Source organism: Melanotaenia boesemani, chromosome 23, assembly GCF_017639745.1.
Source record: "Melanotaenia boesemani isolate fMelBoe1 chromosome 23, fMelBoe1.pri, whole genome shotgun sequence".
Lineage (NCBI taxonomy): Eukaryota > Metazoa > Chordata > Actinopteri > Atheriniformes > Melanotaeniidae > Melanotaenia > Melanotaenia boesemani.
In genome coordinates this window covers 5,491,527-5,607,973 of record NC_055704.1, presented here as the reverse complement: position 1 = coordinate 5,607,973, position 116,447 = coordinate 5,491,527, and the positions used below count along the sequence as shown (strand labels likewise).

Below are 116,447 nucleotides of genomic sequence, written 5' to 3'. Positions count from 1 at the left end.
CGGAGCTAGAGGGGTGTCCATAGTGGCTCTGGTCCCGTCTGAAGTCTGATTGGACAATCAAGGTGCCTCCTCGGGTGATTGACAGGTCACTGGAGAAGGACAGAAACATCTCTCCAGACCTGCATGGATCACCAGTATCACTACTCCATATTAAAGTTTCCTAGTTACTCATCCTTTAACCAAATGGGGGCCCAAGTCCAGTCCTGGAGATCTGCTATCCTGCAACTTTTAGATGAATCCTCCTTCTCCAACACACCTGAATGAATTCACGTGTCATCCAGCTCTGCAGAGGCTGGTAACCAGACATGCATCTGATTCAGGTTGGAGAAGTGGAAGCATCTGAAAGTTCTGTTAGTAATAAATTCTGCTTTCTTCTTCTGGTCGGCCTTCATGCTGCTATATCTATTCATACATTCATTTTACATCATTTTAGCCTCAGAATCTGACAGCTGAGCAACATCATGATGCTGACTGGTTTATACTGGGATTAAAGCTCCAGCTGTTACAGACTGGTTTATACTGGGATTAAAGCTCCAGCTGTTACAGACTGGTTTATACTGGGATTAAAGCTCCAGCTGTTACAGACTGGTTTATACTGGGATTAAAGCTCCAGCTGTTACAGACTGGTTTATACTGGGATTAAAGCTCCAGCTGTTACAGACTGGTTTATACTGGGATTAAAGCTCCAGCTGTTACAGACTGGTTTATACTGGGATTAAAGCTCCAGCTGCTACAGACTGGTTTATACTGGGATTAAAGCTCCAGCTGTTACAGACTGGTTTATACTGGGATTAAAGCTCCAGCTGTTACAGACTGGTTTATACTGGGATTAAAGCTCCAGTTGTTACAGACTGGTTTATACTGGGATTAAAGTTTCAGCTATTACAGACTGGTTTATACTAGGATTAAAAGCTCCTGCTGCTACAGACTGGTTTATACTGGGATTAAAACTCCAGCTGTTACAGACTGGTTTATACTGGGATTAAAGCTCCAGCTGCTACAGACTGGTTTATACTGGGATTAAAGCTCCAGCTGTTACAGACTGGTTTATACTGGGATTAAAGCTCCAGCTGTTACAGACTGGTTTATACTGGGATTAAAGCTCCAGCTGCTACAGACTGGTTTATACTGGGATTAAAGCTCCAGCTGCTACAGACTGGTTTATACTGGGATTAAAGCTCCAGCTGCTACAGACTGGTTTATACTGGGATTAAAGCTCCAGCTGTTACAGACTGGTTTATACTGGGATTAAAGCTCCAGCTGTTACAGACTGGTTTATACTGGGATTAAAGCTCCAGCTGCTACAGACTGGTTTATACTGGGATTAAAAGCTCCAGCTGCTACAGACTGGTTTATACTGGGATTAAAAGCTCCAGCTGCTACAGACTGGTTTATACTGGGATTAAAAGCTCCAGCTGCTACAGACTGGTTTATACTGGGATTAAAGCTCCAGCTGCTACAGACTGGTTTATACTGGGATTAAAAGCTCCAGCTGCTACAGACTGGCTTATACTGGGATTAAAAGCTCCTGCTGCTACAGACTGGTTTATACTGGGATTAAAAGCTCCAGCTGCTACAGACTGGTTTATACTGGGTGTGAGAAAGCCCTACAGTTCAGGGTTCAACAGCACCCTCTGCTGGCGAGAAGAAGAATGCTGTCTGGACAAGTTGGGGCATGTTCCCGATAGGAAAAAACTTGCTGTGGATCAGGTGGTTCTGATAGTTGATCCACAACTCCCACGAGCACTCTGGCCAGTGGGCAAAGTGGTCAAGATCCACCCCGGAGCAGACGGAAACATCAGAACAGCCACTGTCAAGGTTAAGGACAAGATCTACATCCGGCCTGTCACCCGACTAATCCAGCTACCCGTGATTGACGACTCAGAGGATAACACAAGCTAATGGACTTTCTCTGGTGATTCAAATGTCCTGTGTCTACGCTATCATACACTTATAAAGCAGTTTCTTTGTAATGTTTATTGATTTAACTGCAGAATATTATGTTGAACATTTTGTAATACATTTTATTGTTTTCCTTTCAGACCACTAACACACACACAAATACACACCCACACAGAGACACGTATACCAGTATCCTGTACAACACTGTTAAACCTCAGAAGTTCTATTAAAGAAGAAGAAAACAGATCTCTCTCTCCAAGTGCCTTGATTCTCTGACCGGAATCTCAGTCCATAATCTGCCGCCTCAACCAGCATTCCTATTATTTGAGGCTCATCCCCTCATACACTGGGATTAAAGCTCCAGCTGCTACAGACTGGTTTATACTGGGATTAAAAGCTCCAGCTGCTACAGACTGGTTTATACTGGGATTAAAGCTCCAGCTGCTACAGACTGGTTTATACTGGGATTAAAAGCTCCAGCTGCTACAGACTGGTTTATACTGGGATTAAAGCTCCAGCTGCTACAGACTGGTTTATACTGGGATTAAAAGCTCCAGCTGCTACAGACTGGTTTATACTGGGATTAAAGCTCCAGCTGCTACAGACTGGTTTATACTGGGATTAAAGCTCCAGCTGCTACAGACTGGTTTATACTGGGATTAAAGCTCCAGCTGTTACAGACTGGTTTATACTGGGATTAAAGCTCCAGCTGTTACAGACTGGTTTATACTGGGATTAAAGCTCCAGCTGCTACAGACTGGTTTATACTGGGATTAAAAGCTCCAGCTGCTACAGACTGGTTTATACTGGGATTAAAAGCTCCTGCTGCTACAGACTGGTTTATACTGGGATTAAAAGCTCCAGCTGCTACAGACTGGTTTATACTGGGATTAAAGCTCCAGCTGCTACAGACTGGTTTATACTGGGATTAAAAGCTCCAGCTGCTACAGACTGGTTTATACTGGGATTAAAAGCTCCTGCTGCTACAGACTGGTTTATACTGGGATTAAAAGCTCCAGCTGCTACAGACTGGTTTATACTGGGATTAAAAGCTCCAGCTGCTACAGACTGGTTTATACTGGGTGTGAGAAAGCCCTACAGTTCAGGGTTCAACAGCACCCTCTGCTGGCGAGAAGAAGAATGCTGTCTGGACAAGTTGGGGCATGTTCCCGATAGGAAAAAACTTGCTGTGGATCAGGTGGTTCTGATAGTTGATCCACAACTCCCACGAGCACTCTGGCCAGTGGGCAAAGTGGTCAAGATCCACCCCGGAGCAGACGGAAACATCAGAACAGCCACTGTCAAGGTTAAGGACAAGATCTACATCCGGCCTGTCACCCGACTAATCCAGCTACCCGTGATTGACGACTCAGAGGATAACACAAGCTAATGGACTTTCTCTGGTGATTCAAATGTCCTGTGTCTACGCTATCATACACTTATAAAGCAGTTTCTTTGTAATGTTTATTGATTTAACTGCAGAATATTATGTTGAACATTTTGTAATACATTTTATTGTTTTCCTTTCAGACCACTAACACACACACAAATACACACCCACACAGAGACACGTATACCAGTATCCTGTACAACACTGTTAAACCTCAGAAGTTCTATTAAAGAAGAAGAAAACAGATCTCTCTCTCCAAGTGCCTTGATTCTCTGACCGGAATCTCAGTCCATAATCTGCCGCCTCAACCAGCATTCCTATTATTTGAGGCTCATCCCCTCATACACTGGGATTAAAGCTCCAGCTGCTACAGACTGGTTTATACTGGGATTAAAAGCTCCAGCTGCTACAGACTGGTTTATACTGGGATTAAAGCTCCAGCTGCTACAGACTGGTTTATACTGGGATTAAAAGCTCCAGCTGCTACAGACTGGTTTATACTGGGATTAAAAGCTCCAGCTGCTACAGACTGGTTTATAGCGTTGAAATTGTACAGCTCAGGTAATCAGGGTTATTGTTAACCAAAGCCCCAATATGGACCTAATCCATATGTTGTCAGTTCCCAGCAGAACCAGAGTTATGCCTTCAGGAAATTCAGAACAAGAATGTTGGAAAGGAGAGGGATTCACTTCTAGCATTATCAGAAAATTGTGACTTTAATCTGATGGTGGGCAGATCGATCCAAATGCTGATAAAATTGATACCAACCTTGGTATCAGTGTTGATCGATACTAGTGTGATAACATTGATACTTTAATATAAGGATTAAAAATAGTCACAAACTTCATAAATGAGGTGGATAAAGTAATTTTTGGTGAATTCGGTTTACATTGGTGACAAAGCATCTACCTTCCCAAGATCAGCTTCTCTCACTGAGATGATGCCAAATTCAGATTTTTATGGTGAGTGATAACTTAGTTGTTTATGCTATAAAAAACAATGCATTTATTCCACAGACTCTCTTTGAATTAACATGTTTGTTTTGACAGCCCTAATAAAGTATTGGTATCGATGACACCAGCCCTTTATTTACTTTTCAGATCTATCATAGCATCACACTCCCCTAATATAATTGTTAATATATATTTATTTTGTCTATTTGTTTATTTTTATTTTTTAATCTCTACTGGAAACCACTGTCTGTGAACCCAGTTCATCCTGAAACCCACAAATGCAGAGAAGAAGCCAGATGTGAACAGGGTCCAGAACCAGCGCTGTCTTCTCTGGACCAAAGCTCATTTAAATGGTCTGAGGCAAAGTGGAAACCTGGATGAAAATGTGAACTAGTTTCTGGAACTGGTAATATAATATGAGTTGATGAGATTTATTAACTGACTTCTGTTTTTATTTACATTTTACACAGCGTCCCAACTTGTTTCAGAGTCGGTTGTAATTGTCTGTATTTTTTTTAGGTGGTGTCCGTGTCACTCAGAGTCCCATAAATCTGTTTTCTGACCCCCAGATGAATCCGGCTCAGACTTGCCCGTCAGAGCAGGAACACGTGGACAAACTTCCGCTCCGGTTTCGGTCCAATCAGAACCGACTCGGCTCACCACTCGTGCAGTTTCCCGCTCTGAGCACACCGATTTTCCCCAGTTGTGTTTAGAAGCCAAAGGTAGTATAGAAGTTCTGCGCATGCGTGAGCAGGCGGCGCTCACAATAATAATGGCGTATTCAAGTACCCAAAATAAACTCGTAAATTTAATAAAGATGGCTAAAGGAAGCGTTGAGTTTGTTCCATTCAGCTGTTTGTCACTTTTTTATGAGTTAGACACAGTAAAAAACACATGACTTTACATAATTCTGAATGTTCACTAATATGATTACTGACATTACTTAATCATGTCGGAAAGCTGATAATCAAGGTCTAGTTCAAGCAAACTGTAGTCCAATTATAACAGTATGATAATTGGCATAATAATTACCATTATTATAATTTTAAAACTTGGTTTTTATGAGCACAGTTATAAATGGAAATAATGTGGATCATGTGCTGTATATATAAAGCTGAAGTTAACTGAAATTAATTGAATTGGGGACGGGCGATACCAAAACTTGTCATTCTTATTACAATACTGTACAATTTATACTTTCTCATCAATATTAAAACAAATACTGCCATAATCATGTGACACTGTGGCTTTTTTAAGGTCCCATATTATGCAAAATTCACTTTCTGAAGGTTTTCTAACAGTCATATGTGTCCTCATAGCCTGTGTATGAGGCCCACTTTTTAGTGAATATGTGCTCAAACGGGTGACTCAGATCTTTTCCCTTGTGACATCACCAAGGCAAAAGAACATTCCCCCACACAGAAAGAGCCTGTTCTCAATAGAGCTCATTAGAGCCACATTGGAAATGGCAGAAATTAAGGACCAAGGCTGAATTTGGGGTAGTACACTTTGAAAACAATTGGACTTCTGACACCCATATGAAATTGTTGAAAAAAATTATAATATACAAGTAGCATGTTTCAGCACAGTGTTATTACCGGATCTAAAAGCAAACTGACCAAATATTTTCAGTATGGACGTCAAAGGATCGATCCCAAAGTTAAGTTAAATTCAGTTTACCTGAGTACAGATTTCAGTTTTTGTTTACAGGATCAAGAACAGATGTAAATTAGCAGTTATGCTAACTCTGCGAACATTTACATCTTGAATCCTTTTTGCTGATATTCGTCAATGTGCATTTTTAAGTGACTACACTGTTATAAAGTCAACAAATAAACAAACAAGCAAACAAACATCACTATAATTTTAGATTTTAAACTTATGGTGTTCCAGTTGTCCTACATTCCCTGCCTGCACCTGAAGGCAGCACGGCTCATCCACTGTGTGCGCTGTTCTCGGCTCAGTCTGCCGCTACCTGCCCGGAGGAATGCTCTCTCTCTCCGGCTCCTCCATCCTTCTCAACCCAGCGGTGCTGCGGGGGACACCAGGCCCGACATGACAGCGTCGGGGCGGGAGAAGAAAGGCCGCCAGCAGCCGCGCGTGAGCGTGCCTCTGCGGACGATGCAGGCTGCGGGTCGGTACGCCGTGTTGGTCGCTCTGTGCGCGCTCTGCTACTGCAACTCTCTCCACGGGGAGTTGGTGCACGACGACGTATGGGCAATCATCAACAACCCGGACGTCCGACCGGGATCAAGCCTCAGAAACATCTTCAGTAACGACTTCTGGGGCAAGAGGATGGCAGACAACACGAGCCACAAGTCCTACAGACCTCTGTGCATCCTCACCTTCAAGTAAGTTCTGCAGCAACACTTCACTGCTGCTGTGGCACGAGCCACACATGACGTCATGGAGACTCTGGAGCTCCGTGTTCTGGTTTCTGTAATCAGCTGCTGAACATTCCTGCACACGGACCGTGAATGCACCACCGTAGCTGCAAACTCTAGTTCAGAGTTTGTTTGTACCGGAAGCAGAAATATCCCAGAGAGCAGCTGATTAAATTAGGTCAGACATGTCTGAAAACACTCAGAAAATATGTCAGTTTAAAGCTGTGACTGGAGCAGGATGAAGGTGATGGAGGAGTTACCACGGCTGCCGTGGGATGGATGGATGGATGGATGGATGGATGGATGGATGAAAGGAAAGGGTCAGGTTAGGAAACATCACAAAGAGCTGAGATTTGCCTCAGTACAGCTGCTTCAGGGCAAATTGGTAAAAATAGTCTTGTTAAGAAGAGTTATTCAGAACTTCTTCAGATGGGTCAGAACTGACAGGTGTGATGCTTGCAGAGCAGGAGATGATGTCATGACAGATGGATCACATGACATCCTCATGTCCAGCTGCTGGCTGGTTTTAATATCTTGGAGCAACAGTGAACAAAGAGCTTCTGTTGGTGCTGCGTGGATCAGGGATCACAGCTGGTTTTTATCAACCATCAGATTTAAAACAGTGTTTCGTGGTGGAATGTGTGGCTGTCTGCAAGTTATTTGTTTTCGGTGCTGTTGGGACGTTTTACTAATGCTGGTAGGTGGTGGGGGATGATTGGACCTCAACACCTGAAGTTTAGAATGAGGAGATCAAGTTCAGATTCTGGGAAGAAAATCTCTGAAATCAAAACAGAAGAAAACTTTGATTTCTGATATTTATTTTTTTTATTTTTTCACTGTTCACAAACATAAATTGAGAGAATTAAAGTTATTCTATCAGAAATATACATCCTGCTTTTACTGGGAGCTCAGTGCACAGAGTCTGCAGAGAATCGGGGAGGAGTAATGCACCTCAGCAGATTTAACCTCTTCATCGTGAGGAAGATTTTGCCACCTACTGTCTGAGATGACCCACCCAAAAATAAATAAAGTTTATCTTTACAACTACAAGGGCTGTATGTATAATCCTGGTCTCTACAGAGAGCTAAGATGTGAGATTACTACAGAAGTGTCAGCATGAAGATATTTATTTGGAAAGAGTATAGTAATTCTAGGAATGAGTAAAATAATTCTAGAAATGAGTAATGTAATACCTGAGTAGGAACTGTGCTACAGTAGAAGGTAAAAGCGAACCTCAGCAGGTTTCCAGGTGTTCTAACGGAGGTGTTACGCAATTAATATCTCAGGAATCCATCTGCTGATGATGATGATGACGATGATGATGATGGACACCTCTATCTATGGTCAGAGTCCGGAGGATCCAGAGATAGCCCCACATTCACCTTAGATCCACCATGAGGATCAAGAAGTGAATCCCAAGATAGTCTATGGCAGGAAGAGTAAATCATTCACTATAAACCTCTTTCATCTCCATGGAAACTAGTAAGACCTTCATGGGTTATGTCAAACTAAGGCAGAGTCATAGGAGAACACAATAGCAGAGTTTTTAGAGCTGGAATCAAACTTTTCCCCACAAAACAGCAAAAGTAAGACATGACTTCTGATCCTGGCTGCTAGCTCCAGAGTTTCTGGCCCTCAGTGATGAGACAGACATCTTTGTAACCAGCAGTCTCTGCTGTCATGTGACACAAGATGTGTTCATGGACCAATCAATCAATCAAAGTTTATTTCTATAGCACCTTGCAACACTCAAGCTTACTAATGTGCTTAACATCATAAAAACAAATAAATACAAATACACAATAAAAAAAGAACCATAACAGAAAGTACTAAAAGTACAAAAAGCATTAAAACAAAGTACTATGAGTCAAAGGACTTTTCAAATAAACAGGTCTTCAGTTCAGAGTTTTCTAAGATGTTGGACCTGCCACTGGAAAGGACTGATCCCCCATTGATTGGACCAGGACCAAGGCCCCTCTACCAGATGTTGACCAGCAGAACGTAAAGCCCTGCTGGTTTGGAAGACTTTCTACAGTTCTGACAAGTCAGGAGGTGTGAAGCCATTCAGTGCTTTAAAAACACAAAGCAACAGTTTCTACTGGATCCCGGATTAAACCGGGAGCCAGTGCAGAGCTACCAGGATGGGAGGGATATGTTCCTGCTTCCGAGTGCTGGTTAGAAGACGAGCGGCAGAACTTTGTACCAGCTGTAAATGGGAAATGCAAGGTTCATCGCAACGTATAAAACATTGCGGTAGCAAGTCTGGAGCTCACAGAGGCAGACTGCAGGCTGCCGTCACCACCAGGATGTTGGTCCTGAGAATGAGGGGGCTTAGGAATTCCAAGAGCTGACAACTTGATAGGGGCCCAATGATATGCAAAATATATTAAAAATGATTAAACCTTCATCAGAAATAATACACATTTTTTTCAAAGAAGAAAAGAAAACGAAGCATTAAAATAAATTACCTTAATGTTCCTCTTGTTTTTCAGCCGACAAACAGCTAAACAAAAAATGAATAACGATGGTGACTAATCACCCCCGTGAAAGTGCATGAAATGGTTTGACCCATCTGTCCCATTGGTCACTAAAAGTGCAGTGCAGCAAGAAAGGTAAATCTGGTTTTCTGAAAGGGACCGAGAGGGAGGAAAGAGAAAAGAAAGGGTGCCAATATGTGACCCAGGTTTTCTCCAGGAAAGGTGTGTAGCCTCTGTTTGAAATGAACCTGCTGCTCAGTGAAATAAGTAAGGTCCACTTCCTGACCTAATGTTATTCAGATCAGGTACTCAAGCTGTTCTATTTTTAGATTCCCATTGTTCTTGATCAGATAATGTGGAAATTTTCTATAAAGGGTGGGATGCAGAGATGGATCCATGCTGGATTTTACAGTATACAGGACCTTGTAGGAATAAAGGTCCACATCATTTGTGCTGAAACTCAGACAGCTCAAAGCAGTTTCTGCAGCAACTGCAGAGGAACATCTAGCAAAGTTTATGAAGGAAAACAACCATAAATATTCTTGCTAGACCGTAGTTGTATCGCTCTGCTGTTGTGCACAAAGAGGTACGTTTCAGAGAAAGACACGCCAGAGAGGAGGATGCAGCTCATTTATTCCTTTGTTTTCATCTAGAAAATGAATATGTACAGATACATCTGAGACTGGTAGCAGTTTATTTAGTGTTAAATAATATTTCTTTCTAGTTCCTGGGTGTTCCAGCTGGGTGGGCGGTGCTGCAGCTGTGGTTGGATAGGGTAAGGCCAGAGACTTCACCCAGCAACGCAGCAGTCGTGTCCTCAGAGGAAGTCAGGCAGGTACAGAGGGACACCATCACTGTTGTTAACCAGCTGGACAAGGAGTTGCAGGAGATAGAGATAAATATATATACATATGTTAAACTGGGACAGATAAACTGGGACAACACTAAAAAAAACACTGAGAAAAAATGAATAAAATAAAAACTCTTCCCCTACGTGTTTCCTGAGCGTTGCATCACTTCTAGACCTCCAGCCTCCAGTCTGCGTCCCACTCTGCTGGGTCTTAGAATGAATGACTCAAGCTACTTTCCACCTGATTTTTTACTGACTGCTACATGTTAGAACGACTCCTTCAGAAAGATGTCTGCAGAAACCAGAACGAAGTGCAGTTAAGCTACTTTCATTAGCCACCTGAAGCCTAGTTTCCAACAACAGAATATAGAGCCGATCCTGCAGATGAAGCAGTCGCCTCAGTTATTGTGGACCTAGGCTGATGAGCCACATGTTGAATCATACATGATTTGGACGTTTAGAGAATGAAAAAGCTTTGGTTATTGACAGAAGAGTTAATGTCCAATTTGTAATTTCCCTCTGGGATTAATAATATTTTTCATTTCCCATCATCTCTGGTTTTATACTGAACCGTTGGTGTTGCAGTTTCCTGTTTCTCCAGATTTTGTGTGTACAGCAGGGTCAGAGATGCCATGGAGGAGCATTCTCCCCCCAAGGTTGGTTTTTATAAATCCCAAAAGTTGACTATAATTGGCATACACCGGTTTTTGTACCTATGTCAGCTTTAGAAATGAGGCCCCTGGCCTCTTTTCCCGGTGCAGCAGTTCCTGCTTTTGACAGATGGCACCAGTGAACGTGGCCTGCCGTCCGTCACTGGTGTATCAGTCTGTTCGTTCTATTTTTGTTGTTATTCAAAGTAGCAGCTCCCTGCTGGTGTACAACCGTCAATCTCTCCTGGATCTACATTACTATACTAAGAGTTTCTTGGGTTTTAACAGTGATGGACAGAAAGCACTGCCCCCTTTCTTGTCCTGCGATACCTGCCTACCTTTGCCGCGCCACACTAATCGCCAGCATCACCGAGGCAAGCGTAGTGGGAGACTGGTGAAACTCAAGACCCTTTTGGTGCATTCTCCTGTTGTTTCTCTGGCTTCCCACATAATTTCTTGTTGGTGCTCATGGTGCCCATCAGTGCCTGGTTGATACCCAATGTTGTCCTGGCAGAGCTGCTGTATCTCCCTCACCGTCCCCACTCCCCTCGCCCTCGGCAGCCATTGTAAGTTGGACCGCCACTGGGCAGGCGGGGTTTAGACCAAATGCCTAGTGTGGCATCATAGTAGTGCAATGACAACAAATGTGATGCTACAAACAACAATTGAGGCCATTCAGCAGCTGGTTTTTGTTCTGCTTGGTTTTGGTTCTTTGTACGAACGGTACATGGTGTTTATGTATGAGAAAAAGTGCAGTGAAGAGAAACAGCTGAAGACAAACACAGCCGAAAAGGGAAGAAAACTTCTGGCTTGGGTCTTGAGTCGGAATGAAGATACGCCCTTGTACGACAAAGACAAAGATATCATGTTTGTCATGAAGTTGTACTCATATGTTAGCTAGCTTGTCCAAAATAACCTTTGTACCCAACAAAAATATTAGACGGGTAACTAAAATGTGTTTATGAAAACATAAGATATATAAGAAATGAAAATGAATAACTTTGAAATAATAATAATAATAATAAAGAATACAAGATGGGAAGGATATTCATGATTTATTTAACAAGATAAATGTTGCACATATATCTATGTTAAATTGCACATTTCCTTTTTTATGTTGCTCGCTTGTATACATGATGCTCTCTGTCTGTGTTAAGTTTAGTATGTTGTACTACATTTGACTTCATAGTGATATGGTTTATTAAGCTATCTTAAGTAGGGATGCAATGATTAGTCGATGTTGTCGAAAAGATAGTGTTTAGGGACATGCCAGTTAGCATCATTACAGAGTCTGTGGGAGTTTCTCTCTTTTTACCATTCCAAACATATTATTATTATTATTATTAAACCTTTATTTAACCAGGAGGTCCCATTGAGATTCAAAATCTCTTTTTCAAGAGAGACCTGGCCAAGGTAGCAGCCAAAGCACAAAGTAAAAGCAGGAGGATACATATAACAATTTACATTTTCATAGTAAGACAACAAGTACATTGTCATAAAAACATCTAAAAAAACAAACAAGCATATGTCTCCATCACCACATTCTTTATGGAAGCTTTAAATTCATTTATGGACATAAGTGTTTCTAGTTTAAGATCTTTCTGTAGATTATTCCATCCCCAAGGTGCTGAATAGGAGAATGATGTAACGGTTTTCCCAGAGGACCCGATAATCGACCACAACAGGAGCAGGATAAGGCAAAAGTGATTCATTGTATAGGTGGTAGTGCAGGGAAACTGGAACAGTCTGACAGGACAAGGAGGGAGGATCCAAGAAGACTGTGGCGTTCAGGAATCTGCAAAAACTCCAAATATAAGGGCAAAAATCCAAAATCCAAACAGCGTGGTCAATATAGCAGGCAGAGGTCATACACAGAGTGGCAGGAAAGAGACTACTTATCCGGGGCAGGTCAGAATCCGTGGTTGGTCCAAAACAGGGTTCGATATCCAGGTAGACTTTGGGCAAGATAATCCGATGAGGGTCAGGCAAGAGAAATCCGTGGCGTAACAGGGTCGAAGACAGGAGATCAGGAACACAAAGCAAGGCTGGATATCAACAAGGCAAGAGCAGTTGACCATCTGGCAAGGAAGCAAAGACTGGAGAGGGTATAAGTAGAGCAGAGCACAGGTGATACAAGGGAGCAATCAGGGAACTGCAGGTGGAGCCAATAAGCCTAATAATTGGACTGGAAGCCCAGCAGAGCAGCCACCATGACAAATGAAGTTTTTCCCAATTCTGTTGCAACTCTGGGAACATTAAATAGTAGCCACTTTGAGGAGCGTAACTGATAGGTATTAGAGCAAACAGAGAGGAGGTTACAGAGGTATAGCGGAAGTTTGCCAAGTATTGCTTTATAAATGAAAAAATACCAATGCTGTTGTCTACAAATTTTGAAAGATGTCCAACCAACTAAATCATAAAGAATGCAGTGATGAGTGAGGGACTTGAAGTTTGTAATGAATCTTAGTGAGATATGGTACACTGAATCAACATGACGTAAGATTGAGGATGCAGCATGCATGTACAATATATCACCATAATCAATCACTGACAGAAAAGTAGCTTCCACAAGTTTCTTTTTAGCACTAAAAGTAAAGCAAGATTTGTTTCTAAAATAAAAGCCAAGTTTTACTTCAAGCTTTTTGACTAAAGTTGTAATATGTACATTGAAGGAGAGGTTATCATCAATCCATATCCCCAAGTACTTGTATGAAGATACTCTCTCTATGGATTGTCCATCTAAAGACAGGATATGACAATTGTCAAGTACCTGTGATCGAGTTTTTGAGAAGACCATAAACTTTGTTTTCTGTGTATTTAAAACCAATTTTAGACTCAGTGTATTTTGCAATGCCTGAAATGCAGTGCAGTCAAATTAATGAGTCATTGCGTAGAACCTGATTGGCTGTTAGAGCCACCTAATTTGACTCAGGTGTGTTGGTGCAGTGATACATGGAAAACCTGCTGGATTGCGGCCCTCGTAGGGCCTTGGGGGTCCATCGGCCCTGGCCGTTTCTCTGGGTCGGTGGTCGGGAGGGCCATTAGGTGGGGGACGGTGTGTCTGACTGGATCCGGGGCCTTAGGGGCCTGGGGACTGGAGCTCCCTGGGTGCGGCCGGGGGGCGACCGGTGGTCCGGGGCGGTCGGGGGGCTGGCCTGGGGCTGGGTGGCCGGGTTGCTGTGGTGGGGGCCGGGCGGGGGGGGTGGATGGTGGTGGGGGGGGCAGGGTCTGGGAGCTGCCTCCCTCCAGCTCGGGAGACCCTGCCTGGGCCTCTGGGGGGCTTGGTCGCCCTGGGCAGGCCATCGGGGTCGGGCTGATCCGATGCCGGGCAGGTACCCTTGGGATTACAATGTGTCCGTTGGGACAAAGGGAGGGGTAGGGGGAAGGGTGGGCAGTGGGGGGGGATTAGGGCTCATGGGGGTGGAGTCTGCTCTCCTTCTTGCTCTCTCCCCTCCCGCCGGGGGCTCCTTTGGGGTGGATGGGAGCGCTGTGCCTTGGGCCCGACCAGGATAAGTGTGTGCAACCTGGGGCTCTCTGGTCCCCTGGTGTGGTGGTTTAAACCAATTGATTGTAATTTGTTTAGTAACAAATCATGATCAACTGAATCAAACACCTTAGAAAGATCAATAAATAATGCAGCACAGTGTTGTTTTCTGTCTAAGGCCCCGATCATATCGTTTGTCACAATTGTAGCAGCAATGACAGTGCTATGGCCACTTCTAAAGAACTGACTGGAGATTATTTAAAATGTTATTGGTAATAAAGAATTGTTTTAACTGTGAGTTTACCAGTGATTCAAAGATCTTAGGCAGAACTGAAAGTTTTGATACTGGACAATAATTATTCAACTCAATATTAAATAACATTTTTTGACTGAAATTTAGACACATTACTTTTTTCTGCATAATGAAATTAAAAAACAGCCTGTAATAATTTGTACAGGATAGTGGACAGTTGATTAGGAACACCGAATAGCTTCAGGCGGCCTGCATTAAATAGTCCAGTTAAACGTGTACAGTGAAATTGAATGACAGCCATTAAAACACATTGATAGATCTTTATTATTCCCATGAAGGGCAGTTTATTTGAGCAACTTGAAGCTGCTCAAAAGCATAACATAAAACATAAATCTACTGTAATCTTTGTAGTCTAGTGAATGAATAATGTTTATTTAACTTTCTTTAATGTTAGGACAATTTTCCATTATTGGAATTTTACAATAAATAATTACATTGAAACTGTAAATAATGGTCTTCAGTACATCTTTATGGCAGCTTTTAAACTAGCATAAAAATAGTTATGGGAAAGGGTATCAATGTCATTGTCTTTCATGGGGAATTTACGTGCATGTGCACATTTTCCCGTCACGTTTGTTTTTATAGATCACAACCTTTGCGATGGGAGTGGCGTACGCCACTTTCAGGCCCGTTATGTGTGTACACCACGGTTAAAAATGAGACTCCTGGACCTTGGTTGCTGGATTTCTGCTTTCATGGTGCTCCAGATGTTGTGTATTGGTGAAAGGTCTGGACTGCAGGCAGGCCAGTTCAGCAGCCGGACTCTTCTCCTGTGAAGCCATGCTGCTGTGATGGATGCAGGATGTGGTTCAGCATTGTCTTTTTGAAATCTGCAAGGCCTTCCCTGAAAGAGAGGACTTTCCATTTCGTAGAACTTGTGGTGTCTGGACAGCATTTTTCGGGCGGCTGGTGCGTGTCTGATGTTTTCTGTTTCTGTTGGCCAGGTTGAACATCCTGCTGGGTGGTATGACGCCTCTGTATTTCCACCTGGTCAACGTATGTTTGCACAGCGCTGCGACCTGCCTGCTCATGTACACGTGTGAGCGCTGCGTCTTCCAGGAATGCCGCCTGGCCTTCGTCACAGCACTGCTGTTTGCTGTGCACCCTGTCCACACCGAGGCAGTGAGTACCTTTTCTTTCTACTTTAACTTCATTATAATGCGATGGAAGCAGAACCAAGCCCGGAACCTGGTGGTAGAGTTGGTTGGTAAAAACAGTTTACTCTTCTTCTACTACTTCTTCATCATCCTCTTTTATTTCTAATTCTTCTACTTTTTTTGTCTACATCTCCATCTACTTCTTTTACTGTCTTCTCCTTTCTACTGCTACTTCCAGTTCCACTACTTAGTCTATTTCGTCTTCTCTACTACTTCTTCTGCTATTTTACTTAAACTTTTTCATCAACTACTTCCTCTTCTGGTAGTTCTTCTTCCTAGAACTTCTACTTCCTCTTGTATTGCTACTTCTTTACTTCATAATTACTATCTTTTTCTTATCTTCTACTACTTCTTTTTCATGTATTTCTACTTCTACTACTTCTTTGTCAACTTCTTTTTCTTCTACTTCATCTTGGAGAAACGCTATGATAACTCATGCACTGTCTCATAGTACAAACTGGTAATACAGGAAAATATCGACCACCTAAAATTTCCCAGTTAAAAATCTCAGTTGTGTGGTACAAAGGCATAGCTATACTTTTATATCATGCTATAGGTAATGGTCTTTACATTTCTGTTGATTCCAATGATAACTGAGCTTATTGTCTACAAAGGGCAGCTATAAAAACTGGGACTAGTCAGAAGTGGGCTCTGTGTGGACATGGAGATGTGAGAATAATCTGTGCATTAGAACATACAGACGCCAGATTCAAGTTATTTCTGTGATCATTGTGAGTTTTTCTATATTAACCGAAGTGTACCAACAATTTTGTCCACGTCTGTACATGTAGGACTTATGCTGACTGCTTTGCATCTCTGTGTTTTAGCCTAATTCAGCTAACACAAACACCACTTTACCACCTCTCCTCTACTTTCTATGTCATTTTCTTCATTGTAACTTTTTATTGATTATCAAAGTAATTGAACAGAGAACAGCCGTGTCAGTGGGATACATGTTAGAACGATGCAGTTCTTTTTCCTTCATTCAGTCTCTAGTGGCTTTTCTGTATTGAGACATATATGCTGTCTAATGTCCCATTTCATATTGCATTCAACTTGTTTTAGTCTCAGTTTATATGTGAGTCTTTTCATGTTGAAAATATCCTCTACTGTGTCCTCAGTTCCTCATAGTGGGAGGGTCCTCTCTACACCGTTTCCTGGTGATTCCTTTCTTGGCTGCAGCTAGCAGTGTTTTTTTACACTGTAAATTATCCTTCGACAGGTAACATAGATATAATATCTCACATGACACTGGGAATTTATAACCCAGTATCCGTTCCAGTGTAATCCATGTATCCATGTATTTCCAGTCATTCTGCACTGTAGTTCATTCCCGAAATCACGAGTATGATCTGCACTCTGCTTCCCACACTGTCTCCAGCAGGTTGTTCAGGATAGGTGACCAGAGAGGGGACGTTTTTTTTTGTTTATTTCTGGGTTCAATTGACCATTATTTGGAATGATCCAGAGAGGTGGGCCACAGGCCAGCAGGAGAACCTGAGTTGGCTCTTCACAGGCTAGCATCGGCCCTACCAGTTAAGCTACCCAGTCCCCCTTGTGTCATTCGATCATTGGTACCAGCAAGTAAAGCTTTTTTTTATCTGGTAGAGAACCTTTTAACCTCGAATCCAGAGGCTTGATGGTTCGCTGCAGTATCTTAGATGTCCCTGGGACTGTACTTATGGACAGGGATGTCTGATAGTGTTCCTGGGATCTGTAGGATCTCTCACTCTCCTAGTGTGGAGGTCACGTTTGGGCCTACCTTTGACACTTTATGTGACTGAGTTTTGGCAGCCACACTCACATGGAGTCAAAGCCAAATATGGCCAAACAAAACTACAGATCTGGGCCAAAATTGCTATCTGAGCTGCATTCACTTCCCACATTTTTCCATCTTCCTCCTTCAGTTCTTGGTATTTTTCCAGGTTCTTGATGACGCTATTGTTCCTTCTTCTTGACATTGTTGTATTTCAAGATATACATGTGCGATCTTCATCCATCACTGCTACCTTCTTCTGTAGTTTGTCAACCACTACAGTGGTCGACTGCATCCACAGCTTCACAAATCCACTGGCTTCAGCCGTATTTCCTGTCTTCTCTCTTGTGCTGCAGTCATTTACCAACAACTACACTCAGCTATTAAGTCACATTTTCAAACCTCATTGTGGACTAATTTTCTAGAAATAACTGAAATGCTATGACAAAAGCAAAAATACAAACAAAAAACAGGATAGAAAACTGTCCACCTTCTAAAATACAGTGACTGTAAACTTGTAAAGTTCAGATACGTCTTTGTGATGAACTTGTTGAAGGCACCAATTCAGCCGTCTTCATACCACTATGTTATCATCTTCAGTCTGAATCATCAGACAAACTGAAGATGCTGCTGCTTCTTTTCCGTCCACAGAAAACTTAATCTCTGAAACAGATTGCTCTAATCAATCCTTTGAGGCTGTCTGGCAATAAACGAGTTGGTCCGGTTCAGATATATGAAGCTCCTTTTTCAGAGCTGAAAGCTTACATTCGTCAATACTCTCCTTTTTCTGCTGATGGAATGCTGGCCATATGAGACCATGTCAGCCATATGAGACCCTGTCAGCCATATGAGACCATGTCAGCCATATGATACCCTGTCAGTCATATGAGACCCTGCCAGTCATATGAGACCCTGTCAGCAATATGAGGTCCCGTCAGCCATATGAGAGGGTCTGCTGGGAACATCTGGCGGAGTCTCCTGTCAGAGTTTCGACTCCCATCTCCGGCAGAGCTTCAACCATGTCCTGGGTGAGGCAGGGCATATTGAGTCCGAGTGGATTGTGTTCTGTGTCTCTATTGTCGAAGTGGCCAACTGAAGCTGTGGTCATAAGGTCGTCGGTCTCTGTCGTGGCGGCAATCCCTGAACTTGTTGGTGGACACCAGCAGTGAGGGATGTTGTCAAGCTAAAGAAGGAGTCCAGAGGCAGCTGATGGGTATCGACAGGCTGAGGAGAACACAGCTTCGGTGGTCGCTGAGGCAAAAACTTGGGCATAGGAATGGTTTGGAGAGGCCATGGAGAATGACTTCTGGATGGCTTTGAGAAGATTCTGGTCCTCCACCCGAAGGCTAAGGAGGGGGAAGCAGTGCTCAATCAACACTGTGTACAGTGGGGATGGGGGGCTGCTGACCTTGACTCGGGACGTTGTGAGGCGGTGGAGGAAATACTTTGAAGATGTACAGTGGGGATGGGGGGCTGCTGACCTTGACTCGGGACGTTGTGAGGCGGTGGAGGAAATACTTTGAAGACCTTCTTAATCCCACCAACGTCTTCTGATGAGGAAGCAGTCTTGGGACCCTGGAGCTGGCTCTCCTATCTCTGGGGCTGAGGCCGTGGAGGTAGTTAAAAAGCTCCTTGGTGGCAGGGCCCCAGGGGTGGATGAGGTCTCCCTGGATTTCCTTAAGGCTCTGGATGTGGTAGGGCTGTCTTGGTTGACATCCCTCTGCAGCATTGCATGGACAGTTCCCCTGGATTGGCAGACTGGGGTGGTGGCTCCCCTTGTCAAAAAGGGGGGCTGGAGGGTGTGCTCCAACTACAAGGGGATCACACACCTCTGTTTCCCTGGTAAAGTCTATTCAGGGGTCCTGGAGAGGAGAGTCCATCAGATAGTCAAATCTCGGATTGAGGAGGAGCAGTGTGGTTTTTGTCGCGGTCGTGGAACAGTGGACCAGCTCTACACCCTCTTCAGGGTCTTTGAGGGGGCATGGCAGTTAGCTCAAACAGTCTACATGTGCTTTGTGGAGTTGGAGATGGCGTTCGACTGTGTCCTCTGGAGACTCCTGTGGGGGGTATTCTGGGAGTATGTAGTGCCGAATCCCCTTGTACGAGCTGTCTGGTCCCTGTACGATCAGTGCCAGAGCTTGGTCCGCATTGCTGGCAGTAAATCTGTCATGATCAGTCTGAGAGTTTGGATTTCCTGCAGCCCTGAATGCACCTCCTCTCCACGGTCACTGATTGCTGATGCGCTCCACCTGCGCCGAGCCCTTTATATACCTGCCAGTGGCATCTCACCCCTGCCAGATCGTCTTGGTTTTTTCCTTGTACGCTTCCAGCCTTGAGATTCTGCCTGCCTTCCTGTTCCTGACCCTCAACCCGTTTTGACCTGGATTACTGATTCTGCCTTTCCCCTGTCTGGTAATGTCTTTTGCTATTTGGATTCTGGATACTGGATTGTTTATTGGATACTGGATATTGGATTTCGGATTGGATATTGGATTGGATATTTGATAACGGACTTGACCCTTTTTCCCCTAAAGGAGAATTACAGAAGCACCGCCCGCTGCTTTCCACACCTGGCACCCTTGCTCCTTGTTTGTGGCTTCCACACTAACTGTCCATTGTTCAGCAGTTCTCCCTAATCAGCCAGTGGTCATCCTTCGGTCTCCCTCCCCCTTATCTGGTCCCGGAGTTTTCATAGAATCAGACACGGACTACTGCGGCTGGTACGTTAACTTCATTCATTCTATTACGTCACCTCAACCAGCCTGGTACCTAACTCCTGCTCTTGTATATCATTTTATACCATGGTCACTTACGAAAGAAATAAATATTAAATCAATTATTAATATATTATTGTTGTTTTTTACCGTTGAAATTATAAGTTTTTCACAAGAAGCGGCTGAGTGGACAATTTAATATCTCTCGTTGTGATGCGTTGCCAAGGTAACTGGCTCTGACACAAAACCTGCAGCTCGTTCGGCTGCAGTTATGTTATGTGATACAAAGTATATTTTTAGAGGGCAGGTGCAGCTCTTACAGCTTGTGTGAGGATGATCAAAGTCCACAGATAATTTCCTAAATCGTTCTATAAGCCTGCAGGCTGCTTTCACAGCTATGCCCTGTCACAGACATGATCTGGCGTGTCTCCAGCCCGTTGTCTGATTTTCCGTTGCCACAGTTACCAAGTCTAGTATTTAGCCAGCGCTGTTTATAACAATAAGGCTATTTGACTGGAATTTTTTTTATCAATGTCCTATAACACTTTTTTTTTTTTTTTACTTTATTTTTGAATTTCACAATATATAATTCAACAATATACAAAGAATCGAAACAAAATAACCCCATCCCTGGCTCTTACAAGACAGACAGGTCAAACATCTAGTGCATATAACCACATAGTTGGTCATATATTAAACATCAAATGGGAAAAACTTTACAAACTCCATAAAAGAATTCCAGGTTAATGAAAATTTCTGTTGTGATGCCATCACTCGATATCTAAGTTTTTCTAAAGGCAAATAGCAGGCACTTTCTTTAACTACTGTGAAAATGACAGAGGTTTATCTGACTTCCACTGGAAAAGAATGAGTCTACGAGCTAGCAATGAGGCAAATGCAACAGCATTAGTCTGGAAACTATTCATTTTGTAAGTTGGTGACACAGCACCAAAGATGCCTATACGGAAATCAGGGGGCAAGTCTTGTCCACTTATACGAGACAATACTTCAAAAATACTTCCCCAATAGTTGTCAAGACGGGGACAGGTCCAAAACATATGACCTACTGTGGCTTGGCTATGACTGCACCTGGGGCAAGCTGGATCTACACCTGGAAAAATTTTAGACAGTCTTTCCTTAGAGTTGTGAAGCCGGTGCAACACTTTAAACTGGATCAAACCATGGCGAATACATAAAGAGGATGTGTGTATACGAGTTAAACAGGTCTGCCACTCCACATTGGACAAAGCAACACCAAGATCCTTTTCCCAGGCATCTTTTGTTTTTTTCCCAATTTATAGGTTTTATGTCTTGTAGCAAAGTATATATTGCCGAAATGCGCTTCTTTCCGAATGGATCTAAATTGAGGATAGTATCTAGTTGATCGTTTTGGGGCAAATGGGGGAATGAGGGAAAAATTTCCTTAACAAAGCTACGTATTTGTAAATATCTAAACATATGTTTCAAAGGTATTTGATGATCTTTAGTTAGCAAGTCAGACGTGCAAAATGTATCATTTATAAATAAGTCATTATAGAACTTTAGATCATTATTGTGCCAGAGCTGAAATGCTTTATCTGTTGTGGACTGCAAAAATAAAGGGTTATTAGATACCTGTAAGTATCTACTTGTCTGTTTAAAAGAGAAATGTTTCCTGAACTGCAACCAAATTGACTCTTTAAGAGCGGAAGATAATGGAGAAGTGAGGAAAGGTATTGGATTAGACAGCAGTTCCATTTGTGTCCACAGCTCACCCTCACCATTCTCATATACAAATTTCCAATGCAATAGCTTAAAAATGTTTGCTGCCCAGTAGTAAAAAACAAAATTAAGCAAGCCTAAACCTCCTGCTTCCTTGGGCACCTCCAGATATGTTTTTTTCATCCTGGGGTTTGAATTGTTCCAAATGAATGTTGCTATTAGTTTATCCAAATTCTGAAAAACAGATTTAGTTATAAAAACAGGAATCATTTGAAAAAGGTAAAGAAACCTAGGCAATACTGTCATTTTTACTATATTTATACGACCCGCTAATGAGATAGGCATTGTGGCCCATCTTTTAAAATCTTGTGTCGTCTGTTGTAATAAAGGATCAAAATTTTGAGTGTGCAGTCCTACCATTGTCCGCGTAATATTTATCCCTAAATACTTGAAAACATTTAGTTCTACTTTGAAAGGAAAAGTGGAAAAATCGTCTTTTGGAGTAATTCAATTTGTATCCTGTTATCCAATATATGAAGCAATTAGGGTACTGATTTAATTGGGTTGGATAGATATAGCAAAAGATCGTCAGCGTAAAGCGACACCTTATGTATTTTAGCACCCAGGGAGATACCTTTGACCTCATTGTCGACTTTGAGGGCTATTGCAAGCGGTTCAACTGCGAGATCGAACAGATAGGGAGAAAGGCTGCAGCCTTGTTGACACCCCTGCCAAGCCTAAAAAAATCTGAAATCACACTATTTGTCCGTACAGCAGCAACAGGGGATTGATATAATATTTTGATCCATTTCTGAAATGAAGGGCCAAAGCGAAACCTTTATAAGACCGCAAACAGATATTGCCATTCGACAAGTTCAAAGGCTTTTTCCGCGTCTAAGGAAATGATCACTTCTGACTCTCCTGTGGTTGTTGGCATGTGTAACACATTGAGTAAGCGACGCATGTTGTAAAAAGACTGCCTGCCTGATATGAAGCCAGTTTGGTCAGGGTCAATGATCTTTGGTTGGACTGTATCAATACGATTGGTAAACCAAAATCTTGGTAAGGATTTTATAGTCACAGTTCAAAAGGCTGACTGGTCTATATGTGCCACACTGTAAGGCAGGGGTGCCCAACCTTTTTTGACTCAAGGTCTACTTTTCAAGTAGCCACCCTCCTGAGAGCTACCAGTGTCAACATTGCATCCCACACACACAGTTTACAGACCGTAGTAACCAACCTCACAACACTTTTTCTTGTCACATAACCACTACATATTATATTACTAACCTTCCCTCTCTCAATCACACAAATTCCTCAGACACAGTTACCAGTTTGTGGAGCACAGAGCTGCTTCTCTGCTCCTCTCTCCCTCTCTCTCTCTCTCTCTTATACACACACACCAACAACAATCTGCAAGAGCAGCCATAACTGACCATAACAAACGGAAAAATAACCCAGATACAGAGCATAGATATCTGAGTTTGCAAAAAGGAAACCCATTCCTACCTTAGTGGGAGACCTGGCACTGGGAGGAGGAGGCTAGCTTCTCATAGTCAGGAGTGTAGGAGCTGGTTGCAAGGCGTAGGCAGGCTGCTAGGTGGTCATCAGTCATTGTTGATCTGTACTTAGATTTGATGATTTTCATGTGCGAGAAAGCAGACTCACACAAATAGGTTGATCCAAAAAGAGCTGTCAGGTTCAAGGCACATCTTCTCAGATTGGGATACTTTTCCTCCACTATTAGTTTCCAGAACACAGCATGCTCTCCAGAGTGAGTGGATGTTGATCTTGCTTTGATCTCAATGTCATTTTGTAGTGTCAGGATCTCATCCTCAAGAGTGGAACTTTCCAAGTCAAAAAGTGATTTGAGTTTGGCAGCAATGTCACCAACATCAATACTTGCACCGAATGGATATAACATGTAGCTGGCTACAGGCTCGATGGATGCAAAGTCAGTAAACCGCTTCTCAAATTCTGACAAGATACTCTGAACATGCACCTCATAACGTGCACTGTAAAGCTGTGTCACGTCTTTACCTTGCCGTTGTAGTTCTGCTTGCATGTGAGGGAAGTTGCTCAGGTTACCATGCTGCAGCCTGCTTGACATTAGCTGTAGCTTGCTTTTGGATGTCTTCACTGTACTTATCATGTTGATTACATCTTTATCCTTACCCTGCAGCTCTAAATTCAACTCATTGAGCTCGCCAGTGAGATCAGTGAGGAAAGATAAATCTAAAAGCCACTGGTGGTCGTCTAGCTTTGCATGGTAATCCACATGTTTTGAAAGCTTCAGGAAGTCCTTGATTTCTGGCAACAGTTCCATAAATCTGGCCAAAAATTTACCTCTGCTTAACCACCTAACATCCGTGTGAAGCAGCAAGTCTGTGTGCTCAGCATCATTCTCCTCCAAGTGAGAACGGAAAAGCCTTCTCTGCAGACTCCTGGCCCGAACCGAACAGACTATCTTCATTGCAATGTCCATCACTTCTTTCATGTTTAAAATTTTTCCACACAAGGCTTGCTGGTGAATTATACAATGATAATTCAGGATATCTGGGAAAGATTCACTTTCTTTGCACAGTGCAATGAACCCATTGGTGCGCCCTACCATTGCAGGCGCCCCATCAGTTGTGATGGAGATCAGCTTGAACAGCGGCAGTTTTGTCTCGCTAACAAATCCCATGAAAGCGTTAAAAATATCCTCCCCTCTGGTGTGTCCTTTTAATGGCAAAATGGTTAGTAGCTCTTCCTTGGCACTCATGTCTTCAAAGACCATTCTGATGAAAATGCACAATTGTGCCACGTCCACAATATCTGTTGATTCGTCAAATTGGAGGGAAAAACACTCACATGCGTCAATATCCCTGCTCAGCTGCTCCTTCACATCCACAGCCATTCCCTCACACCGTTTTGTAGTGGTGTTGCGGGAGAGTTGCACTTCTTTAATGGCCTTCACGATCTCTATTTTATTTTTAAAGTTGTCAAAAAGACTATCCGCTGCTTCGAGAAAGGCTTCTTTCACAACTTCGCCGTCTTTAAATGGCTTTTTATGTTTAGCAAGGACGCGACAGACACGATAGGAAGCAATAGTTGCAGCCTTACCCTGAGTCTTCGGTTTTGTGAAAATTGACTGCCGTGCTGCAAGCTGTGCTTTCAAATCCCGCACTTTTGTGGTGCGTAAAGGCGTTTTTGCAGGGAAATCCCTGTCGTAGCTCCCGTGTACAGTTTTAAAATGTCGCTCCAGATTTCCTTTCTTTGCCAGCGCCACTGTTGCATTACAAATCAAACAAACTGGCTTTGAATGGGAATAAACAAAAAAATAATCCTCCTCCCATTCAGGGTGAAAATGGTAGGTTTTGGTTCGCTTCGCCTCAGCCATATTAACGTTATGGAGTGGTAAGCGGTTTGATCGCAAGCAGCTAGCTAACTTCCTGTCACGCATTACAAACTAAACGTGACCTATTTTTTTCTCTAAAAAAAAAATTGTGGACATGACTTATAACAGGTTGTAGACGACATTTTATATTTATATAAACTCCACACACATACAAACACACACACACACAAAAAATATATATAAATATATATTTTTTTATTTTTTCCCCCACACTCCTTGCGGTCGACTTGGGATCAGTCCGCGGTCTACCAGTAGATCGCGATCGACTGGTTGGGCACTCCTGCTGTAAGGGGTCTTTTCCTTTCTTATGTAACACTGAAATTATTGCCTGAGTCATAGTAGGTAGTAATTTAGCATTGTTAAAAATTTATCTGAAAACTATTTGGAGTATCGGGGCTAATTTATCAGTAAATACTTTATAGAGTTCAGTTGGAAAGCCGTCAGGCCCGGGCGCCTTGTTACTCTGCATTGGTCTAATAGCTTGTATTACTTCTGCTGTTGATATTTCCTGATTAATTCGTACCCTATATTCAGGAACTATCTCTGGAATGGGTAGGCCATCAAGAAAGTCAGCGATCTGGTTTATGTCACTGCCGGAGTCCGAGCTGTAAAGATTAGAATAAAAGTGCTTAAACTGATCGTTTATGTCTTCTGGATCAGTAGTTTTCTCCCCTGTGATTTTGCAAATTTCAGGAATAGTATTGGCAGCTGCAGATTGTCTAATTTGATGTGCAAGGAGTTTCCCTGTTCTCTCTATTTATGCCCATAAAAAGTTTGTCTCGATTTGAAAAAAAGACATTCTGTTTGTTTAACAGAAAGATTATCATATTCAGTATTTAACAATAGTTTCCTCTTATATAGGTCTGGTGTTGGGGCTTCTGAATATAAACGATCAATCTCTTGTATACTTTCTGACAAATCCACAAGGCGCTGTCTACAGTGTGTGCAGAATTATTAGGCAAGTTGTATTTTTGAGGATTAATTTTATTATAGAACAACAACTATGTTCGCAATGAACACAAAAGACTCATAAATATCAAAGCTAAATATTTTTGGAAGTTGGAGTGGGGCTTTTTTAGTTTTAGTATTTTAGGAGGATATTTCTGTGTGTGCAGGTGACTATTACTGTGCATAATTATTAGGCAACTTAACAAAAACCAAATATATATCCATTTCACTTTTTTATTTTCACCAGGGAAACCAATATAACAACTCAAAATTTACAAATATACATTTCTGGCATTCAAAAACAAATCAGTGACCAATATAACCACCTTTCTTTGCGAGGACACTCAAAAGCCTGCCATCCATAGATTCTGTCAGTGTCTTGGTCTGTTCACGATCAACACTGCGTGCAGCAGCAACCACAGCCTCCCAGACACTGTTCAGAGAGGTGTACTGTTTTCCCTCCCTGTAGATCTCACATTTGATGAGGGACCACAGGTTCTCTATGGGGTTAAGATCAGGTGAACAAGGAGACCATGTCATTACTTTTTCTTCTTTTAGACCTTTTCTGGCCAGCCACGCAGTGGAGTACTTGGATGCGTGTGATGGAGCATTGTCCTGCATGAAAATCATGTTTTTCTTGAACGATGCTGACTTCTTCCTGTACCACTGCTTGAAGAAGGTGTCTTCCAGAAACTGGCAGTAGGACTGGGAGTTGAGCTTGACTCCATCCTCAACCCGAAAAGATCCCACAAGCTCATCTTTGATGATACCAGCCCATACCAGTATCCCACCTCCACCTTGCTGGCGTCTGAGTCGGAGTGGAGCTTTCTGCCCTTTACTGATCCAGCCACGGGCCCATCAACTGGCCCATCAAGACTCACTCTCATTTCATCAGTCCATAAAACCTTAGAAAAATCAGTCTTATGATATTTCTTGGCCCAGTCTTGACGTTTTATCTTGTGTGTCTTGTTCAGTGGTGGTCGTTTTTCAGCCTTCCTTACCTTGGCCATGTCCCTGAGTATTGCACACCTTGTGCTGCAAGACATCTCACTATTTTTGACTTTTCAGAGTCCGTCAAATCTCTCTTCTGACCCATTTTGCCAAAGAAATGGAAGTTGCCTAATAATTATGCACACCTGATATAAGGTGTTGATGTCATTAGACCACACCCCTTCTCATTACAGAGATGCACATCACCTGATATGCTTAATTGGTAGTAGGCTTTCAAGCCTGTACCGGTTGGAGTAGAACAACATGCATAAAGAGGATGATGTGATCAAAATACTCATTTGCCTAATAATTCTGCACACTGTATATTTCTTCCTCCGAAATGCTGTATATGAGATTATTTGACCACGGAGGTAGGCCTTTAGGGCTTCCCAAACCACCGTCATTCGCATACCCGGAGTTTGATTCAGTGCCATAAAATAATCTATCTGTTCGGAAATCATCTTTTGAAAGGTGTCCTTAGAAATAAGTAATGGGTCAAATCGCCAGGTATGTCTGGGTTTAGGACATTTAGGAAAGTTAATATCTAACTGTATGGGGCTGTGGTCAGAAATGACTATACTGTTGTACTGACATCCAATTATTCGGGGGTGAAGTCTGCTGTCTAAAAGGTAAAAATCAATCCGTGAGTAGGACTGGTGTACAGGAGAAAAACAGGAAAATTGTTTAGATGTTGGATTATTTTGTCTCCAAGGATTGAAAAGGGCATATGATTTTATAAATTCATGAAGAACAATACCTGCTTTTGAAACTTTGCTATTTGGTCCTGGGTTAGATCTGTCCAACTGTGGGTGGAGTACTCAGTTAAAATCTCCCCCCAATATAAGCTGATAGTTTGTAAGGTCAGGTAGGGCCTCTATAAAGGAAGAGAAAAAATGGGGGTCGTCCCAGTTTGGTCCGTACACATTTGCCTAAACAACTTGTTTATCATACAAGCTACCCGTCACAATTACATATCTTCCTCTATTATCGGCTATATTTGACATTGGCATAAATGGAACCCCTCGTCTAATAAGAATAGCTGTGCCCCATGCTTTGTTATCATACTTTGATGAAAATATCTGCCCTATCCATGGCTTCTTAAGTTTAGCCTGTTCATTTGATCGGAGATGTGTTTCCTGGAAATATATCACATCACTATTTAGAGATTTGTGTAAAGACCCTGCTACGTTTTACTGGATTATTTATTCCCTTTATATTCCAACTCAAGAAACGAAGATGGCTACTACTCTGAGCATCATCCATAATAGGTTATGGCATATAAGGAAAATAAGCATACCTGTGTCAAAACAAAAAAAGAGCCTAAAAAACCCATGCTGATCTACTAATACCCCTGAGATCCCATCCCTCGCTGCTAGTATACCGTAATAAGTAACCATATTACTCATACTAACAGGCCCCAAAAACGGGGTGAACAGTAGTACACATAATTTTCTGTACCAGCTCCAAAACGAACAACTATAACACTGTGTGGAATCATCAAACTGGGAAAAAATAAATAAATAAATGAAAGAAACGCTTAACATAATCTCTGCCCTCTATTCCTTTTAAAATAAAAAAAAGGGAAAGAAAAACACAGGTAAAGGTGCAAGAAATACAGGGTACTTCAATAAATACCTATTGTATTACTAACCAAAAGATAAGCACACAGTGAATAAAACAAGCACAAAAAAAAATGTCCATATCCAACCTGGGATGGCTTTGCATGTGCTCTATAATGTCCCTTTTGTGTTATCACAAAACTACTTACGTAATATAAATACAATATTTTAATATTCTTAGCATCAGTCAAATATGGGACATTCATGTCTCACCTACATCTGAGCATCCCAGTCCGGCGTCTGCTCTGCTCGCGTAATGTTGTCTTCTAAAAAATAATAACAAGGTTAACTCACCATTTAACATTATCTTTAAGATTGCAAGGTGTTCTTTATATAATCCACGGCCTCCGACTCGTCCGTAAACCGCTTGCTCTGACCCTTTGATGAAGTAATGCGAAGAACTGCGGGGTACATGATTCCAAACTTGATGCCAGCACAGTCCCGGAGGAGACGTTTAGCTTCCTTGAATGTCGCCCGTCTTTTGGCCACTGAATCGGTGTAGTCCGGGAAGATGCTGATCCTCTTCCCGTGTAGCAGTAGCGGAGTTGAGCTGGCAGCTTTGCGAAAAATCTCCTCTTTCCTGAAAGTAGTGGAATTTCACCACGATAACTCTTGGGGGTTCACCATCCCCTGGTGGGCTCCTTGACCCCAACAAAACGTGCATTACACCGGCGTTGCCGTCCTTCCAGGTCATCTATTTTTTGTGTTAGCTTAGCCACCTCCGACTTTAGCAGGCTAATGTCACTCTCAAGCGCCACAGTCTTGTGAGAGTATTCTTTTAAACCAGACTCCACATCTTTCAAGCTTGCCTCCTGATTTGCAATGTCAGTCTTTATTGAGTCTATATCTGCCTTCAAGTCGTTGGTGCTTGCATCAATCCGTTCCAGTATCCTTTGTTCAGACCTAGCAATAGCCCCCATTACTCCAGCGAGGTCTGCGGGGTCTTCAGAGCCCGAGGCTTTTGCGGCCTGGTCCTTGCTCGATTTACCTTTGCTCATGTTTTCAGTTAGTACAACCCCAGGAAAGACAAGACTGGTGCGTGAAGTGCTTATAAACAAATTACTTAAGTCTTGTGCAGTCTTGAGTATACTTTGGAGCTGGTTAATTAGTAATAAACATCACCCCGCTGCGGAGCTCAGCAAAACACGTCTTCACATGTCAACGCTCACCAGTTGGTTGCCTTCCATCCTGACAATGAACTTTACTTGGGAATTACAAAAGGTTGTGATTTGCTCTGCCCTCCTCTTCCAGCCAACACTCAACTTTCTCCTTTAGTCCTTTCTATTGTCTCTGTCTATGGCCAAAAACTGAAACATGTCCAAGTTGGAATGTAACTCTGATTATTAAGTTGTTGTGGTAAATACAGTAAGGTGATTTAATTTTTATCTCACTGAATTTGGGAGTGAAAATGCTTATATATCTATTTGCAGAGAAAATAATTTTCTGGTTTGCTTTTTTTGTTTGTTTGTTTTATGAATGCAGATGATTTGCTGGAGTCCTGAATGCATCCAGCAGCTCTGTCCTGCTTGTTTCTAATGCTGCTTCCGCTCCTCTCTATGTCAACCATGTGCACACTTCACACGCGACGGCAGCGGTGAGGAGAGAGAACGTAACCGAGCTTAACTGAACAGTTTATAACTAAAAAATAGATAGAGACAGGACATCCTATTCCATGGGGATCACAGTCTTTTATTAACCTGGAACTACAAATCCCACCAGCACGTGCAAGTCTTTCTCTTTACTTCAACTGAGAGGGAACATACTGTCTTGGTTTAGGGGTGTTTACTTTGGTGTTTTCTGTTCCTTGTTTTCTATTGTCCTTTAGTCTTCTGTTTTTTGGTTTCTTGTCCTGATTATGTAGAGCCACCCCTTGTATGTTCTATGCTCGTTCCTTCCTGATTCAGCATACCTGGTTGAATTGTCTCATTCGTTTTACCTGTTCCCTGTTAGTTATCCTCAGTATATATGCCCCTTGGTATCGGTCATTGTTGTTTCCCTCCTGTTCTTGTCTGTGCTGGTTACTAGTACTTTGGATTAAACCCTGGATTATTGTACATCTGCCTCCTGCCTTGTCAGTCCACTTTTAGGTCCACTTCCTCTCCACCACTGTGACACATGCTTCCTCCTCAACCACAAATTGGAAGTTTTTTCTGTGTTGATGCCCCAGAAATACAATGTGACCAGTAGATTGACTTTTAAGATAACCAAGTCTTCACTTTTTCCATGTAAGCTTACACCCATCTGGAACAACTCTGACATCCTACAAAACAAAAGATGATTAACTTCACTCAGTGGAAAAATAAAGGAATAAAACAGTTAGAACATATAATAGAAAATGGAAACTTCTTGTCATTTAATATTCTCACTTCACAATATGGAATCAGCAGCACTACATTTTAAGAATACCACCAGCTTACATCTATTATATGTAAGAAATGTACCATTAACCAATTAAACTTACAGCTACCTATCAGGGTGGCAGAATTCTTGAATCTCCATGTGTTATGGTTCCTGGGTTTTGGTGTGTTTCTTGGTTTGTATTAGATTTTGATTTTGTTTTGGGTTTCTGGGTTTTTGTCATGTTTAGCTCTGTTATGTTCATGCTTTAGGTTTTCAGTTTTGTCATGCTTAGTTCAGTTTTCCTGTTTTCCCTCATGTGCTTTGTTTTCTGTTCCTGGTTCGTTACTTCACCTGGTGTGATTCCTCATTAACTTCACCTGCGCCTAATTACTCTCTCTGTCTACTAATCCCTATGGTTTTCAGTTTGCCGTGTCAGATCCTTGTGGTTCATTCCCCTGTATTGTGTGTTCCCTGCAACTGAGTTTGTGTCAAATAAACTCATTTACCTGCACCGACCTGCCTCCTGCCTCTCCTGTCTGTGTTTGGGTCTTCACCTCTGCCAACACACGTAACAAAAGGATCTGACCAACCATGGACCCAGCAGACGGTAATCGGGAGCAGGACTCGGTGGTCCTCCTTCCATCACACTGCTTTGTACAAAACCAATGCTTCTGTCTTCTCCGGGTGTTGCTGAACTGCTGGAAGAGGCTTGGGTCGAGTACAGCATCACTATGACAGAGACTGAGCTCCTGCCTTCACAATCCACGTCTCCAGTGTCGCCACCAGCTCCAAGGTCTGATCCAGTGCTTCATAGCCCCACGCCGGCTCCTAGGTCTGCTCCAGTGCTTCAGCGTCCAACGCCTGCACCCAGGTCCTGCCCGGCTCTTCAGATTTTTGTCCCTGAGAGGGTCTACGGTCGAGACGCCTCTCTTCAGATTCCTGTCCCTGAGAGGGTCTACGGTCGAGACGCCTCACTTCAGATTCCTGTCCCTGAGGGGGTCTACGGTCGAAACGCCTCTCTTCAGATTCCTGTCCCTGAGGGGGTCTACGGTCGAAACGCCTCTCTTCAGATTCCTGTCCCTGAGGGGGTCTACGGTCGAGACGCCTCTCTTCAGATTCCTGTCAATGAGAGGGTCTACGGTAGAGATGCTTCTCTTCAGATTCCTGTCCCTGAGGTGGTCTACGGTCGAGACGCCTCTCTTCTGGTCCCTGTTCCTGAGGGGGTCTACGGTCGAGACGCCTCTCTTCTGGTCCCTGTTTCTTAGGGGGTCTATGGTCAAGACGCCTCACTTCTGATTCCTGAGGGGGACCCTGGTCAAGACACTCCTCTCCCTTTTCTGGTTCCCGGCGCTGGGGAGATCGCCCCTACTTTGCCGCCTGTGGTTGGCGATTTGAGTATTCTATGTTCTCTGGTTCCAGGGTTCGTCATGTTATGGTGCCTATTGAGCCCTCCGGAAAGACAACCCCAGTCAGTGCGCCTTTCTGAGGTCCAGCCCCTGTCAGCCCACCTTACTGAGGCTCAGCCTCCAGAGATCCCGCCTGCTCAGCCTCCAGAGATCCAGTCAGCTCGTTGTCCGGGTCTGTCTCCAGAGCTCCGGTCCAAGCCTGCCCATCCGCCAAAGATCCGGTCTGCTTGTCCTCCGGGTTGTCCTCCAGAAACCCGGCCCAAGTCTTCTTGATCTCCGAGTCGACCACCGGAGATCCTGCCCCAGTCTGTCCGGCCTGGCCGACCCCCTGAACTTTGTCGTGGGGCCTGTTTTGTTTTGGGTCTGTTCATACGATTGACAACTATTTCCATTGGTGAGGCACGATATGAAAAATTTCAACTGATACGATAACCGATAATTTTCTGCTTCTCATGGCCAATACCGATAACCGATAAGTTCATATTTTTATGTTTATATTATAATCTGTTTTTTACTTTGAACATGGAAGAATAGATCATTTTAGCAGAATGAAAGGCTGCCGCATGGCGCCAGAGTGAATTAGTCTGAACGTAGGTTCTGGATTTTTCTGGATCAGCCTTTAGGTCCATCAAATGATAAGATTCACGATGCTGTTTCCTATTTTGTAAACTCAGATGAACCCAGGGTTGTCTTTCTTTTATAGAGTAAACAGCAAGATTTTTGTCAATTTGTGCAAAATCTTCTGACTTTCCATCATACTTTGGATGGAACTTTTTGTCATACTTTTGTCACGTCACGAACTGGTTTGTGTCATGGAGTTCCTCCTCCTGCAGTCCCCTCATCCTCCACAGCTGGTCCTGATCAACTAATAGGCATCAGGACCTATGGGTTTCACCTGATCCACAAGGTATATAAGGAGCCTTCCTGCCCTTATTCCTTGGCAGATCTTAACCAACGCTCCCAATGGACTCACCCCTCCTCTGATCCACGCTCCTTAACTCCAAACCGACTCTCTCAGGTCTGGCTACACACAGACCTTTCTGTTTATATGTGCTTGTCAATAAAGAGGGGTAAACTGCCTACGTCTCAGCTGAGTCTGCGTTACAGTTTGAAAATGTTAATACCCCCACCAATATCATAATCAAATCAAATTTCTTGGAGAAAAGTGATCTTAGAGCGTGATGCACAGCGTCCTGTGTGTTCGGTTTCACGAAGGTTGTGATGAGTTTCGCCTGTCGTTGGTCGTCGTGTGTTGAGCCCATAACAGATACGTCATCCATTCATGTTCAGTGTCTGCTACAGCTTTACTTTCTGAACTTTCTCTGTCCATTTTTATTGCTCAACATCTCCAGTAAAACAGCTGCGCTGCTGCGAGTTTAGTGGTGCAGCAGTGAAAAAGGTCCCCTCACAAATAACAAATGCTGCAAATTACTGCTGCCCCATGTTCCCAACGTTGTTTTAGGTGGTAAAACCAACTAATTCAGATCAGCATTTAAAAAAAATTCAGTTTTCGGTTTTTAGCAGTAGGCGATATTTAACTGGTCAGATATTAATAAAAACAAACAAAAAAAACCTCCAATAAACTATTTGTTCTAGTTGTTGGGTCCACCTGTACAGGTTTATCACAGTGACAAATGAGACAACCACACAGGTAATTGGGTGAATGTAGAGTAACCATATTACACACAGATGTGTACATCTGCAGTAACAAAGTTTGTAGAGGTTCAATCACATTTTCTTGTTTTTATTTTCATGCTCACAAAATTCCAATAAAGCCACAAGTGGGTCCATTTCTGCTCTGCTTCGGTGTTAGCATGAGGTTCAGGCAGTGTCTTGCAGCAGCATCAGCATGAAGGCTGCTCACCAACATCCAGCGTGAATCTTCTCTCCAGCTACATTACTGATGTGTGTGTTGCAGGTGTCTGGTATTGTGGGCAGGGCTGACGTCTTGGCCTGTCTCCTCTTCCTGCTGACATTCCTTTCCTATATTAGGTAAGAACTCTATGCTTCACACATTTACACAAACTTGTGCAGCTATTCTTATTTCAACAGTGCACTGAGGTTTGAGAGATCTGTAATTTAAATTCAGTTTGTCCTGTATGCTGCAGAACTGACAATAATGCTGACTTTGATCTTGAAATCTGGTCCTTGATGTCTGCATGTTTTAGATGTTTCCACCTGATTCAGATTAATGGCTGGTTAACAGCCTTGTGCAGAACTTGATAATGAGCTGCAGGACTCTGTGTCCTGAGGAGCAGGACTGAAAAACCCTGACTTGAACCTGACAGCTGAACTGGAGCTCTCCATCAGACCAGATAACATTAAAATGAAACAGGACATAATAAATTTGATAAATGAATATAACCTGTTTCAACTCCAGTGATTTTTTTGAGGTTTTCAGCTGTGACATGTCCAAGAGAAAAAGCTGATCTCTGCAGAGACAGAAATACTTCAGGGGCCTATTGCACAAAAGTAGGATTTAGACATCCAGGATGAATAACTAAGCTGGGCTTGTTGGCTGCACAAAACACAAGCCAGGATTAGCAGACACGGATTCATCAAGCCAGAGTAATCTTATCTTGGATAAGCGCGTGCTCGTGGCTTCCTGAACAGATCCTCACAATCTATCACAGAATCACTGATCTACCATGGCAACGAGAGCAGAGTACGTCTCTCCGTCGGAGCAGGAAATCCTCCTAGAAGCCTTTGAAGTAGTCAGCGACCTAATAAAAAAGTGTAGTACACATTCACTACTACACACTCACTGCTACGCACACACTGCTACACACTGCTAAGCACACACTACTACACACTGCTACACACTCACTGCTCCACTCACACCATCAAAATTACAATCCAAATGGTTAATTAACATCTCTGAAAACATTTTGGTCAGACGTCAACTCCACGACGTCAAACAGGGTTTTATAGGCCTGCGGTCTGGCTCGGTCCATGACTCCAGGGTCTTTCAGTCTGGCTCGGTCCATAACTGCTGGGTCTTCCGGTCTGGCTAGGTCCATGACTGCCGGGTCTTCCACGTTAGCCACATAAACATTACGTCATTATCCGGTCAGTGAACCACGTAAACATTACGCCATTATCCGGTCAGTGAACCACTTAACCATCACATTCTTAATTGTCAGTGATCCACATAGACATTAAGTCGTTAATCGGTCAGTGAACCACGTAAAACAAAGAGCCAGTGATGTATTTTATCAGCAGGTGTTTACTTTGGGTGATGCTGCTGTAGGACTTTTATCACTGCTGCACAAACACTCACACTTCAATGATAAAAGGAAAAAGCTGTTTTCATCCAGATCATCAGTTTTATCAGAGTTTCTTCATCAATGTTGGCTGTTTAACTTCCGTCATCACATCTGCTGGTTTTAGAAATTATCCCCATGGAGACGGTTGGTGAGATGATATATGAATTCTACATTGTGATCTAGAACATGGTAGAGATGATGCAGAACAACATAGAAGTACATTACATGCTGCATTTACTGACCTTTGGACATTGACATTTACCCAAGAGAAGGCCAGTTAACAGCAAATATTTGTAGCATTGGGTCGTTCTGTTGATACAATACAATAAAAACGGGCAAATTTTAGGCATATAAAAACTCGCAAATGGTGATTAATAATTTTTAAATTATATAAGATTTGTGATTAATTTGAAAGCTGTGATTATTGTGACTGAAATTTTTAGACATTTGGCAACCCTTATATATATATATATATATATATATATATAAAATGGTAAAACTATAGTTTTACCTAATCTGACATGTTTCCATAGTTTCTGGACCAAGGTATATCCTGATGTCTGTAGTTCTCTTTCTGTTTCTGACCCTTGTCCACCCTTGTCCATCAGGAGTGTGGATCTTTGTGTCTCTGAGGACTCTGCGCCACCCACGGTGTCTATGTGGTCTCTGCTGGTCAGCCTGATGCTGGGTACCTGTGCCATGCTGGTCAAAGAGACGGGCATCACTGTGTTTGGAGTGTGTTTGCTCTACGATGCTCTGGTTCTCTGCCGCAGACCTCTCACACAGTAAGCACAAAGACTTTTACCTCCATCCATTGTCCTTTTATGGTGATTTATGAGTGTGACATGTTGCTGAGTAAGCTCAGAGAGTTTTTAAGTTCCATTTTCCACTGGCCAGAAGACTTCCTCACATCTGCTAACATCTATATATATTCACAATAATACAATATGAATAGCTGGCTCATTGTTCTTCACAGAAAAATCAAAAAGTAAAACATCCGTGGGGGCGGCGTGGCTCAGTGGGTAGAGTGCTCATCTTGTAGCCTGATGGGTTGCCGAGGGTTGCCGGTTCGATCCTCGGCCTGTCAAGCTCATGTCGAGTTGTCCCTGAGCAAGACACCGAACCCCAAATTGCTCCTGATGGGTTGCAGCTTCCGCCATCAGTGTGTGAATGTGTGTGTTAATGTGATGTATTTTTAAAGCGCTTTGGGTAAATGCGCTAAATAAATACAGACGTTTACCATTTACCATCCCCAGCACTGGTCTGGTGCTCTATAACAAGTCTCAAAGTTCTGAAAACACCAGAGGGAAACTTCATTCAAAGTGACACATACAACAGATTCTGCAAGTCTCTGCAAGCGAATGTTGTTAGTCCTGGAATCACCTGCTGGAGCAAAGGAAGATAAATCATCAAACAGTGATATGATGTGGAAGGTGGTCTGGATGGATGTTTTCACTACTATATGGAGTTTTAGCGCGTTAGCAAGTTAGCCCTTTAGAGTGTTATCATGTTGGAGTGTTAGCTTTTTGGAGCATTACCATAATGAAGTTTTTATTGTTGGGGGAGGGGGGGCATTAACATGTTGGAACTTTGGAAGGTTGGAATACTGAAATGTTAAGAAGTTAGCAAGTTAGAATTTGGAATTTGGAATTTGGAACATTTGGAACATTTGGAACATTGGTATGTTAGAGTAAGCATGTTAAAGTGTGAGCATGTTGTTAGTAAGTTGGAGCATTTAGATGTAGTAGTGTTATGTTGGAGCGCAAACATTTTGTGGCATTGGCATGTTAGAATATTATTGTACTGGAGCATTAACTAGTCGTAGTGTTTTCATCAGGGTCCGAAATTAACTCTCACAAGGCGTCAAATGCAAGTAAAATTTTTGTTTGGCGAGTAAATCTCAGAGGGCTATCCGCTAAATGGCGAGTAAATGTTTGTACCAAATTAGTTGTTTTTCAGCCTTCCTTTTGGTGGATTTCTTCTTTATGTTCCTCAGCTGTCTGCATGTAGGAACGACGTGCACGTACACAAACATGCACTGACGCAAACACTCGCACGTGACACGAGAATGCACTGCACTGTTTCAGTTCTGTTTACCATTTAGCTCAGGTTAATTAAGTAGGGTAAATATGTAAAGATTTTTAGCAGGAGCCGGCCAGCTTTCCAAAAGAAAGTAAGATGAACTGGAGGATAAATCAACAGGGCTTACAGCCCCAACCAGAAAGTTCAATGAAAAGGGATGATTTGGATATAGCAGCGCCTTCTGGCCCGGTTCCGTTTGCTTCTCACGCGCCAACTGTAGACGGTAACACACGTACACGTGCTGCGCTGTCAGCACAGCAGCACTCTGTTGGACGTGATGTTAGCCTGTTAGCTTAGCTTAGCTGTTTTCAACCTGAAGGGTGACGACAGCTGCATAACGGGCGTGATGTGACTCCGCGAGACTCCAAACAGCTGTCAACCGATTAACTTATCAATATAATGATACTTATTATTGTATTGATCAGCTATTAAGTTCATTATTATTATAAATCAGCTTTTATGATTATTGATAAGCTATTTATATTCAATATTACTGATTTGTCATGAATCAGATCAATAAGCTTTAAATTTATTTATTATCAATTTTTGTTAAGTTTATTTTTTAAACAATAAAATGAAAAGCAAAAATTAGGGAGTATGATCCCACCACGGCTGTAATGCTGTGGCACAAGGACTGTTAGGAGCAGGAGGCCAGACTTTACGGACTGTGTGAAAGCATGAAGACTAGAGAGGGAGGCGTCTGATTAGGTTTTAGTTAATGAATTCAGACATTCATCCATCCATCCATCCATTTTCTGAGTCGGGTCATGGGGGCAGCTGTCTAAGCAGGGAAACCCAGACTTCCCTCTCCCCGGCCACATTCACCAACACATCCAGAGGGATCCCGAGGCGTTCCCAGGTCAGCCGAGAGATGTAGTCCGTCCAGCGTGTCCTGGGTCTTCCCCGGGGCCCCTTTCCGGTGGGATGTGCCTGAAACACCTCACCAGAGAGGCGTCCGGGAGGCATCCTAACCATCCTAACCCGAGCCACCTCATCTGGCTCCTCTCAATGCGGAGGAGCAGCGACTCTACTCTGAGCCCCTCCCGGATCACCGAGTTTCTCTCCCTATCTCTAAGGGAGAGCGGAGAAAAGAAAAGAAAACTCATTTCGACCGCTTGTATTCGCGATCTTGTTCTTTCAGTAAGGGTAGGAACATAGATCGACTGGTAAATCGAGAGCTTTGCCTTTTAGCTCATCTCCTTCTTCACCACGATAGAACACTCGTGAACAAGACCCCAAGACGCGTGAACTCCTCCATTTGGGGCAGGACCCTATTGCAGACCCGGAGAGAGCACTCCACCCTTTTCCAGCTGAGGACCATGGTCTCGGACTTGGAGGTGCTGATTCTCAGCCCAGCTGCCTCACACTCAGCTGCGAATCGCTCCAGTGAGAGCTGAAGATCATGGCCCAGTGAAGCCAACAGAACCACATCATCTGCAAAGAGCAGAAACCCAATTCTGAGGCCACCGAACCAGATCCCCTCAACACCTCGGCTGTGGCTAGAAGTTCTGTCCATAAAAGTTATAAACATAATCAGTGACAAAGGGCAGCCTTGACGGAGTTCAATCCGCACTGGAAACTATTCAGATTTATGCGGACCAAACTCTGACACCAATCGTACAAAGACCGGACAGCTCGTACAAGCAGGTCCGGCACTCTATACTCCCGGAGTACCCCCCACAGGAGTCCCCGGGGGACACAGCTGAATGCCTTCTCCAAGTCCACAAAGCACATATAGATTGGTTGGGCAAACTCCCATGCCCCCTCAAAGACCCTGAAGAGGGTGAAGAGCTGGTCCACTGTTCCACGACCAGGTCAAAAATCACATTGCTCCTCCTCAATCCGAGATTTGACTATCTGATGGACCCTCCTCTCCAGGATCCCTGAATAGATCTTACCATGGAGGCTGAGGAGTGAGATCCCCCTGTAGTTGGGGAACCACCACCCCAGTCTGCCAGTCTAGGGGAACTGTCCTCGAAGTCTACGCGATACTGCAGATATGTGTCAGCCAAGACAGCCCTACAGCATCTAGAGCCTTAAGGAACTCTGGGCGGACCTCATCCACCCCCGGGGCCTTGCCACCGAGGAGCTTTTTAACCACCTCAGCCCCAGAGATGGGAGAGCTAGCACCAGCTACCCCAGACTCTGCTTCCTCATTGGAAGACTTGGTGGGATTGAGAAGGTCTTTGAAGTATTCCCTCCACCATCTCACAACATCCCGAGTCGAGGTCAGCAGCCCCCAATCCCCACTGTACACAGTGTTGACGGAGCACTTCTTTCCCTGCCTGAGCCGCCGAATGGTGGACCAGAATCTCCTCAAAGCCGTCCGGAAGTCATTTTCCATGGCCTCTCCAAACTCCTCCCATGCCCGAGTTTTTGCCTTGGTGACTGCCCAAGCTGCAGTCCGCTTAGCCCGCCGATACCCATTAGCTGCCTCTGGAGTCCCACAGGCCAAAAAGGCCCGATAGGACTCCTTCTTCAGCTTGACGGCATCCCTTACGGCCGGTGTCCACCAACGAGTTCAGGGGTTACCGACGACCTTACGGCCACAGCTGCAGCTGGCCGCCTCGACAATAGAGGCACTGAACACAGCCCACTCAGACTCAATGTCCCCCGCCTCACCCGGGACATGGTTGAAGCTCTGCCGGAGATGGGAGTTGAAACTCTTTCTGACAGGGGACTCTGCCAGACGTTCCCAGCAGATCCTCATAACATGCTTGGGTCTGCCAGGCCTGACCGGCATCCTCCCCCACCATCTGAGCCAACTTACCACCAGGTGGTGATCAGTTGACAGCTCCGCCCCTCTCTTCACCTAAGTGTCCAGAACATGCGGCCGCAAGTCCGACAATACGACTACAATTTCGATCATCGAACTGCGGTCGATCATCGAACTGCGGTCTAGAGTGTCCTGGTGCCAAGTGCACATGTGGAGACTCTTATGTCTGAACAAGGTGTTTGTTATGGACAGTTCATGATGAGAACAGAAATCCAACATCAAAACACCACTCGGATTTAGATTAGGGGGGCCGTTCCTCCCAATCATGCCCCTCCAGGTCTCGCTGCCCATGTGAGCATTGAAGTCCCCCAGCAGAACAAGGGAGTCCTCGGAAGGAGTACTCTCCAACACCCCCTCCAAGGACTCCAAAAGCGGTGGGTATTCTGAACTGCTGTTTGGTGCATAAGCACAAACAACATACAATATCACTTTATCAAATAAACCCATTTTTCTTGTTGCCTTTGTTTAATGTTGCTGTGACTTACACTTTCAGTTTGGATACAACACAACATAGTATTATAGAAAATAACATGTGCATAGAGGTATGTGTGTGTAAAATAATTTAATAATTTGGCCAGTAAAAAATATGTTTGGCCAGTGGATTTTTTCATCTACTGGCCAAATTGGATGGTGAGTCAAAAAGGTAATTTCGGACACTGGTTGGCATTGTTGAAGCCTTAGCATATTGGCAGGTTAACATGCTGGAATTTTGGCAGGTTGGAGCATTGAAATGTTAGTGTGTTATCGTGTTTGAACATTAACATTTTGGAGCATTGGTATGTTTGAGATTTAGCATATTGTAGTGTTAAAACGTTGGAGAATTAGCATGTTGAAGCATTAGCATGTTGAAACATTGGCAAGTTGGAACACTGAACTGTTATGGAGTTAGGATGTTGGAATGCTAGTGTTTGAAGCATTGTTATGTTGGAGAGTTAGCATGTTGGAGTATTAGCATGTGGGAGCATTTAGATGTTAGAGTCTTAGCATGTTGGGGGATTGGCATGTTGGAGGATTACCATTGGCATGTTGCAGCCTTGGCATATTGGCAGGTTGGAATTTTGGCAGGTTGGAACATTGAAATGTTTGAACATTAGCATTTTGGTGCATTGGTATGTTTGACAATTAGCATGTTGTAGTGTAGCACATTGAAGCATTTGGTTGTATCATGTGCTTATGTTGCTGTTAGTTATACAGATGTTAGTCATGTCTGTGAATCCCAGTAAGAAGTTTGATGAATGGACGGACGGACAGATGGATGGACTTTATGGATCCCCAACTGGGGAACTAGGGGTTGTAGCAGCAAGTGTGAAATCAAACAATATAAGCAGTCAGCAGGATATAAAGGAATAATGGATAACATATAAAAGTATCCATAAACTCTAAAAACATTAAAGTATAGTTCAGGTGGACTTGGCAGATGTGTACAAAACCACAAAATGAGAATGAACAAAAGCAGCAGTTAAGCCTGTTGTCTATCTAGGCTCTTGTCTATCTGCCAGAGGGGAGATATTGAACAGATTTTCTATGTAGATAACACAGTGTGTGTTTGTACTTGTTTACATAATGGGGACTACGGCTTGACACACACCAACTTTTTGAGAACTTCCTGTAAATGTGGGGATGGTAGTTTTATCACCACAAGTTCAAAGTGATTTTTGAGGGTTAAAAGCTGGTTGAAGATCAGATTTTAGAATCAGGTTCTGGATGGTTTTTAGGATCAGAATTAGGTTCTGGATGGTTTTTAGGATTAAAATCAGGTTCTGGGTGGTTTTTAGAATCAGAATCAGGTTGTGGTTGGTTTCAGGGTCAGGGGGAGGGGCTGGGAATGCACTGTGTTGAGTCCCGACAGTCAATACAAGCCAAACATCTGTGTGTGAGGGTGTGACTGTCTTTTGGAGTGTGGCTGAGCTAAAACCAGTTCCAGATGTTTTGGAGCCTCCCTGCTGTGTAGATCAGACTGGAATGTTTTGGAATGAGCATGGCTGGGTGAGCTGACGACACTGGAAAACTGCAAATCAAAAGGCATGTGTGGGGGAGTTTCATAGGGGTAGCTCATTTCCAAATGATTGCAGGACTTTTCATTCCCTGAAGGGAGATTATAATAAGATTATATAAATCAATAATTGTTCACACAAACTTCCTGACCTGTGTGTGTGTAGATGAGCTGTGAGTAATTAGTTCTCAGGTCAGTCAAGTGCTGCTTACAGAAAACGTAGGAAGGAGGAAAGACGAGCCCAAAGTAGAGGCATGTCTGAGTTACTGAACATTAAGGCAGCGTGTTAACTTTTCATTCTGACATCAGCAGTGGGCTAATGCTAGCAAGCATAGACACACCGTAACAATATCCGAACAACATAATGATTAAAGTACCACCTATATTATACAAAAAAAAGGCATGCATGTCATAATGTCAAAATGACAAAGTAAAGGTTTGATATGACAAAAATTTTCTAATTGTATTTGCAAAGCAGTATTTATGCCACTGTCTGTTTATTGGAAGGGTAGACTACTGCTATTTAGTTAGTTTAGAGCAGGGCTACTAAATTCGGTCCTACGAGGGCCGCAATCCAGCAGGTTTTCCATGTATCCCTGCACCAACACACCTGAGTCAAATTAGGTGGCTCTAACAGCCAATCAGGTTCTACACAATAACTCATTAATTTGACTCAGGTGTGTTGGTACAGAAATACATAGAAAACCTGCTGGATTGCGGCCCTTGTAGGACCGAATTGAGTAGCCCTGGTTTAGAGTGTTTCAGTATGACTTTATTTTGTTTGTTAATACAGGGAGGTCGCTGAGGTGGTTAAAAAGCTCCTCGGTGGCAGGGCCCCGGGGGTGGATGAGGTCCGCCCAGAGTTACTTAAGGGTCTGGATGCTGTAGGGCTGTCTTGGCTGACACGCCTCTGCACCAGGGACATCGGGGACAGTTCGCCTGGACTGGCAGCCTGGGGTGGTGGTCCCCCTCTTCAAAAAGGGGGACCGGAGGGTGTGCTCCAACTACAAGGGGGATCACACTCCTCAGCCTCCCTGGTAAGGTCTATTCAGGGGTCCTGGAGAGGAGGGTCCATCGGATAGTCGAACCTCAGATTGAGGAGGAGCAGTGTGGTTTTCGTCCCGGTTGTGGAACAGTGGACCAGCTCTACCATTTCTACCAGTCTGGTGATGGTACGTCGTGACGGAATGTGATATGCTGGTTCCAATAAGTTTATCAGTTGTTGAAAACCTTCACCCTCAATAATACTTAAGGGTAGCATATCCATCTCAATGAACTTGCAGATCCCGTGGGTAATTTTCTCTGCCCGTTGTGCATCGCAGCTCCTCCGTGCTAACACAGAGTTGATGCTAGGTTGAGGCCGAGAGCAGGAGGCACTGCCACTAACCAGGGTCGGATGTACGTTGTTCAAGTGGTACATCATTTGCGTCGTGGAGGAGTTGTACTTAAACACAGCTTTGCAGTGTTGGCAGTGAACAGAGTCATTTTTAAAATTTAAAATGGTCCCACGCCACACTTCGCCATGACCTCTTCATGATTAGACTACTTTTGAGATACATGGAAACTCGCAGGTAACTGAGTAGGCTTGTGGAGTGTTTTTTTGTTTTTTTAAACATTGCCCTTGTGTGGTTAAGTGTTGAATTACTGCCACATAGCAAAATTCATTGCATTCCTTCAAGACTTGCACCACACAGCAGGACTTGAATTAGTTTTATTGATTTAAAAAAATGTCATCAACGAACATCTTAATGATCAATTAATCGATCATCGATTAATTATGCCCATCCCTAATGTGAAGTAAACAGAGCTGTTATCATGGTTTTCTTTATTCCCATATAGCTGTTTCGGGTTTGAACTGTGTATGGTTTGGATGCTGATACTTGGTAGAGTCTTTTAACTGAGTGAGGAGTGGTGTTGTGTTTTAAGATCTACTTTCCTGGTCTTAGTGATGACTGGAGTTCTAGGATCTACTTTCCTGGTTTTGGTGAGGACTTGAGCAGGGTTCTGGACTAACTGCAGCTGTCTGATGGACTTTTTAGGGAGACCTGTGATGACAGCATTATGGTAGTCCAGTCTACTAAAAGTAAATGCATGGACCAGTTTTTCTAAATCCTGCTAATAACTGCTAATATTCAGGTCTGAGTCCAGGACTACTTCCAGATTTCTGGTTTGGTTGTTAGTTTGAACTTAGCTGTTTGAAGCTGAGTACTAACTTTTAATCTTTCTTCCTTGGCTCCAAAAACTATTATTCCAATTTTGTGAAGAAGTTCAAGCACATCCAATCTTAATTTGATTGATACAGTTCTTGAATTTCCCTCGGGATCAATAAAGTATCTATCTATCTATCTATCTATCTATCTATCTATCTATCTATCTATCTATCTATCTATCTATCTATCTATCTATCTATCTATCTATCTATCTATCTATCTATCTATCTATCTATCTATCTATCTATCTACAGTTGATCAGAGTTTGGATCTGGACTGTAGTCTCCTGGGGTGATTGGTATGTAGATTTGTGTGTCATCAGCATAAATGTGGTATAACATATTTAGTTTATTTAGTTGTTTTCCATAAGTGAGCGAGTGGCAGCATGTAGATGTTGAACAGTAGTGGCCCCAGGATGGAGCCTTGTGGAAATCCACAGGTTATTTTGGTTCGCTCAGATTTATAGTTATGTAGGAGACAATGGAGGATTTTCTCTGCCTTAATTTATTTATTTTTTTTCAAATTTTATAGAACCAAAAAAATTAGCTGCAGGAGACAGAAACCTCCAGAAAGCATGCTGAATAAAGGCCTTAGTATTGAGATAGCTAGGTGGTTTACACACACATATTATACTGTTCTGTCTGTGTGTTGAGCCGGTGCGTGAACACAGATTAAACAGCAAGCCAAACTCGTGTCTCACAAGCCAGGAAGATGAGCGTCTTGCTCCTTTATTTTCTTGTCTTTACAGGTCGACATGTGAAAAAAGCGAGTAAAACTGTAAAACAAACAACAGAAAAGGACTTACTGTAAGATCGGTAAATACCACTAGGCTAAGCTGCTAACAGGAAGCTACGTTTAGCCTAGCATTTGCTAACAATTAGCACACATTCAAGACAGAATAAACCAAACATATTAATTGTTCGTGTCAAACATATGAATTAGCCAAAGTAAAACTGAATAACACACAGACGTTGCTGTCTTGGGGAAAGATGATGAAAAACAAACTTTGAACTCCTTACAACGTGGCGGAGATAACTTGCTAGCGGAAATACCATAAACTCGCGGGTTAGTCTCGCGAGAATACCCCAAACTCGCGAGAGCTAAAGCAACACCAAACATAACTGCGGCAGAGAAAAGTCTTTTCCTTACTAACAAACACTATAACTTAAAGATACCATATTGTAAATATCTTACACAATATACATGGCATTTAAAACAGTTCAATCAACCCATGGGCAGAACACTCCCCGTCTGGCATGACTAATGCCACTAATCTTCACATGTCCTTATAGCCCTCCTCAGTCTTCCCTAACAACAAGACAATGTCGGAAATTGGCCTCAGGTACGTCTTTAGAGCTCCTTGAGATGCTGTACGCACCTCCACTTTGCGGACTAGACCATCGCGGCTGGGGGAGACAGATGTGACCACAGCCATTGGCCACTCATTCCTTGGTACTTGACTTTGTCTCAGCAGCACTATGTCCCCGGGTTGTAGGTTGGACCGTGTTCTATGCCATTTGTTTCTCGACTGGAGAGTGCTCAAGTACTCATCCCTCCAACGTCCCCAAAATTCTGTCGCCAGAGCTTGTACCCGCCTCCACTGACCCTTCAGAAGGTCCTTTCCTGTGAAGTTTCCTGGTGGTGCGTGTAAACCAGGTTTTTGGGTCAGAAGCATGGCCGGTGACAGCAGAATCGGTGAGGAGGGGTCTGATGAGATAGGGATCAGTGGCCTTGCGTTGATGATCACTGATACCTCCGCCATCAAAGTACACAGGATCTCATGTGTCAGGTGGGTATATTTGTTTTCCAACAAAATGGAGTCCAATATTTTGCGCGTGACTCCGATCATACGCTCCCACACTCCTCCCATATGAGAGGCATGCGGAGGATTAAACTCCCAGATGCAACCTTTACTGTGGAGGTATTTCAGAACACTGGCTTGCTTTTCATCTGAATGCCCCATTCCCAGTTCTACACTGGCAGCCATGAACCTGAGCATCTTTGCTGGGCCCCTGACTGCAAAGAATCTCCGCAACAGATTGACACAGCTTGTGGTATCCATCGACTCTATAACCTCGACGTGTACCCCCCTGGTGTTCATGCATGTGAATAGAACGGCCCACCTTTTGCTTTGTGCTGCACCTCCTCGAGTGCGCCGGGTCACCACTGTCCATGGCCCGAAAACATCCAGCCCCACGTAGGTAAAGGGCTGGGAAGTGTCAAGCCGGTCGGGAGGAAGGTCAGCCATTTTCTGCTCTTCTGGCTTCCCCCTAAGTTTACGACATATCACACAGCGACTGAGGACATATACATGTATATATATATATATATATATATATATATATATATATATATATATATAAACCCATTGAGATCAATACCTCTTTCCCAAGGGTGACCTGGCCAAGAGGTCAGCAGCACATGTTGTAAGAGCAGTTACATAGAGGTGATGGTATTACATAAAACATACAAATTTAGAGGTGCAGTAGTGTTTTCAAATGCAGACGCTGTGACACAACAACAAAAACACAGGCACTGTTTAGTGGTCTCACGCTGTCTATTCCTCAGGGTAGATCGGAAGGCTCCAAGTGGAATCAGTTCAGAGTTTCAGTTCAGTCAGTAAAGTATTCTACGCAATGGGAGCAGCAAAGCTGAAAGATCTTTTCCCAAATTCTGTCATTACTCTAGGAACAGATAATCCCTGTTATAGAACCAGAGCTTTCATGTTGTTTTTATGGTAAAAAAAAAAAAAAAAACAAACAAAAAAAACCCATAAAAACAAAAGAAAATGTCCTGAAGGTCAACGTTATTAAAGTTAATTATAGATAAAGCATGAAACTGTTGAACACAGCAACAATCTCTGGATGATGGTTGATAATAAAATGAGCTTCAGCAGGACAGCAAAGTTGATTTTATGGTTCACTTCTTCACTTATATGCCTCATTGGTTGTGTTATGTTTGTGTATAAACAATTGCTGTGGTAAACATGGTTACCAAGGCTTCACTGAGCACTAATGAAGGCTGGGTTTACCACAGTAATAACCAGAGCCTGAAATAAACTGCTAATATCAGGCAGCTGGAGGCCTTGTCAGCTCCTTCACCTACAACCTGGAATTGTGTAATATACCACATGTAAACATGTTTAATGTGAAATGATACTGATCGCTGATAAAGAGGCAATTTAGACTGAATTTTAATTAATGTCCTTTGGAACACCAACATTATTGATAGGAACAGTTCTTAAAAACATGCTCATTAAGCTGCAGAGAGTGACCATCTGCTTTAACTTGTTGGGGGAGGACAGGACAGCAGAAAAATACCAGCCCACAGATTCCTGCTAAGAAAGAAGGGAAGAAACACTTATGAATGACAACGTCAGGTATTTCTCCATGGAGAGTAAAGAGAGGAGCCCAGCGCATCATGGGACGTCCGCCAGAAGAGAGGAGCCCAGCACATCATGGGACGTCCGCCAGAAGAGAGGAGCCCAGCGCATCATGGGACGTCCCCCAGAAAAGAGGAGCCCAGCGCATCATGGGACGTCCCCCAGAAGAGAGGAGCACAGTGCATCATGGGACGTCCCCCAGCAGCCTCGGCCTCTAGTAGCAGGACTGAAGGATGGATCAGGGTCATCAAGCCAGACCCGCTATAAGATTTATCAGGAAGAAAAGTTTGAAGATGATCTGAAGGTAGAGAGGGGGTCTGATACCTGAAGCTAGACTGGGAGTTCCACAGAGAGGGTCTGATAACTGGAGGTTCTGCCTCCTGTTCTACTTCTAGAACCTCCAGTAAACCTGCAGTCTGAGAGTGAAGCTCTGATGGTAAAATCTGGAACTCTGAGATCTGTAAGATCCAGTGGGTCTTGGTCACTAAGAGCTTTAAATTCTATTTTGGATTTAACCCTTTAAATAAAGCAATGTTGCTAGCAACAAAAAGTGCTGCTTTCCTGCTGTTCTCACTCCCTCCCTTCCCATGCAGGTAGCATGAATTGTTGAGAAATCAACCAGTTGGAGTTCTGCATGTGGATTTTAGTCGCTGTTGGAACTTTGAGGGATAACAGGGGGTCTCGAGAAGCTAAAATAGAAAAAAATATGTTCTCTGCTTCTAATTGTCATCAGAACCTTTGCTTCAGTATTTTGGATCATTTAGAAGCTTTCAGAATATTTTTGGGACATTATTAATGGAAAGTATTAATTATGAGGCACCACTGGGTAAAGTGGAGACAAGCAAACAAATATTAGGTTCAGTCTCAATGTCAGGCGAATCCAGAGAGGAGCCGGACAGAAGCGCAGGTAAGAACAAAGGAACTTTAATAGAGCCTCTGAAGTACAACAATGGTTGTTCTGAGTCGCAAGCATGAGTGAGAATACCACACAATGTAGCAGTCTGTGCAGAGAGATTATAATGGCAGGTGACCAGGTGCAGGCTAATGATGATTGTGATGGGAAGCAGGTGTGTCCAATATGTCTGAAGCAGAGGGTTTCTGGATATTGTAGTATAGAAACCAGTGATCAGTACTCCGGAGATGCAGAGCGCACCCGAGAGGAGGGAGCAGGCATGACATTCAAGTAGGGCTGCTCGATTATGACCAAAATAACAATCACGATTATTTCAATCAATATTGTAATCATGATTATTAATCACAATCATTCACTGTGTTTGGAAAAACATTTACTTTTATTGCACCAATTATAAACAAACCATGTGGTAACAATTTCTAGTGAAAAATTAAACTTTAAATTAATAAATGATAAATAGTGCAAACATTTGCCATTAATTTTTGAGAAGTTAATGTAAATTATGGGGCTCCAAAAGATGCTAAATTAAGAGCTGTTCAGGATCCAAAAGAGCCGGCTCTCTGAAAAGAGACAAACATCCATCACTAGTATATATAGTTCTAATGAATGATATTGTGGAGAAGGATGTCGTGAGAAAGGCAAAAATTGATGAAATTCTTTTTAATTGGCAGTCTGCAACATGTCACGATACGTAACATTTTAAATATTTATGTCCACACTCTTCATTAATAAACAATTTCTGACATCAGCCAGTACGGGTCCAGCCAGCAGCAGCTTTGAAACTCTGTTTCATGACCAGACTGAAAATGAAACATGAAGCAGGATTGGTTTAAGGTGGACTAAACAGACACGGTGTGAATACACTCAGTTACACTTCTTAGAAAATGGTTTGGTCCTTGATCAGATGGGCTAGACCTGGTCCAGCTAATGTCCAGTCAAGAAAATACTTCTTTGTTGTCCTGTGGAGTTAGCGGCTCTGCTAACCACGTTGTCTCTCCTGAACACTGAGTGTGATGTTTAGGGCTGTGTCAGACCATGCTGGTCTGCAGGGGTAGCATAGCAGGTTCAGAGGAGCAGGTCTGAACTCCAGAGCCGTGTCAAGTTCTGCAATCTGGGAAGAAAGAAGAAGTGTGGACGATGTCTTGGTTGTAGTTGAAGTTAGTGGGAATTAGCTGTGCAGCTGAAGAGTAAAGGGGATAGAGGCAATAAAGCGATGGAAAGGTTCCCTACACAACGAAAGAGTTGCTCATCTTTCCTTGTTGCAGCACATGGGGGACAACAGCTGATTTTCAGACTGCTGCTTAGCTTCCCAGCTCAGGAGCCGACAGACAGTAATGAGGACGACTGGGAGATGGAAGGCGTTTGGCTCTACACTCCTCTTGCTCCCTCTGGCTCGCTGTTAATGATCAGAAAGCTCCTCTATCCTCTGGTCCTCTTTAAGCCTTTTTTTTCTCATGTTTTTTTGGTTGTAGCAACCATACCTTACTCAGCATCATCAGCCTGTTTATTATCATTATCGGATTTCTGGAGTTATCAGACTATTCATTTATGTAGACAACATAATCTGATTATCTTTTATCAAATAATGGCAGTTTTCTGATTAGGAGCAGCTGGCTTTATACACATTGATTTCTCCTCAATTCTTTGTGCATGTAGACCCGTTTATCTCATTTATTTACACATGTGCAAAAGATTCTTCCGTCTTTTTACCATCTTCCAATGCGTGTGGGACACAAAAGAAGACAAGATGGCGAGCAGCAGCAGAGTCCGAGTCTAAACAAAGTAAACGTTCACATATAAACTCTTTAGCAGTGTATTAGCTTCCACACTAGGAGCCAATGTTAAGACTACGGGCGCCGCCATGTTTAACAAAGACTGCATGTTTGAAAAATAACAGGAAGTTACATTATCACGTACTCCAAAAGAAATGTAATAGTGAACTGGAGAATATAGATAAGCATTTTTCTAACATCACATTCAGAAGAGGATGCATCAGATTATTATAGTAATCTGATTACCCTCAGATATCTGATTGTGATGGTCATAGAAACACGCTCAATGCTGGCAGACAATTTCAGCTATAGTTGCTTATCCATCAGTTTGTTCTGCTTCTCATCTTTTTCCAGAAAGCAGTCAGAATACAACATCCATATCACACAGAGATAGATCCTCATTAAAGCCTGTAGACCCACCGTTGGAGGGCTAGTCCGTCGTTAGCAGGTGAAACCAGCACCTCCTGATAATTCTTCTATTTTTACACAGAATGCAGAAACACTGGCTGTTTCCTAAGAAAATGTGTTGCTGCAGTATTTAGACTGCCATCAGGGATGCAGACACTCCCCTGATGAGTCATTTGCATATAAAAGCACTATCTGCATCTGACATTATCATAAAAACACCACCAAAGAAGAAGCATAATTTTATTAAATGTAAAACTGAGACACTTGTCCTGATATTGTGTGTTGCTGTGGTAGAGGTCCCAGCGCAGGGCAGGTCCAGAGCAGCCAGGTGTGAAATAAATCAGCACGACGCCCATAAACACAAACCCAGACTGCTGATCAAAGCCGTCATGGCATGCAGGGTCTACATCAGGGGTAGCCAAAGTCGGTCCTCGAGGGCACCAATCCGGCAGGTTTCCAGATTCCCCTGCTCCAGCACACCTGACTCAAATTAAATGGATCCAACAGCCTATAAGGATCTCCACAATGACTTGTTAGTACTGTAGTTTTATACTGGAAGCCTCTCTAGAAGGCATGGGCTACACCATAACAGAACCGATTTGAACAGTCTCTCTTTAGCAGCCTGCCCAGCACAGACTGCTTTTCCCAGCCTTTTCTTAGACTGCTTAAAGGTCGCCAATATGAGAGACTCTTTAAGAAGTCTGGTCTTACTGTCCATAAAGAAATGTATTGTAAGCATATCTTTCATTACAAGAACTGTTTCATACAAGGTAAATTCACTTATATTTCTGGTTTAATCAGTTCTAAAGTTGGGTGACTCCAATGCCTTGTTTTCTCTAGTGAGAAACCTCACTATACCATCTGACTCACTTCCTTCATATATGTATTCTACTGCCTTCTGTAGTACAAATCAAGCAAGAATATTCTCCTTCAGCTTACTCCTGGCACTCTTTCCCCAGTTCCCTTTGCTCCCCCTTCCTTTACATACACTCTCTACTTTCACCATTTCTGAGTTAATTAAAAAATCTAAGACTTCAACCAGCCAGTCAGACCCCCTCCAAATGTTCTTGTGAAGTAGGCTGTTTCTTCCCAGGAACCTCCATAGCCTTCATCCTATATCCAGTCTTCCATTCCTCTCCAAAACTATCGAAAAAATGGTTGCTTCTCACCTCCATACCCATTTAACCCATATTAATCGTAATGAACAGTTCCAGTCTGGTTTTCTTCACTCCAGAGGCCCCCCGGATATGGAACTCACGTGCCCCTAACCTCTGCAGTATCGACTCACTTCAACCCTCAGATCCAAACCTAAGACTAGTCTTATCAGACTCTGCTAGTCTCTTTGATCTTCCCACGTCCCTTGTGTCCTGTTAATTTTTAATGTTTTCTCTTGTTCTTTTAACTAAGACTAATACTAATTGTATTTTAGTGGATTTTATTTAATTTTATGTATCTTTTTTTTTTTTTTTTTTTTTGACTGTAAGGTGACCTTGAGTGTCCTGAAAGGCGCCCCGATATAAAATGTATTATTATTTTTTTTATTGCCTTACTCTTTGTAGATATGTGGCTGTGGCAGTTTTCCTTGTGGCTTCTTTGTGGTTGCCATCTGCTTGTGGTATGCCAATGTACTTGTAACACTCAACATCTGTTATTCTGCCCTCTGGGGGTGCAATGCCCTCTGTATGGACTACCTTTCCTCTCCTTGTTACCACTCAGCCATATTTCTCCAGTCCGGATGACATCCGATGTCCCTGCTGTAGATCCTGGTGATGTGGATCAGTGAGTCAATGTCTCGCTCATTCTTCAGGTGGCTGCCTTTCAGCCAATCAATGCGTGGGAGGGGCTTATAAAAGGACTGAGGATCTGCACCTCTGGGCCTTTTCAGCCACTTGCCAATGCACATTGTAGCTCTTGTGTCGGCCTAGGTTTTAGCTCTGGGTTCTTTAGTTTTCCAGATTGGTCTTGTAGGGGAGAGCGGCCATTTTGTTTTCCTTGTGGGTCATTTTCTCCTGTTAATGTTGAAGTTAGGGAAGTTTAGAAGTAGGTTTGTATTCTTTTGTTTCTGTGGGAGGTAAGTTGTTCTTTTCATTTTCAGGTTGGGGCGTTTTGTTTTTTATGTTGGCCTTGGCTCTCCCTGACACTATTGTTCTTTCTGTATTTCAGAATCAGAAATCCTTCATTAATCCCTTTGGAATTCCTCAGGGAAATTTGTGTTTCCAGTACAACCCATCCAAGATTAGACAATAACAACATATAACACAAACAGGATCAGGCATACTGAGGCAGCAGCCTTTTCTACAGCGCTCCTTTGTCTTAGATATAGGAGAAAGGTAACATTAGGGGAATAAGATGTGGCTGGAGAGAATAAAAAATGGCATCTCCACACTGGGCCTAAGGGCCCATTATTGAGATACAAAAAGAACACTCCTCGGTACATAAAGCACATAACTCAGACATTCACAACATCAGAAACACGTGGCGGGGGGGAAAGGGGGTCTCCCATCACAGCAAAGTGCGGACGCAGCTGAGCGCATCCAATCAACCCGCCGGGGGGGGGGGGGGACAACCCAGGCAGTGAATCACGGGGAGGTGTATCTGTAGTGGTGTATGTGATTGTGGTGCGTGTGTGTGCGTAGTAAGTGAGCATGTGAACTTTGTCTCAGTTCTCCATCACAGTCTCTGCCGCCTGATGATAGTGGGCATCCTTGGGAGCTGATCCAGGTTAAAGTCCACCGCCCGTGAGGAGGGTGGGGGAAGGGTGGGGGGACTGAGCATCCGTCAACAAAACATTCCAGGGAGCTTTTAACCAGCCACCCAAGGCCAGTACAAGGAGCCGAATTTGATAACAGCATTTGTTTTGGTTCAGGCCAGAGCTGTTTCGTCTGCCTTGAGTCTATCAGTGGTCCCACTGGCGACTCCAATCATCCGAATTGTGGGTCAGTTTCCATCCAGCCGAGCCGACAACTTCTCCAAGTTGGTGACCACCTTACGTACAAGCTCAGAAATCGCAACCAGTTTGCCATCCAGAGCTTGAATAGCCTCCAGTTTACGATTTAGCTCCTGCAACGCCAAAGTCTGATTGTTCATAGCTCAATCTTTAGCTATAAGACAAACATTAAATGAAGCCTAAACTTGAGACTGTCTCCTCACTGGCATCTTCTGGAGTTGTGTTATTCCCTTCTTTCCCTGGACCTGCTTTATATAATATAATATACACAATATATATAAAGCTGGACTTGTATTTCCTGGTTCTTGAAGATGTTTCAGGTCTCATTCGAAAGCCTTCTTCAATTAAAACTAGTCGGGGTAATGGGAACCTTCAAGGTCATACTGTTATAAGTCACAAAGTCCAACATACGACACTAACCATAACCGTCATGGAGGAGAGTCCTGGAGTCATTACTTTCCTCAGAAGTAGCTTGATCATGAGATGCAGGTGAACCTCCTGGTTGTAGTTGTTTGGGGTCTCCTGTCTAAAGGTCTGAGCACTCCTCTCTGCTCTGAAACATGACGCCACACAGCTTGTGTTTTCTCCTTTGGGTGAAGCAGCCTCTGTATGAGTATGTTTCTCAGAAACTCCTGCAACATATGACAAAATTCACGCATTTGTTCTTTGTTTTCTCCGTTCATGTTTTTAGTGTTTTCTTGATGTTTGTGTTCCTTTAGTTTGTCCTTGTAGGAACCTCCACAGTGAAAATAAGTGTTGCTGCTGCAGTGATGCAGCTGAGCTGTCAGAAAGACTCCACTTAATCCACCAATAAGATGCTATCGCTGTCTAAACTCTGTGTGTGTATCGTCTTGTTTCATGTGTGTCAGGGAGGCGTATCAAGAAAACTGTCAAACTCAATTTTTCTGTCCTGTGTGCTCCATTCATCCTTGGCTGTTGCCATGGTTACAGTTGTCATGGTGAATTAGCATCCTGTCATGGGGAAACAGAGGATTGTATTTTGTATGATCCTACAGGAAAAGTTGAGTTAGGAACCATCATCCACCTCTGTGTGCTGTGGGTTGGGTCGTAGGAGTCTGTTTCATTTCCGGTGTGAAACCAGTCCTGGGGGATGTGGATCTTCGGCCAAGCTAGAGCTGATATCTTCCTGTTTCCTGACATCTTTTTATCCATTGTGTTTTTATAAAACATTCGCAGTAACTAGTTAAAGAAGTTCAGTTAGTTTAACACAGTGGTTCTTTCTCATGAATGTGGTGCCTCTCAGTACAGGATACATCATCATACCCGACCAAACATTTCCCACCAAAATGTTCACTTCTGCACATTATGTATACAAAATAGGATTTAATTAACCACAACACAGATACAAAAATAAAACACCACATGTAGCATCAACTTTCTGCAGCAGAGTCATGAACACATGAAGCAGACTAAAGGCTGGAAATCTGCCTTTAACTCGTTTTAATCAAAGATTTTACCTTTCAGGTGTCCATTATTAACTCACAGTTGCAGCTACACATCCACCATCTACTGGATGATCCTTTCAGATTTATAATTAATTCAGCGATTGATCATTTTTAATGACTGCAAAGCGTTGATGTGAAATGAAAAATTAAATAAAAAAATTAAATAAATGAAAAAAATAATGAAATGTTTAAATGAAATTTAAAACATCTGATGAAAATTTTTTTTAATCAAATTAAAAAATTACATAAAATGAAAAGAAAGGGTCATTTAATTTTAAATGTATTTAATTAAAAAAATTACAGAAATTAGCTGAAAAGTTAAATAAAATCTGAAGGATATTATGGACTGGAACCAACAGTTAAGGCTTCTGACTGATACCGGGTCAGAGCTCCGACTCTGCTGCAACCTGAGAAAACAGCATCCAGGACTGAATTTTTCTGGTTCCCAGCTTTTCATTAGGTCTTGATCTGGTCTCCAGACCATCCTCTGATTCCTTTTTTTTTTCTCTGGATTGTTTCTGTACTCATGGGTGTATTTTATTTATCTTCCTGTAAATAAAGCCCTGCATGTGGCTCAGAGAACAGTAAAGCATCCTGCTGTGTTACAGAATCCTCCCCCATCTTAAATCAGCGGCCTCATCACACACTTTTTACTGCAGCATGTCCTTATTCTCTACCTGTGCAGCCTGAAGGACAGAGGTTCATGTATTCACAACAGATTCCAAACAGGAAGTACAAGCTGCAACAGCAGTCTGATGTCAGGAAGCTTTATTTTAGAGATGGAAGCAGGAGGAGGAGGATGTAGGACGCCGTCTGATGGATCGTCTGCCTTTCTGTCCTCAGTCGTCTCCCTGAATCCCGACTCGAGGACGTCCTTCGTACCTGCATCCCTCTGGTCAAACGAGCCGGCCTCATCTCTGGTTACGTGAGTAATCTGATTATTCTACAAGGGATTAAGGTGGTTTTCGGTGTATTGCCACATCACTGAGTGGAGATGGAAACTCATTGGAGGATTCTCTCTGGTACCATCTGAGCTTCCCTCATCTTCCCTCAGCCTTGTGTGTGTGTGTGTGTGTGTGTGTGTGATACCTAACATGGCTGGAGGTGTAAAGATCTTCTCTGCATCAGGTGGTGGTCATCATGTCAGTCAGGCTGTGGCTGATGGGCGGATCCATGCCTCTGTTTTCTGAACAGGACAACCCCGCCTCCTTCTCACCTCACCTGCTCACCAGGTCAGTGTTCAGGAGACAGAGCAGAGCCAGGTGGGTCATTCTGCTCCCACAGGGTTCATACAGGAATTCAAGAGTTGAATTTACCACCTTTTTGCTGCCTCTACAACATTTTTACTACCAACACAACATCGAGCAGTGGCCTTTTATGGGGGGAGGGGTGGATGCATGACCCATGCATGATGATAGCCCATCCCGCATCCAATACAAAACGTTGTCCCACTTACCTGAAGGTATAAGTGTGACGCTGTCATGACTAAGACATCCTACACGTTACAAATATTCCAGAAGACTTGGGGCATTTGTTTTTTTTAAAGAATGTAAACAAAATGCTCCCTAATACCATCGTTCGGAGAGTATTAGCAGGGCCGGACTGGGTCGTACACCCACCCAAGCCGCCCTAATTCATATACATGTGCTCACATACACACACACACACACACACACACACACACTAAGGAATCACAAGAGCTATAACAAAGTTGTGAAAACGTACATTTTCCTGGTGTGAGGTGGAAAGTGGCTCGCTAGTATCAATGTACTCGGGCTGTTCCGACACCACTCATGGGCACCATGCGGAAAGTGGGACCGGTCGATACTACCAACGCCGGCCCAGGTCCTGCCGTCCTGCTCACACATATATTTATATTATTAAGAGTTTTTTTTTAGTTAAATGAACTTAAAACAAAAAAATCTGCATAAATGGAAAAGTCAGAATGTATTGAAGGAGTGATGAACATCTACTTTTTACTACCCCACGGATACCCAGTCTGAGAAGAAAAAAGAGAGGAGCCCAGTGCATCGTGGGAATCTCCAAAACCTCACATGAGGCTTTAAAGTGGTTTGATTCCCTGAACCTCCACCTCATCCTCATCAGAAGAAGGAGGTTCTAAAAATCTGGTTTAAATGTGAGTCAAAGGACAAATCCTGGTCCAGAATAACTCCAAGGTCCTCACTAAGCCAAGGTAACACCATCCAAGTGTTCTGACCAGATGAATGGGTTAGGGGCGGGGCTTATGAGGCTCAGGTGCTGCTGGTCAGCATCTTTAATGGGGACAAACCAAGAACAGGTGATACGGTGTCGGGAATCTCATAAAAAGCCCCTCCATCATCAGTTCCACCACAATGTATCTGTGCCCGGTTTGACCTCCAGATGTCCAGTGGAGTCATAGCTTTGAATCCGAGGACCAGACGAGATCAGAGCAGAAGAGCTGCAATAGATCACAGCTCTGTTTTTCTTTCTTCGACCTACTAAAACCTGACGTAGCTCATCCATCCTTTTATATCTAAGACAAAGTATTTCCACAGCTGAAAAAAGTCGTATTATTAACTTCTAGCAGGACTCTGAATGCTTCAGAGGTCCGTGGTTCTGCATTGGAAGAGGTCCTGGTCATGGAGACTGAGCCCTCTCTTCCCTGATGTTTGGTCTTTCCCTTGCTCGTCCGAGTCTGTCCAGGCTGGAACTGAAAGGCTGTGAACAGATCGATGCACCGAAGAGCCGAATCAGCAGCAGCGTCAGGCTCTGAACATTCACTTCATTTAACTACACGAACTATCAGGCTGGAAAATGACTTGTTATTTAACTTTGTTCACATCATGGTCATGTAAACAGCTTCAAGTAAGCAGGATTTATGGAAAATTAGTATTGTGTTTGTATTGCTGGGTGACACTTTGCTTACCAGACAGATGCAGTGAATTGCAGCTCCTCTGACTTCATCCTCTGGTGAGCGAGTTCCAGCTCACGGCATCATGTCTGAGATTTAGAGTAATGAGAGACTGTTAGAGAGACTGTTAGCACTTTATTATCCTTTACTGGAGTCAGCTGTTTCTTTATTGTTTACTTCTTACAGTTTGATTCCTTGGTTCTTCTGTTTTAGGTTTTGATAGTGACCAGGTTTCTTATATAATAAATTTTTATTCTGTTCATTTATTTATTCTTCTGTGTTTTTTTAAGTTTTTTATGCACATGTGTCCTGGCTTTAGAGAGGATGAGTATACACTTCTTTTGTGGTGTGTATTGTCCTTTTGTGTCTGTTATCATGTTTTGTTTTGTTTTGTTTTTTTTTGCTTCTACTTTTTACTGCAAATCAAATCCACCTTTGAGTATCAATAAAAAATACCCTACCTTGTTCCGGCTCTGCTCCCTCTCAGGATCCTGACCTACTCATACCTGCTGTCCTTCAACGCCTGGCTGCTGCTGGCCCCCGTCATGCTGTGCTACGATTGGCAGGTGGGCAGCATCACCCTGGTGGAGTCTCTGGGAGACGTCCGCAACGTGGCCACCATGTTGCTGGCGGTGGTGATGGTGGCTCTGTGCCTGCACTGCATCTTCTCACTGCAGGTAAGATCCAGATGTGCGCACAAAGAAAGCGCATTTCCCAGGATCCCCGCTGCTTCCTGATGTTTATGTCTTTATGAATATTATAATCTGAGGACATGGAGAATAGCTGCAGCTGGTGGTAAAACAACGAGGATGAAGCTTGACTGCATCAAGAAGAGAATGATGGATGTAAAAATTACATTTTACAGAAAATCTGTGTTTTTATGATTTTCAATGCATATGATTGAAGGAGGGTCCCTTTAATTCCAAGATGTGCCCCAATGAGCCAGGATTGCCCATGATGAGAGAATCCTGGCTGATCAGAAAATATCTGTTTGTCTTTCTGATGAAGGCATGGAGTAACCCTAACAGCTGGTAACACGTGTTGTGATTGGGGCTTGGTGGTGTACAGCTACCGGTCAAGTCTGGTCACACCTGTCTGTTAATTCTGAGTAGAAGTGTCCAAATTATGCATTTTTAAATGTGATTTATTCATTTGCTCAGTTGTGATTTAAAGAAAGATGGTTAGTTCAACTTTTTTCATCATATATTATTGGTGGGTCAGAGGAGCAGACATGGACACCTGACGCTCCTTTCCTTTGTTCATTGGTAAATGGTCTGTATTTATATAGGGCTTTTCTGTACCTGGAATGATACCCAATATACAGTAATATTACATCATACTAGGGTCCAACCGATATGAATTTTTTGAGGCCAATACCAATTCCGATATTTGACAGAATCAAAAATCTGATTACCAATTAATCGGCCGATTTAAAAAAATATATATATAATGAATAAATTAACTTAATTTTTGGTTCATTAATGCTTACACCAACAAAAATATGAATTACAGAAGAACATTTTACTGTTTCACAATATTTTGTCTTTATATGTTTAACTTTACAACAGATGAATTTCCAAAAACATGCAACAAAGCATTAAATAACTAGGAAATTAAATTATCTAACCTTTAAAAAGTCAATCTATAAATGAATTGTATAAATTAATGATGAATTTATTAAATACATCTTGTTTTGTACTTCTTGCTGATGCAAATTAGAAGTAGGTTAAAGTACAGATAGAAAAATATATGTAAGGTGTATGCCTTATATATGAGTGAAGTTAGCTAAACATTATTTATGAGGCCTTCTGATGCCCTTCAATGTTAAATTACATTTTCTTTACTCCAATATTTTCTTTGCCATGAAATATATCATGAAATATATCATGGCATATATCGTATATGAACCAAAATAAAAACCATATATGCTTTTCCCAAATGTCAAAAAGATGTCATCTTTGATAGAGTTATATTTTATATATAATGGTCACAAATGGTCTGGCACTAATTGTAACACATAGTGAGTCGCTGTTACAGCCTGTCACGTTAGTATTTTCTGACAAAGTAAAACTAAAGGAAACGACATCATGACGGTGTCTGAAGACAGACTGTAATATTAATTAAAGCCGCAAGCGGCATCCATCGGGTCCGAGCTGCCTGGACCCCGCCACCGGATGTCGCCATGACAACAGGTGGTGTAATGCGTTAAGGACCCAACGTGTATGAATCCTGTCAAGTTTGGTGCAGTTCCCATGTTTTCCTATGGAGATATGAGCAAACCGTGTTTCATGCCGAGATGGTCATTTTCCGTCGGTTGCCACGGTTACACGCTTTCTCCTATTAGAAAGATTTGAGGAGCGTTTGGTCCCCAACGTGTCAGGAAGGTTCCCACCAAGTTTGGAGTCAGTCGCACGAATCCCCTCAGACTAGTTCATTCAAATGGCAATGAAATCCAAGATGGCGGGCACCCCGTTGCCATGGCAACAGGTGTTCGATTGACTTCTTTGCTGGACTTTGGGTGTCACAGGTATGAATACTGTGAACTTTGGTGCAGATCCCATTTATTTCTATAGAGATATGAGCAAACCGTGTTTAATGGCGAGGTCATTTTCCGTCGGTTGCCACGGTAACACGCTTTCTGCTATTAGAAAGATTTGAATAGCGTTTGGTCCCCAACTTGTCAGGAAGCTTCCCACCAAGTTTGGAGTCAGTCGAACGAATCCCCTCAGACTAGTTTGTTGAAATGTCAGTGAAATCCAAGATGGCGGGCACCCCGTTGCCATGGCAACAAGTGTTCGATTGACTTCTTTGCTGGACTTGGGGTGTCACAGGTATGAATACTGTGAACTTTGGTGCAGATCCCATGTATTTCTATGGAGATATAAGCAAACCGTGTTTCATGGCGAGAAGGTCATTTTCCGTCGGTTGCCACAGTAACACGCTTTCTGCTATTAGAAAGATTTGAATAGCGTTTGGTCCCCAACTTGTCAGGAAGCTTCCCACCAAGTTTGGAGTCAGTCGCACGAATCCCCTAAGACTAGTTCGTTCAAATACGATGCGTGTAAAGTGCAAAAACTGGGAAAAAAGTGGACGTACACGCCAAGATGGCGGGCACCCCGTTTCCATGGCAACAGATGTTCCATTGAGTTTTTTGGTCGACTCGGGGTGGTACACGTTTGTGCCGAGTTTCGTGTTCCTACGTCGAAGTAGACTTTTGGGACCCCATTCATTTGGTGATTTTTTTGGTGTCTAGGTGGCGCTGTTGAGCCATTTTTGCATTGAAGTGTATGCAGACCTTAGAATATCGAAATTTGCTCGGGGCTTGATGTGTGTGCCAAATTTCACAACTTTTCATGGGTGTTTAGGGGGTCAAATTTGGCTTTTAGGCGCTTAGAAGGAGAATTAAAGCCGCAAGCGGCATCCATCGGGTCCGAGCGGCCTGGACCCCGCCACCCGATGTCGCCATGACAACAGGTGGTGTAACGCGTTAAGGACCCAACCTGTATGAATCCTGTCAAGTTTGGTGCAGTTCCCATGTATTCCTATGGAGATATGAGCAAACCGTGTTTCATGGCGAGAAGGTCATTTTCCATTGGTCGGCACGGTAACACGCTTTCTGTTATTAGAAAGATTTGAGGAGCGTTTGGTCCCCAACTTGTCAGGAAGGTCCCCACCAAGTTTGGAGTCAGTCGGACGAACCCCCTCAGACTAATTCGTTCAAATGGCAGTGTAATCCAAGATGGCGGCCACCCCGTTGTCAGGGCAACAGGTGTTTAATGGACTTCTTTGCTGGACTTGGGGTGTGACACGTATGAATACTGTGAAGTTTGGTGGAGATCCCATCTATTTCTATGGAGATATGAGCAAACCGTGTTTCATGGCGAGAAGGTCATTTTTCCGTCGGTTGCCATGGCAACAGGTGTTTAATGGACTTCTTTGCTGGACTTGGGGTGTTACACATATGAATCCTGTGAACTTTGGTGAAGATCCCATCTCTTTCTATGGAGATATGAGCAAACCGTGTTTCTTGGCGAGGTCATTTTCCGTCGGTTGCCACGGTAACACGCTTTCTGCTATTAGAAAGATGTGAGGAGCGTTTGGTCCCCAACTTGTCAGGAAGGTCCCCACCGAGTTTGGAGTCGGTCGGACCATTCCCCTCAGACTAGTTCGTTCAAATGGCAATGAGATCCAAGATGGCGGCCACCCCGTTGCCATGGCAACAGGTGTTTGATTGACTTCTTTGCTGGACTTTGGGTGTGACATGTATGAATACTGTGAAGTTTGGTGGAGATCCCATGTATTTCTATGGAGATATGAGCAAACCGTGTTTCATGGCGAGAAGGCGTTTTTCCGTCGGTTGCCACGGTAACACGTTTCCGGCTATTAGAAAGATTTGAACAATTTTTGGTCCCCAACTTGTCAGGAAGCTTCCCACCAAGTTTGGAGGCAATCGCACGAATCCCCTCAGAGTAGTTCGTTCAAATACGATGTGTGTAAAGTGGAAAAAATGGCAAAAAAATGGCCGCACACGCCAAGATGGCGGGCACCCTGTTGCCATGGCGACAGGTGTTACATTGAGTTTTTTGGTCAACACGGGGTGGTACACGTGTGTGCCGAGTTTCGTCTTCCTACATTGAAGTAGACTTCCTGGGCCCCATTCATGTGGTGATTTTTGGTGACTCTAGGTGGCGCTGTTGAGCCAATTTTGCATTGAAGAGTATGCGGACCTTATAATATCCGATTTTCGCCGGGCTTGACGTGTGTGCCAAGTTTCACAACTTTTCATGGGTGTTTAGGGGGTCAAATTTGGCGTCGAAATGCTTAGGAGGAGGAGGAGAAGGAGAATAAACATTTCAACCACAATAGGGCCTTGCCATACTTTGTATGGCTCGGACCCTAATAAACATTTGGAAAACAATAGGGTCCTTCCATACTTCGTATGGCTCGGACCCTAATAATATTAAGTTTTCGGTGCTGCATTGACTAAGCCTCCTCCACTCTGCATTCACATCTCTCCTCCTAAAATACGCCTCAACCTACAGCTGACGGAGTGATGAACGATCATTCTGTACTCTCAGATATTTTGTACACGAACGTTATTTCTGCAGTTACTGGCTACTTAGCTAATACTATGCTAGGTCGTGATAAAAACAGCGATGTTATTGCTAACATAGACGGGTGTTATGACTGGCCGTTTTTTAGGAATGATTTAACCACATGATATGTGTGAACCGCCGACGTCAGTCGGTTCTTGACTACAAGTCAACGTTTCAATGCTCTAACATTTTACATGCACATCCTGTTTCTGTGCTTCACTTCAAAATAAGAGTTCCGCTTACAGCAGTTAGCCAAAACATTACAATGGGTCGCATCTTCAGCTAATTTAGCACAACTTTAGCAATGCAGAGTAAATAAAAAGCTGACCGACACAACAAAGCACGTGCCACTCGGCATTTCACATGGCAAACAGTTAAGCAGAAACTGGAGACATGCTGAGTCAATAATTTCACAACATTATTATAAACTTACCGGTCAGCAAGCTCCACTCAGCACATTACTTAATGTAACCTGGCTAGCTACTAGCTAACCCAGTCAGAGCTCCATCTAGTGGACATCATTCTGCAGACACTTAACAGCATTTATTGTTTTATGAGAAAGTAAAACTAAATTGGCATATAATCTGCAAAACAACGGCTGTTATTGGCAATTTTGAAAAGGACTCATATTGGCCAATTAATTGGCCTGCTGGTTAATCGGTCTGGCCCTACATCATACATCACATTCACACACTGATGGTGGATGCTGCCATGCAAGGCGCTAACCATGACCCATGAGGAGCAATTTGGGGTTTGGTGTTTTGCTCAGGGATGTATTAATGTAGAAGAAGGGAGCACAAATCGGCCCTCATGTGTCAGGCTGCTACCTAACTCTGATAGAACTGTTGGACATAACAGTGAAGCACAGTTACCATCACAATGGCAGATTTCCAACAAAGAATCTCAGGTATAAAGAACCGGTAACCACCTGGGCCGGATATGATCCACACCTAATGGTTAAAGATGCTAACTTCACTCCATGAACACCTAGTGGCACAAATGAACCAACTGCTGAGGGATGGACCAAGGGACGGACAGTCCTGATACTGAAAGATCCGCAGAAAGGAACAGTTCCATCCAACTATCGGCTAATAACCTGTCTCTCCACAAGATGGAAGCTGCTGTCAGGCATCATGGATAAGATAAGTGGGTACATGGATCAACACATGACAGAGAAACAGAAAGGCATTGGTAAAGGTACCAGAGGAGCCAAACACCAGCTGCTGGTTAATGGAACTGTCGCCCAAGACTGCGAAGCCAGACAGACCAACATGTGCACTGGCTGGATTGATTACCTGTAAGCCTCTGACTCAATGCCACATACATGGATCCTGGAATCCCTGAAGCTGTACAAGATTAACAACTCTGTAAGAGCCTTCATTGCAAACTCAATGAGGCTGTGGCAGACCACCCTGGAGGCAAACCTTGAGCCAATTGCACAAGTCTCCATCAAGTTTTGTATATACCAAGGAGATGCTCTGTCCCCGCTGCTGTCTTCTGCATAGGCCTGAACCCCCTCAGCCAGTTAATCAACAAGCCTGGCTCGTGTAATGGAAACACTTTTCTCGCATTTACACTTCACCAGACGTGACTTAGCCGGTCACGTGACCAGTTAATTTCAAATAGAAATGGCGCAGTCTGAGTAGATGCAGGAGGAAACTGAAATCTTTTTACAAATAATTAAAGAAAAAAATATAATTGTCATCCCTGATAGCAAACAACGGCGAAATGCATGTCTGTGTATCTTCACTTTCTTTGTACTAAAACAACTTTACTGATAATAAGCTCATATTTAACAAACCAGCAGAGTAACTTCGAATACTTTTCAAGTAAGATTCATACAAACCTGAATCATCAGTTGGGCCATCACAGCTTATGTTTTCATTGGGCCGCTGCAGCACTTTTTGTTTAAAAAAAAATTTCTGATGTCCATGATGGCTATAAGTCTACATCCCTCCTTCTGTCCTGCGTCAGGCAGGTGCAGTACGCAGGCTGCTGAAGCGCGTCTTCTTCTAGGGGGGGTCATGCAGGCTGTATGCAGTCTACTTTCAGCAGCTGCAGCTCTCTGTTGGACTCCGGTACTTTACGTTACAGCCGAGAGGGTTTTTTTTATATCCCCCTCAAATGGACAATTCAGATTTGGGGCTTTTCAGAAAAAATCAGGGCTTCAGCCCAAGTAGCCACCCCCTAACTCCGCCCCTGATTTATAGCATGTTTCCAAAGATATGTTATCCATGGGACAGATGTTTTACGTCATCAATCTTTTTGCAGCACTTCCTGTTCCTCAGTAGAACTTCACATTCAGACTCTTCTGTAAACTGAGCTGTGGCTTCGGGTCATCTCAAACTGAATATTTCTTTTAAAAAAACAATCTTTAGTCACACTCCAGGAAGGGAGGCTTTCTTTGAAAGTATTTATTCTGGGGATCTGTAGTCAGATCTACTAACTCCTTGAAGTGAACACTTTTTCCTGGAATGAAGATTGTTCACAGCTGGCTTTTTTTCCCCTCATGCTCGGAGCATCAGCAGACTGGAGGTGAAAGTTCTGTGCTTTAGAAAGAAACTTGTAGTTCATGGAGATTATTCCATGGATTTAATGTAACCAAGACCATGCAAAACCCCTCCCTGAATCACCAGCGTAACATGGTGTAGGGGTCAGACTCCTCCCGTGTTCTGTTGTGTTGGTGCAGGAACAGGGACCCCAAAGGTTTTAGCACATGACTTCCCATTTCAGTTCTGGTTTTTCAAAATAAAACCCACAGTACTTATAATCACAACATGAAAAAAATATTAATCAGATGTGAAAACAAATTATTTTTTAACTCATTTCCAGGTGGGTTACAGTTATATCAGCTGATCACTGATCGATCAGCTGGTGTGTGAAATCATCTCGCTATCAGCTGAACATAGAAATCTCTAAATCAGACATACTGTGCAAATTTCTGAACAACATATAGAAATCAACAGAGCAAGTGGGAATCAGTAAGAAGAATAGAATATAGAAGTACACACATATTTAATAAGGATGTGCAAAAATAATAGAATGTAAAAAGTAGAATAAAATGTGGTGGATAGAAGCAGCAGGTAGAGCCTGGTGTCTAAGCAGAGCCGAGTTATTGATCAGAGTGATGGACAGGTTTCCTGTGTTGGAGTGTCTCAGTCTGGTAGAGAAGGAGCTCTACTGGCCGACCAGTGTGGTGGAGAGGATGGTCGGTTTCTCCATGATGGAAACCAGGTTGTTCAGGGTGAGACAACAGTCCCATCTAAGTGCAGAATAGAAAGCATCCTTCATAACACACCGCATGAGCCTAGAATAGGATCCACCTCAACCTATTTATCCTCTTGTTGCATAAACTAAAACCTTCATGACAGAAGTTTTACAGCAGATATTCTGCAGGATTTGAAGATCCACCTATCAGACCGTACGAACAGTTTTAGGGCCCTTGAAGGCCTTTGATTGGTTGCTGTTGAAATGCAATGCCCAGTTCAACATCACTCGTACAAAGGGAAGCAGCACTCAGAAAATGTTGTTCTGCTTTGTTGCCAGCTTGGCTACTTCCTGAACGATAGGGGACTAGGGGACAGGGACTTTTTTTTTTATTTTAACTTGTCCTGTCCAGCATCATAGCAAGCAAAATAATAATCTGGTTGGTTGCTGTATCGTGCTGAACAAATTTGCTCTGCCAAGGGGAGGCCTATGGGTAGGGCTCCTCTTGATAATGGGATTAAGTTATTTATTTATTTACTTTGAATCACGGAATTTATGTAATCTTGCTGGACCTGACCGGAGGGGACAGAAAAGGATGGAAAATAAGAAGAAAAGGAGAAGAGAAGAAAGGAGACAAAAAGATCACAGACAGAAGGCAACGACCCTTCAATCCACACCATCACCAGACAACAAACTGTTACACCTGTACATGAACACACCAGAAAATTTCCTACAACTTTTACGAAAGCAGAAACACACCCACAGAAAAAACAGGGCTGCTAGTCATTAAGAGTTTTTAAATAATAACCAAATCAAAAAGACATAACAGCGACCAGATACTAACTCACAGGAAAAATAAAAAAATAAAAAAAATAATTATCGCTTAGTATTAAAACCCTCTGAACAACTCAGTGACTGTGTCAGCATGCAGAGCATGGGGAATAAGGAGTGATCAGTGATGAAGAGTGGTGAGTGAGATCATGCAAATGCGACCACGCCTCCACGGAGGCCAGAGGCAGACCAGGGCCAAAGGCCCGGGCCCTCAGCAGCAGACCCGGAGCACCAACCCAAGCCACCCGATGACCACTCCAGCCCCACCCGAAGGGCGGCAGAGGAGAACCCCAGCAAGAGCCCCCCATGGTCCCGGGGCACAGGTTCCAGTGGGCCAAGATCAGCAGCCGCCACCCAGGGCAGCCCAAGCGAAGAGCCCAGGGCCCCAGGAGCCCAGAGGCAGCCGCCCCACCCCCCAAAGGCAGAGGGCCCGCAACATGCCTAGGAGGACCAGGCCCCCCCCAGACAGCCACCCGGCGTAGGCCAGAGCACACCCCGATGTCCCAGCCGCACACTCCGGGAACCAGGGTGCCATCGGCCCCCTCCCCCCACTCCCCACCTACTCCAATCTGCACCCCATATAACCCCACACTCACACCCTCCCCCGCGCCGCACCCACAAGCACTCACCACCACACAGTCATGCCACACACAACCCACCCACCATGCCCCGTGGGGGACACCCAGGCTGACCAGAGGACAGCGAGCCCCAAGCACCCCCCCCTTCAGACCCGACACCCACAGAGCCAGCAGCCCACCAGCGCAGCCACCGCAGGACCCCCCCCCCCCGGCCCCACCCGTCATGCACCGCATGCCATGCCCCCCAGGTGTTTTTTGTGTGTTGTGTTTCTTGTGTTTTGGTGTCTCGGTGCAATTAAAACTGAGAGGCGAGTCGCCACGGGGTGCATCCAAAGAGACCACTGAATGGTCTCCTCCGTTCCACCCCGCATGGCTCCACGCCTCCCAACTCCCTACGTGTGTATGTGTGTGTAAGACAGAGAGAGCGGGAAGTAAGAGGGGTCTGGGGATGTACGTCCAGAGGGAAGCAAACTTCCCTCTGGATGATGACCCTCTAGTGGCATTAGGCACCCCCGCTCCCCAGGAGGCCCCCCAGTGCAAGACAGGCCAGGAGAGGCCCCCCCCCCCCCCCGACCGGGCCACTCAGGGACCACAGCCAGTGAGCCGTCACCAACCCCAGAAAGTACCCACCCTCCCACACCCCTAACGGGGAATGAGAGGATGGGGACATTGGCAGACCCACGGCCCACCACCCCCCCACAAGTGCACTTAACCCGCCCCAACCACACACAGAAACACATGCACACACCTATTTCCTTGCACACTCCCGCTCATCCTAAGTCTCATATGCCCTCTCAGCCCCACCCACACAATATAAACACTCACACAGCATCCAACCCTCCCACTCTCACTCCCCAGACACACCCCCACTCATCCTAACACATGCATACGCACGCACACAAACATACCCCCACATCCACACAAACATCATCCAAAGTATAGACACACACACACAACATACAAGCATCCCTGTCTCACACCCGAGCACCTCCCCCTATAATCCCCCGAATCCCACTCAGCCCTCCTTCAAACCCCTACACCCCCCCTGCCCCCGGGCCATACCCTGGGTCCCAGGACATCAACCAGACACCAGGGTATGCCCCAACCCACACCACGGCAGCACATCCGGGCAGGCCCAGACCCCCGGCACATACGGACCCCACCACGCCGGAGGGAGATCCATAGCCACCCCTATCGCAGAGCAGCCCTGTCCCGCACCACGGGCAACCACGAAGAACCCGCAACCACCAGTCACTCCCGGCCATTTCCCAAACCCCCATAGCAACGAGGTCACAGTCCTCCACCTACACTAAGTGATGGAACTAAGCACAGGGGACCAGAGGGAATGAGATTCAGCTAAATAGTTCTTTGAGGAGGCAGACTTTGTCTCACTACTGATGTGATCAACTAAGAGATTCCTAAACTGCTGAATACACAGATTATTTTTGTTTTTCCAGTTCACAAGGATAGTTTTCTTTGCGATGCATAATGCTGTGCGTATCATGTGTGCAGAGTTAATTGTCATATTAATGTCACCCAAGTCACCTAGTAGACATAGTGCAGGGATTGTAAGAATATTACATTAAAACCATGTTGACATGTCCACACATACCTGAAGCCAGAACCTGCGGACAGGTGTGCCGGACTACAAGGCATGGAGATAGTTGTCAGGTGTGTTTTCATTGCAGTGTGTGCAGATGTTTGATTGTGACAGACCCATCCTGAACATCCTTTGTCCTGTATAATGAGTTCTATGCAGAATTTTGAATTGTATTAGTTGCATATTTGAATTCTTAGTCATTTTAAAGGTGTTTAAACATATTTGTGACCATTTATCTTTATTAAAGTTACTGGATAAGTCACCCTCCCATTTTGAAGTCGGAAGACAGATTGAGTCTTCTAGTTTGGATAATAGTCTATATGTTTTTGATAATAGCTTTGGGGCATTGAGATTCATGAATTCTGCCACCCCAATAGGTAGCTGTAAGTTTAATTGGTTAATAGTATATTTTTTACATATAATAGATTTAAGCTGGTGATATTCTAAAATTTTTTGCTACTGATTCCATATTGTGAAGTCAGAATATTAAATGACAAGAAGTTTCCATTTTCTATTATATGTTAACTGTTTTATTCCTTTATTTTTCCATTGAGTAAAATTGATAAGCTTTTTGTTTTGCAGGATGTCAGGGTTGTTCCAGAGGGGTGTAAACTTACATGGAACAAGTGAGGATTTGGTTATTTTTAGAAAATCCCACCAAGCCACTAAAGAGGAACTGATATTGATGCTTTTAAAACACTTATGTGTTTTGATGGTTGAGCTGATGAATGGCAGGTCAGAGATAAACAGATCCTCACACAATGCTTGCTCTACATCTAACCATGATTCATCCAGACTGCTAGGTTTAAGCCATTTTGAGATATACTGCAACTTGTTAGCTAAGAAAACATGATTAAAGTTGGGTAACTCCAATCCACCTCTATCTTTAGTCTGTTGTTTAGTTTTTAGTCTGATACGTGATGGCTTATTTTTCCATAAAAATTTAGATATATGTGAGTCCAGTGACTTAAACCAACTGGAGGATGGTTTAGTGGGTATCATTGAAAACAGGTAGTTTACTTTAGATAGAGCCATCATTTTAACTGTGGCAACCCTCCCCATGAGTGATATGGGTAAGCGCCTCCACCGTGAGAGATCATCCTCTATTGCTTTAAGTAGCTGGACATAATTTAGCTTTGTTAGTTCTGATAACCTGGGGGAAATGTTTATGCCTAGATGTCTAATGTTTCCAGACTGTACTGTAGTATTGGGTGTGTTTTGTAGGTCACAGATTTTGCCTGGATGTTGCCCTATTAGTGTGATTTCTGTTGACCTCCACTCTCAGAAGCAGATATCAGGAAGGAGATCACCCAGAGAGGCTGCAGGGAACCCGTATGCATGTTTTAGTTCAGTGGTTTTGGTATTCAGCAGCTCGACTGTGAGGACATGCCGGATTGGAGAAGTGTGTGCATGGGTTTGCTGTTTTTTGGTTTTACCTGTGGGAGCCGTCAGCACTGCAGATGTCAGTAAAGTTCCTGTGTGTGAAACGGGAAAAGTTCTAAAGCTGTCAGTAACATGTTTTCCTTGCTGTTCTCACTGCAGTCACATTCAGTTCTCTGTGCTCACACTGATGTAGTGAACCCTCTGGCCTGGTCCCGCCCTCTCCCATCACCCCAGGAAGTGATTGACATGCCAGAAATGACCTTTGACCCCCAAAGCCTTGGTGGACTCTGTCCAAACATCCTCACAGGAAGAGGAATCCCTTCAGTGAGAGGCCAGCAGTCTGTTCCAGGTGACAAGTGGGAGGAAAACCAGCTACCTGTCTGTGTGGACATAGGTGGGAGAGACAGGTGAACACAGGATGTTCTAGTCAAGACCAGATGTTGACGTAGAACCAAGAATCACAGGGCTGATAGAAGAGGGAAGATGTGGTACAGTTGGTCAGCTGTGGTTCTGGTTAACTTTTTCAGGCTGGCAGGTTGTCGTTTTTTGTAACCTTTTCATCCAGATTGTCCAACTGGGTGGATTTATAAACTATACAGCTACAGCATTTGTTGTGATCTCAGGAGACATCAACCACGTCTCTGTCTCTGCAGCATCACCATCATCCAGCAGGTTTTCAGCTGCTCCACCAGAGAAAATAAGATGCTGGACTTGTTTTACGCAAATGTTAAGAATGCATCCAGACCATAATCTGGTTCTCACCTCCACCTACAAGCCCATTGTTCAGCAGCAACCAGTCGTCACACAGACTATTAAAACCTGGTCTAATGAAGCTAAAGATGCCCTGAGAGCTGCTTGGAGGTCATAGACTGGAATGTCCTCTGTGAACCACGTGGAGACGTCAATGCCATAACTGAGTGTGAGACAGATTATATCATCTTATGTGTGGACAGCATCGTCCCAACAGTGAGACGCTTCCCCAGTAACAAACCCTGGATCACCAGTGTTACAGCCCCAGGCCTTGCTCTTTTCCCCTAGCAGAGCCAGTTTGTAACAACCAGAGACTTGATAATGCTGCTAAACATGCAAAAGAAAACCTTCAGGGATAAAGACGGAGTTATTGAAGACAACACAAAAACAACTTAAGATGAAGACGTGCAGAGGACCAGGGGAAAGCATTAGAAAGCAGCAGGCGAGAGTGACGTCAATACCAGGTAGTTGCCGTTCCGGTTGCATCAGTCTGTGAGCATCTACAATGATGTAGAACGAAGCTAGAACATCACAAACCCATTGTAAAGATGTGCACCTTGAGAACACTAGACCATTTTGGTGATAAAGATAAATAAATCACGCACATTGATGTGACTTTTCTCCAGGAACCTAATTAGCAATGACAGCAACTTGCTGTTTACACTAGAAATTTAGTGGACACTAAACTTATTAAAAAGAAATTTAATAAATACAGTAATGGCACTGGGCTCAGCCATCTTTACAGCTAGAATCTCAGGGTCCTCTGAAACTTGCAGGTTATTTGGACTCCACAATCTTTCTAAGACTCTTCCTAGGACTGTTTTTAAGACAGTTTCTAGGTCTAATGGTGTTTCTGGGATCTGTTGGAGCCACTGTTGGAGGTCCAGGCACCCAGTGATCTGATTACCACTGACACCCACATCTTTCCATCTTCCTCCTTCAGTTCTTGGTATTTTTCCAGCTTCCCTGTGACACTATTGTCCTTCTTCTTGATGTTGCTGTATTTCAGGATCTCGACATCTATCACTGCTACCTTCTTCATCACCAGTTTATCAGTCTGGATATGGAAGTCCTACAGGATCTTAGCTCTGTCATTCTCTCCCATCTTGATCCTGGTACTTCCAGCCCAGACTCCTTACAGATGTTCCTGTTCAGTATTCCAGCCACCTGGTTATGGTATGTCTACCTTACCTGCTTCCCCTCTTCCACCTTGCTACCATGTTCTGGACTGTTTCAGAGGACTCGTATGGTGTGGTAGACCCTGGCCTCTATCACCCAGTTCCTGTGATCGGAGCCTCTGTGTTGTCTGTCAGACCAGCGTCTCTAGACACTGATAAGAGTTCTGGCTGTCAGACACTGATATGTACCATGTGGGGGTTTATCCCTCCATGGTGGCTCCTCCTCTGTCTCCTCTTCCTCATTGGGTTTACACTGCCAGATCCAGATCATCACTGGGAAGTATTTCCTAACGATGTACTCCTGGATCTTTGATGTTTTGTCCTGGGTAGAGTTTCTGATGCTCACAAGTCCAGCTGTAGAGTTCCCAATCTATCACAACCTTCCTAGAGTTCCTGCTGCAGCTTTTTATTCCCTCTCTGCAGTATGTCTTATCTGTCCTTCGTCTCTGGTTTTTCTCTGTTTTGACATTGGAAAGGGGGGATTGACCCAAGGCCTAGTTAGAGAAAGGTCTGTTGTGCTTGTAGTACCATCTATCACTGTTTTGTTGCTCAATTTAACAGTTTCTGCCTGAACACACAAAATGAGTAAAGCTGATTTAATGTAACTGGGTTAGTTTCTTTATCCTGCAGTCATAACGTAGGTGCTAGTCTGTGGGAAAACTTTCAGGCTCCTTTCTGTGTCACAGAAACAGCAACTATCTGTAGCATCACCTGCAGCTTCATGTTCAGAATATTAACGTCATCATAATCAGATGGTTTCACATGAAGTAATCTTCAGGTTCTGCCAGCGTTCTGCAGAGCAGGTGTTTCTGGAGAGTCATGGATGTCCGGTCCAGACAGAGCAGTAGAGTCCAGAGACACTTCCTAGCCTCACACTGCTGCTCTCATTACAGCTGAGAGAGGGTGTAGTAAATCCTGATGTTGAAGCTTTACAACCACATGCACCGTCCCACTTATGTTCCTCCGATAAATGGAGATGACTGAAATGTGATTATTTGATGCTCCTCATTGCTGGTCACATGATTGATGATATTTAATCCAGATTGTAATAGCTGCTGAACGTGCACGCTGCAGTGTGTATGTGTGTGTTGGTAGAGTGTGTACATGCTGTTTGAAGGCTTTTCATTTGCTTTATTAAACACACATCATGCATGTTTCTCTCCATCTCTGCAGAGGCAGGAGAGCAGGGAAGTGTTGGTGGGAATGTTGTTCCTGGTCTTTCCCTTCATACCTGCCACCAACCTCTTCTTCAGGGTGGGATTTGTGGTGGCTGAGAGGGTTCTCTACATGCCCAGGTGAGGATATGAGCAACCAGCACATATTCACTGTGTCGTGATGATTTCTGGTCCTGCTCCTCTGGAAGGTGGGACCTGACATGCTCTGTATTTGCTATTGGCCTGGTCCAGTTAGGAAACGCCTCAGAGCTGTTGTCAACATGAGTGGAATTAAACTTAAAATTAAACTTTAACTGAGGAGGGACTGAAACATGATCTGTCCTGTGTTAACTGAAAACAGGGTTTCCCATGGTTTAGCCATCCAGTGACAGAATCCTGGGACCTGGCAATGAAAGGGTTAACCCACATCCTAGCTGCTGTTTTTGGAGATCCACACATGCATAAATACACGGATACGTACATGCACACACAGCTGAGCATGCTTCTGCCAGCAGACAAATAACGTGTCGGATAACACGCCCACCAGCTGGACATCAGTTTATTGAACAGTCCCAGAGACGTGAAGATGGACACAGTCCAGCAGGGAGGAGGCGGAGTCTTTCTCCTGCGGTCCATCACCGGAATGTCACGTCCGTCACCAGAACGTCATGTCCGTCACGCAGCTGAATTTCCACTTCATCAGGACATTTAAAGTCTTTTCTGTCTCTGGTGTTTTATGTCGCAGCAGTTCAGTCACATTTCAGTGGAAAATTAGCTACGATGGTTTGGAAAGGTGACGTGACTTCATAGCTGAGTGTTTCTGTCACATGATGTTTAAATGATTTAGTCTTCATCTGTGTCATGTTCCCAGTGTTCCCAGTGTAATGCTGTAATGGGTAGGCTTTCTGTTAAAGCTACAGACTTCATGAATAATTCAGGGCTCAGAGGGCCCTGTGGCCCACTCTCCCCTGGACCTGCCCCCCTAAGGCTGTGAAAGTTGGGGAGATGCTTATTTTCCTATTAAGCTGGGAATTTTCTACACCTGCCACATCATGAGATTCATTTCAGGGGAGTTTAGGGGAGAAGTAAATATAAAAACAGAGTTTGGGGAAAATGTGACGAGCTCTTCATCAGTCTGAGACGAAGGTTTTTGTCTCACTGTTATCCCTCTTTTTTTCTGTCCATTATTTTCAGCTCAGCCACAGGGTTTGGTCATGTGTACAGGCGCCTTTCTTAAACTGCATAGGGGAAAAAATCTCATCTTTTTCCTTCCATATCCACCTCTCAGCTTTTTCTGTTGCTGCCGTCTGTTTTGCCTTCTGTGTCCTGGTTGAAACAACAGCTAATCCTTAGCGTGTTAGAGTTCCTCTCTGAGCCGTGGATCACCTTGAATAGGCTTAGAGGGCCTGTGGGATCCACACAGAAACGCAGTGAGTGGAAGCAGATGCCTTCAGGGATACAGCTCATTGGAATCCCAACTGGATCTCAGCTAACCTGCAGCATGGCTATCAGCCGAGGCTTCTGTTGCTCTGAGCTGAACTCTGAGGACCGAGTCCTTGTTTCAGTTTAAATACTGCTGGCCTGATTATCTGGATGGAGTGAATATTCAGGATTATTCAGGAATTAATTTTCACTGTTTACTTTAAGAAAAGCTGTTAGATTATCATAATGAATGAAACAACCTCTATTGTCTCTGATGGGCCAGAAGCAGGAAAATAATTTGACATGGGAAGGTACATCTCCTCATCCTCCTCCCCTCCACCCTCTGACTGTCTTTCATCTTTGTGAGGATGGAGAGGTCTGCTGGGACCCGAAGCTGGATTTTCTGGCTCCTGACCTTCATGCTGGTTTTCTGGCTTGACAGATGAGGACCAGCGGCTCATCTATAAAGCAAATCAATCACTACTGTCACAGCACAACTCAGAGGAAATATTTCACCACAGGCGCAAAATATGGTGCAGTATAAGGGTCAAAATATAGACTATTGAGCATCCATCAGTGGCTACATTTGTGCTGCAGGAGGCTATATCCTACTGGTCTGATCAAAAACAAGCCAGTAACTGAGTGGCAGTTGAAAATGCTACTAATTTCAATCTCACAAATGTTTGTTAGAGGGACGGCAATCTGTCTCATGTAGGAAAGACTTTAGCAGTTGATGTAGAATGTGGTAACAACCATCTCAACAGCAGGTGGTAGCAGCATGCTAATTCGGTTAGTTTTGGCATACTAGTAACTAGAACTAAAGATGATTTAGAGCAGGGGTGTCTAAAGTTGGTCCTTGACGGCCCCTATCCTGCAGGTTTGCAATGTTTCCTACTTCAACACACCTGATTTAAAAGAAATGGACTTAACAGCCAATTAAGTTTTGCACAATTACTCATTCATTTGAGTGAGGTGGTTGGAGCAGGGACACATCAAAAACCTGCAGGATTGTGGCCCTCCAGAACCAGAGCTGGACACCCCTGATTTAGAGGGATGTCAGCTTTGGTGTAATGGCTCAGTGCAAATACCCAGCCAATCCAAACGTTTGAACAGAAGAGAGAGTTTCCAGCCCAGTTGGCTACCGGCCAAGAGAACCTGTCGTTAGCCATTCCAATAATAATGCCAATATTTCATTATAAATGGATATCAGAGAGAATCATCAGTGAGTTACCATCCAAGAAAATCTCAATAACCTATCTAAAACTAATGCTAGCATCTCCTTGCTAACTGAAGCAGAGGAAGTATCCAATGCAGTGTGTGACCAGCCAAGATAAGCTAGTTGTTAGCATCTTCAATACTAATGTTAGTTTCCTCATGGATAGCAGAGGGAGATTCCAGTCTAGTGGATCACCAGCCAAGAGAAACTAGTCATTAGCCTCTACAATGCTATTGCTAGCATCTCCTTGCTTTGCGATTGCAGGGGACATTTCCAGTGCAGCGGGTGAACAGCAAAGATGCTAGTTGTTAGCATCTTAAATGCTAACACAACTCTTTGCTAATAGCTAGCAGGGGGAGAATCCAACCCAGTGCGTTACCAGCGTGGAGAAGCTTCTTGTTAGCTTCTCCAGTGCTAACACATCTAGAATGAATGAATTTTGCATTGGGTGTTTAATGTGTTTCATTTTTGCCCTTATACCGTGTCATACAAATATTCTCATACTGACTGCGGTTATGGTTCACTGGAGACCACCTGTGCACACACCCCCCCAAATACACCTGCACTATTGCCTTAAACCCACCAGCTGTGAACTGGACCTAGAAGGTTTTTTTTCCTTTCTGGAGATATTTCCTTTTCAGCTCTTCCTGCAGTTTGACTGTTTCCGCCTCTGCAAAATGAACCAATTTCAGATAAGATAAAGATATTTGTTAACTGGCTTTTGTGGAGACCAGCTCTGTCAGGTGGTCCTGCATATCTTCAACCTGAGCCTGAGTCTTGAAAGGGTTCCTGAACTGTGGAAGACTTCCAGTGTGGTTCCAGTGCCAAGGATTGCACACCACAGGAATCCCAACCACTACAGACTTGCGGCCCCTCATTTGATGACCACCTACCAGCCTACCAGCATCGGAGTGGCAAACGCTGTCATCCACCTGCTGCACTGATCCCTCTCTTACCTAGTGCAGGCAGGGAACACTGAGGGGTCATGTTTTTTTACTTTTCCAGTACTTTCAACACCATCCAGCCTGCACTGCTAAGAGGAAGCTGGTAGGAGTCAGGGTGGTCGAGCAGCTGACTGCATGGACCATCGACTACCTTACCAACAGACTACAGACTGTGTCTGATGAAGTAGGCTGCAGCACGGGGGCGTCACAGGGCACAGTTCTCTCACCCTTTCTGTTCAGCCTCTACACTTCAGACTTCTTGGACCATTGCCACCTACAAAAGTTCTCAGATGATACAGCCATTATTGGATGTGTTTCAGACAGGAAGGACCAGGGATTCGTGGGGTGATCAGTGATATAGACTTTACTATACACCATGTAATACCTCATAAAGGATGCCAGCAATACAACACTTAAACACCCTGACAGGAAATGAACAGTAAATCCAAAAATCATAAATAAATTAATTAATGCACATGGAATCAGACTGTCACAAGATACGCTAATCAATAACTGTAGACTCTTGTGTAATGTCATCAGTCCAGCTTTCCATGCTGCTGTCCATGTCGGCAGATAGAGGTAATTAGGACTCGCCACCTCAGTAATGGCGGTGCTGCATGATGGCGCAACACACAAAATGGCCTCAGGATTAGTCTATAAACGGCTCATTTTTCCTGCCTGTCCACTGTTCCCTCCTGTTACGTCCTCGTGCTCTAGGGGTAAGGAGGACGGAACACAAAGAGAGCCGAATGCCAGAGTTAAAAGGAAATATAATTTATTTTACCAAAATGGGTTCCAGATACCGCTCTGGTATCGGCCAAGCTAAATAAGAACAAAGCAAAATGATTAACCAACTTAAAGTGTCCCGTTACAGGGTATCACAATCACTATAGTAATCAAAAGAAAATGTCCACAAAAAAACGGGATAATCAACTTAAAGTGTCCCGTTAAAGGGTATCACAATTACTATAAAATTAATCAATAGAAAATGTCCACAAAAACGGGTAACACGCACAAAGGTGGAATTAAGTATACAAAATCAAACCAAGAGTAACTTCACCTCACTCAGGGTAGGGAACACCACACGCAACTCAAAGTCCTTAATGTTATTCTTCGCTAATTCCACACAGTAGTCCGTAATTCTCTCAGGCTGGCAGGCATGTGTCCCACTGTCCACAGCTGCCCCGAATAATGCTGCCGATGAGTGTTAAATAGGGCTCCAAAGGACGAACAGCCCGCCTTCCAGTAACGAGCCGGCCAATCCGGGTGGGTGGGGCGGCGCCGCATGATGCACTCCCTGTCAGTCAGCTGCCACCAGGCTGCAGTCCTGCTGGTCGCTGAGCCGGCAAGCAGGCGGCCGTAACACCTCCTCTTCCTCCATCCTGCAGCATGGGTTACTGTATCCTGGTGGCTCATGGTCTGGGTCGGCTGTGTTCAGTGGCAGGTCGGTGGGGCACTACGTTCCTCAGTGTCTCCATGCTGCTGCTGCTGCTGCTCTTCTCCTGGAAAACTGTCCAACAGAACAACGTCTGGCTCTCCAGGGAGGCTCTCTTCCGGTAAGTGTACCGTCTGGCTCTGCATTAGTTATTAGTCTATGGATTAAAGAGCAATAGTAGCTATTTAATGATTACTCATTACTCAACCAGAATAAGGAAGGAAAACTTCCATCAGAACCAAGACCTGGAAGAAAGTCCAGCTGCCTGGACTGTTTGTGGGTTGGATTTTGGTGAACCTGAGTTAAACTAGGTCTCTTTCTGTGATGGGTTTGGGGTTAGACATATCAGTAATTTAGATGTTTGTGCCATGCTGACCTTTTAGAAACTGACCTCGCGTCTCCTCCTCTCTGCTCCGGTTACAGCTCTGGAATCCAGACTCTGCCTCATAATGCCAAAGTCCACTACAACTACGCCAACTTCCTGAAAGACAACGGTCGGCACCAGGAGGCCATTTACCACTACAACACCGCCCTCAGGTAGAACCCCACAGTGTAGCAAGGCTCATTAAAGTGAGGGGCAGAGTGTTGAGTGTAAGTGGGGAACATAAAAACATGTTTGAGTTCACATCAGATTTCCGAGTCAAATGTCGTCCTTTGTATATTTACATGAAGTTTTTGTCTGCTGACAGAAGCACCAAGACCTGAGCACCAGGGTTTGATCCACATAGAAATATGTCAGTGTTTCAGGCCACGCCAGGTTTTACTTTAATTGTGTAATGCTTTTACATATGATATAAATGGTAACTTTTTCTATGACCTCTTTTGTTCATCCATTACTGTCCAGCTCTTTCGCTTCCCTTCTTCAACAATGGAGATTTTCTTAGTGGGTAAAGACACTTAAAATACAAATAAGACTGTTAGTAGAAAAGCATCTAAAAGAGGGTTGGTTGTGGACAATCTCAGATCAAAATCAACACATTTCTTGGACTTAATTGTCTAACAAGTTGATCCCATCTTTTTCCTATTTTTCACCTCATATAAGGGATGCCCCATGTATCTGTCTACATCTGCATCAAAGATGGGAGGGCAAGCAAGGAAAAAACGGATCCATTCTTTGTGTATTAAATATTACTCCTAACATCCACTGCTGCTTTTACTGAAAAAAATCTGTCATAAGTGAATCAAACTGAAGTTTATATTAAACTGTGACAATAAACCAGCAGCTAGGTGATTTGTTCTATCAGATAAAATCTGACCTAAGTGGCTGGATGGAATCCTTCTAACCTTTCCAAATACTGCTCAGTTTGTCCCATCCCAAGCTAAGAAAATAACTCAGCTTCTCTGTTATGAATATATAATGCATGTACACAACACCTTTTTATCTTCAGCCATGTTCTTTTTATTGCTTTTTTCCTTCAGCTCGTGGATTTATTTTTACCGCACATCTCATGTACAAGTCAAAGTTATTTAGATAAGACAATGAAAGCAGATTACATACAGTCAGGTAGATATGATGCAAAAAGACATCAACAGGATCTACATTATCAATGTACATATGCAAGAAAATTGATTTAAAAATAAATTAAGCACCTATCTAAATTAAAAGCAATAGCAAATGAAATTTTTTAGACCTGATTTACCACAACCAGTCCCAGTACCAGGTCTGGGCAACTGGTCGCTGAAAGTGGCAAAACAAGGGTGAGGGTAAATGTGCACCTCATTGTGGAGGCGGAAAGAAAGACTTTCCTACACCATCAGAGTATATGTCAGAGAGTGGGTACGCCACTTTCAGGCCCCGTTTTGTGCGTTCACCACGGTTATAAACGAGACCCCTGGACGGGTACTTTACAGCCAGAACTCAAGCTGATCCTGGTTCATTTTGTGCAGCTTATCAATGTAAACTATGATTCATCCACAGAAACCGATTTTAATACCTGGCAAGCAACACTGGAATATAAAACACTGATCTAGTTATAATAAGTTAAAAAACGGTGGTAAAGAAAGTTTGAAACTTCTGTAAATGCTGTTAAATTTCTGTTTAGTCAGATATTTGACAGTTTAGTCAGAACTAGTTCAGGCTGCAGGACAGCGTGAACTGGACTGAATGATTCTTATTTTCTGGTCACAACATTGCCTTGATAAGAGAAAATAACTTCACATTTCACAATATCTATATATAGAGAGAGATTGAGGCCACGTGCACACCGGCCATTTTTATTTCGATCCCAGTCCGTTTGCTGGGAAAGTCACTTCGTTTGAGCATTGCAGACGTACTTCTGTGGTACGCAAGGTCTGCTTTACAAATCTCACATGTATTTAATTTATTTTTAGTTTAACATGAAGTTATCCCAGACTTTTGACGTTCTCTGCCACCATTTTGTTCCCTAGTCCGCCGCCATAATTTTCCCCTGGCGGACTTTATTGCGCATGTGCAACTCTCAGCAGAGATAAAAAAAAGAAGTCGATGTCTCACTCTGTAGTTTTTTTTTTCTTGACAACAATAGTCGAAGGCTAAATTCGTTGTCGACTAATTGTTGCGGTCCTACCTGTCAATAGAGATATGTTGATCAGATCCAGCACAGATGTTTTAATTTAGAGACATGCACGTTTTTTTAGAGGTTTTTGCTATAAACTGTTGTTAAAAACTGTTGAATCACGTCCTACAGGAAACAGAAACCGGGATGATGATAATCTGAGTCTTCATCGGGGAGTCAGAAAACTCACTTCATGCTGCCTCTCTGGAATTATCTCCTGACTCAATATCAGCTTTATGAAAATAAAAATACATAATTCTGCATTTCTTTTACAGATAAAAGGTCAATTTCTCCACGTTATCTGCAGTGGCCATTTTAAAAGAGGTTTTTCACTGAATGGAAGGACTCCTGACCCCAGCAGGATGGGACAGCTATGCAACGTGTGGATGATTAATAACGCTGTTCCTGTCCTCTGCTCTCAGGTTATACCCCCGTCACGCCAGTGCCATGAACAATCTGGGAACTCTGACCAGCATACCAGAGGAGGCCGAGCAGTACTACAGGAAAGCTCTGGACATCAACCCTCAGCACAACCGGGCTTTGTTTAACCTGGGAAACCTCCTCAAGTAAGAACCACACGGATAGTTCTGTTAGAGAGCAGCACACGGCTTCAGCTGTTACCTGTATAAACTCTGGTTTTATTGGATTTGTTCTTTACCCAACAGTCTGTAAAGGTCCGGGAAGTCAGGAGACCAGTTGCTGGAACTGGAACTCCAGCTTGTCATTTGTTAACGAGTCGGCTCTTCGAACCACTTCTTTATAGTGAACCCGGAAAGCCGACTCCCGTCAGCTGCTCAGGCCATGTTGGCAGGGGCGAAGGTTCCCTCTGATTGGCACAACATGCAGCCAATCACATCCAAAGACAGAATATGGTCTGTGTGGAAAGGAAGATGATGATGATGATAGTAATGGTGATCAAAGTGACGGTGATGATGGTGATAGTTATGATTAGGGTGGTGTTGTAGTGATGATGTTGGCGATGATGGTGGTGAGGATAATGATGATGATAATGATGGTGATGATGATGAGGAAAATGATGATGGTGAGGATAATGATGATGATAATGGTGATGATGATAATGATGGTGATGATGATGACGATGATGATGATGAGGAAAATGATGATGATGGTGAGGATAATGATGATGATAATGGTGATGATGATGATGATCATGATGGTGATGACGATGATGATGATGAGGAAAATGATGATGATGGTGAGGATAATGATGATGATAATGGTGATGATGATGATGATGATCATGATGGTGATGACGATGATGATGATGAGGAAAATTATGATGATGGTGAGGATAATGATGATGATAATGATCATGATGATGATGATCATGATGGTGATTGTGATGATGATGACGATGATGATGATGATGGTGAGGATAATGATGATGATGAAGTATCTCTGTTCCAGGTCCCAGGGGAAGCAGACAGAAGCAGAGGTTCTCCTGAAGGACTCCATCCACTATGGTCCACATTTCTCCGATGCCTACTCCAGTCTGGCATCACTCTATGCTGAGCAGGTGAACATCTCAGCACACACACACACACACACACACACACACACACACACACACACACACACACACACACACACACACACACACACACACACACACACACACACAGTGTTTTCCACTGATCCTGGAGGCCTGTGTTCCCTGATCAGAGCTTTATACGTGACCTGTGTGTACTCTAGTCCTTCCCTGCAGTTCATTTCTTTCATGTCGTCTGTATTGTTTCTCAGAGACGTTTTGCTGAAGCGAATGAAGTTTATCTGAAAGGTATAGAGAACTGTCCCGACAGCTCAGACCTGCACAACAACTATGGAGTCTTCCTGGTGGATACAGGTTTGTTTTCTCCAGGACGGGGGGCACTCTGTCCGCTACTGATGCAGTCAATTACTGCCTAGGCCTCTGGATTCAGCTTTATTTAAACAGCACCAATTTATGACAAAATCATCTTAAAGTACTTTTACAGACCCAGTCCAGTTTAATCCAATCATTATAGTCAGATTATAATCCAGTTTACCAAATCCACTCTATGATCCACATTAGTCCAGTTTATAATCACTGTGTTCATATAAACCAATTTAAAAAAAATGACTTAGCTAAGGAAACCACTTTTACAGACACAGTCCCAGTCAGTCCAGTTTGTTGTCATTCGTTGTAAGGCAAGTCTGTACGTCACATTTCATGTAGAAGACAATTCAAAGTGTTTTACATAAAACTTTGACAGCATCCCAGCGGGCTGCAGGAAGCAGTAACAAGAGCATTAAAAACAAACTTAAAAGAAATTTAAAACAGAAAGAAAACACCTAAAATAAAATAGACTAAAAGCCAGAAATAAAGTTCCAGTGTGAGGAATTAACAGCTGTTCTGATAAAAGGCAGCAAATTCAAAAGTTTTTAACTCTGATGTAAAACTGCTGAGTCGGCAGACCTGCAGTTTTCTGGGAGTTGTTCCACATTTGAGGAGCAGAAAAGTTGAACGCTGCCTCTCCACGTTTAGTTCTGACCGGGAACAGAAAGTAGACCTGACCCTGATGACCTGAGGATCTGGTTGCTTCATAACGAACCAGAAGATCCTGAATGGATTCTGGTCCTAAACCATTCAGGTCTTTGTAAACTAACAGCAGGATTTTGAAGTCAGTTCTTTGACAGACAGGAAGCCAGTGTAAAGATCTGAGGACTGGAGTTCTATGATCCACATTCCTGGTCTTAGTGAGGACTGGAGTTCTAGGATACACGTTCCTGGTCTAACTGCAGCTGTCTGCTGGGCTTTTTATGGGGACCGGTGAGGACAGCGTTACATTCTACATGTTGTTTCCATTTTTCCCTGAAATATCTCTTCATTTGTTTCCTCCCTCCTGCAGGAGAAGGGGAGCTGGCTGTGGCCCACTACCAACAAGCAGTGCGACTTAAACCAGCACATTACGTTGCCATGGTGAACCTGGGCCGTTTGCTACGATCGTCCAATGAGAACAAAGAGGCAGAGTCCTGGTTTAAAAGGTAAGAGCTGAGTCTGAGACTCCATATGAAACCTGGATGTGTGGCTTCAGCTCCACATGTCCACAACTTCATGACTTCTGACCTCCAGGGCGCTGCAGGTGACCAGGAAGGTGGACATCCTGACTCCTCTTGGAGCACTGTACTACAACACAGGCCGCTACCAGGAGGCCCTGCAGGTGTACCGAGAGGCCACCTCCCTACAGCCGGACAGCACCGACATCTGGCTGGCTTTGGTGAGCAGGAACACACACTTCCTGTGGGACATGAACATGATCTGCAGTCAGAAAACAGTGTTTGTGCTCCAGGCTCAGGTTTTGGCAATGGCCGGTCAGGCCATGGAGGCAGAGAAGATGACCCAGGACATCATATCCAGAGAGAAGAGCTGCATCGAATGTTACCGCCTCCTTTCTGCCATCCACAACAAGCGTGGAAACTTCTCAGAGGTGTGTGTGTTAGATTGGCGTTTTACAGTCATGAAAAATAAACTTGTGGCTTCTGCTCCCAGTTACCATGGAAACAAGTCATCTAGCAGTTTACAGTCTTGAGTTTGATTAAGCATGTTCTTAGAGAATTAATAGTTTTTTATTCCACAAATACAAGAGGCCCGTCCTGCCAAAGCTTGTCGGAGTCCAGTGAACTCATCGTCATGTTCTAGAAAGCAGCTGGAGATGATCTGAGCTTTGTGACATGGTGCATTATCCTGCTGGATGAAGCCATCAGTAGATGGAATGTCAGCAAATAATTATAATTTGTAGTTTTTAATCCTTAAAAGGCCAGTATGGTTACAGCTTTTATAGAAAAAAATAACTACAATAGTTTACATGAAATACATTTTTACACCCTGGGATGACTCAATGATTGGCAGCAACATGGATTTTCTTTTTGTATTTTTTCCATTTAGGTTTTTATTGAACTTTCAAAGACATGGCAAACTTAATATAGTTCACCATCCAGCAACAACTAACAACTAACTCTGGCAACAGACTCAGCATATTTTGTGTTGTGAACAAAAAAGAGGGGGAAGCAGCAAATACAAAAGAAAGTGAATATAATATCAGCTAATATACACATCTGTGCACGCACTAACGTACTTCCCCATACCTCATGTAGAAATGTTGCTGGTTGTACAGTTTTACAAGACAACACTAAAGGGATAAAACAAACAAATAAAAAACAAAACAACAAGAACAAATAAAATCGATTTTCATGCATTATTAATTACTCCATGGTGGAGGTCTGTCTGTTAACATAACTCAAAATGTTATGGAGAGATTTTGATTAAATTATCAGGAAATATCAGAAATGGAATAAAGGAACAAGTGATTAGATTTTGGGGGTGATCCGGATCACCGTCTGGATCCAGGAACTTGTTAAAATGATTCTTTACTATGTGTAGGGTTCATCTTGCCTTTACAGCTTCTAACTCAACAATAATGCCCACAGTCACTGGCAAGAAATGATGGTGGCTTGGTGGAGGTCAGTGCTCTCTGCGTGCTTCTAGTTTTTTTATTCAGCGTTAGTTTTTGTTTTTCTTTAAAAAAAATCACACACATTTGATCCTAAGGACAAAAAAATAACACCATGTCAAAAACTACTGTAAAATATTTTTTCTATTCAAATGAGTCAGTCTGTTCATTCAGTCATTCTCTGTACCACTTAGTCCATTACGGGTCGCAGGAGCCTATCCCAGCATTTAACAGGTGAGACACAGGGACTTCTGGACAGGTCACCAGTCCATCGCAGGGCCAACACAGAAAAACAAATAACCATCAACCCGGAGAGAACCCACGCATACACGGGAAGAACATGCAATCTCCACACAAAAAGGCCACTGCCCCCCAGGTTCCAACCTCACCCCAGCCGAGGTTCAAACCAGCAACCTTCTTGCTGTGAGGATGTAGTTTTTTTTTTTTTTTTACCTTTTAAAGGCCTGTTTATTTACAAAACTCCACTTTTTTATGAAAGAAACTAATATAATTTCCATAAAATGCTTAGCTTAACATGTTTTTAATGCAAAAAGTGGCGCAATCTGATAGACAAATATAAAAGTTAAAAATTGAAGCCTAGTAGTCTAAAATTACTAGACTAACTACTATTACCAATAGACTAAATTAAATCTTCACCTAAAATAATGCATGTTTATATGAAGCTAAGGTAAGATGTGATAAGGCTTGCCGTTTAAATCAACGATGGTGGTGCTGCCACGCTGTTATGGTCAGAACACACTGCTCACGGCTAGTGGAGGTTTTGGTTCTAAATGCCGTTTTATCTTCTAAGAGAATTTACGGCCATATTGTCAGTCGCAGTTTACACACCCCCCAGATGCAACATCACCAGCAGAAGTGAGGCACTATATGTACTGCACCAACACATCAGTTACCCCACCACCACCACCACCATGGTGCCTCAGGCCACATCAGTGTCATACTAACGCCAGCATACAAACCACTGGTTGAAGTCACCAAACCAGTTCATAAACCGGTATGGGTGTGGCTAGAATTGTACTCATAAGCACTTCAGGATTGTTTCTCCACCACAGACTGGAGCATGTTCAAGCAGGCTGCCACCTACAACAACACCACAGATCATCAAAAGTACACAGAGACCGTCATGACTTGCATCTCAAACTGCATGGATGATGTGAACAACACCAAGACCATCACTGTATGTGCCAATCAGAAGCCCTGGATGAGGTCTGCAAGCTTCTGGAAACTCAAAACTCTGTCTTCAGGGCCAGAACCAATCAGAGAGGCCAAGAAGCAGTTCTCAGGGAAAATAGCCTGCAACTTCAGTCACAGTGGAGACACTCAGTCTGTGGCATGGACTACAGGCCATCACGAACCACAAGCCCACACTGCAGACATGTAACAGCTCCACTTCTCTGCTCAGTTAGCTAAATAACGTTTGCACGCTTCGAGTCACATAATACTACCCCTGCACAAAACTATCCCACCTCTTTCCAGTCAGTTGTTGGTAAAGTCCCCACACACTGGCCCTCATTCATCCAACGAACATACGACGGAAATCTGTGCACCCGACCATTTCCACGCAGGGTTTGGCATCAGTCTGGACGTGGGCGTAGGATACGATCAAATCTCACCACAGGTCTGAGATCGCATACACAGGTTTGAGTCCGTGTGGATCAGCGTTGCAGCTCAGCACACCCTGAAAATAATTATTAAACCTCATCTCAGCATCCGCAGTCACATTTCCAGGACTCAGAATAAACAAATCTGCAAAAAAAAAAGAGAGAGAAAAAAGCAGATTTAAACAGATTTCCAAAACCATGAAAATAAAATATCTTACTGATATGCACACCGACAGACTTAAAATGATTTGGGAAAATAAATCTGTTAAACAGCCGACCCCATGTGACAATTAGAAGAGCTCAGATTTAACAGATTTAACATTCATCTGTTCATATAACAGAACCTTGAGCACAACGATGCTAAGCTAATGCAGGTAAACACAGACATTGAGCAGTTTTAAAGTTTTAATCTCTGTTTTAATTTTTTTTTAACCGGTTAGCGTTGTTTATATCTTCAGGTGTGCAAAGTAAAGAATTGGCATGGGCTGTTATCCACATTAAAACCCAGTAAAACATTAATCATGTGCATATTTAGACTTCTTATGGAGAATTTTATTCATACCTCAGCTGGAGTCTGATCAACAACAGCGAGGCTATTAATGGCCTCAGATCCTCTTCCATGTAACAAACTGAGGCAGCTGGGACTCAACCTTTTACAGACGAACACAGGAACCCCTCAGGGATGTGTGCTGAGTCCCCTCCTTTTCACTATGCTGACCCAAGACTGCACACCAACACTCAGCTTTAATCATCTAATAACATGACAGTGGTGGGTCTCATTAGCGACCGGGATGAGACAAACTATAGCAGCAAGGTGAACCGCCTGGCCTTGTGGTGCAGTGACAACAAACTAAACGGGGAGAAGACTTGAGGAGATTGTTGTGGACTTCAGGAGAGAGCACACCCAGCATGCACCTCTAACCATTAACAGTGCTGCTGTAGAGAGGATGAGCAGCACCAAGTCTTTGGGTTAGGATGTTACAGAAGATCTCTCCTGGACCAACAACACTGCATCACTGGCCAAGAAAGCCCAGCAGTAGGGCTGCATTGATTACTCGACGTTGTCGACAATAGTCGACAATAAAAATAGTCGACAATCTCCACTATTGTCGACAAAAAAAAAAAAAAAAAAAAACGCACATAGTGAGACATCGTCTTGTTCCCTATCTCTGCTGAGAGTTGCACAATGCACATGCAAAGGGGAAAAAAAATTACAGAGTGAGACATCGTCTTCTTTTCTTATCTCTATTGAGAATTGCACATGTGCCGCCATGCCAGAAGACGTCAAAAGTCTGAAATAACTTAAACTTACAAAATAAATTATAAAACGTGAGATTTGTAAAGCGGACCTTGCGTACCACGGAAGTACGTCTGCAATGCTCGAACATTTAAAGAGGAGGCTTGTCGGACTTACATAACAACCTCATGCACCAAAGCTGAAAGTGAATTAAGATCCATTTAATAATGATGAGATACATAATCCTTTTGGTCAACTAGTCCTTTTAATAGTCGGTGACTAATCAACCATCAGCCTAGTCATTAGTTGCAGCCCTATCCAGCAGAGACTTCTTCCTCCACAAGCTAAGAAGAACCAGAGGTTCCATATCCTAAGAACTTCTATAGAGGCACGATGGAGAGCATCCTAACCTCCTGCATCTCTGTGTGGTACGGAGCCTGCATGGCGTCCTGCCACAAAACCCTCCAGCACATTGTGAGATGAGGATCATCTTCCCTCCCTTTAGAGCATTTACAACAGCCGTCTCACCCTCCTGGCCCTCCCCACCCATTCTTCTCACAGCTTCTTTAGCCTGCTGCCGCCAGGGAGGAGGATGCCAGGGCAAAGGCTGCCAGGGAGGAGGCTATGGAGTCTTTGGTCCAGGACCAGCCAACTGAAGGACAGCTTCATCCATCAGGCTGTCAGAAAGCTGAACTTCGTGTAGTTTTGTCTGCAGGTTGCACCAGTCCCTTTACAACATGTTGTGTTCTGTTGCACTATAACAATCACTTTATGCCATCATCACCTGGTTTTTGTTGTACTTTTCCTGTTTACTTATTTTTATAACTTTACTTGATCTTATTTTATTACTTAATTTGCTCAGTATTCTGTATTTGAGCTACTGCCTAACCACCATAAGTCGCTTTGGATAAAAGTGTCTGCTTAATGACTAATGCAATAAACGTAACATAAAAAGGCATTTACAATGTTTTTTAATGGATCATTTTTTTGTCGTTAAAATCAAATTTGTAATCTTTTGTCGCTTAGCCATTTTAGTCTGATTCAGGGAAATGAAATTAAAATTCTGAAATTATTAAAAAAAATTATAATTTGGACACTTCAGTTATATTAAATTATCACAGACAAAATGGCATAAAATGTTCTCAGGATCTCTTCAGGGTTAAACCAGGCCACACTGGTACTAAGGGGACCAAAGTGGGCCAAGAAAATATCCACACACCATTACACCAGCAGCAGCCTGAAGCATTGATCCAAGGCAGGATGGATCCATGTTTTCAGGATGTTTCCAGCAGATTCTGAGGCTATCATCTGAATGTGGAGCAGAAATGGAGACTCATCAGACCAGCAACGTTTCTCCATCTTCTATTGTCCAGTGTTGGTGAGTGTGTGTGAATTGTAGCCTCAGTTTCCTGTTTTTAGCTGACAGGAGGCACCCGGTGTGGTCTACTGCTCCATCCTGGTCCAGACAACTGCTGCTTGCTGGATATTTTCTCTTCTTCAGACCATCTCTGGAAACCCCAGAGATGGTTGTAGGTGAAAATCCCAGTAAATACTCAGACCAACAACCATGCCACGTTCAAAGTCTCTTAAATCCCTTTTCTTCCTCATTCTGATGCTCAGTTTGAACTTCAGCAAGTCGTCTTCACCACATCTACATGACTACATGCTGCTGTGTGATTGGCTGGTTGGATATCTGTGGTAACAGGAAGTAGAACAGGTGTATACAGAAATGATAGATCATGTTCTTTCTCCTTCATTGTGCTCTCACTCCTCCAAAAGTCTCCAGATGAAATCCAGCAACTTGTTCTGGTGTTGCTGCAGATGCAGATTTAATCTGAGCTCCAACCCAGCAGCAACTTTGTTAGAAAGTAAATCACGAGGAAAAAGTTTTATTCTGTATGTATGTGTGTGTGCTCCAGGCTCTGGAGGCTCTCGACCGAGCCCTGCTGCAGAATCCCAGTGATGTGACTGTCAGAGCTGAGCTGTACTTCTCCAAAGGGAACCAGCTGAGGGAGATGAACCAGCTGGACCGGGCCTTTGAGGTACTGGTGTCCAGGTTTAAACTTCATCAGTTGGTGGAAATGTTTGTTCTAATGAACTTGTTTAAGACATATGATTGTACCTAATGTCACCAAAACAGAAAGGAAGGAGATCTGAAAAGATGGACTCACAGAACCACACACTTTATACCCAAGCCCAGCAGCAGTGAAGTGTCCTGCTGTTGCTTTTCATGGTGGTTGGTTAACTGCTGCCACCTTGTGGTGGAAGTAACACATTAATAAGAATAAGAAAAACACAAACGTTGTTAGTCCATCAGTGAAACTGCTTTGTTGCAATAGTACAGGTGAAGGCAGCAGAATCACACAGGTGGTGTAAACAGGAAGACACAGTTAGTAATAACATGTCCAGTATCTGGTCTGCAGGATATAAACATGTATATAAACATGTAAAGACAGTTTCATGTGTTCATAGTAAGGTGTGACAGCAGCAGGAGGATAGACCTGCGGTATCTCTCCTTCCCACAGCAAGGATGGATCAGTCTGTCCCTGAAGCTGCTCTCCAGAGCAGACAGGGGTCCTGCAGGGGGGGACTCATGGTCCAGCATGTAGGTCCTACCTCCTGCACTGAGTCCAGAGACCAGCCAGGACAAATCTGGACTTCCTGGTGTCTGCAGCGGCATCACCTCTCTGTGATGCCGCTGCTCCAACAGACCACACCATACAGGATGGCTGATGCCACCACAGAGTCAGAGAAGGTCCTTAGGAATCCCCTTTCACTCTAAAAGACCATATTCTCCACAGAAGACAGACCTGCTCTGCTCTCTGCCCTTCTTGTAGTGGTCTGTGTTGTGAGTCCAGTCCAGTTTATGGTCTAGGTGAACACCCAGGTACTTCTAAGAGTCCACGCTCTCCATGTCTGTTCCTAGCAGACCAGCGTCTGTGAAAATCCACCGCCATCTTCTTGGTTTTCCTGCATTGATCAGGAGATGGTTTTGCTGACACCAGTCCACAAAGTTCTGCATCAGTCCTCTGCAGTCCACGCCGTGGTCCTCAGTGATCAGTCCCACATTCGCAGATTCATCTGAGAACTTCTGTAGAATGCAGCTGTCCCTTTTGTACAACAGTTTATACACAGGCTGGAGATGTAGAATATGGTGATCAACTCTCCCTAGAGGAGGGAGGAGGATGCAGAATATGCCTTCTTGTGTTTGCATAAATCAAGTCCAGTATTTTATTGTCTCTGGTGCAATAAGTGAAGTCCCTAGAGATGAGCCTGTGGGTGTCGAATCAACCGTTTAATGTCTCTGCTGTACAGCTGCTCTTTAACAGTGCAGGGCATGGTTTACACCACCTCACATTCACAAACACAGCTAGTCCCCTCCTTTCCTCTTACCGCTAGTCTTCGTTCTGTCCTCCCGCAGTAGATGGAAATGGAAGTTATCCAGTAAAACCATAGAATCAGGGTAATTTCCACCAGGTGCGTGTGCACCCGTGAGTGCAGTCCACTTAGCAGGATCCACAAGATCACCAAATCACAGGAGAAGTGTTGTGAGCATATAATTTGAAAGCTGTTATTAATCTGATTAAAGATTTTAATCATTTGAGAGCCCTAATATATATATATATATATATATATATATATATATATATATATATATATATATATATATATATATATATATATATATATACGTGATTAATCGCATTGTTATGTGCAAAATGTCTCTGTCCTTTAAAAGAAGGCTACAGTTATATAAAGAAAATGCAGTCAATTTGGTGATTCTGTTCAGATCTCTGAGCTATATGATGGAAACGGGTCATCACTGGACACTGTGGTAACTGTGTAGGAAACAGCCTAGGAATTAAGTAAATGTCGTGTTGTGTTCACTGACATTATAACACTTTCTCAAAAAGGAAAGAGGCTGACAAACAAGTGGGGCTGCTGAATAATCTGTTTGAAGTTCAGTTTTAATGTTGTTATCTCAAGGATACAAAATCTGTAAACAGCTCTGACCCAGAATGTGCAGATAACAGGACTAGAAATAAAACTTCAGCTCACAGGTTTGACATTAAGAAGATGGAATATGATGATGAGTGTGTACTAAAGCTAAAGCCAATATCTAAAGGAACAAAGTGCTCTGAATTTAAACAGAGGGATGAGAGCTCCAGCTTTGCTGACAAGAAAAACATCTCAGAATCAATAACACACACAGCAGCAGGTCAGGCGGGCTGCAGTCCTGTTTTTTCCTCCATTTCTGCCGAGGATGAAGAACAAAGGGAAGCCCTAACCCAGTTTTGTTTTCTTTATCAGAAGCATCCTGCTTGTGTGATGTGTGAGAGTCATTAATCAGACTATGTGATATGTGTGTGTCATTAGTCAGACAATGTGATGTTTGTGGGTCATTAATCAGACTATGTGATGTGTGTGCATCATTGATCAGATTATGTGATGTGTGTGTCATTATTCAGACTGTGATGTGTGTGCATCATTAATCAGACTATGTGATGTGTGTGTGTCATTAATCAGACTGTGATGCGTGAGAGTCATTATTCAGACTATGTGATGTGTGTGCATTATTAATCAGTCTGTGATATGCGTGTGTCATTAATCAGACTGTGATGTGTGAGTCATCAATCAGACTATGTGATGTTTGTGGGCCATTAATCAGACTATGTGATGTGTGTGTGTGTCATTAATCAGACTATGATGTGTGAGCGTCATTAATCAGACTATGTGATGTGTGTGTGAGAGTCATTAATCAGACTGTGATGTGTGAGAGTCATTAATCAGACTATGTGATGTGTGTGTGTCATTAATCAGGCTGTGATGTGTGAGAGTCATTAATCAGACCATGTGATGTTTGTGGATCATTAATCAGACTATGTGATGTGTGTGCATCATTAATCAGATTATGTGATGTGTGTGTCATTATTCAGACTGTGATGTGTGTGCATCATTAATCAGACTATGTGATGTGTGTGTGTCATTAATCAGACTGTGATGCGTGAGAGTCATTATTCAGACTATGTGATGTGTGTGCATTATTAATCAGTCTGTGATATGCGTGTGTCATTAATCAGACTGTGATGTGTGAGTCATCAATCAGACTATGTGATGTTTGTGGGCCATTAATCAGACTATGTGATGTGTGTGTGTGTCATTAATCAGACTGTGATGTGTGAGCGTCATTAATCAGACTATGTGATGTGTGTGTGAGAGTCATTAATCAGACTGTGATGTGTGAGAGTCATTAATCAGACTATGTGATGTGTGTGTGTCATTAATCAGGCTGTGATGTGTGAGAGTCATTAATCAGACTATGTGATGTTTGTGGATCATTAATCAGACTATGTGATGTGTGTGCATCATCAATCAGACTATGTGATGTTTGTGGGTCATTAATCAGACTATGTGATGTGTGTGTGAGAGTCATTAATCAGACTGTGATGTGTGAGAGTCATTAATCAGACTATGTGATGTGTGTGTGTCATTAATCAGGCTGTGATGTGTGAGAGTCATTAATCAGACTATGTGCTGATTGTGGGTCATTAATCAGACTGTGATGTGTGAGAGTCATTAATCAGACTATGTGATGTGTGTGTGTCATTAATCAGGCTGTGATGTGTGAGAGTCATTAATCAGACTATGTGATGTGTGTGTGTCATTAATCAGACTGTGATGTGTGAGAGTCATTAATCAGACCATGTGATGTTTGTGGGTCATTAATCAGACTATTTGATGTTTGTGGATCATTAATCAGACTATGTGATGTGTGTGCATCATTAATCAGTCTGTGATGTGTGTGTGTCATTAATCAGACTATGTGATGTGTGTTCATCATTAATCAGACTATGTGATGTTTGTGGATCATTAATCAGACTATGATGGGTGTGTGTGTGTCATTAAACAGACTATGTGATGTGTGAGAGTCATTAATCAGACTATGTGATGTGTGTGTCATTAATCAGACTGTGATGTGTGAGAGTTATTAATCAGACCATGTGATGTTTGTGGTTTAATAATCACACCATGTGATGTTTGTGGATCATTAATCAGACAATGTGATGTGTGTCTGTGTCATTAATCAGACTATGATGGGTGTGTGTGTGAGTCATTAATCAGACTATGTGATGTTTGTGGGTCATTAATCAGACTATGTGATGTGTGTGTGTGTGTCATTAATCAGATTATGTGATGTGTGAGAGTCATTAATCAGACTGTGTGATGTGTGTGTGTCATTAGTCAGACTATGTGATCATTGATCAGATTATGTGGTGGGTGTGTCATTAATCAGACCATGTGACGTGTCAGTCATTAATCAGACTAATTGATATGTGTGAGTTGTTAATCAAACAGTAGATGCGTTTTTATTACCCCTAGAATTGTGCAAAACCTAAATATCGCAATTTAAAAAAATGCTAATGGAAACACCTACTATTGGAAAAACCTCTCAAATATGGCTAAAAAGTTTTTACGCTCATGACGTAGTTTTTCAAATGTGTCAATATAGAAGCATATTGCAAAAGTCTGATGAAAACCCACATTTACACGTCCCACGGAGGTGACGTAGTGTGTCACATGACCAGTTCATTTCAAGTAAAGATGGCGTGGTATGAGCAGACGCAGGAGGAGATGGAAATTTTTTACAAATAATTAAAGAAAAATGTACAACTGCCATCCTTGATATCCAACAGCAGCAAAATGCAGAGTTTCACAAGAAGTTAGAAACAAAGCAGAGTCTCGCAGGACAAGATTTTACAAGAGTAAAAGCTAATGCACATAAAAACCGTTCAATGGAACTTTGTCAAAATTTTAGAAAATTATATATTATATTTATATTATTATATAAATATAAGAAAATTATTTTGCGAAAACTGTAAGAGAAACACAGCTTATGTGATATGTGAGAGTTACACATCACATAGTATGATAACTCACATTACATACACTACCGTTCAAAAGTTTGGGATCACTTCCCTATTGAATCCCATGGCAAAGTGACCCCAAACTTTTGAAAGGTAGTGTATTTCAGCTGTTTTTGGTAGGTTTGTTATTAAATTGATCTGTTTCATGGAGGAAAACATGCCCACCTTACATAGTTAAATTAATGACTCATGCACACATCACATAGAGTTGCTGTCGGGCACAAACCTCCTATGTCCAAAATTCATTATTTTTTTTTCCTTCATAAATCTGTACTATTGGTCACCCTTTATGACTGTCTGTAGTTTTACAAATATCTAACCAAAAAACACAATACCAAGTTTGATCACATTATGTCCATTATTACAAAAACCATACAGTTTTATTCATTTCTTGAAAATAACAGTTTTGGACATAGGAGGTTTGCGCCCGACAGCAGCGATATTCCGATTAATACAATCTGCTGAACAATAAATGAAGCTCAGTAAGCTTTGGTAAGCTTGTTATTAAATGTAAACACTAGTTCAAGATTATCCTGTAGAATCACAGCATTGGCAGAAGCAGAAGAAGTGACCTTTATGATCCAAAGCTTCAATAATAATAATAAATGAGTAGACCCAACAGAGCCGACATTCTCTCCACCAAATCAGTATGGTGTTATTGTGGACAGCTTGCATTAATTATTTTAATCATTTTATTTATGTATCATCATATTTTCTTTAGTTTATTCTGTTCTGAAGTCTAGTTCAGGTCTGCTGTGTTTTCAGGACAGCTCTTTGCTGTAAATGGAAACAAAGCACCAATACAGGTGTCTATCACAGCTTTCTGGTGTGTTTCTGTCCCACCAGAGCTACAAGCTGGCTGTTGAACTCAAACCTGACCAGTCACAGGCCTGGATGAACATGGGGGGGATTCAACACATCAAGGTAAGAAATGGCTGAGAGGAGGCTTCATAGTGAACATAAAGCTGGATTTATACTCGCATAGTGTCTGCGTAAGGTTGGTTACGCCGTCACCGCCATATGCTCCACGAAGGTCTGCGGAGGCTTGACGACCACTTCTTCCAGACCTGACGTGCACACCTGCTTGCAGTGCGGTTACGCAGAAGTACTCCCTTGTGATTGATTGGTGTGTGATTGCATGTTTCTGGATTTCTGGAGCTTCTTGATGAATTTGTGGGGTTACCATGGAAGAGAAACTTCAAGAAGACGGCGTAACCATACACTCGAGTGCGGGAGCACATTTCACCGGCATCAGATGTGCCGACCAATACGCAGAGTATAAATCTACCTTAACACTGGCTACAAGCAATGTTCTAACACCCGACCTAAACATTAGATCATGTTCAGGTTACACATTACCGCCATTACATAGTCTGGTTAATGACACAGCTAAAAACCTGTTGGATATAGAATAGGGTTAGTTTTCTCTGAGTTTTCGCCATTTAGTCTTCTGACATCAGATGGATCTTGGATTATGTTTCTAATGTATGTATTGGTGTGTGTGTCCGTGCAGGGAGACTATGCAGCTGCCAGAATGTACTACCAGCGGGCCCTGCTTCTGAGTCCTGGTTCCAAACTACTGAAGGAAAACTTGGCCAAGTTGGACCGGCTGGAAAAGAGACTGACCGGCGGGGCATAGGTGACACAGGTTCCCCTGATGCTGCATTCCAAGAGCAGGGTGCCGTCTGCCCTCCATGAGACAAACACCAGCAGCTGCATCAAGCAGACCAGATACAAATGCAGCCTACCTGTGTAGGAGCAGAGGAGCTTGTCAGGACTGCAGGGTGTTTGTAGGTGGAGCAGGTGGGCTGCAGTCAAAGCCTCAGCCTACAAAGCGTGGGCAGGAGATGGGTGGACGGAGACAACCAGAAACTCTCTATATTCACCAGCTTTACTTCATTGTGCACATCTGCTCTCCACATTTGTGTTTATTTCCTTTCATGTTGAGTCATTAATGGCAGATTGTAACTCAGCTTTCTTCTCTGCCTTTAAAAGTTCTTCATGTATCTACATTAGTGCAGTGAAAGTGTGTGAAACAACTACTGTCATGAAGGGAGTGTGTTGGGGAGAGTTTCTGTGGGTACAATGTGTAAAAAACTAAAGAAACCATGGCTGAAACTCCACTTACAGGCTTTGTGCATCTAGAAAGACTTGGGAGTTCATCATTGTTCTGTTTTTATGAAGAACAGCTGCCAACAAACAACAGGAAAAGTTAGATTCAAACAGGTTTACCCTCTGATGGATGAATCCCAGGAAAGGCGAATCTTTAGTAGAAAGATGATTGCTGGTCCTTTGTTAGAAGAAGGCTGCAGACAATTAGCAGCTCCTCAGAGCTGGTAAGTGGAGGTTTGAGCTTATATTGTTTCTGCAGAGGAAACTTTGCAGCTGTGTTTATCATCTATGTGAGCAGATCTCAGCTGTGCTCATGTGACCAGCTGCTGAACTGGAGGTCATCTTGTGGCTTCATCATCAGCTCAGAGTGCTGCTGTTTGGATGCTCCGTGTGGTTTTTTTGACAGTGATGTTTGCTGTGTTTATTTTGTGACGTGAAATGGGAAGAAAATGAAGTGACCAGTGCAATGACTGACTTGCACCAAAAAATAAAGTATATGTTTTATTACTTGCTGATTCCTAACGGAACTTTAATTTCATGGTCCAGCGGCGGGATGGAACCACTGTGGCCTTACAGAAGGGTGGGTGCTCTCTGGTTATTTCAGCTTCCTCCCAGTCCAAAACATGATGAAATTCTAATTAAATTACTTAATGTTTGTCTGCTTTGGTGTCAGCCCTGTGATGTCTGTATATGTTGGTGTCAAAGACTTGTGAAAAGTTTACAGAAATAACAAAGATATTAGTTTTTTCCTAGTTCTTACTTCAAATATTGATTGGTGGAATAAATAAATGGTCTTTGAGCCACAGATTTTGAGCATCACAGTCATAAGAATAATGACGGCTCTGATGGAAAAAGCCTGATCTCACAAACTAGGATCTATGAACAGTTATCATGGATCTGTTTGTGTGGTCAGGAGGAAACAGCAGATCAACAAGTCAGAGATGGATTTCAGATCATTAACCTCTTCATGACGAGGCCAATTTCTCCACCTCCTGTCTAAAATGACCCAGTCCCCAAAATAAATTAAGGATATCTTAGTATATGGTTTCATGTGAAATATGAGAAAGACTAGCTGAGAGACCAGCAACATCGTTGGGATTGCTGGGTTTTGTTAGCTCAGTGTCTGCACCATAAACATAAACAGGAGACCAAGAACCGAACCCTGTGGTACACCTCCCCTGAACTCACCTCAACTGAGCTGATGGGAAGTTAAATTATTCATTCATTATTAAATCTATCCGTCCTTTCATCCAATCCGTCCATCTGTCCATCATCCATCCATTCATCCATCCATCTGTCCTGAGGTTCCTCCTGGTTTGAAGCATAGACTGTATATAAAAGATGGACGGAGCCTCAGTGACATCACCCTTAGGTTTTTGAAGAGCTGAACTGAAGCTCATTGGGTGCTTCCCACTGTCGCCATTTTGTCAGCAATTTTCCCAGAAAATCCAAAAATGGCCAAAGAGGTGGAGCTGAGAGGAGGATTGTGAAGGTGGGGGTGGATGATAGATACCCATAAAACTCTGAGCTACCTGTAGCTAAGCGCTAACCAAGCTGATGGTAGCTAACCAGCTAACGGAGGTAGGCAGGCTCATAACCGCGTTTGTGCCGCATGCTCCCTTCTTTCCACAGATATTGGATACATGTCAATCAATTGAGAACATGATATTTTATTTTACAATTTCACTTTTTTCCTGTACTGATTTATATTGGGATTTTGGCCTGTAGTTTGTGGTAACCAGCTGGCCATAACTGACATCAACATGCTCTGCACCCTCATGCCTTTATGTTTTCACAACCACACCCCCCGGCTTAAGTTTAACATATGTGAAATTAGTGGGCTGAGTTGAACACAACCGGTATCATTTGAACCAGTTAACGCCACTCTGCTTGGCTGAGGCAACTCATCATCATAGCTCAACCAGTCAACACTGGTCGGCCTGCACACTGTTGCCAACTTAGCGACTTTGTTGCTACATTTTGCGAGTTTTTGCAACTTTTTCTGGTTTTATTGGAGACTGACGTGAATGAATGTAGTTTACTCTTCCCAATGAGGAGAGGGTTAAACTAAAGAAAAATTGACTGAAGAATTTTATTTTAGTTTATTTTATTATTTTTTTCTGTTCTAAACATTTTTAGGTTGTCTTTTCATCAGTTGCTGCCTTTCACATGACATCCCTCTTTAGGCAGCATCCATTACAATTATATGTACTAGGTTGATTATGCAAATTAGATGATAACGTCATTTAGCAACTTCCAGCGACTGCCAATAGCTACTTTTCTTACTGAGGAGTTGGCTGCAGTGCGGTTGGCCTGCAGTTCTACGGCTGATGCTTTAGCTTAAGCAGCAACTTTTAAACTACCTAAAACCTGCTCTGGCTACAACTGTCATACAGCTTTTCCCTTCAGTGTTAAAACTGAATTGGAATGAATCCTGCAAAAGATCGATCAGTGTCTAAAATACATTTACATGTATGCATTTAGCAGACGCATAAAAGTGACTTGGTGAGTCGGCAGGTACTTCTCAGTCGTCTGGCGGTTATACTCACGGCCAAAACGTTGGCACCTGAGATCCAAACTTTCAGGCTAATAGCAAGCTAGTCAGGTAATGTTTACTGTTGTGCTCCCATGTGTTAGTAAATCAAATGGGAGGGTTCCGAAAAAATGGACATTGTTGAGACAAGTGTGAAGATGACTGGCAAAAACTAAAATACAATGCAATACAAATTACAGATTACAAACAAATACTTTTTTTTTTTTTTTTACCACCATTGAAGATTGAAACTAAGTACTGACTGAATTGTGATTGTTCTTTGTTGTTGTCAGTCTTAGTAGTCCCATGTGTTTCCGGAGGGTGGAACGCCAGTTTTCCTGGATTATGTTAGCTCAGCAGCAGGTTGGAAACAGGAATGATACTTTTGTATGCGTTTACAGTTATGTGCTTCTGAGGCGATCAAATTAATATATGAATAAAGTTATTTTGTTATGTTATTTCTTATTCACGTTTTTTTCACATTGTCATTGCAAGTGTCCGCCCCCTACACAACAACTTGATAGGTCAGAAGCAGCTGCAGTGGGAGGCTGCAGGACACAGGTTCACGAGATCTTTGTTCTACTAGACTGTACTACAGTGAGTTCTGACATGTTCCTCATAACCTAAATTGGGAACTAATATTATATCTTAATCCTTAGTGATCTTACTTTTTTATTTTACTTACCTTACAATAGTTTGTCATTTTGGGATGAATATATTGCACAGAGCTCAGGAGCAGCAAAAATGTCTAAAATAAGTTCAAATATGACGTAAAAAAGACATCCACAACGACCACATTTTGGTTACAATTAGCCCCAATAGGCAATCAATACTTGACATTATTTAGACGTCGGAAAAAAAGACGTCTTCTGGCTTCACAGTCTACCTATTGTAGGGAACAAAACTGGACGTCCGATATGTCCTGGTAAAGACGTGTGACAGACTGTGTTTGTCCTGACCTACACAGCTCTGAGGGAACATCTGATTTATAGTTTGGAATTGACAGCTATAACAGAACATAATGTTGTTTTGACTAGAAGACTCGTCACAGTGATGCAGATTCTGTTGGAATCAGATGGTCCAGATAGACGGTTCCGTGAAGCTAAGCTTTCCTATGCTGTCCATCACTGAAACAGAAGCTCTCAAATATTGCATATTATAATGACACAAGGCTTAAGAGATGCCTCAGGGAAACAGCTGACAGAGTGCCATGGCAACACTCCTTGGGGTTCCTACGGTAACCTAGATGACCTTCAAGTCTAGGTGAGCAGAGCAAAAGATAATTTTCTAATCAAAGAAGAACATCTCAAGGTACTTTATAGGCATAATACACAAACATTAAGAATTAATATATTCACTTCTAATTAAGGTCACAATGGTAGAGGGAGGGGTTTATGGTGGTATTGGATATGACATGTCTGATATGGCCAAACATGTTCAGACATAAGCTTTACCATAAAGCTGGATTTATACTTGGCGCACGAGTATAAATCCACCTTAATCTTTGACCTTAAGATAAGGGGTTTGTGGATCTTACGCATCAAGCTATCGTCAGGTATGACAAATGCATGGCTTTATCTCAAACACAAGGAATGAAATGTTACAACAGACCCCATAGTCATGGTCAGCTGGAACATGCCTTGGGGTGAAATGTAACATCATGAAATGAGGCCCAAACATTTAAACAACAATGCTGTGGTCCTACAGCATAGAAGTTAAATACGCTGTACAAAGGACTGTACTGTTTTACCTGGTATATTTAGTTTAGTGTGTTCACATGTAGTTTTTACGTTCCACCACTAGGTGGCTGACCCGGCTGTAGTAATGTATCACGTCCGGCCGGCAGTGTGGCTCAGAGAGGCTCGGCATCATGTTGCCATTGCTTGAGCTGTGTCAGTGATAGTGTGCGTCTATCAGATGTAAGTAATAGTATTTAGGATTTACTCTTGCCTTGTATAAGCCCCTGTACTCTGCTTCCCTTGTGTTTGGCCGAGAGTAATGGCCGTTTTAAGTTCTTTGAGAGTATTTTGGGAAGCTAACTGTTAGCCATTCAGCATAGCATATTTACCGCCTGTAGGCCCATTTGATGCAATTCATGTCCGTGGTTCATATTACATCGTTCATGTGAGATACATCATGCTGAGTGCATTAACAGTTGCTTTAGTATTTATGGGCATTTATGTTGTATATTTAATAACCAATTATAATCAGACATTTAGGCAAATGTTTATCACTGGACAGTTACATTTACCAGGGGAAACATGTACTCATACTTTGTATTTCTTTTATTCTTTTTGTAGAAAACCACACACACACACCACTGTACGCACGCATCTCTCACTTATCAATAAAGACGGTTCAACGCCGAATCCTGGACCTGGCAATTCCATCCTTCCATCTCACCACACCTGAATATAACAATTGTTGTCCTAAACCGACACCCTGGAGTGATTGGTAATACATCCACAAACTAGCTACAGTCCTCCCTACAATTTTTTGGTCCTTCGAGCCAGATCCCAGCAACCACTGCAGTCAATATGTTTAGGCCATATGAGAGAGATGTCAGAGACAAAGACCGGCCACTGAGATCAATACATGCCGTCTTATCTTCAGGATTATGAGGTCAGCTACACTCCAAGGCACCATGGTCCTGATAATGAGCAGGAAAAGCTCAGATATCTCTGCATCATGAAGAATGAAAACGACCCCCTGCACAGAGATGTCCAGTGTCTGACAAACATGATCCAGCGATCTTCTAAACAGGCTCCACAGCCTCAGTCACTGTCTAAATGCAGAGAGGAGGACACATCCACTACACCAGCACCAGTACGTAGGCAGACACTATCTAGTGGTCACAGAGACCCACATCAGCCAGACAGTGCCCCCCTGGTGCACACTGATGCCCCTCCCTCTCCACGAGGCTGCCGACGTGACCCAATGGAGGAACTTGAACGCCACCTGCAGGAGGCAGGATTAATCGCTAAAGACGAGGCTTCATCAGCAACATCCCCCGGTCATCGCCAAGCCAAGCCTCCGGATTTACAGCTTGACGATTATCCAGAGCCGGAGCCGTCATCCCACCAATATGGCAGAGACCACAATCCACACAGTAAAGATTGTGAGGAGTCAAGCGATTCTAGATGGACATGTCCTAAAGCAGCAGCCACCCCTGATGCCAAATATTGTCCCAAATATGAGGACGATGACTGTCGTTACGACGAACCTTATCGCGATGACGTCAGATATTACTGCTCATACAGTATCCCTCCACCTCAATCAAGTCATCCATATTACAGGGATGAATACAGCCCTGCTAAGCCCTACAGAATCAGTAGTCCAAGAGCTCGCCCTGACAGCCGCTACTACGGGTGTGAGAGGGGTTATTCACCTGATTATATAGGCTACTCTGAGGACTATTATGCATCTCGTTATCGAAATGACAGACAAAGAGATAGGGGAGGTAGATACCCATCTGACCAGCAGTATTATTCCCCACGCCATGATTCACCTTATGGCAACCCCACAACTTTTGACTCTTATCATGGTCCCAAGCCAACCATCCCTGACTTTATGTCCGAGGACCCACATGAGTTCGCCAGACTGAAACTAGCCCTGGACAGCCTACTCCCGTATGATGCTTCAGAGCGCTTTAAGTTCCAAATACTCACAGACCATCTCAAGTGTGAAGAGGCACAGCTTATAGCTGACTCATATACCAACAGTCCAGTTCCCTTTTCGGACACTATGAGGGCGCTCACGGATATGTACAGTCAACCACACCAGCTGGCGCTGAAGAAGATTTCAGATCTGATGGATGGACCTAATGTCAAAACTGGGGACATTAAAGCCTTCAAATCATTCGCCCTTCAAATCCGTGCATTAGTGGGAATGCTGCGGCAACTTGGAAGCCAAGGATGGACAGAACTAAGATGTGGCTCCCACTTCTCTCGTCTCTTAGCTAAATTGCCACATGAGCTAAGAGCGAACTTTCATAGGTTTATGAATCCCATCGACATGCCGGTTCCAACTCTGCTCGATCTGGCCGACTGGCTTGAGTACGAGGTACGAGTTCAAGTTAGTGGCAACCAGCCAAGCAGTACCTTTGTCAGAGAGAGACAAGCTCCGCCCAAGAGCCGTCGTCCCAACTACAAGTCACAACGATCTACTACTATTCTGCTCGGCAGCAAGTCCAGCCAACTAAAGACAAAGGGAGCTGTATATGCTACTGAGGTCACACCAGACAGGCCAAAGAAATACTGTCCCTTCTGCAACACTGAGCAACATTATCTGAACCGGTGCAGCAACTTCAGGATCCTGTCAGTAGAGCAGAGGACAAAGTTGATTAAGACCAACCGTCGATGCTGGAGATGTGGACGTGAACACCAGGCAACCTAATGCAACCTCAAAGCCAAGTGTAAACAGTGTGAGAGGAAGCATCTGGATATTCTGCACGAGGTTAATACCAGCCCAAATGCCACAGCAACTGGTAAACCTCAAGCGCCTGAACCTAGCACGTGCCTAGTGAGTTCTGTGGCAGAGACTTTGTACATTGATCGGCCAGCTGGTAGCCACCAAGTGTTACTTAAGTTTAGTCGTGTCATCCTCCGGAGTGGCTCAAAAGTGCTAGAAATCTACGCTATATTGGACGATGGGTCAGAGCGCACAATACTTCTACAGGATGCGGCTGTTCACCTGGGCCTACGTGGAGAGCCTAAAGACCTCATACTCCGCACAGTCCGACAGGAACTCTGCACAATCTGTGGAGCCACCGTCTCATTTTCAGTAGCTCCAGCTTCACAACCAAGCAGATCATAGCAGATCTTCACAGCCAAAGAGCTAAACCTAGCCTGCCACACCTACCCAGTTGAAGCTCTGCAGGAGAAGTATCGCCATCTCAGAGACATTCCACAGGTGCCCAACCACTCCTGCTGATTGGGTCAGATTACCCACATCTGGTTATACCAGTGGAACCAGTATGTCTTGGTCCTCCGGGCGGACCTGCAGCAGTTCATACCAGACTAGAATGGACTTTACAAGGCCCCACAAGTCTCCTACGTCATCAACTGTCCCCACAGCAATGTCTCTTCACCTCCTGCAACCCCCCAGAAGCTGAGGTCCTAAGTCATGTGGAGAAGCTGTGGCAGCTAGATACGCTACCATACAGGAGTGAACGGTTGATCACTAGGTCGAGACAAGATGCAGAGGCGGTCCGCATATTGGAAGAGAAGACCATCCGAGTAATGGTCGATGGTGTGAACAGGTACGCCACTCCATTGCTATGGAAACAGGATCCCAAGCCAAAGAAGCAGCCTTGCCCCAGCTACAAGTGACAGAGAGATGGCTAGTTAGAGAGCCAGAGAAAGCCGCCATCTACGCCAAAGAAATCCACAAGCTCATTGATGCTGGCTTTGTCAAAGTCATATCCCCAGCCAAGGCTAAACCGAGCAGCTATTCCTGGTATATCCCACACCACATTGTCCAGCACAACGGGAAGTACTGAATAGTCTTTAATTGCTCCTTCAACCTCAATGGACAGAGCCTCAATGACCACGGTCTTCCTGGGCCCACGCTTGGAGCCAGCCTGTTAGGGGTCCTTCTCAGGTTCCGAGAACACCCAGTGGCCATCAGTAGCGACGAGAAGGGAATATTTCATCAAGTTTGACTGCTGGATGAAAACAAATCATTCCTTCGCTTCCTGTGGAGAGATGCCAAAGTGGACCGAGAACCTACTATCTATGAGTGGCAAGTGCTCCCATTCGGGATGACGTGCAGTCCATGTTGTGCCACCTTTGCACTCCAAACTCACGTCCAGAGGAACACTGCACCAGAAGAAGATGCTTGGCTGTCAGTAGAACGTTGTTTTCTACGTTGATAACTGTTTTACAGAGCCTCCAGTCAGAACATCAAGCCTACTACCGCACACACACCACTGTACACACTCATCTCTCACTCATCAATAAAGACGGTTCAACGCTGAAATCCACCTCACCTGAATATAACAATTGTTGTCCTAAACCGATACCCTGGAGTGATTGTTAATCCACCCACAAACTAGCTACAGTCCTCCCTACAGACGCATTACGTAAATTTACAACCAATTTCTGAACCATTGTTGCACAGCAGCGTCCTGAGGATAAGAAATCACACTATACAACTTTTTCATCCGGAGTGTTGTATGTTTTGCTTCACATGCTTACAAACGGATATAAACACACCGGCCATTTAACATGCGCTGTGGCTGATTCAGCAAAGAAACACAAGAGGACATTATAGGAGGACGAGAGGAAAGGAAAGAGAGAAAGGGACAGAACAGGCAACATATGGGTGTTTTCCGTGTCCATGTCTTAATACAGTGATAACAAATATAGAAAACATTATGCAACAGGCTTTTCCTGCTGAAGAGAACTCACAGTACAGATAGGATAAAAGATGGATGCTGGATTAGTTGTTGATGGGGAGGCGCGTCACTAGGAACGTTGCAAAAGTTCTCTCCTGAGTCTTTAAACTATACTAACATCTTAATCATTAACATCAGGCTTGAGTAATATGCAGTGTGAAAGCAAACTAAACCAAAGGTGTGAAGATTTTCTGATTTCCCCCCATGAGCAAAGTCCCCCTGACTTTCCTGGTGCAAATGCACCCAAAACAAATTGCTGTCATTCAAATCACATTTTCTAAACCGTTAAAACCTACCCCATGAATACTTTTGACATGCAGACTAAGGACTAAACTGAACATGTGCTGAGTGAATTAGATGATTCCTAACTTCTCCCTGAATGGAGCAACTGATTCAGGTCTCCCCATTATTCTCAAAATAGAAAAACACCCTTTTCAGGGAAAGTCTACTTTAAACCAATTTTATCCCTCTCTCTGAGATTATTAGAGTGAAAGAACCCCAGTAACAAACATGCCAGGAAAAGAACAATAGGTGAAAATAAAGTGGAACAAAGAACCTGCACAAGCGCTCTGCATGACAATTCAACCATGATGATGAACCAGATAGTCAGGCCTTTAACTTAAAACATCGGGGGAGTGTTGCCATCAAAGTCATCACCATGTGAAAAGAAAAAGAAAAGAAACGGCAAGAAAAGGAGGGAAGAAAGAAAAGTCCCTGAGGACTTTCCAAAAGGATTAATAAAGTATATCTTCTTCTTCTTCTTCTTCTTCTTCTTCTTCTTCTTCTTCTTCTTTCCATAGATATCTATACAAAGGCTACATGTCTCATCCCCACTGTTAGCCAATGGAGCCAACCGGCCACAGCTGGCAGCCATCTTACCACAGGGAGCTCGCTCGCTGGTAACATTGTTTTAATAGTGCATGAACTTTATAAATAACCATAACTTGGTCAGTTTTATAGTGATTTTCAAAAGGTTTGGTTTGTTATAAAGTCCAGAGATGTAGCTATTACAATGTATACTTATAACTAAAGATTCTTAGGCAGATCTTTAACCATGGACTTTAAACTGATAGGTGCAGTGACTATACACATACACAAAGTATGTTAAATCAATATCTAGGCTACTCAGCATACAGAATGACAACATGACATGAGACTGACGTGAATGACTTTTCAATGTGGAATCGGTGCTGCACAGACCCCTCCCCCGTCCTAAAGCACTCATACCAGGCTTTGTCCTAGCAGCAGCACACAGCTCTCAGCTGCAGCCACTTGCTGATAATGTGTGTGGATGGTGAACTTACATTAGCTTCTTAGCATGTAGCGACCATAGCCGCTTGTTGATAGAATTGTGTGTGAAGTTGAATTTATGCTAACTTAGATACGGTATACTGGTTGGGCAACTATGTTTTGTATGTGGTGTAAAAGTTAAGTAAAGTTGTAAAATTGTCTGTGTTTTGAATGTCTGGGGTCACCAGAGTTTTGTGATATCAAAATGGGGTTCCAAGCTAAAAAAGGTTGGGAACCACTGATCTGGGAGTTTGCATCCCAGTGTATTTACAGTATTTGGTGACATAAAATGCTGTTCTGTTTGTCTTTAGGTTACCATCACATTTGATTTAAATTGGCATCAACATTAATATAAATAAATGCATGTAAACATAAAAATGCAATTATTTCTACATAAAATAGGATAGTTATGTTTTAAGTATTAGTTTTAAATGCATTGTTAAATGTAGTTTAACAATGTTTAACTTCAGTTAACAATGTTCCACTAACTACTAACAATGTTCAATATTATCTGCTGACAAAAACAGGAAAAGGGTAAAATGATTGTCCTGACTGAAACTAGAAAAATAAAATGATGTTTTCTTGGACTAAAATAAAGACTAAAATGCTCGACTTGTAGTCAATTAAAACTTGACTAAATAAAATTTAAATTTAATTTATTTTTAAATCTATCTTTCTTGTCATTAGGCTGGAAACCAGGGACGATTTTTTTCCACAAATATTTACATCCCATACGTCTGTTTATCCTATTTTTATAAAGGTTTATGTTTTTCTTTATTTTAAAACCTAAAAATGGAAATAAAAATGTGGTTCTTCAAAAATAGCAAATATCCTATGGTGGCTCTTCATTAAAATATATATTAACTTGCCTTTTTGCAGCTCTAAAGGAGTTTTATTTAGCTGGCTGAGGGAAAAATGGCTCTTTGGATTGGAAAGGCTGCAGACCCCTGCACTAAACACATAAACAGGTTTAGCAGCAGTTTTCTCTTTAAACAGCAACAGTTAAAATATTTCTTCATATATATTTATAAAACCAAATACTTATGAGAAAGAAGGATGAAATGTTCAGGATTTACTAACTAAAAGGTAAAAAGTCAGCAGGATGAATTTAAAGCTGCTTCCTTCTAAACACAGAAGGAACGATATGTGATGAATATCAGCATCAGGTGAACAGACAGAAAGCAGGATGAGAATCTCACAGCTTCTAGATGGTGAGGAGAGAGAAATATTCACAATATGCACAATAACTTCCATCCATGCACCTTCACTGCTTCATTATCCACATTTCTAGCCTATAAATTCTCGAACCTTTCATTTTTAGCTTGACTGCACCTGCAGCCTCCGCTACCGGGAGTTAAGGGGTTAACATCTCATTTCTGGGTGTTGGGTCAGGTCTGTAATTGTAACTATAAACAGGTGTGGTATCCACAGAAAGTCCAGAATCTCAGCTACCAGCTCAGTAAAACCATTTCTATCACCAACAAACACAGTTAAGACAACAATAATTTTAAAGACCTGGTACACAAAGTCCGAAAAACATGTAAACACAGATGATGTCTCCCCATGAACACGAACAAACGGCTCCTCTACTGAAAGCTCACATCACACAGATTCCACAGCTGAAAGTTTCATCTCGCTATGACCAAGATTCACCGAACTGACTGAAACGCTGCAAGAGAACATTAAGAGAGATAAGGGAGGTTTTATCGTGAAAAAATGCAGCCTTTAAAACTTACAGGGTGGTGTATGACAACAGCTATTCCCAGACAGAAAAACTCTACCGTTTGGTTACTGAAGCATTTTAGAAAATGTCACTTTTCAACGGTGTAGAAGAAATTGATTTTGACCCCCGATTAGAAATGCTATTTCCTTGTGTGATTAACGGACTGAGCGGATGCAGACATAATTCTGTAAAAATATTTTGAAAGATTGCAATTATGTGAAGGATGGCATTCCTAAAAATAGCCTACTTTATGGATATACAGTTCTCTTCAGCTGATTCACAGCGAACTTCAAAACATGAATAAAAACCATAAAGTTTGTCATGTGATTGCCTCATTCTTTTGATGATAAAGAACTGTTTCCTCCTGATCAGAACCATTTAATCGTACAGTGTGTGCAGAATTATTAGGCAAGTTGTATTTTTGAGGATTAATTTTATTATAGAACAACAACTATGTTCACAATGAACACAAAAGACTCATAAATATCAAAGCTGAATATTTTTGGAAGTTGGAGTGGGGCTCTTTTAGTTTTAGTATCTTAGGAGGATATTTCTGTGTGTGCAGGTGACTATTACTGTGCATAATTATTAGGCAACTTAACAAAAACCAAATATATACCCATTTCACTTATTTATTTTCACCAGGGAAACCAATATAACAACTCAAAATTTACAAATATACATTTCTGGCATTCAAAAACAAAACAAAAACAAATCAGTGACCAATATAACCACCTTTCTTTGCGAGGACACTCAAAAGCCTGCCATCCATAGATTCTGTCAGTGTCTTGATCTGTTCACGATCAACGTTGCGTGCAGCAGCAACCACAGCCTCCCAGACCCTGTTCAGAGAGGTGTACTGTTTTCCCTCCCTGTAGATCTCACATTTGATGAGGGACCACAGGTTCTCTATGGGGTTAAGATCAGGTGAACAAGGAGGCCATGTCATTATTTTTTCTTCTTTTAGACCTTTTCTGGCCAGCCACGCAGTACTTGGATGCGTGTGATGGAGCATTGTCCTGCATGAAAATCATGTTTTTCTTGAACGATGCTGACTTCTTCCTGTACCACTGCTTGAAGAAGGTGTCTTCCAGAAACTGGCAGTAGGACTGGGAGTTGAGCTTGACTCCATCCTCAACCCGAAAAGATCCCACAAGCTCATCTTTGATGATACCAGCCCATACCAGTATCCCACCTCCACCTTGCTGGCGTCTGAGTCGGAGTGGAGCTCTCTGCCCTGTACTGATCCAGCCACGGGCCCATCCATCTGGCCCATCAAGACTCTCATTTCATCAGTCCATAAAACCTTAGAAAAATCAGTCTTATGATATTTCTTGGCCCAGTCTTGACGTTTTATCTTGTGTGTCTTGTTCAGTGGTGGTCGTTTTTCAGCCTTCCTTACCTTGGCCATGTCCCTGAGTATTGCACATCTTGTGCTTCTTGGCACTCCAGTGATGTTGCAGCTCTGAAATATGGCAAAACTGGTGGCCAGTGGCATCTTGGCAGCTTCACGCTTGATTTTCCTCAGATCATGGGCAGTTATTTTGCTCCTTGTTTTTTCAACACGCTTCTTGCGACCCTGTTGACTATTTTGAGTGCTGCATCCCTCTGCAAGACATCTCACTATGTTTGACTTTTCAGAGTCCATCAAATCTCTCTTCTGACCCATTTTGCCAAAGGAATGGAAGTTGCCTAATAATTATGCACACCTGATATAGGGTGTTGATGTCATTAGACCACACCCCTTCTCATTACAGAGATGCACATCACCTGATATGCTTAATTGGTAGTAGGCTTTCAAGCCTGTACCGGTTGGAGTAGGACAACATGCATAAAGAGGATGATGTGATCAAAATACTCATTTGCCTAATAATTCTGCACACACTGTATTAGACGATCTTACTTTCCAGGCCTCTGACCATCTTGAAGTCGTCAAAATTTTCATACAATACAGACACCACAGATGAATGAGTGACTCTTTCACAAGGGTAAATATAGTAGAACCATCAGTTTAGATCCACAGAGAAAATATGCAGATAAATATTCTGGCGAGTCAAATGTTTCCCTAGAAAAACGTAATTTACGGGACTTTTGAAGATGCTCCTTCAGGGATATTTATTTCTGGACCTGTCCAGATTGTTTCAGAGTGAAGTCTGGTATACTCCCTCATCAGTGGCCCGTCATTTATGTACTGAACAGTTAAATCATCATCATGTCTGCTTGGTTGAAAAGAAACTGCATGCCAGCACAGAAGCAGAAAGAGATACTCAGCTATTGTTAACTGGACTTTTACAGGCTTTGTCAGAGATGAAAGGAAACATCCCGCTGAACCCTTCGCTGTATCAAAAACTGAAAAACCAGAAGAAAACGATCAGACTGCTGGCTGATGAAAAAAAAATGGTTTAAAGGGAAAACAGCTGGCCTTGAGAAGTCAGCGAGGCAGATTGGTCGTCCCCATAGGAGCCCTAGCCCCCATCTTAGGAGCTTGGTGGGTATTCATCAAAAGATAAAAAACATGTCTTTGAAAAGCTCACACAAATGTTCCTCATCTCGCCCATCAGTTAAAGCATCCGACTCAGCGCCGGAGACGACAACCATCAGGCGAGCAAGAGCAATTCAGAGATCAGATCAGACGTTTATTAGACCAAGGAAACATGTCCGCTTATCAGGTTCTGCATGAAGTTTAAGAGAAATGATTTGGATCAGATAAATGTGATTGAAAGAAAAGATCCTGAATGCTTTTATTTATTTATTTTTATTTCTGCAGTGTGTCATACAGCCACAACAATCTGCACGTGAAGCTTTGTTTTGTTTGGTTTTCCTTCAGGTTTTACCGTTAACAATGAAGCTGTGATAGAGGGAAGAACAAAAATAAGTGGAATGTCATGATTTACATGTGTGATGGCGTCCAGGTTTCATTAAACACACAGATGTTAACACACAAACACACCCACACCAGAGTGAATGGCAGGCCTGCTGTGAGGAACACATTGGTTAACTCAGCTTTGATTATCCAAATAGATCCAGAGGTTCTGCTCAGGAGGTCTGAGCACTTCTGCTGGCAGCTGGTCACAGTTTTGCTTTAGATCCTGAAGTCAGAGGGAGTCCAGCGGCTCATATGGAGGCATTGTGGGACAGATTTCATCAAATGTTTGGGTCCATAACATCTGTATGAGCAGGAGACAGCAGAAGCAGACAGGAGAAGGACATCTGCTAGGAACAGGAGAAAATCTGATCTGAAATCATATTCATAAAGTTTATCTTAAACAATCGAAACTGTACATAACCGATCATTTAAAAACTAATAAAAACATCAGATATTTAACACAATAAAACCCAAAAGCTGTTTTTCTCAGATTGCTGAGACAACTTCAGTCCTAATCAAAATGGCCAAATATGTAATAAGTCGAATCATTTTAACCCTTTAAATTCCAGTTTGATTCTATGATTTTTTTGGGTTTCTTTCTTCCATAAAAACAGTCCTGAGTTGGACTCCAGAGATGAAGTGGAAAGACCCAAAAGCAGGACTTGAACCGATCAACTCGGAACACGTGTGGAACATGTGACACGGACGTGTTGCAGCATTGTTTCTGAGCATTACTTTCAGCATGCCAAAAGTCACGTAACCATACAAACAGAGGCCTCGTTACGACATCAATGCGTGTCGAGCAGCACGCGGAAACTTCGAAGGGGCGGAGCTTATCAATCAATGATTTAAACGACACAGCACACACACATTCAAACTCAGTCTAAGGAGTATTTCCACACTTAGCTTAACTCTTCTACTCAACAGAGTGAGTTAGGAAGATTTGTCCAGTTCAACCAAGTACTGAAGAAGCTGTGTGCACTTACGCCCAAGATGATGTTGTTTGATGAAATCGTGATGTTTGTATTTAAACAAAATGCCTTACAAAAACTACAAAAAAATATAATAATAATAATAAAATAAAAATAAAAAAATATTATATGCACTGCCTCTAGCACTACATGACAGCACCTGGGTCCAACTGGACTCACAGCAGTCTGACTATCACTTAATTATGACGTCCCTTCTTGTTTGAATTCATGCTTGTGTTGTTCTTACTCTCAAATGTAAGTCGCTTTGGATAAAAGCATCTGCTAAATGACTGTGGAATAGAATAGAATCACACACACACAAGACAGGAATGACAGACGTGCAGTGAGGAAGCCATGTCAACGAGTTCCCGCTGATGCAACAGACGCCCACTGCCAACAGATGGCACTGTTTGACCGTGTCAAATGTTTCAACACAGTGAGATGATTTCATGCATTTGTGTCAAAGCTGACTCGATGTTTCATGAGGCCTCAGTTTCACCATCCCTAGATGAAGGCTAGTACTAATAGAGCTAAAAACCCTTAAACTATGACAGAAAACACCTTGTTGTCAAACATGAATTTAAAAGGCTGCATAGTTCAGTTGGCAGAACATCTGTCTCCCATGCAGGAGATGAGAGTTTGATTCCCCAGGGGATGAATATTAATCCCTTCTAGTTGGGTCTTTGGGTAAGACCCTTAACACTACTGCTGAACCACTGTGAGTAAAAGCATCTGCTAAATGGCTGTAATGTATTTGTTAAGACTGATGTTATTTAGTTGATTTGAGAAAAAAAAGCAGTTCCTGGGAGAGGACTTTATTGTCCACTAATGACTAAAAGAGTAGTAAATTACAAATGTGACACTGAAGGAAAAAACAACAAACAATGCATCAAAATCAATTTACTTCTAATTTTCAGGATTTTTGATCCCAAAATATACTATGTAAAAAATGGAAAATAACCAAAATAACATGTGACGTCATGTCATCAAAGTGGCATTTAGAGGGTTCAAATATGTTTAAACAATTATATATTTGGCAGTTGATTTAGCAATTTGAGTCACATCACAGCAATATGAATCTGTGATGCTTTTATAGCAGATTTTAGGATTGTTTTTTGTTTTTTTTGGGTTTTTTTTCTCTAATGATCTGAAAGGGTAGTAAACAAAACCGATCCACATAGGTTCATAAAGAAGCCATTTTTCCTCTTTAAGGGCAAATCATCAGCATAGCAGTGTGTTGTAGCCCAGAGGGAATAAATGCTGATGAAAAAGCAGGGGCCCCTGAACTGAGCCCTGTGCAACCCCACATTACAAAACCAGCCAGATAAGACCTAAACGATGAACGAACAAATGAATGAATGAACGAACAAACAAATGAACAGACGAATGAACAAATGAACGAACAAAGAGTGGATGAATGAACGAACTGACAGATGACTGAACAAACAACTGAACGAATGAGTTAACAGCTGTGCTAACGGCAGCACTTCAGTCCAGTAAATTTTTAGGATTAAATAAGGATGGTTCTTTCTTTCCTTCAGAACTGAGACACCAGATAAAATATTTCTTTTCTTCCTCTTTTCTGCTTTCTGAGTCTCATCTGGTTATTTCATTCAGCAAGGTGTAAATGAAGATTTAAATACATATTTATCCACAATTAACAGTAAAGTGATGTCACTATGTTTGTTTTCAGAGGAAGAAACCCATTTTTCTACACAGAGCGGACTGAACCTGTACTGAGGGATGGTTCCAGGTCTTTCTGCTGGTCTGATCCTGCACCTGAGTAATGACATTACTTTTATATGCAGCTTTTACCAAACAAGCCAAACAGATTCAGCAGAAACAGACAGTAAACGAGTGCTGGGCGGATTCATCTTCCATGTTAAATCTTCTACTGGTGGAAGATCTGTTTATTTCCCAAACACTCTGTTGTGCTAACGGCAGCCTGAATGACTCTCTTCATCATTCTTCAGCCTTGTGGGACAGGGTTGGGTAATGTGGGAGGAAGCAGCAGGTGTGTGGGGATCTCACCTGAGTGAAGCTCAGCTGTAGGGAGGGAAGGATGAACGGCACTGAGGCAAAAGGCTACTGACAACCTGAAAGAGACTTCCAGTGTTAGACAGAAACACAGTTCATGATTCTGACTTCTACAGGAAGACTCACCTACACACCAGGACTGGATTTTACTACTTATACTGAGAGACTGCAGCACCAAGCGGAACTCCACAAATACAAAAAGAAAACCATGACACTGGAAGTATTGACTGGGTGATTTTTACAGTTCAGTATATATGAAGAGAAGGCTGTACAGGTAAAGCTTGAAAATGTTCTGTTCATGCATAAAAAGTGCTCAGAAAGCAAACAGGCATCAGTCACATGGGGGTGGGGGGGGGTTTCATCTAACAGTCTC

The 116,447-nt window shown here is 43.0% G+C and overlaps 1 protein-coding gene across 1 annotated transcript; it reads left to right on the top strand.

The window, feature by feature from the left end:
- Positions 1 to 6,169: 6,169 nt before the first annotated feature.
- On the top strand, positions 6,170 to 101,248 carry tmtc1 (transmembrane O-mannosyltransferase targeting cadherins 1). Its single transcript, XM_041977454.1, has 19 exons — positions 6,170 to 6,596; positions 15,348 to 15,525; positions 34,353 to 34,426; positions 36,309 to 36,485; positions 56,493 to 56,574; positions 56,778 to 56,881; positions 59,030 to 59,219; positions 74,339 to 74,460; positions 79,290 to 79,457; positions 79,760 to 79,873; positions 82,293 to 82,436; positions 83,299 to 83,407; positions 83,632 to 83,734; positions 84,759 to 84,894; positions 84,983 to 85,127; positions 85,200 to 85,337; positions 91,139 to 91,261; positions 96,992 to 97,069; positions 97,659 to 101,248. Exons 1-19 carry the CDS (start codon positions 6,301 to 6,303, stop codon positions 97,782 to 97,784), a joined length of 2,607 nt encoding a protein of 868 aa, XP_041833388.1. The 5' UTR covers positions 6,170 to 6,300; the 3' UTR covers positions 97,785 to 101,248.
- Positions 101,249 to 116,447: the final 15,199 nt, after the last annotated feature.

Bases quoted from the DNA above. Each gene is read 5' to 3' on its own strand.
- tmtc1 (XM_041977454.1), top strand. From the start codon at position 6,301: ATGACAGCGTCGGGGCGGGAGAAGAAAGGCCGCCAGCAGCCGCGCGTG. The intron at 59,220-74,338 runs GTAAGATCCAGA...CCATCTCTGCAG, and splicing joins ACTGCATCTTCTCACTGCAG to AGGCAGGAGAGCAGGGAAGT. The intron at 79,874-82,292 runs GTAGAACCCCAC...CTCTGCTCTCAG, and splicing joins CACTACAACACCGCCCTCAG to GTTATACCCCCGTCACGCCA.